At 40.1% G+C, this 124,768-nt stretch overlaps 1 protein-coding gene and 1 non-coding gene across 2 annotated transcripts; both read right to left on the reverse strand.

Annotated features, from left to right (window-relative positions):
* Positions 1 to 2,022: 2,022 nt before the first annotated feature.
* LOC124804959 (histone deacetylase 11) lies at positions 2,023 to 86,696 on the reverse strand. The gene is made up of 8 exons (XM_047265351.1): positions 86,383 to 86,696; positions 64,436 to 64,586; positions 64,213 to 64,323; positions 62,737 to 62,828; positions 56,800 to 57,004; positions 24,854 to 25,020; positions 5,651 to 5,759; positions 2,023 to 2,772 (listed from the first exon to the last, which is right to left on the reverse strand). Exons 1-8 carry the CDS (start codon positions 86,430 to 86,432, stop codon positions 2,608 to 2,610), a joined length of 1,050 nt encoding a protein of 349 aa, XP_047121307.1. The 5' UTR covers positions 86,433 to 86,696; the 3' UTR covers positions 2,023 to 2,607.
* Positions 17,324 to 17,398, reverse strand: Trnai-uau. Its single transcript has one exon. It is a non-coding gene; the product is annotated as a tRNA-Ile (tRNA).
* Positions 86,697 to 124,768: the final 38,072 nt, after the last annotated feature.

Genomic DNA, 124,768 nt, shown 5'->3' on the forward strand with positions numbered 1-124,768 from the left:
TAATTGTTCATTATCTAATGTACTGACAATACCATTAACATTTATGTATATAGAGAATAACACCGGTCCTATCACACTTCCCTGGGGCTCTCCTGATGATACCCTTGTCTCTGGCGAACACTCGCCGTTGAGGATAACTTACTGGGTTCTATTACTTAAGAAGTCTTCGAGCCGCTCACATGTCTGTGAACTTATTCCATATGCTTGTACCTTCATTAACTACCTGTGGTGGGACACTGTGTCAAATGCTTTCGGAAATCTAGAAATATGGAATCTGCCTGTTGCCCTCCATCCATAGTTTGCAGCATATCATGACAAAAGGGCAAGCTAAATTTTGCGTGAGCGATGCTTTCTAAAACCATGCTGATTCATGGAGATAAGTGTCTCAATCTGAAGAAAGTTTAATGTATTGGAAGTTAGAGTATGTTCAAGGATTTTGCAGCAAACCGAAGTTAGGAATACTGATCTGTATTTTGTTTGTCTCTTCTTTTACCCTTCTTATATACTGGAGTCACCTATGGTTTTTTCCAGTCTCTTGGGACTTTGTGCTAGGCGAGAGATTCACGATAATGCCGGCAAGGTAAGGGGCCAATGCCTTTGAGTACTATTTGTAAAACTTAATTGAGATCCCATCCGGACCTGGTGATTTATTTGCTTTCAAATCTTTCAGCTGCTTGTGCACACAAGGATGCTTATTACTATGTCATCCATATGGGAGTCTGTCTGGTGGTCAAATGGCGTATGTTCGCATGATTTTTCTGTGTGAACGATTTTTTGAATGTGAAGTTTAAAACTTCAGTGTTTGTTTTGCTATCTTCAACTGCCACACCAAACTGGTCAACAAGGGACTGAATGGAAGCTTTAGATCTGCTTAGCAATTTTACATAGGATCAGAATTTTCTCGCATTCTCTACCAGATCTTTTGCTCAGGTGTGATGGTGGTAGTTGTATGCTTCACGCATAGATCTTTTCACATATGCACAAATCTCTACTAACCTTTGCTTATCGTCTTTTGCGCATTCTCTTTGAGCTGAGAGCGCAACACTTTCTGCTTCCTCAGCATCTTCTGAATTTCATTATTAAACCATGGCAAATCTTTTCCATCCTTTATCCAGTTATTAGGCACATAACTTTCCAAACCACGTTTTATAATGTGCTTAAACTTTGCCCATAATTTCTCTCCATCCGTAGTACCGGAACTAAGTGATGTCAGTTCACTGTGTAAGTGAGATGTTAAAACTCCTTTTTGTAATGTTACTCGGTTCGCATGTCACAATGGCTTGAATGTCAGTGATGTTGTCAGACACTTTAATGTGAATGTCCACATTTTGTCATTTTGTGGCATGCTCATCAAATGTTCAAAAGTGTGTGAAATCTTATGGGACTTAACTGCTAAGGTCATCAGTTCCTAAGCTTACACACTACTTAACCTAAATTATCCTAAGGACAAACACACACAGCCATGCCCAAGGGAGGATTCGAATCTCCGCCGGGACCAGCCTGGCATGCTCATCACCCATGCTGATTTTTAACAAGAAAAGAACTGTCTATGTTTTGCATTTCAATCAAGTCTCGACAGGTGTGTGCATGTTGTTTTTGTTTAGGAGTCAAGGTGTACAGGGCAAACTTTGCATACACTTTACGCTTTTTCAAAATATTCTGGAGAATGTCCTGAACACTTGATTCAGAAATGTTGCTTCATTGTGATTTATGATAGAACATTAACACACAATGGTCACATGTCCACTGCTTAACACTGTCTGCTGCAACTGACTGGTTGAATGCACATCTGCTATTTACAGTTTTTAGTTCAAGCTGCCACCATAGTTACTGCACCGACATCACTTATATACCAGGAATAAAATCACTCATGGAACTTTTTTGATTACCTCAAACAAAAACAAGATACCAAAGTGGGACATATCAGAAAACCTCTACAATTAATTAGTTGTTTTGTATTTCCGTTGGCCCTCGTAGAATGATCAATCAGGAAATAGGTTCTTAACAGATAAGAAAAACAGGTTATGCAATCTACCAACATTTTATTTATTACAATAAAAATACAAGGATTTAAAAATCTGGGCAAGAATGCTATGGCTATTTCACACATAAGGTTTTATAAAATTATCTGTTGATACAGTCTATAATGTGCAATTAAAGTTTTGTCCTAATTTGTTAGGCCCATCACCATTTAGTTTTCTTCGTGTTTGAAACACTAAATACTGAAAATATATAAGGCATCATGTCAACTACAGGTTGGCCATTCCAGCCATGAGCAAACATTATGTTAACAAACTATTTATTGTGAAAATATCTACTACATTTATGAAATTTCACAACCCTGATGTAGATGGCAGAACACTTACTCTTTTATATTCAATAAACAACTAATTCTTTTGGATGATAAAGCTTTTATATCCTTCAATAAATTCTTGTAAACAATTCTATAAACATTAGTTAATATATCTGTGCAAGAGTGAGTTGTTGACACCAATATGTAATAGGTGAATATTAATGAGCCCCCTGGACTTTTTTGAAGGTACGGACTTTGGCACATTAATTACAAGCATAATTGAACAACAGAATGAAGACAGTGGGGGACAAAAATTACACAGTAGGCCCTGAAATAAGGCCTTTATCATAGAGATTGATAATGGATTCAGCTATGATACGAGCAGTTCTCTTGAGGTAACCACCACTCGTCAGCATTACAACAGGTATGTGACGCTCATTAGCCTTCATGAATACCAGTTCATCTCTGCGTATAATACCCTGCAAAAAGAGACTGAGTGTCACTTACTGCATACACAATTCATCAAGAACATTGGAATACTTGCAAATGATTACCAAACAGGATTATAAATATATTATGAAAAGAATGCAGGTAGCATGGTGTCTAGTCTCACTGCATCTGAGATTAATGTGTTCTTTCACAAAATAGTGCTGGTGTATGCACACCACTATTCCACTGGAAGTTCAATAAAGTAAGAAAGTGATTTTCACTATGGCATTGGAGAAATATACGGTGATCAGGAACAGTCCTGAAAGCTTGTAAGAGTGTTACAAGGTAGACTCTGCTGAGAAATAAGTGGCATGAAAAATAAATCCAACACATTTCACTATTTCTGAGTTAATTAGCAACAAAGTTAGCCAATCAGGCTGTTGTGTGTGAAAATTCAAGTGGCCCGCCAGATGCAATTCCTGTCAGTTGTTCACGCAGTATGATGATAATCCATGAAACTGCTCAGCCTTTAGCTCATGTTTGATCCTTCCTACCATACCATGTCCAATTTTTGAATCACTCTCTTGTTCAGTTTTAGGAAACCAGACAAAGAACGTGTTACAAAATTGCCTCTGGCAGGTTGCTTGAATATGCACGCGCAGCAGCTGGAATGGCTGACTTCAATGCTAATTAATTCAAAAAATGGCACAATGTATCAATTTTTTTCTTAACAATTATTTCTCAGCACAATCTATCCTGCAATACTCTTACAAGCTTTTCAGACTGTTTCTGACCACATAGTATAAAAAAGGACTACGATAAACATATGTGATTAAAACTATCATTGGAGCCAGTGACCTTATTCAATGAAGAAGCACAACACCCACAGCAACAACTGATGAAGTGTGCCTAAATCTAATATTACTAGTGGCTGTAGAAGTTTTTTGTTCATCTAAATTTAGAATGTGCTACAGAGATGGTGGTGTTACAGTACAGGGGTGGTTTTCATGGTTATGAATGTTGTTACCTTGTTGTGCTTAAAAAAAAAAGCATTAAATGCATAAAGATGTGAACACATTTGAGAAACTGTATACCACAAACAGTAGAGAAACAGTTCTGAGATGATGACTGACTGTTTGTATCAGCCTGCCATTCCTCCAGACACCGACACCTCATTGAAAGTGTCCCAGGCAGAGTTCAAGCCACCAAAAGGGCAAATGGTGGATACAGCTCATATTAATGTCCACTAATAGGTGTCTGGATACTTTTGATCAGATGGTGTACAGTGATTTATACTTATGTTCAATTTCTCTTTTTCAAACCCCCCCCCCTCCCTCCCCCTCTCTCCTTCCTATCATATGTGTACACACACACAGTTTTATTCATTCAACCTTCCAAGCAAGGAGCAAGGTGTCTGTAATATTCATATTCATAGCAAGTAAATCTGGCATGTTTCAGTGAAACATAATTACAGGAAAACCCAACTTCTGCCACTTGTTTCACTCATTTTTTTAAAATTTTTGTTGCAAAAAAAGCAAAAAGTGTTTTTCTCCCTGTAAACTTGTCAGCAATAAATATAGCTGAGGAAAAACAAAAAGAGGGACAAAAATATTTTTGTTTTTTCTCTTTGAAATAAAGAATACATTTCCAGAAATGAGACAAAGCATCAAAACATCTGCTGTGACAGATATTTAAATGTTAAACATCCATATAGCCTCAGACATTCTGAAATTGTTTTTGCTCACATCCTGCAAACCATTACAACCTTGCATAATGGTTTGGTTAAGTTCACACTTTGTTTGATAGAAAAAGCTCTAGAACTAACACTAAACCCTTAGTTTGTATTAAGCCAATCTCTGCCACATAGTGCCTCCACCCCCATCCCCCTCCTTTTCCAGGTTAGTAGTGCAAACTTGGCAGAAGAACCGCTGGTAGTACACACAAAAAGTATTGACAAATAGGAGTCTGTAAGATACATCAGCTGTACTGTTATCATCAAACAAACTGACCAGTGTAAGTTAGAATTCCTAAATGACAAATAAGCCTTACATGAAATATCAAAGAGATTTTACACGAGACAAGTTTGGTAGCCAAGTACTGACATACATTTAATTAATGAAGTATTAAACACCTGCCTCAGGGTAGTATACGAAGAAGACATTCTTTCTGTGCATACCTTGATTGCCTTGAATTAAATTTAAAAGTCTGCTATACAAGTGATATAATTGTGGCAGCAACAGAGTGCATACTGAAATGGAGAGTAATTGAACACCACAAAGTGCATTCTGCATCTGTTTAAAATAGTTCTTGACATGGGATTCACATGACCTAAGCATAAGTTCGCAGATGGTTGACAATGAATTTGACAAGGTGTGTCTTAAGGGACAGTTATTGCTCCATATTAGAGAAATAATCCTCAAAAACACTCAAAAACAGTTTAGCATCATTTCATGTATGACTTCTGTTCGGTCATTATTTTTAAGTATGAGAATGAGGTGCCACACCTTCTGTAGTCCATTATAAGCTAACCTGAACATTAATGGATAACTGCTGTGAGTTTCAGAACAGATTCCTTCCCCTACAACGGCTAACAAAAATGAACCTTGAATCCGAATTCTTCTGAAGAATTCTTGGGTTGCACGCATTCAATATATAGTGAATTGTCGCTGAAACTGTCACTGCATTAATCATATTAATTCTAATTTGATAACTAGTACAGTGCTTCACAGAAGTATGTGCCTCCTATTACCACAAAATTATTGACCATTTCTAGTCTGCCAAATTTTGATGCTTTGTCACTCCACCTGTTGGGTCACTTGAAGTTTTAAATTTCCAAGATGTGTGTCCCCTGATGTCTACACTGTAGAAAGATATTTGCAGCTACAGCTAAAAACTAAATAAATTACTGCTCCATTCACTTTACCTTACCTGTGAAGAAACAGACAGAAGACCAAGCCTATCTCCATCAAGGATATCTGTTCCTGCATTATAAACTATTATGTCTGGATGAAATTCTCTGAGTGCTTCCTCCAGATTACTGCAAAGAGATATGGAATGTCATTTAGATAAATCCTCTGAACAACAGAACTCTATTAAACTTTACATCTAGTGTGCTGTGTCATTCTGAGAGTACCAGAGGTACTTTGTGTGCAAGAAGACTGCATATGAAATTTGAATACTAATAAGAGAAATGAACAGTAATGTCAGTTGCTGTCATACACAGTCAGTGTACCGAGGAATTAAATATACCACTTCCACACAAAAGAAACAAGACTGCTCACATTATTAAGGGGCTATCTGTTGTAGTGTATTAATGTGTTACTTTTCCAGATTTGTTTATTTTCTCCACCTTTATATCACTAAAGCTAGCTGTTTTATGACTGCTAACTAGTTTCTCATCAAACTCAGAAACTAGCTTATTATCTTCTAACTTTATTTATTTGTGGATCTTAGTCTCTTTCCATATAAAGTCTTCATGCTGTCTGCCTAAAACATGTAATTCCCAGGCTACTAAAAGTGCATACCTAACAGTCAGTTTTGACCAAACAGTAGTATGTTTCAAAGAAGCTCACAAAGTTTGATAACTGAATAGGTTTTCTTAAAACTATATACACTCCTCCTCTGAAAAGCATTTTACCCCCTCTGTGGGCTGAGTATAAAATGGGATCAATATCTAACGTTTTCAGTGAAGCAAGACATGGAAGGTCCTCAATAGACTGAGAACTGGAACATTTCGGTGTAAGGTAAACATGAATAAATGGGAATATACAGGGTGTTACAAAAAGGTACGGCCAAATTTTCAGGAAACATTCCTCACACACAAAGAAAGAAAATATGTTATGTGGACATGTGTCCGGAAACGCTTACTTTCCACATTAGAGCACATTTTATTACTTCTCTTCGAACCACATTAATCATGGAATGGAAACACATGGCAACAGAACGTTCCAGCGTGACTTCAAAAACTTTGTTACAGGAAACGTTCAAAATGTCCTCTGTTAGCGAGGATACATGCATCCACCCTCCGTCACACGGAATCCATGATGCGCTGATGCAGCCCTGGAGAATGGCGTATTGTATCACAGCCATCCACAATACGAGCACGAAGAGTCTCTACATTTGGTACCGGGGTTGCGTAGACAAGAGCTTTCAAATGCCCCCACCAATGAAAGTCAAGAGGTTTGAGGTCAGGAGAGCGTGGAGGCTACGGAATTGGTCCGCCTCTACCAATCCATCGGTAACCGAATCTGTTGTTGAGAAGCGTAAACCGAATCTGTTGTTGAGAAGTGTACGAACACTTCGACTGAAATGTGCAGGAGCTCCATCGTGCATGAACCACATGTTGTGTCGTGCTTGTAAAGGCACATGTTCTAGCAGCACAGGTAGAGTATCCCGTATGAAATCATGATAACGTGCTCCATTGAGCATAGGTGGAAGAACATGGGGACCAATCAAGACATCACCAACAATGCCTGCCCAAACGTTCACAGAAAATCTGTGTTGATGACGTGATTGCACAGTTGCGTGCGGATTCTCGTCAGCCCACACATGTTGATTGTGAAAATTTACAATTCGATCACGTTGGAAGGAAACCTCATCTGTAAAGAGAACATTTGCACTGAAATGAGGATGAACCATTCGCAGAAGTGTACTCGTGGAGGCCAATCAGCTGCTGATAGTGCCTGCACACGCTGTACATGGTACGGAAACAACTGGTTCTCCCGTAGCACTCTCCATACAGTGACGTGGTCAACGTTACCTTGTACAGCAGCAACTTCTCTGATGCTGACATTAGGGTTATCGTCAACTGCACGAAGAATTGCCTCGTCCATTGCAGGTGTCCTCGTCGTTGTAGGTCTTCCCCAGTCGCGAGTCATAGGCTGGAATGTTCCGTGCTCCCTAAGACGCCGATCAAGTGCTTCGAACGTCTTCCTGTCGGGACACCTTCGTTCTGGAAATCTGTCTCGATACAAACGTATCGTGCCACGGCTATTGCCCCGTGCTAATCCATACATCAAATGGGCATCTGCAAACTCCACATTTGTAAACATTGCACTGACTGCAAAACCAGGTTCGTGATGAACACTAACCTGTTGATGCTACGTACTGATGTGCATGATGCTAGTACTGTAGAGCAATGAGTTGCATGTCAACATGAGCACCGAAGTCAACATTACCTTCCTTCAATTGGGCCAACTGGCGGTGAATCGAGGAAGTACAGTACTGACTGACAAAACTAAAATGAGCTCTAACATGGAAATTAAGTGTTTCCGGACACATGTTCTCATAACATCTTTTCTTTATTTGTGTGTGAGGAATGTTTCCTGAAAGTTTGGCCGTACCTTTTTGTAACACCCTGTATATCAGAGGATGAGCTATGTGAGTGTGGTGAACCTCAACACCACCAGCACCTACTCAACTGCACCGAACTGGCACAACTTGTCTCGATGGATGAACTGTTGTCTCCAATGACAAGGTAGTTCATACAGCGGTATTCTGGGCACCACATGGAATGTAATTATGTATATCTATTTTGTAATATAGTTTGTTCTAGACATGTGTAAGTAAACAAATAAAAATGAAGCAACTTATAGACTGATATCTGATTTTGTTCATTGAGACTGCACAGGATTTCAAACTGTTGCACATTTCACATGACACAATAAGTTGTGTGCACATTCGTTAATGGTCAACTATTATAAAGCAACATCGATTAAATTAACACCGAAATTTTTTACAAACACCAATATGTGCAGAAAGGACAAATCTTCATCTACAGTAAAGCAAGATTTTTCATGGGAAAAAATTATTCACAATTAAACTGATTACATTATTTTGTTTAGTAGTTTCTAGTACGTTAATACTTGTAGAATGGCTTTTCTGTACATTTTGGAGTATTCAAAGTTATGTACATAGAAAGAGAAAGAAGAACCAATGAAAGGAGCTCAGAAGCTATCAAGAGAGAAGAACATAAGAAACAGACAATAATTCCTCTCTTACTATTACTTTTTTAGGGTATCTGTTATCACTGGAATTAACTCACTTGTTTTTCTTCAGGTACCAATAGTGTGAAAAGGAAGTAGACAGTTGTGTTACACAGTAACCACAATAACTTTTACTTCTTCATATACATGTCTTCAAGCAGTTGACACGTACACTGTAGGACCTTTTACCTCATTCTGAAAACTTGGAAACAAGTTTTCAGACTTCCTTGGATAATATTTTGTCCAGTTTTTTAAGTATAAATGGCCAGGAGAGTGTGATTTATTTCTAAATAAGGGAGTGAGATTCTCTTAATTACATTTCTGCTGTGTTCAATCAGCTTTAAGCTATAGTATTGTCCAGAACAACAATTGGGCTAGCTTACATTCTTTGGCAAAGTTACTGAGATGCTTTTGCTCACTTCTTTGTTACATGCAAGATTGCACTTCTAAGTGTCTGTAAATAGCTGCTGCAATTTTGCACTAATTCATATCCCACTGCCGTGATGATTTCCCGTACACAACCACTAAACAAAGATAAGCCAACACCGATTCAGCTCACTGAATCATAAATATTGGCCTTGAACTTGGAAATTCTATTACTGTTTCAGCAATATAAAAATCATTTTATAGACAGGATGACATATACAACTGAGCAGCAGGGTAGTTAATATATAGCTTTTTTAAAGTACATGAAGGAGACATGTATGAAATAATGTTTTAACTCCTGAATAAGAATTTTGTTGTGGTGTTTAAGGATTTTTAATCATGTCTGTCACTTTTATGTGAAAATATTGGATGTATAGGTAGACCAAAGCAGCATGATGGGATCTTCCAGCAAAAATAAATATCATTGCCTGGAGATGAACAGATGCTCCATGAAAATATGGGAAAGCTTCTGTGACATCAGCAAACTCAACACCTGGGAGCTTCAACAACACAATACTCATTATTGGTCTGAATGATTCAGAAAAAACTGTTGAACTTGAAACAGCTGTCTATGAATTCTTGGAACAAGTCCTTAACATAGCTTATCATGCTGATCAAAACAGCTGTTAGAGAGCTGTGCCTGCTAGGAATTTTGATTGCATCATCCTTGGTTATTCCAGGGGTGCCCCTACCTGTCCTCATGACTCGTCCCGTCTTATCCAAACTTATTCTGACTTGCTAGACGGCGACATGAGATGGGAATTGGTGCACACATTACCCCTGAGGTAAGATGGACTAAATCTGCCTGGCCAACCAGTCTCTCCCGCTCTCCACATATAGTTAGGTTTTATTTTTGTCTGAATTAGTCTTTGTAAGTAATCGATTCACCAGCTTCTGTACAGATCTGTCAACAGGAGTCTGGTTAAAGTCAACGTCAGTAAATCTATTACTATGAATGATTCTAAAAAATAGTTTTCTTGAAAGCTGCCTGGTAATCCTAGTCCTAAGTAAATAGGGAGAACCATACCTGGCACATAACTTTTGAAATAATTTCCGATTTCGTGAGAATACCATTCTCACACTGAATGTAAGATAATCGAGTTAAAGTCATTGAAGCATAATTTTTCTAGTAAACTGAATGGACTATTATATTTGTGGAAAACATAATATTATATGACTAGTTAAATGACTGTGATAAAGGTATATATAATTTTATATTTGGTACAGAATACTTCATGGGATGTGACGTAGACGGAAGGGTTTGTATCGATTTTGAAAGGGGGTGGGTAGTGTAGGTAAAGCCATGATTTACACTAACAGATAAATCATGACTAACACAAAAACACATCACACCTTTCAAACAACCTTCGCAAACAAGTGTGTCTGATTCTTCACCATTTGCCCTTTCCATAGGGTTGCTAAGATTTTCTTCGGGGACCTCAAAGGTAAAGGTGCAAAAGTTCATTCTGTAGGAGATGATTTAACACCATACCTCTTCCAGCTTCTCACTCAAGTACCGGTAAGGTAGAGGTCCTGGGGAAGGGGGTGGGTGGGAAGTGTCTCCTGGCTTTGGGGCTGTCTTCTTTCTCTTCTTCGATCTTTGCAACCACATCTATTTTTTTCCTTTTTTAGTTCTCGTTCGTGGACCTATCTATTTCTCACTCTTTCCATATTCATCTACTTCTATCGCAGAATTCCTTCCTGGTTTCCGTAGTTTCCAATAACCTACAACTTATCTTCAGATAAGCAGGCTGAAGAATCAGGCTGCACAAACACGCATCAGCATACACACTAAGATACACGGGTATGCAAACAATGAAACTACTGACTAGAAACCTGTCAAAAGGTGAGAACCGTCAAGTGTTGGAGGGGGAAGGTTTATGTACATCGGGAAATATGCACACATTGTTGTTTACTGTGACAGTTCTACATCGCACGTATATATAGGAAAATGTACATATACATAAAAGAACTAAGATGATTCAGTATCACATTTATATGTACATATAAAAAAACTAGAAGGATTCCACATCGAGTATATAAGGAGGAGGTGTGAGTAAGGAAAGAGAGCATAAACCTGAGAAGAATCAATTGTGATAATTATTAAGGAATGTCAAGTATAAGCATAGGTAGACATAGTATCTGTTAAGAGTAAAGAAGTCGAAAAGTAGATGACTCCAGGGACTAAATGAAGTATTAAGAAGTGAGAGTGAAGAGTGAAATAGATTTTTATTTTTACTAGGAAATATTTAATTATAGTATACATAAAGATATATACTAGGGCAATGAACCACGAGGCCTACTCACAAAGGATAAGGGGGGCATTTGCTAAGGATATAGGGCAGCCGTACCTACTTAGAGATAGGATGACCTGTGGCCTGAAGACTAGCGATTTGTTATAAAGGGGTGTCCCTACTGGAACGTAAGGAGGAAATGCACTCATAGGATCAACCCACATGCAAGGTATAGGTACTGATCCTAGGGGAAAAGGACAGTATTCATGACAGAAGTCACACATTATATAGGAATTATTCTGGTAAGTTTGAATTCTGTATACCACTAGCATTATTATGTGTCATGAGTGTCGGAAAGAACACTTTCATTTGCCCAGAGTTCCTCCAGACTACAAATTACTGTGAATAATGAAACTAGTATGACCTAAGGAAAAAATAATACAAAGAATTAGAATAAAGGATGAAATAATCAAGTGTATATAACACCTGGAGTTTACGATTGAAAATCAGAAATGTTGTCCGCACGATTCTTAGATATAAAAGAACTGACTCCAAAATTAGGTGAAATGCTCAAGTAGTTATTATCAAAGTTGAATGAAAAAAGAAGAGTTAAACATTAAATAAAAGGATAATGCATGGATAATAAAAAAATGTGGAATGTATACTAATGTGCATAATGAGTATGTATAGGTAATGAGTATGTATAGGTAGTGATTCAAGAATTACTGCGCAAATTCTAGAATCAGTTGCCCTTCTACCGTCTCGAGCACATGATATTTTTAAAAATAAGTGAGAGAGAACGTACATACTGTGCGACACATGTTTGTGTGTGCAGGCTCGTACGGAGTCATGAGCACAACGGAGACCCGACAGTTGAACAGCATTGACAAGTGCTTGCCGCTCATGCCATGGAAGTTGTATTGGAAGAACAAGGACTGTTTATGTATCTTATAGTGTTTTATATCGTTGAGAAAAAAGATGAACAGTTGAAACATTGTTAAATGTACTTCACATATTGGACTCACTAGGGGCAAGACGGGATTCATAAATTATGTAGTTGTTAAACATACTTTATTGCAGATGTATTTTATCAAGTCTAATGCAAGATGAATCGGTTGATTTGTATACATTCAAATACTGATGTGAGAAATGGTGAATATATTATTTGTAGAAGTTGAAATATACCAAGACTGAACTAAAAGTATTCTACGAGTACTAAATTATTTCAAAAGTAGAGAGACAGATCTTATAAATTCCTGTTAACCAGCAGTACCCCCCCCCCCCCCCCCCCCATGAACCATGGACCTTGCCGTTTGTGGGGAGGCTTGCGTGCCTCAGCGATACAGATGGCCGTACCATAGGTGCAACCACAACGGAGGGGTATCTGTTGAGAGGCCAGACAAACATGTGGTTCCTGAAGAGGGGCAGCAGCCTTTTCAGTAGTTGCAGGGGCAACAGTCTGGATAATTGACTGATCTGGCCTTGTAACATTAACCAAAACGGCCTTGCTGTGCTGGTACTGCGAACGGCTGAAAGCAAGGGGAAACTACAGCCGTAATTTTTCCCGAGGACATGCAGCTTTACTGTATGAATAAATGATGATGGCGTCCTCTTGGGTAAAATATTCCGGAGGTAAAATAGTCCCCCATTCGGATCTCCGGGCGGGGACTACTCAAGAGGACGTCTTTATCAGGAGAAAGAAAATTGGCATTCTACGGATCGGAGCGTGGAATGTCAGATCCCTTAATCGGGCAGGTAGGTTAGAAAATTTAAAAACGGAAATGGATAGGTTAAAGTTAGATATAGTGGGAATTAGTGAAGTTTGGTGGAAGGAGGAACAAGACTTTTGGTCAGGTGATTACAGGGTTATAAATACAAAATCAAATAGGGGTAATGCAGGAGTAGGTTTAATAATGAATAAAAAAATAGGAGTGCGGGTTAGCTACTACAAACAGCATAGTGAACACATTATTGTGGCCAAGATAGACACAAAGCCCATGCCTACTACAGTAGTACAAGTTTATATGCCAACTAGCTCTGCAGATGATGAAGAAATTGATGAAATGTATGACGAGATAAAAGAAATTATTCAGGTAGTGAAGGGAGACGAAAATTTAATAGTCATGGGTGACTAGAATTCATCAGTAGGAAAAGGGAGAGAAGGAAACATAGTAGGTGAATATGGATTGGGGGGAAGAAATGAAAGAGGAAGCCGCCTTGTAGAATTTTGCACAGAGCATAACTTAATCATAGCTAACACTTGGTTCAAGAATCATGAAAGAAGGTTGTATTCCTGGAAGAATCCTGGAGATACTAAAAGGTATCAGATAGATTACGTAATGGTAAGACAGAGACTTAGGAACCAGGTTTTAAATTGTAAGACATTTCCAGGGGCAGATGTGGATTCTGACCACAATCTATTGGTTATGAACTGCAGATTGAAACTGAAGAAACTGCAAAGAGGCGGGAATTTAAGGAGATGAGACCTGGATAAACTGAAAGAACCAGAGGTTGCAGAGAGTTTCAGGGAGAGCATAAGGGAACAATTGACAGGAATGGGGGAAAGAAACACAATAGAAGAAGAATGGGTAGCTTTGAGGGATGAAGTAGTGAAGGCAGCAGAGGATCAAGTAGGTAAAAAGACGAGGGCTAATAGAAATCCTTGGGTAACAGAAGAAATATTGAATTTAATTGACGAAAGGAGAAAATATAAAAATGCAGTAAATGAAGCAGGCAAAAAGGAATACAAACGTCTCAAAAATGAGATCGACAGGAAGTGCAAAATGGGTAAGCAGGGATGGCTAGAGGACAAATGTAAGGATGTAGAGGCTTGTCTCACTAGGGGTAAGATAGATACTGCCTACAGGAAAATTAAAGAGACCTTTGGAGAGAAGAGAACCACTTGTATGAATATCAAGAGCTCAGATGGCAACCCAGTTCTAAGCAAAGAAGGGAAGGCAGAAAGGTGGAAGGAGTATATAGAGGGTTTATACAAGGGCGATGTACTTGAGGACAATATTACGGAAATGGAAGAGGATGTAGATGAAGAAGAAATGGGAGATAAGACACTGCGTGAAGAGTTAGACAGAGCACAGAAAGACCTGAGTCGAAACAAGGCCCCGGGAGTAGACAACATTCCATTAGAACTACTGATGGCCTTGGGAGAGCCAGTCATGACAAAACTCTACCATCTGGTGAGCAAGATGTATGAGACAGGCGAAATACCCACAGACTTCAAGAAGAATATAATAATTCCAATCCCAAAGAAAGCAGGTGTTGACAGATGTGAAAATTACCGAACTATCAGTTTAATAAGTCACAGCTGCAAAATACTAACGCGAATTCTTTACAGACGAATGGAAAAACTGGTAGAAGCCGACCTCGGGGAAGATCAGTTTGGATTCCGTAGAAATGTTGGAACACGTGAGGCAATACTAACCTTACGACTTATCTTAGAAGAAAGATTAAGAAAAGGCAAACCTACGTTTCTAGCATTTGTAGACTTAGAGAAAGCTTTTGACAATGTTAACTGGAATACTCTCTTTCAAATTCTGAAGGTGACAGGGGTAAAACACAGGGAGCGAAAGGCTATTTACAATTTGTACAGAAACCAGATGGCAGTTATAAGAGTCGAGGGGCATGAAAGGGAAGCAGTGGTTGGGAAAGGAGTGAGACAGGGTTGTAGCCTCTCCCCGATGTTATTCAATCTGTATATTGAGCAAGCAGTAAAGGAAACAAAAGAAAAATTCGGAGTAGGTATTAAAATTCATGGAGAAGAAGTAAAAACTTTGAGGTTCGCCGATGACATTGTAATTCTGTCAGAGACAGCAAAGGACTTGGAAGAGCAGTTGAACGGAATGGACAGTGTCTTGAAAGGAGGATATAAGATGAACATCAACAAAAGCAAAACGAGGATAATGGAATGTAGTCAAATTAAATCGGGTGATGCTGAGGGGATTAGATTAGGAAATGAGACACTTCAAGTAGTAAAGGAGTTTTGCTATTTAGGGAGTAAAATAACTGATGATGGTCGAAGTAGAGAGGATATAAAATGTAGACTGGCAATGGCAAGGAAATCGTTTCTGAAGAAGAGAAATTTGTTAACATCGAGTATAGATTTAAGTGTCAGGAAGTCGTTTCTGAAAGTATTTGTATGGAGTGTAGCCATGTATGGAAGTGAAACATGGACGATAACCAGTTTGGACAAGAAGAGAATAGAAGCTTTCGAAATGTGGTGCTACAGAAGAATGCTGAAGATAAGGTGGGTAGATCACATAACTAATGAGGAGGTATTGAATAGGATTGGGGAGAAGAGAAGTTTGTGGCACAACTTGACTAGAAGAAGGGATCGGTTGGTAGGACATGTTTTGAGGCATCAAGGGATCACAAATTTAGCATTGGAGGGCAGCGTGGAGGGTAAAAATCGTAGAGGGAGACCAAGAGATGAATACACTAAGCAGATTCAGAAGGATGTAGGTTGCAGTAGGTACTGGGAGATGAAGAAGCTTGCACAGGATAGAGTAGCATGGAGAGCTGCATCAAACCAGTCTCAGGACTGAAGACCACAACAACAACAACAACAACCAGCAGTATTCTTCAGAGAAGTAGTTTTTGGAGATCGACTTAGCCGTAATTCAAGAGAACAAGATCAACTGTACATACCAAGTGAGTCAACCTATGGGAGAGAGGTGTTAGTTTTGCAATCCAACTTCACATCACTTCTTATTGTCAACATCGCTAGAGTAGAAGGAAACAAGATGACTTAGGCAAAATTTCTAGTTGGTGTGATAAATGGCAGCTTGCTCTAAATGTAGAAAAATGTAAGTTAACGCAGATGAGTAGGAAAAATAATCCCAAAATGTTCAGATACAGCTTTAGTGCATTGCAAAGTGATATGAAAAGGAACAAACATGTAAGGATGGTAATAGGGGAGACGAATTGTTGATTCTAATTTATTGGGTGACTTTTAGGGGAGCATAACTTATCTATAAAGGAGACCATGTGTTGAACACTAGTGTGACCCATTCATGAATACTGCTTGAGCGTTTGGGATCCCCACCAGGTTGTATTTAAGAAAGACATCAAAGCAATTCAGAGTTATGCTGCTAGATTTGTTATTGGTAGGTTCAATAAACACTTGAGTATTAAGGAGATGTTTCTTGAACTCATGTGGGAAACCCTGAAGGGAAGATGATGTTCTTTTCATGAAACACAATAGAGTAAGTTTAGAGAACCGGCACTTGAAGGTGCCTGCAGAACGATTCTACTGGTGCCAACATACATTTCGCATAAGGACCACGAAGATAATATAAAAGAAATTAGAGGCCATAAGAAGGCATATAGACAGTCGTTTTTCCCTTGCTCTATTCAGGGGTGAAACATGAAAGGAAATGATCAGAAGCAGCAAAAGGTACCCTCTGCTGTGCACAGTATAGTGGCCTGTGGAAAATGTATTAGAACCAGATGTACATGCCTCATAAAGCACTGTACTATTGCAACCAGGATTCAGGTTGATAAAAGCTTTGCTTTCAAACTTCAGCAATGCAAGATAAAACTTACAAGACCAAGTTAGAAAGTAGGACTGGAAATCAATTACAATAAAATTAAAATAACATGCAGTCAACATATCAAAAAGAAAATAGTACAAATTAATGTGGAAGCCACAGAACTAGGTAATGAGTATTTATGGCAGTTGAAGAAAACAACTAGATATGCAAAGAAAGAAATAATAATAATTGTAAAAACGACCTCAAAAACATTCGGTAAATTAAAAAGGGTTTTCAAAACCAAACTTTTGATGTACTTATAGGGATATCGTGTCTGTTTTTTCGGACATGTCCGAAAGAACAGACACCATTGATGACCTGCAGTTGTCTAGACCAAAGTAGAATTATATTAATACCTTCAGCTGCTAATGGGCGTGTTGATATATATCAACAGGGACAGGTGAAAATGCGTGCCCTGACCGGGACTCGAACCCGGGATCTTCTGCTTATATGGCAGACGCTTTATCCATCTGAGCCACCGAGGGCACAGAAGATAGTGTGACTGCAGGGACTATTTCATGCATGCCTCCCACGAGACCCACATTATCACCTTGTATGTCCACACTACAATCGTAGTGTCCCACGCCAACACACTCATTACTCGTGGAAGACGTTCTTACCAGACAGTCCTTTCAGTCATGTTATCTTCTGTGCCCTCGGTGGCTCAGATGGATAAATCGTCTGCCATGTAAGTAGGAGATCCCGGGTTCGAGTCCCGGTCAGGGCACACATTTTCACCTGTCCCTGTTGATATATATCAACGCTCGTAAGCAGCTGAAGGTATTAATATAATTCTAGACAGCTGCAGGTCATCAATAGTGTCTGTTCTTTCAGACATGTCCAAACAAACAGACATCATATCCCTGTAAGAATATAGTTCTGGCAACACCGTCCATGACCTTCTTCTTCTGTGCGGATGCACACATATTCCCTGAACCCTTATGGGGCTTGATAAGAATGTCCTCCATGAGTAATGAGTGTGTTGGGGTGGGAGACTACGAATGTAGTGTGTGGACATACAAAGTGAGAATGTGGGTCTCATGGGAGGCGTGCACGAGATAGCCCCTGCAGTCGTGCTATCCTCTGTGGCCTAGGCGGCTCAGATGGATAGAGTGTCTGCCATGTAAGAAGGAGATCCCGGGTTCGAGTCCCGGTCGGGGCACACATTTTCACCTGTCCTCATTGATATATATCAACGCCCGTTAGCAGCTGAAGGTATTAATATATTTCTACAAACTTTTGATGTGTCTGCAATGGAAACTTTACAATTAGTGTGTAATCTGAGCTCTGAATTATGCAGTGAGATATAGCCTTTTAATATGAAAAACATTAAAAATTATCCAGCTAATAGAGCTTACTTGTGGGACTTGCTAAGAGAGACAGAAAACAAACAAACTGATAAGGGAAAAGAGTAGAGTGGGAGAGGTAATTGTAACAGTAATGGAAATGAAATAGAGACATGCAGGTCATTGAAGTATGTGAGTGGGTGGTAAATGAACCAATGAAGTTCTTTTCAGAATTCCAAGAGGCAAGAAAAAAAAAAACAAAAATGGTAAATCTGGGATCTAACAACAACAATATGAATAGAGTGGATTGGCATTTAATAGTAGCCTAAGCTTTCAGATGTAGTAAACACACACACACACACACACACACACACACACACACAGATATATGTATTCATACACATACAACTCGTACACACTTACCTATTGTCATCTCCAGGCACTAAGCCCCAACTCTTAGCGTCTGGAGGCAGTAATTGCCACATGCGTGAGAGTTGTGTGTGTGTGTGTGTGTGTGTGTGTGTGTGTGTGTGTGTGTGTGTGTGTGTGTGTGTGCGCGCGCGCGCGCGCGCACATGCTTGCTTTTCTACATCTGAGAAAGAAGCTGTCCGGTAAGTTAGTCTACTTTTAAATAAGCCTCTCTGCTGCTCAGCACCTCCTCTACATGGTGCATAGCAGTCTATCCTATTTCATATTGCTAAAGAGATTAGAAAAGACAGAGATGATAACCTAGAGGAAAGTGAGTAGATTACAGAAAACACGCAAGATCACGGTGCATATACCTAGAATGTAATTCACTGAAAAATCGAGGTGTGAAATTGCTGTAACTGGTGGTGATTTTATGCTCAGACAAGAGGTCATATGTTGGCTAACCAGCTAACCTGTAGTTTAGTACATGTATACAAAAATGTGGCACGAATTTCACGATTTTGTGAAATATTTCACTTGCTTCTTAAATTATTAAGAGTTGTCAGTCTGCCTGGTTCAAGTAAGTTTTTAGTACAAGATAAGCTGGCCACTATTTCCTGTTACTTTAGCATAACTCTGTTAATCTTGGTTGCAAGTTTGAGTTTGACTGTTTGTATACAGGGTGGACACAGAGGAATTGTCAGTGTTCAGTAATATGAGAGGAACAATCATTTCAGGCTAAAAATTCCAGCAAGCATGGGCTCTAAAATGCATGTCTTAAAAGGTACAAGCCTTTCTTCATCTTCAATACTGTGAAACTAACTTCTTCTACTGCAAGCTCTTAGCTTTCCAGACTGTGGAAGGTGGTAGCATGGACCAAAATAAGAAAAAAACTATCTAGTAAACAAGAGCATCTGTTCAGTTGAAGAAATGTGTTTCACAGTGTTCAAAGCTCTTAAGATATTCATTTTAGAGCCCATTTGTACTAGACCTTTTTGCTTCAAATTATTGTCCCTGTCATATCTCTGAATATTGACAATTCCTTCTAGGACAACCTGTATGTTGTACTTTTTCCAGTTTTACATATCTTAAACACATATACATTGAATACTGTTTTAGCCAGGGGATGTATAATCTTGCACTAGAGCATCTCTAGGACATACAAAAACAAGAATTCCTCTGAAATATCTTATTTATTTTGTACATTTTCTGTTTACTCTCCATTATTTGGTTTACTTCCAAAATTATTATATTTACCTTACCAGACTGTTATGATGGCATGAGGAATAAATTGCAGTTTAGGAGTAACAATTGCTATCTGTTTTAGTATAGCTCATATTTTGCATTGTATTTTTCCACTTACACTGGGGACAGTGGTTTTCTCAGTACAGTAAAAGCAGTCTTTTATGTGGAGATTTAAATATACTTCTAATTCAGGATGAGGTAATCTGCAGCAAGTTGTCTAAATTTTACACAGGATTCTTCTGTTTACGTGGACCTCTGAAAATGTTCCTAAAAAGATTCATGATGATCTAACTTCAGTTGACCCAGATAATGTGAAATTTATGTATATTCCAGTATATACAGGGTCCGGCATAAAAAACTCCCCGATTACAAAGTAACGTGCAGCGGACAGTAGAAGGAGCAGAGTGGTGGGGGGCGCGTCGTTAAGTAGCTGCCTACGTGCCGTTTTCAGTGTACGCCATGGCGTGGTCTGGTGAACATCGTGCCTTCGTAGTGGAAGATTTTATTCAAAATGGCGAATCGCCTATTAATACTCAACGTGCTTTTCGCGTTCGCTTTGCGCTCGGACGACGGGACCCTGTTCCCGATAAGAAAACAATTTATTCTTGGGTTGCTAACTTTCGTAAGACAGGTTCCGCATTAAAAAGGAAACCACCTGGACGACCACGGACTGCAACAGGCCCCGGAAATGTTGATGCAGTTAGAGCTTCAGTTCAACAATCCCCTCGACGATCCGCTAAAAAGCATGCGGCAGCATTACGGATATCTGATCGAAGTGTGAGAAGAATCTTGCATCGAGATCTTAAAATGCATCCTTACAAAATTGTAACTACGCAGGAACTGAGTGAACGAGACTGTGGTGTCCGTGTAAGTTTGTGCCAAGACCTTCTTCGGAACATTCGTCCCAACGATATTGTGATTTTTTCTGATGAAGCACACTTTCACCTTGCCGGAACAGTGAACAGCCAAAATTGCAGGTACTGGTGTGAACACAATCCCCAAGAACTTCATCAACGACCACTTCATAGCCCTAAAGTAACAGTATGGTGTGCTGTTTACAATTCCGGAGTGATCGGTCCTTACTTTTTCGAAGAAAATGACAGGAATTTAACCGTCAACAGTGAACGCTATTGTGCCATGCTCTGCGACTTTCTCCAACCGCAACTAAGGGAGCTTTTTGGTGAAATAGAGAACGTGTGGTTCCAGCAAGATGGTGCTACTGCCCACACAGCGCGGCAGTCACTGGCATTGGTGAAGGAAATGTTTCCTGGACATGTGATCTCGTTGCGTGGAGACATTGGCTGGCCCCCACGATCGCCGGACTTAACGCCCTGTGATTTCTTTCTTTGGGGCTATTTAAAAGCAAAAGTTTATGAACAACGTCCACAATCTTTACGAGCCCTGAAAGAAGCAATTACACAAGAGGTTGAAGCTATTCCACCTGAAATGACTCAAAGAGTAATGAATAACTTCAGGGAAAGACTCAAACAGTGTGTCGACAGTGCAGGAAGCCATTTAAGGGATGTTTTATTTAAAAAGTAAGACCATAAGAGTATTTTATAAAATGGCATAATATGTACTTTTATTTAGTATAAATAAAATTGGTCTACCTTATTTGGTTTTGTTTTTATTAGCTTTCCTTAAAGGGGAGGTTTTTCTGCCGGACCTTGTACATTAGATAACTTTTTTTATTCTGAAATTATGGTTTTGTTCTGCGATGAAACATAGAGCTGTAACTCTTGAATATTGATCTCAACCCTTCATGTCGCTGCATGACGAAGCTGGTGGATCCTTCTCCCCCATAAATAACCCTTTTTTTTCTTCAAGTTTACTCTCATTTGCAATAAGTTTCTTTATTGACATGTAGTTAGGCTTACCAAATTTGTTTGGGCCCAACTGTGGACATGTTATCATATTTATTGTGTCCAATCCAGGACATATTTCGAACTTCCTTAAAATCTAACCAGTTCACAGAAACATTAAACTTTAATTATGCAGTGGAATTTTTAAGCAGATAGCACTTTTTTCAGAAATGGTTTGTTTGTTTTAATTACATCACAAAATCACAACAAAGAAGTTCTGAATTAACTTTAACATTTAGCAGATGTTTAACAGAAGCTACTGAAAGTCTACTCCTTCCTGCAGATCAAATGTTCCTCATAACTGTTATCAGCAATATAACAAACCAACTCTTCTTTGAGTCTGTATTTTTCACAGACTGCACAAGATAGTTAGTCAAAATTTGAACAGGTTTGCCAGACTCTTCATCAAAATTTAAAGTTTAACTTGAATTTGCTCCTCCAGACTGAAATAGTTTACAAAAATCAGAACAGGTTTTACTTCACTTCTGTTTGAGCTATCCATCATTACTGTTACATAATTAATGTTTTCCAAAGATCACAACCCATTAACAAAAATAAATGGTGAAATAATGTTAACAATAATTGCCTCACATTTGGTTCCAGCAGATGAAAGTTTTGGGTAACATAACTTTTTAACCAGTTTAGATGTGCACCCTGATATTTTGCAACTGCATTCATGTCTAGTTGCATGGCATGAAAATGTAGCCTCTTTAACAGAACAGCTTAGATCACTGTTATTCCCATCTTTTACTTTAAAAATATATCTTTATGTTTGACGAAGCAGAAGCATTAATAGCATCATTATGTTTAGCTGTTTTCACCCAGTGTTTAATATCATCTTTCCCTTTATTGCAACAGAAAATTCTCCAGTAAATAGTGTGCAATAAAAAGATTCAGTGGTACTGTGATTATGCACTTCCAAAAATTTGTTCCCAGATGTACATTAATACTAAGTGCAAACTTTGTTTTGCCCATTGCTAAATGAAGAGACAAAAAACAGAAAGTGATAAAATGATAAAAAATGTGGACACAAGTTACTTCACATGCAAAGACAACACATAAACACATTGCCTCTGTTGTGTTGCCAAATGACTGACTGGCAGAACCTGTAGCCACGCATCCCCCTCAATGTCAGTGCTTGCTCCAAGGTCTGCTGGGAGATGACAGCCACATAACAATGTTTAAAAACACAATGTTGAACATTTGGGTCAAAGGTTTTAGAAAAATCATTACCAGTCGTAACATTCTCAAAGCCCAAACAGCACTAAAAATCCATGAATGTCCAGGCTAATCCAGGACATACGGTAAGCCTACATGTAATATTTACCTAAAAATCTCAATATCCTATTTAGATTTTTCACTTAAATTTATTAAACAGATTGTTATTTCAAGTGCTCTGATTCATTTGTGTAATTAACTTTCTTTAGGCCACAGTTAATTAAAATTACAGTTAATTAAAGTAAGCACTACATGAGCTAATCCTCATATTCGAGAAGGGTGACCTACACCATTCAAAAATTAACCATTCCTACTTTCTTGTAAAGTACCTTAAGTAATACATAACTAATTATCCTCTGGAATAATTAACTTAAAAGTTCATAACCCGTACCATTTTACAGAGCAGATTTTGTAATAACTACTGTTAAATTCCGTACTTCAATGATATACTTTTGTAATCTTAATTTTTTTTTGTACAGTTTGATGTACAGAATTGATTAATTAAAGCACTAATTAAAAATTTCATGAAATTTAGTATTATTTGTAATATGGCACTCATACAAGTAAATGACAGGATCCACAATGCAGAAAAATAGTGCCCATGTATTTTTTTTTTTAATTTCTTACTAGCAATAGTTTCTACATATAAAAATCGTATGAGTTCTTGTAGTTTAACAAAAAATTTCAAAGCATATGTCCATTTATAAGCAGCCAGACATCACCCAAAATTGCCAGTCTGCAGTTTGAAAGTAAAGGAGTAACACCTGTGCTGGACATGAGCTTATTGTGGATTCATGCCTAAGTTATACACATTTTATATGCAAAAAATAAATGCACTAGGAACTGCGAGACTCAATTACTGTAATGTTCAGTTACTTTCAAGTAATCTTTGTGGGCTAAATTAATTAACTGTGTTATAATTACCAAGAGTGTTAAATGTAATATACGTGAACTGTTGTTGGTCTCAGTGATTTATGTTATAGACTGATTTAAATGAACTACCAGAGTGCAACTGCCTGTAACAGGCATTGTGATATGGGAGAACTGTTACAGTTATGTATAAATGTGGGCAGCTTATTTTGCAAATGATATCACTTCTGCTTTGGCTGTTAAAATTTGATTTATTGTGACTGCAATTATGAAATGATGTCATTTTCAAGCATTGTGGGATGTTGTAACCCATTCAGTAATATAACCTGTGTCATGCTGTGTAAGAGCAGTTGCATGAGGTGTTGTGAATTTATTGGCTGTTACATATACTATATACGTTACAGAATAGGTGAAATATTGATGTAAACACTGAAGTTGAAATTTCATGAAAATCTCGTGCAACTGCTCTTACACAGCATGGCAGAGCTTTATATTACTGAGTGGGTTATTGCATCCCACAAAGCTTGAAAATGACATTGTGTTGAAATTGTAATTGCAATAAATAATGTTTTAACAGCCAAAAACGGAAATGATTTAGTTTAAAAATTTCACAAATGTTGTGGACCCAGTTCTCATCAGACTTCTGTTTATTTTGTGCCACAATTGAATACTTCACCACTGGACTGACTGTTAAGCATTGTGGGAGTGCATAGTGCTCAACTGTCCTGATGATTTTTTGTAATGTATAAGCTGGTCCCGTTTACTTCGCATAGAATAAAATGTGTGTTTTAATGTCATCTAAAATAAGTGTTGTGTACATAAATGAACAATCATCATCACACACTCAATTACATATTCAGCTTTGCAGTGATTGGGACAGGTGCTATTGAGGAGAGACTATAGAATTCATGTCAGTCCTGTCACAAAGTGAATTCCGTACGGTGACTTTATTTACTGCTGTACAACTTATTTTTCTCAACAAATTGCTTATAAAAAATCATATCTATGTCTCTCTTCAGCAATGTAACAGAAGCACAACAGTCTATACTTACTGCTCTACAAGATCAAGGTACTCAGCATCCTCAGTGAAATGTTCCAGCTGAACTGCTCTTCTAATGGCTTTCTTAGCTTCACCATCATTTGGATAAATGCCTTTGTTGTATATATCAAGAATATAAACACTGGAATCACCAAAGAAATCTCTCTCATGGCCATTTCCCTGCCAAAAGGACATTTTTGTCAGTAAACAAGAATATGTGTTTGGCAAAAGTGTAATTTGTGGGTATAAGGCAGTTTCCATGTTTCAGAATATTAATTGTTGTTAATTATTTAAATAAAATAGCTCATGAATCAACATTCATGTAAGATTAACTTTGGATGAGAATACCAACTACAAACCAATTTAAAGGACTGCAAATTATTTTTGCAGATTATGCAAAAATGTATCATGTACTCAAAAAGAAGAATGGGGGGAAGGGAAAGGATCTGATTTATGTACACCACATAATAGTTTGTTTCATTCACCCATAATGTCATAATTTAGTGTGCATGTTTTCTGTTTGTTCATTCTAATGCAGTTATTGTTCTCTTTGCTAGCTTGTTTGCTATCCATTCCAACATTCCAACGATGAAATCATTCTATCTTGAGGCTATCAAGCAATCACAGCATCATTTGTTCCAAATAACCTCCGCTACAAGGTAAGACAGTATAAACTATTTTACTCCCCCCCCCCCCCCCCACACACACAGTGTAAAGAGTTTTTGAGATGAAAACAGTTGTTCTCCCTCTTACTTCACTGATACGCTTTTCAACAGGAGTCACTTACTCCATTGTTCACTTTCTCTGCATGTCTTCTCATGTCTATACATACCACTACTTACATGGCGGTTAGGTTTCGAAATCTAGGAGAGGAGTGACCTTGTCCTGATTCTACACAGAAAATATAATTTGTGAATCACTAGATAAGTCACTGCAAATTTTTGGTTGGTGTGGAGAATCCTATAGGCTCATAAACCGGTGTATATCGCAATGCGCCATGTGGATTTATGGGGTTATGTGATGTACATCTTTAAATCAGGTCTTCTCCTCATGTCAATATTTTCTGAAGAGTCATTTTAGCTTGAATTTTTAACTTTCTGGACTTTATACTGTTATGTTCCAGCAATAAACTGCCCTTACTAGTACAAATGAATTTATGATCTCAGATTAAATTTCACATTAATATACTACCCGATTTATATTAGCTACTAGGCAGAGTAAACTGTTTGTGATTAATCCAACTTTGAAATTTTGTGATATGAACTGTGCAGTCATGTTGCACCACATATTCTTGAAAATTCACTTCTCCCCTATTTCTGAAAAGCTAGATGTTTATTCATTATGATTATTTAAAATAATAACTCTACTTGAGAACAAACCAAAATATTGTTAACAATATTTTATTCAGAGTGATTTGTTTATAATTAACTAAAATGTAATTTAAATTGTTGTACAGTAAATTTTATTGAAATTAAACAAGAAATTAAGTAAACTTTTCCAAATTGAATATCAGAACATGTAGGGCAATATGTGGCCCACTTTGTGGTGTAACTAACTAAATTCATCTAATCTTGTAAATCTTACAGTTAACAATGTATACAATTGTTTGGTTTTATATAAAAGAAAGCGGTGCATGAGCCACAAAGTCAGTCTGCATTATTGTCTTTCGGAGGCTGTCAGATGGCCAGATGTATATTCCACCAGTGTACATAATAATCGGTCAAATATAAGACAAGAAAAGCAATATACTCTGTGTTTTATTTAAAAATTAGTACAACAGTGATGCCAAACTCTGGAACTTTCTGAAGCAACAACCCTCAAGGATATCAAAGTTGAGTATCTCATCAGCTGGAGCAGCTAAGTTGTTATGTGAACTTTCATGAACTGTGATTGAAATTTTCTAGTTTTCACTCGTCTTCGTATCTGGAAATGGTGTAGGCCCAAACTATCAAGTTTGGGTTTCCAGAAAAGTATAATCACAATGACCTCACGAATTCCCAGACACTATACTTTCTGAAACATGTTGCAGACAGACAAGACTGCTGTCATAACTGTTCAAATTGGAAATTACAGGAAACTGAGACTTTCCTGGTGATCCCAGAAGCATATCAACATTAATTTCCCAATGGATGGAATTTGTTCATGACAGACAGACAGTTATGTTCACAACAATATAAGGAAAAGGCAGGCAATAGTGCTTAATGATTTTTCATTCTGCAACTCAATGTGTCAGCTTTACTGTGAGTAGCAATCTATCTTTCCCTTATATTGTTGATATTACAACCTAGAGTTTTCACTGTTGCACAGTTATGTTTATTTTTCTTGGATTCTGGAGTAGAATGCAAAGCTACTTTGTCTGGTGACGAGGTGATGATAGACCTTTCGTCCCCCTGCATATAATGCTCGAGATGTTTGTGTGGAATTATTTTGGATACTCAGTGACATGAAACCTTGCAATACCACAAGGAACAGTGAACAACATAAAAACTACTTTCATATGAACTGCAGTACTCCTGGAAAATGACATCCCAGCACAGGCGTCAAGACACTTTCTGCATAGCACCCAGCACACAATCTTGCCCACAGAGAATGAGGTACCCTGATTGTTCAGTCATACAGAATTTTTCACTTCTAATGAGCATGATGCCACTAATGAACATTTCTTAATGTGACACTATGCCCTATCCATCAGATGTACTTCCCTATGCATTCTAATGGGCACAGAAAGAGTGTTGAGCATACTACACATTTTTGTGAACCGACAATGATGCTGTGGACAAGGCAGCTCCCCGATGCTGTTGGACACATTGAACCATAGCTTGTTATTGTTGTCTACATAGCCAAACCTAAACTTAGGATGTAAATGAGCAATCTATCAGTCTACATCTATATTGTGCAAACCACTGTGCAGTGCACAGCAGAGGATACGTCCCATTGTACCATTTATCAGGATTTTTTCCTGCTCCATTCACAAATGAAACAAAGGAAGGATGATTGTTTAAATGCTTTGTGCATGCTGCTGCTAATATAAACCTGCCCTCACAATCCCTATGGGAATGATACATAGGGGTTGTAGTATATTCCTAGAGTCATCATTTAAAGTTGATTATTAAAACATTATAAGCAGGCTTTCTCAGGATAGTTTATGTCAATCTACAAGAGTCAGCCAGTTTAGTTTCTTCAGCATCTCTGTAACACTCTCCCATAGGGCAAACAAACCTCTGACCACTTGTGCTGGCCTTCTCTGTATTTGTTCAATATCCTCTGTTAGTCCTATTTGGTACAGGTCTCACACATCTGATCAGTATTTCAGAATGGGTCACACAAGTGATTTGTTAGCTATCTCCTTTGTAGACTGATTGCATTTCCCCAGTATTCTACCAATAAAATGAAGTCTGCCATCCGCTTTACCTGTGGCTGAGCCTATGTGATCATTCCATTTCATACCCCTACAAAGTGCAAAACTCAGGTAATTTGTAATGAGTATACTGACTCCAACTGTGCCTCACTAACATTACAGTCATAGGGTACTGTGATTTTTCATTTTCTGAAGTGTAAAATATTACATTTCTGAAAATAAAGAAAGAGAGTCATTATAGTAATCAGACACACTTATTAGGAAAGAAGTAGAAGGTTTACAAATGTCTGGTAACTACTGCCCCACATTTTGCTGCCACATTAGTTGATATGGCTTGTACATTGCTCAGGGGACACAGATACTGAAGCTTTCTAAATATCCTCCCAGCTCAGGAAACATGATGTGAAGTTGTTGGACACCTGTTATAACTATGCAAGCTTGTATCATATTATCAATATCACATGCTCATACTTCTCCCTGGTACTATTAAATAGCTTTTGTTTTATAAGTGTAATATGATGCATGTCTAATAACTAAACAAACTTAAATTTTCTCAATCAAAGTTCTGGCAAAAAGGTGGTATGAATTTTCACAAGGGAGGGGACATCTACATTCAAATGTTTGAATTTATGATCCAGCCAATATCGGTTGTGTCATCCATTACTTGGTGAAAGTTACTTGAACAGCTGTACCACATTTTTGAGGGAGTTCCAGGTTGTTTGAGGTGACAATGAATTGAAAAAGTTTTGTCAGAAAGCGGTGAAGCTCAAAATGACACATTTTGTAAGATTTGAGAGACAGATGGAGGGGACTCCTTAGGAAAACACAAATACAGAAGTGGTACAGCTAGTTTCAAGAGAACCAGGTATCAGTGGAGAATGACAAGCACTGTGGATGTGGAAAATCTGTACTCAGTACAGCTCTTGTTGCAAGTATGTGAAATCTGGTAATGAGAGATCATTTGACCAGTTACAATCGATGATGATTCCGTGCATCCAATTTGTGGATGTGGAAAAGCTGTACTCAGTGCAGCTCTTGTTACAAGTATGTGAAATGTGGTAATGAGAGATCATTTGAGCAGTTATAATCTATGATGATTCCGTGTATGCAGTTTTAGATAAGGATTTCAACAAGTTCAGTCTATCTGCATAATTTCTTCTCAAGTCACTGCCGGCATAACAGAAATAACACCATCCTGATGTTTCACTGGACACTGCCCACCCTGATTTTGTGTTCATGAACACTGTGATAACTGGAGACAAGTCTTGGATACAGAGCATAATCCCGAAGCTAAAGCACATTCATTACACTGGAAGCCTTTCTCAATATTAAGAACAAAAGATTTGCAACTGATGCAAATAAAAATCTAGGGAGAGCCAAGTGTTGACTCTGATAGCTACACTATGTGGTCAAAAGTATCCGGAGACTGGCTGAAAATTACTTACAAGTTGGTGGCACCCTCCATCGGTAATGCTGGAATTCAATATGGTGTTGGGCCACCCTTAGCCTTGATGACAGCTTCCACTCTCGCAGGCATATGTTCAATCAGGTGCTGGGGCGCTGGAAGGTTTCTTGGGAAATGGCAGCCCACTCTTCACGGAGTGCTGCACTGAGGAGAGGTATCGATGTTGGTCGGTGAGGCCTGGCACAAGTCGTCATTCGAAAACATCCTAAAGATGTTCAATAGGATTCAGGTCAGGACTCTGTGCAAGCCAGTCTATTACAGGGATGTTATTGTCATGTAAGCACTCCACCATAGGCTGTGCATTATGAGCAGGTGCTCGATCGTGTTGAAAGATGCAACCGCTATCCCCAAATCGCTCTTCAACAGTGGGAAGCAAGAACATGCTTAGAACATCAGTGTAGGCCTATGCTGTGATAGTGCCACGCAAAACAACAAGGGGTGCAAGCCCCCTCCATGAAAACCACTGCCTCTGAATATTACTGTTGGCACTACACACACTGGCAGATGACGTTCACTGGCCATTCGCCATACCCACACCCTGCCATCGAATCGCCACATTGTGTACCGTGATTCGTGACTCCACACAATGTTTTTCCACTTTTCAATCGTTCAATGTTTATGCTCCTTAGACCAAGCGAGGCGTCGTTTGGCATTTACTGGTGTGATGTGTGGCTTATGAGCAGGAGCTTGACCATGAAATCCAAGTTTTCTCACCTCCTGCCTAACTGTCATAGGCAGTGGCTCTTGATGCAGTTTGGAATTCCTGTGCGATGGTCTGGATAGGTGTCTTTCTATTACACATTACGACCCTCTTCAATTGTCTGTGGTCTCTTTCAGTCAACAGACAAGGTTGGCCTGCACATTTTTGTGCTGTATGTGTCCCTTCATGTTTCCACTTCACTATCACATTGGAAACAGTGGACCTAGGTATGTTAGGAGTGTGGAAGTCTCACTTACACACTATGATAGAAGTGGCACCCAATCACCTGACCATGTTCGAAATCCGTGAGTTCTGCGGATTGCCCTATTCTGATCCCTCATGATGTCTAATGATTACTTAGGTCACTGATATGGAGTACCTGGCATTAGGTGGCAGCACAATGCACCTAATATGAAAAATGCATGTTTTTTGGGGGTGTCCAAATAGTTTTGATCACATAGTGTGTATGACTGACCATTATGAACCAGGGCGAAGAGTGACAAATGGATACCATCAAGAAATTCTGTGTTCTCTCTGTGATGCACCTCAGGACAATTCTCCAGCTCATTCATGACTCTTGATCCAGACTTTCTCCTTGGGAAAACCAAATTCTTGATCCCAAACTCAATCCTCTTTACACCGAGTTCCTTGGCTTCTACTTCTTTACAAAATTAAAAGGTACGAATGCAAGAAACCTGTTTTGGGAGCAGCAAAGAAAGAATGTGTAATGAAAAAGCAAAGCTGCAGGCAATTCAAATGGAGTTCTCGATAATGGAAGAATCAGTGCTTTAAATGTGTGATGGTGCAAGAGACCTAGTTTGAAGAGTATTAGGGTGGCATGCAATATACTTTTCCAGTATGATGCTTTTTAGACATACATCATATGTTATTAATGACAGAAATAAATTCCTTGTATGAGTCCATGATCATTATGAACTTTATAAAGGATGCTGTTTACAGTGCTTAATGATTTTTTATTTATTACATTATTTCATGTGACATGCTTTAGCTACCGACATAACCAGATGCAAAAAAAATACTTCCAAAACAAAGCCAATTAAGACATCTTTGAATTAAGCATTCTGCACAGTACTATTTACTATTCTTCAAGATCTCATATGCCTAGGTGAGAGCAACTAAGTTCGGTAAGATTATTTGGACACTATTTCAGCTCAAGGTACTGAATGAGGCCAACTTAAAACCTTCAATTTTGATTATGTGAAAGATTTATAAGTACTTTTTCTATGCCTGTATGAATGACCAAAGACTATGTGGTCTTCGAGAGGCCATGTTCAATGGAGTTCCTTCCACTGGTGGCAAACTGTAAATAATGATGATACTGTGTGGACTTACTAAGTCTTGTGCACAAAAACAAAATTTCTATTTTAATACCAGAACACTACAAGGAATTTGAACAGCTTCAAATTAAATGTGAGAATCCCTGCAAAACAGTTATTTAAAGGTATCCGTTTAAGAAAGAGAAAAGTTTTCATTCTCTCAGTAATCGTGCTGCATGGTGGAATCGGTCAAGGTACACATCCAAAAAACAAAACAACTTTCAGAAATGAATTATACTGCATTAATTTATTTATAGTCAAATAATTGTAAATGGAACCATATTTGAAAATTTTTGCTGCTTCTTGAGTTATACTAGGGGCCTGCTGTTCATCTACTGTGGTTTGTGCAATATTTGCAGAACTACAGTAGTGATTATCAAGTAATAATTTACCAAGATAATGTAAGAACAGAATGTTTGCAATGGACATTGTTAATTGTCATGATGTCAACAGGAATACCACTGACAAAAGTGTTCACATTACCGTGCAGTAGTTTTAAGTTGTTGAATATAAATAATTTATAGCAATGCCTCATAAATCATGTTTATCTTTTTAATCTGCAGGTTCCCAATTTCTTGTTTCATGCCTGGTAGTATTTTGTTAAAGACCATTGTACCAGAATACAAAACCCACTCTTAATCTGCAACAAGGTGAGACCAAGTTACATATGACAATTATTTTGGTTCTTTTTCTTTTGTTATGTGAAAAGCAATTAATTTAGGCATTGTGTGTTTATTAGACACCAGATCAATAAAGGGATAAATGCAGTGGACAGAATGCATAAGAACTGTCCAATACCTAAAAAAGCCTCTAAAATTTAACATTACTCATTTTGCCAAGTTAGACTTTACCTTAGCTACAATGATGTAAAAATAACATGCAGTAAAGTGAGCACAATGAGAGAATGCAACAAATGCCAAACTAAATTTCTTGATTATGTTATCTGTGATTCCACTGTAGGCTGTGATCAAACTGCACACAAAAATACTTTGTATATTTGAAATTGCAAAACATGAGTTTTTGTGAGAGAATACTCAAAAACTGTTTGCTGTGGACCAGTTGTTTGCATGTTGTGTTACCAACTGGGAGTATCTGATGTGATGGAGTTTGGATCCTTTTTTAGTACTGCTTGATCAAAAGCAAACACAACAGTTTTTAACAGTCCTTGAATACGTCATGTTTGTTCAGTACTGATTGCGTGAATACTTTTTAATGGCCGGGTTTAGGCTGATAATAAATTATCTACATATATATACATATATTTTACACTATCAATCATCACTAAAGTAAGAAGTATAAAATGAAAATTACAATACTAACAATTAAATAGAGGACCTAACTTATTCATGTCCATGCTAGCTACAACAGTTGCATATCAAACTACATCAGTCAGATGGCTTTGCAATACTCACAGCAATAGTAGGGACCACCACAGTGTCCTAGTTAGATGGGTTAGCTGTCATGCACACTTCTATAATAGTTTACAAATTCTATATATAATTTTATGCCTTTCTGACCTGACACATGTATTTGTCATAAGGTATACGATCAAATTTCTTTTCCTTACAATATGTAATTTTTTAAAAAGTCTCCACCAGCACTAAGCATTTACAGATTTTTTGTTTAATCTCTTAGCAGTCCAAGTAATTCTTCACATGTACATTATGCTTCATACTTGACAGCATTTTTATATAATTGTAAGCTGTGCACAATGAGTGACAGGTGTGTCTATAAGAACCAACAGAATTTAATAGCCCCCAAATGAAATTAAAATTGTGATTTCTTTTCTGAATGTATGAAATGTGACAACAGAGATATCTGTGGGGTTTATTGGGGGGAGGGGCGGGGGGGGGGGGGGGGGGGGGGCGAATTTAACTTCTAGTTAAATTTCCTAAATTAAAAAGCAGAAACTTGAGAATTTGAGTTCAAATATGTTCTTTTATACTTGCAATTTTCAAGAGACAATCTACGTTTGGCTAATCAGTTGTTACTGCCTTGGGTCCAAAGACTGGTTTGACGCAGCTCTCCATGCTACCCTATCCTGTGCAAGCCCCCTTCATCTCCGAATATCTACTGCAACTTACATCCTTTTAAACCTATTTACTGTATTTATTACTTGGCCTCCCTCTACAATTTTAACTCCCACTTCCCTCAAATACTAAACTTCTGATCACTTGATGTCTCAAAATGTGTCCTACCAATCAATCCCTTCTTTTAGTCATGTTATGCCACAAATTTCTATTCTCCCTAATTACATTCCTGACCTTCTAATTGGTTACATGATCTACCACCCTAATCTTCAGCATCCTTCAGTAGCACCACATTTCAAAAGCTTCTACTATCTTCTGATTGCCCATGCATCGCTTCCATACAAGGCTACACTCCAGACAAATATCTTAAGAAAAGGCTTACTACCACTAAATCTGTATTCAATTTTAAGAAATTCCTCTTCTTCATAAATGCATTTCTTGCCACTGCCAGTCTACATTTTATATTCTGTCTATTTGTTTTTCTCTTCTTTATATTTATCATAAATCCTTCTTTCAAGACTCTGTCTATTCTGTTCAACTACTCTTCCAAGTCCTTTGCTATCTCTGACAGAATTACAATGTCATCAGCAAACTTAAAAGTTTTTATTTTTTTTCTCTCTGAACTTGAATTCCTTCTCTAAATTTTTCTTTGAATTCATTTACTGCTTGCTCAATATACAGATTGCATAATATTGGGGATGGGGTACAACACTGTCTCACTCCCTTTCTCAACCACTGCTTCCCTTTCATGCACATCAACTCTTAAAACTGCAACCTGGTTTCTATACAAGTTGTATATGACCTTCCTCTCCCTGTACTTTACCCTTGCTACCTTCAGAATTTCAAAGAGTGTATTCCAGTCGACACTGTCAAAAGCATTCTCCAAATCTACAAAAACTATAAACATAGGTTTGCCTTTCCTTAACCTATTTTCTAAGATAAGTCTAAGGATTAGTATTGCCTTAGATATTCCTACATTTCTTTGGAACTCAAACTGATCCTCCCCAACGTCAGTTTCTCCCATTCCTCTGTAAATAAATATTGTTAAAATTTTGCAAACATGAATAAGTAAACTGATAATTCAGTAATATTCACACTTGTCAGCACTTGCTTTCTTTGGAATTGGAATAATTACGTTCTTCTTGAAGTCTGAGGGTATTTCACCAGCCTTGTATATCTTGAATACCAGGTTTAACAGTGATTTTTAGAGAATTGTTAAGGTCTCACTATTCAAAAAATCATTGGTAACATTTGGGAAGTAGTTTCCATTTTGCTAGAAATCTTCACTCTCTCTTTCAAATGCCATTCTCTGCCAAATTTTTCAACTTACTTTCTTTCCATTTGGTTTCCTTCACACCTAAGGAAAGTAACATTGGGTTCTCAAAACTCAAGATAAACTGCTTTTACCTCCTTTCTCTCCAATAATTGAATTCTCCAACTTCAATGGTGGTGATGAGCTGATTTTCATCTACATTAGTCTTATTCTTTTTAATTATCACACTGAACAATTATCTGTAATATGTACAACTTTTCTGGCAATATCTTTATTGTTCTTAATATAATGCATTCAGTGGGTAGTGGAGGATACCAAATTCTGTCACTTATGCAATAAAATGAAACAGCTACAGCCGTTGTTTTGATGTTATTTTATTGCACTGCAACCAGTGACTCAATACACCATCCTCAGGCCTGAGGCGTAAACAGTAATGATAGCATCGACAAGTTATCAACCATGCAAATACAAAGACAGATTGAAAACAGAATAAAAATTGAGGAAAATTCTATATAAGGGGATTTACAGTAATCATTTGATAAAAATCAACAGATTGTCACATACCCAAAATATTATTTATATACGAACTATTTTTTAATAAAATCATCAATTAAATATTCCATGATTAAAATTTGGCCAGTGAGATGATACACTAAACTACAAAATCCTGAAGTAACCTATCCCACCTAGCTACAAAAACAACTGTAGAAAATGGCAGATGTATGAAAGAAACTGCAACAATTTCAGAAATATGCAAACCAAAGAAATATGCGTCTATATGCAAGTAGTCCTTGCAAAAGGACAGCATCAACAATATCAAGTGTCAATAAGGGTAAAGCTATCAAAATGATAATATGTTGTTGTTGTTGTTGTTGTTGTTGTGGTCTTCAGTCATGAGACTGGTTTGATGCAGCTCTCCATGCTACTCTATCCTGTGCAAGCCTCTTCATCTCCCAGTACCTACTGCAACCTACAACATTCTGAATCTGCTTAGTGTATTCATCTCTTCATCTCCCTCTACGATTTTTACCCTCCACGGTGCCCTCCAATACTAAATTGGTGATCCCTTGACACTCTGAACATGTCCTACCAACCGATCCTTTCTTCTAGTCAGGTTTTGCCACAAACTTCTCTTCTCCCCAATCCTATTCAATACCTCCTCATTAGTTATGTGGTCTACCCATCTAATCTCCAGCATTCTTCTGTAGCACCACATTTCGAAAGCTTCTATTCTCTTCTTGTCCAAACTATTTATCGTCCACGTTTCACTTCCATACATGGCTACACTCCATACAAATACTTTCAGAAACGACTTCCTGACACTTAAATCTATACTCGATGTTAACAAATTCCTCTTCTTCAGAAACGCATTCCTTGCCATTGCCAGTCTACATTTTATATCCTCTCTACTTCGACCATCATCAGTTATTTTGCTCCCCAAATAGCAAAACTCATTTACTACTTTCAGCGTCTCATTTCCTAATCTAATTCCCTCAACATCACATGACTTAATTCGACAACATTCCATTATCCTCGTTTTGCTTTTGTTGATGTTCGTCTTATATCCTCCTTTCAAGACACTGTCCATTCCGTTCAACTGCTCTTCCAAGTCCTTTGCTGTCTCTGACAGAATTACAATGTCATCGGCGAACCTCAAAGTTTTTATTTCTTCTCCATGGATTTTAATACCTACTCCGAATTTTTCTTTTGTTTCCTTTACTGCTTGCTCAATATACAGATTGAATAACATCGGGGAGAGGCTACAACCCTGTCTCACTCCCTTCCCAACCACTTCTTCCCTTTCATGCCTCTCAACTCTTATAACTGCCATCTGGTTTCTATACAAATTGTAAATAGCCCTTCGCTCCCTGTATTTTACCCTTGCCACCTTTATAATTTGAAAGAGAGTATTCCAGTCAACTTTGTCAAAAGCTTTCTCTAAGTCTACAAATGCTAGAAACGTAGGTTTGCCTTTCCTTAATCTTTCTTCTAAGATAAGGCATAAGGTCAGTATTGCCTCACATTTTCCAACATTTTTACGGAATCCAAACTGATCTTCCCCGAGGTCAACTTTACCAGTTTTTCCATTCGTCTATAAAGAATTCGCATTAGTATTTGGCAGCTGTGACTTATTAAACTGATAGTTCGGTAATTTTCACATTTGTCAACACCTGCTTTCTTTGGGATTGGAATTATTATATTCTTCTTGAAGTCTGAGGGTATTTCACCTGTCTCATACATCTTGCTCACCAGATGGTAGAGTTTTGTCAGGACTGGCTTTCCCAAGGCCGTCAGTAGTTCTAATGGAATGTTGTCTACTCCCGGGGCCTTGTTTCGACTTGGGTCTTTCAGTACTCTGCAAACTCTTCACGCAGTATCATATCTCCCATTTCATCTTCATCTGCATCCTCTTCCATTTCCATAATATTGTCCTCAAGTACATCGCCCTTGTATAGACCCTCTATATACTCCTTCCACCTTTCTGCTTTCCCTTCTTTGCTTAGAACTGGGTTTTCATCTGAGCTCTTGATATTCATACAAGTGGTTCTCTTTTCTCCAAATCAAAATGATAATATAAATTGTTCAAAATGTGTCAAAAGACCAAAGTTAGAAAACCACCTATGTCATTACATGTGCAGAATATACGAAAGCCTCTACAAGATACTATTGAGGGCGAACAACATTTATAAAATTTTCTCGGACTTCCAGCCGCATCCAGTGGTTTAAAAATCCACGAGCTTTTGGCCAATTTCTACTCAGCCATTGTCAAGTGGTGACTGTCGAATGATTGTTGTTACCATCCTTATATAGCCGCATTGTCTTCAGTGACGGTGCTCACTCCAGCACCATATATGGTAATGTTTTCATTGCGTACTTGCTGCGCCCACTTTAACTTTGCATTGGCTGGGTTCCAAGCTGTGCCTAGCTGCAGACCACCATCTTTATTGAGGGTGTTGTCAGAAAATTTTAACCAGATGGGTGGCGTCTTGATGGGAAGCCCATTAGCTCCAGTTATAGCTAACCTCTTCATGGAGTACTTTGGGAACATTGCTGTGGAGATGGCTCCAGCAAAGCCTAGTTGCTTTTATCGTTACATCAATGACACATTTGTTGTCTGGGCTCATCCATGATGTCAGATTCACAATGTTGCCTTGCCTTTTCTAAATGTCCTTGTCCGCCAGAAAGAAAAAGGGTGTCTCAGCCACAATGTTTATCAGAAACCCACACACACACAGACCAATATCTGCATGCTACTATATATCACCACACTTTGTAGAGAAGTTCTGTTCTGAGGACATTGGTACATCGAGCGGAAGCCTTTTCATATGCTGAAAGCCTTCCGAATGAACTGAAAGTCTTCAAAGAAAACGGCTACAACAACTGCCAGATTTTGCAAGCCATTTTGCCAAAAAAGGCCTCCTAGGAGAGCACGAAGCAGCTTGCATTCTTGCCGTTCTGTGGCTCAATAACAAGAAAAATTTGTCGACTTCTAAAGAAGCATAAAATCCATATGGTTTTTAGGGCACCAGCTAAAATTCAGCAGCCAATGAGGCCTGTGAAAGACGATGTTGGACTCGGAACACCAGGAGCGTATAAAATACTGTGTGGGTGTGGACAGTTCTGTACCAGACTGTACGTACTATTGAATGGCGTCTTGTGGAACATGAGAGATGTTTTCGCCTACAGTATCCTGAGAAATCAGCAGTGGTCAAAAATGTTTTAGAAAATGGACATCGTATTGCATTTGCCGATACGTCTGTTATTATGTCGATTACTAGCTTTTTGGACAGTGTTATAAGAGAAGCGATCGAGATAAAAATTTCTGACAACACCCTCAATAAAGACGGCAGCCTGCAGCTAAGCACAGCTTGGAACCTGGCCATCACAAAGTTGAAGCAGGCACAGCAAGCGCGCATTGAAAACATTATCATATATGGTGCTGGAGCGAGCACTAGTGACGTCACTGAAGGCAGCTCAGCTATATAAGGATGGCAGGAACAATCATTTGACAGTCATCACTTGACAATGGCCAAGGAGAATTCACCGAAAGCTCAGGGATTTTAAACCACTGGACACAACTGGAAGCCTGAGAAAATTTTATCAGTATCTATCGCTGCAAAACTATGCATTTGTATACTAAAGATACTAAATATTATGTGGATGTATATTATTAATTTCTGCCATTTACACGAGTTAGATAGTAGTCCTTGTTTGTTTTATGACAGTACATGATATTTGGAAGCAGTCTTAAGTAAATGAGCTTTCATATATTCTGTATATGCTAAGATATAGGTGGTTTTCTACGTTTGGTCTTTTGACACTCATTTTATGCATACAACAAATATGCTCACATACAGTTTTCACCGCAGCAATTTATAACTTCAAGGTGACCTATTGATATATTTATATTGTCATTTTGATACCTTTAGGTGTACTGACACTTTGATATTGTTGACGCAGTTCTTTTGCAGTGACTACTTGCACACAGCAGCATATTTCTTTGGTTTACTTCTGTCTGCTGCTGATGTTGTTGTTATGGTTGTTGTTGTTTCTTTCATAAAGCAATCATTTTAGTGGCTTGGTAGGCTACTTCAGGATTTTGCAGTTTAATGTATCATCTAACTGACCAAATTTTTAATAATGGAATATTTAACTAATGATTTTATTAATAAATAGCACATCTATAAATTCTATTTCATGTATGTGACAGAGTATGTAACAGGTGGTTTTTATCAAATGATTACTGTAAATTCCCTTATATAGTATTGTCCTTGATTTTTATTCTACATTTAATCTGTCTTTGTAATTGCATGGTAGGTAAGTTGTTGATGTTATCCTTACTTCTTATGGATATGGCCTGAAGATATTGTACTGAGTCACCGACAATGGTTGCAATATAACATAATAACATCAAAACAACAGCTATAGGTACATAAGTAAATGGCTGGAGTCAGACATTGCAAAACTCAATGGTACATATTCCTCTATGGACTTTTCTTTCTCAAAATCAGTTTTAACTATAATAGTAGGGCATTTAAACAATCAGAAAAATTGTTTCTCCGATACATAGTCTTTACCATTATATATAGGGTAGTTATAATCAAACTTCCACTGCTTGAGTGAGTGTAGACAGAAAACTATTTACCATATGGGTACTCAACTTTGTATGTACAATTTTCAGACTGTGTGCTAAAGGGTTTGTATTGTTAATACTGTTAGTGTCATGACTTACCATTAGGTACTGATACTGGTATGGCGACATAAGGTTGAAATGCAAGCATCAGTGTACATTACAGTTGCAGTCACTGTGGGTCCGGACAAGGTGAACGGAGAGGTCCTCATTCTACATTGGGGTTGAAGTATATGATTCGGAAGCTCAAATTTACTGGCGATTTCGGAATTGCTGCTAGGAGAGGCTGACAGCCAGTTCCGACACAAATTGTTTAAGACATTACTGTTGCCATAGCGGAGAATGATGGACACAATTTGTGATCTTCCAGCAGTGCAAGTGCTGTGTCACACAGCTGAACATTCCGTGGTCTACCCGAGATGTTTCGAGCAGCAGTATAGCAATCTCTAGTGTGGTTCCAGGCTGTTGTGGATGTAGTTGGTCATCATAATGAACGTCATTTGTAACACTGAGTGTCAACATGGTACACAATTTAACAAACATTACCCTCTCATGTGGAAATTAAAATGTGTTAAAACATGTGTCTTTCAATGGTTTATTCATTATTTCTCTTTCTCATGTGTCGTCAAATGTTTTCCCAAGTTTCACTGTCCAATGATCACTTTTTTGTGGAGGCCCTCTGAAATTGTGAAAGTTTAATTATAATCAACCTGTACATTTTTAAAGAGCAATTGTACACACAATAATGACAATAATGTGCTGTTTGGTTTTCTTCCTCAAAGGAGGTTTCACAAAACACAGGAAAGTTGTATTTATGGCCTATCAGCTCGTTATTAGGATACTACTATGGAACCTGAATTTTCAGTAACAGTAAACAAGGCTCAAGATCAGGCAGAGGGGGAGGAGTAGAGAGAAGGGGGTAGAGGGAGCAAAAGGACATAGAGAGCGGGACGGAGGAGATGGAGAGAGAGGAAGGAGGGGGTGGTGGTGAGAGAGAGAGAGAGAGAGAGAGAGAGAGAGAGAGAGAGAGAGAGAGAGAGAGGCAGGCTCAGGAAATGAACAAAGAGAGGGGGAGGAGGAATGGACAGAGAGACAGATGGGAGAGAAAGAGGTTAGGGCAGATACATAATTCCCATACATATTTAATAATTGTGAAGCATTGCCAGGTTCGCTAGGTTATTTACAAAAATATACAAACTTGGGGAAGTAGAGTCTAAATTATCTGGCTTCTTGTCTTTTGAGAGTCCAGAACTGCATAAATCACTTACTACTGTCCACACACTTGTGTTCAGGAAGAACTTGTTATAACTACAGGTGTGCTTAACTTCTGGCTACAATAAAATATGTGTAGATTACAAATTTAGGAACTCTAGATGTGATACGTAAACTCTAAATAAACAATGGGCTGTGTAGCATCTATGAGCAATAATTTGTAAAAAAGGGCCAATTCAATCAATCTTTTCATATGGAAGATTTACCACTTTAATTGGCTTCCTCTACTGCATTTCGTAATATTTATTAAAATAAAAAAGTTATCAAAAAAAGTGATGGATACTTCCAACTTCCCCATTTGTAATTCTTCCCTACAGTATTTCCAAACTCACTTTCATCTGATATTTACTCTCCAAGATGGAAAAGGGATAGCTAATACATGTTCTGTCACCAACTTCACATGATATTTTGAAGTGAATTGATGGTACTTTTCATTTTAATGATTTTCGTTCAATCTCAGTTCTAATTTTTTAGCTTCACGCTGATTGGTTTGTTAATGTTTTCCATTTTGTTAAATTTAATGCACTTTCAATTATTAAATTACAGGAGAAGCGTATTAATTAGTATTACTTTTATGTATGCTGACAGTCTGTGGTATGCTGTTTATAAAGAACTGTTTGGTCTTTTAAATACCAAGACATAAATTAAATTGAGAAAACTTTATATAACATCTAGAATGTTTAATGACACTGATGTAGCATTCAAATAATTCTAATGCACTCTACAGTTTTAAATCTGGTGTGTAATTTACATGTGTCAGTAACTATTATTAGTTTTCTTTTGGTGTCTTCCTCCATCAACTGTCTGTCAGCTTTTTCAGTTCACACGGGACAACAGGCAGAGATATTGGTTATCTCTGCTGAATCATCCAGTTATGGCATTTTCATCATCAAATGAAAAGCTTTATCCAACAAACACTTGAGGATTGAAGGTGTCTCACCAACACTGAAATTAGTACAGGATGATGATGATGATACAATGAGAAAGGAGATTTTAAGTCCACTTAGCTGTTTATTTATTCATGTTACCTTTTTACATCACCTCAAAGGGTTACATTAAAAACAGTATTATACATAACCTAAACCACTATACAATCTATGACTTTTATTTTATTTCAGCCTTTCACTGTTAGTTTTTTTTTCAATAAATATATAGCAAAGCTAAAATAACATGATAGTAACACAAGAAAACACTGTACTACCAAAATGCTGCTACAACTACTTCTAAAGATATTCCACCTGCTTCCTTATTCTGTTTTTTTATTTTATGTCTTACTAACATAGAATCTATACTCATGCATAGTCAGCAGCAAAAGGCAAACTCATTATCAGTAGGTCATGAGCTACTCATTACCTACATCATTAACTCTATGAAACGCTAATTTTTCTAACAAAATGTTGTGATGTGCACAATCAAATGTCTTACATTGGTCACAAAAATACAGACTGCTATGACAGGATGTCCCACATAAAACCAGTATGCCTCTCATAACAGTTAATCATTTCTAGTCAAATTGCATGTGAAGTGGCAACACTGTCAAAAGTTGGCTACAGTGCATTTTATCGCAAAGTGTTTGTGCGTCAGTAGTTGTGAGAAGCTCGTATTATTGAGTTGTTACAGACAGGGGGCAGTTTGCCTTAGAACAGCAAATTGATATTGTGGAGTGTTATATAGAGACAGCCTCCATCAAGGAATATAAAGTGTCCTGGTATGAAACTTCCCACAGCCAGCACTATTCAAGATCTGTACAAGAAATTGAGAGTTGGGATCTGTTTAGAATGTGTAGAAGCATAGGCGACCGACAGTGAGGAACCTTGAAACCACAGACAGGATTCGCATGGACATTTTGAGAAGTCCCCAGCAAGAGTTGAAATTTGAAGGGGGAAAAAAAATAAAAAAGGTCCTTTACTGTAACTGGCTGTTAACATCAATGCTAATGGTTACTTGTTGGACCCCCTGCTTTACTTCACATTAGGTGATGCCTGGTTTCATTTGTCAGGTTATGTAAACTCACAAAATTGCTGATACTGTTCACAGGACAACACATATATTCTGTGTGAAGAATCTCTCCACTCAGAGAAGGAAGATGTTTGGTATGTGCTGTCTGGCTCGTGCGTTATTGGCCCCATATTTTTCAATTACAGCTTAAACAGTGCTACATAAAATGGCTCTGAGCACTATGGGACTTAACAGCTGAGGTCATCAGTTCCCTAGAACTTAAACCTAACTAACCTAAGGACATCACACACATCCATGCCCAAGGCAGGATTTGAACCTGCGACCGTAGCGGTCACGCGGTTCCAGACTGAAGCGCCTAGAACCGCACGGCCACAGTGGCACATAGCAAGGGATCTTTGACTATTTTTATGCATCAGAGCCAAGGAAGCTGCATGCAGTATTCCAACAAGATGGAGCAACCCCTCACATCCAACCAAAGTATAGCCCACATCACCAATGTTTTCCACGAAGACAGACTTCAGCAGAAGCCTCTGGCTTCCAAGGTCCCCAGACTTAACCACTGTGTGATTTTTATTTATGAGACAAACTAAAAAGCAAAGTGTATGCTGACAATCTTCACATAATAGACAATTTTAAACAGAATATTGCTAGCGAAATTAAAAACATCATGCCAGCAGAATAACAACATGTTGCTGATAATGTCGCCACACAAAGTCAGGGATGCCCGGATGCCCATGGCCAACACTTCCAGCATCTCTTATGAAAATGTAAGTACATGTTTTTTTTTTTAATGTTAGTATTATCTACACTTTTTAATTAGTTCACTGTTACTTGAATCTCAGGTGCGTTGTGTAGCGGTTTTATGTGGTACATCCAGTATATTCAGAGTTGAGCTGCCCTTCTAATTATCAAATAGTGATTTACTAAATCTATTACTAGTGCTATTATTATTATTATTATTATTGAAGAGGAGCAATAGTCTATTGTACATTACTTCCTCAATACTTCACAAAATGATGGTGAGAATGAAAGAGAACAGAAGTTATTAACAATGCTTATCACCTTACTTATACTGGTGTTTAACAATAGCAATCAAAGAGGCCTTCAGTTAGTGGGGCATTATATATTTTATAAAAAGCAATAATTATTATGGGAGAAGACTCCAAGTAATCTCACTCACTATAGCCTTTCACCACAAACATTTCTGAGAACTATTTCCTTTCTTTTCTTCAAACCATCATTCAGGAAGAAAATCATTGACTTTTGACCTGCCAGAAAAGCACTGAAATTTTACATCATCAAGATTTCATTAATAACTCTGATTACTGGAATATTATTAATAGCGCTTTTCTTAAGTTATTTCGCAATGCATTACTCAAGAAACTGCGACCAAATGTTCTTGTCAGTATTTTTACGAAGAATATTAAGTACTTCCTTGATCACTGTCATCAGTCAGAACCACAACATTTTAATTAACAAACGTTCTTAATTTGAAGATGCTACACATGGGGAACATTCTCCTTGTTTATCTAGACTGTCCGTTTTCCATGTAAACATATATTGTATGTTTTGCAAAATTCTTCACTTGTTGGTCTATTTATATTCAAGCATTACTTTCAAATTTCCACGTGAAAATAATAATTTAGCCTCCACTAAGACATTTCAAACATGTATAATAAAAATTCCTCAAAGCATTATCGATACAATATACTCAATTTACACTTATGGATCATAACATATCATGGGTGACAGTGTGATATTTTTCTTCTTTGGGAGAAAAACAAGGTTTAATTAGTGTAGTGAAACATTCAGCTAATGATACATTTTAAAAGTCATGGCAAGAGAAAGAAAAATAGCGTACTTGCAAAATTCACATTAGCTAGTGACTCAAAAGAATGAAAAAAGAAATATTCTGTGTATTTCCACACTGAAACAACATGAAGCACATTTGTAATGACTGCAGAATGTCACATCTTTCAATGATAGCAAATGTGACAAATTTTATGTATAGTCCTAGGCAGTTCATAGTTACCTTCCCAGTCAGCACCAAATACTGAACATGAAATCAATCAGTTATGCAGTTATCTAGCTGCAAACTGGCCTGTGTGTATGCAATTTAAAAGAAGCCCCACTTCCCATTATAAACTTCAGATGATTGTGTGTTGGCTCAAGGAATCCTTGATAATGTCATCAATATAAAATTGTGTAATTCCTTTTTTACTTATTTTTAGAACACTTATACTATGGATCCTATGGTGAACATGAACATGATGTGCGCAATATGGAAACACATGTGTTACTGATCCCAGACAGCGTAAGAAGATCACATGCCTACTTTCAAGCGATAACAAGAAACAATGTTAAGTAAGAGTGTCAGTGCAGAAGTAAAAGTAAGAATGCACTTGCAAATTTCATTGTGTGCAAGTTATTCAAGTTGAAAATATACACGAATGAGAGTGTTCTGTAATTACACTCCAAAAAGTTTGTGGTGGGTGATGGAGGCTGTTAAATGCAAACTGAAGCAGTTCAACCAGCTTTCTGGTTGCTAGCAACCTAGCCTACCCTTGTTAGTATATAGCACTGAGTTTTGTGCATCATCCACTTTTGTATATGAAAATATATGTGGCAAGTTGGGTTAATGATTGCTTTATCTACCTCATTATTCATTTTCTTGAACAACTAAAAGAACAGTAATCAATCACAAAACATTATACAGTCAAGGAAACGTAGAATCGCAACAACAGTGGCAGTGTACACAGCATTATATGCTAGGCTAAGCATTATTTGTGACCCAATACACGTGAACATCACTCTGAAGACTTATAACTTTTTGCATCTTCTATCAGTTCCACTTCTCTCATCATCCACTGCACTGAGTGTCTTTGTGGAGGCATATACAGCACCATAAGAATAAAGCAGATGAGATGGACTACCTAAAACGTGCAGCTCTGCAAATTCTACAAGTGTTTCATATCCATAAAAAGAAAGAGCTGCCACTATTCAATCCCCTTGTCCCCTTATGTTTGATATCACAAGTCTTTGAGCCAACTTTAAAAAATGTGATCAGAATCTAGTACATTAGGATGACTCCAACAAATTATTGGCTGTAATTCGCACATAGCACCAAAACACTTTTGCTACTGATGTTCTATCATCACTTAAATTTATAAGTGAACAGGCTTAAAAACTCTGTGCAAAAATTTATCCACTTCTACAATGTCAAGAAGTTGTCAGCTTCTACAGCTCATGGAAATTCACCAAGATATGGACTAACATAACTATTTGGGCATACTGATGTTATAAGTTCTAGATTGTATGCCAAGGTGAATAAAACTAACTGAATATTATTAGCTTATGAATGCAATTTTGTGGTCACATAATACAAGAATGTATTTTTCTCTTTTCAGGCATATCAGAAAGATTAATGTTCAGAATATTTTGGTGGTGTTCTCTTCCCAGTTATTTTGCTATATTTTCCCCACTTGTGCCTAATCATCATACTTCAACTTTGCAACAGCTGTGCCACATATCTCTCACAGCTACATATTGTCATTTCTACAGAATGTATCTGTCATTAGGGTATATGGGTTCCGTCTTTTTTGCAAACATGCTGTTTTTTTTCTTTTTACCCAAACACGTCTCAGCACCTCCGTGGGTTTTAGAGCTTGCTGGGGAATGCTTGGCTGTCATCATTTTAATTCCTGTCACATATCTGACAGCACATTAACAAAAGCTTTCATGTTCCAATGAAAATAAAATGCACAATTTTGAGGTAGCAGTTTCCTACGAGCATTGCTGCACCGTGTACCAGGTGAAACACCATCTGCACTTGCACTGTGTTCTGTATACAATTAGACTCCTGAATCTTGTATTATACTCTCAACAAATCTCACAATACTTGTGAAAGAGTTCTGTCAACTGACTTAATACAATGGCTACCTGAAGTCAGATAATCTTATATATCACTGAGCTGTGAAACTTAAGAAATCCAAGGTTCTTGCTGTATTCTCCAAAAGTGCTCTTCCTAGAGTCATTTCTGAGATGACCTGAAACGTCTGCAGGTGCCAATAACTTTTTGTTTCGAACTTTTTTGTATGTGCCTCATTTCTAGAGCCAGGTTTCCGATACTTCTAAGTCATTAACATAACAGGCTCCTATGCCAGTCTCTGGTTGCTCAGAGCATGCAGATGAAATTTTGTGCGAACTGATTAACTGTGCTCTTCAGATTTTCGTTGGAGACAGATGTAAAGACAGCACAGGTTAGCATTTTATTCCACCTTCAAGGTGAACATTATGTGATCCTATTTAAAGTTATTGCTATTGGATCAACCATTATCATGCAGTACTTTTTACATCTATACTCTGTAAGTCTGCAGCTTGTGGTCTCGCGGCAGTGTTCTCGCTTCCCATGCATGGGGTCCTGGGTTCGATTCCCGGTGGGGTCAGTGATTTTCACCTGCCTCGAGATGACTGGGTGTTGTGTCATCTTTATCATTGTCATCATTCATCCCCGTTACAATTGGAGGAAGGCAATGGCAAACCACCTCCACTAGGACCTTGCCTAGTACACTGGTGCAGGTCTCCCGCATCCTTCCCCTATGCTCTGTTGAGGAGTATGGGACTTCATCATTATACTCTGTAAACCACTGTGAAGTGCATAACAGAAAGCATGTAACATTGTTTAGGGCTTCTTCCTGTTCCATTCACATATGGAGCATGCAAAGAATGACTGATTAAATACTTCTATGTTTGTCACCTCTAAGGAAGTGACGGGTTGTGGTATGCTGGTAGATGCCCTGTTTAAGGCTAGGCATTGAAACTTCATAAATTCATTTCATGGAATACTTGTAGTTGTCTACTTTCAATCATCTGCTAGTTCAACTTTATTCAACACGTCCGTGATGCTCTCCCTGGTGACCATCAAGCTGTGCTTTTTTGTATATGTTCAATATCTCCTGTTAGTCTTATTTGGAAGGATTCCCACACAATTGGGCAATGGCCTAGGACATGTTGGACAAGTGTTTTGTAAGCAATTTCTTTTGTAGACTAGTTGCATTTTCCCAGTGTTGTTTTTTGAAGTGCAAAATTCATATTTCTGGGTTGCCAATTTTTAAACCACCTACAAACCTTGGTAGGGCCTGATTGAATATTTGTGCAGCTTTTATTGGACAGTACTTCAATATACACCACTGCATCACCTGTGAAAAGTTTGAGGTTACTATTGTCTACCAGTTCACTACTATACAATATGAACTGCAAGGGTCACAAAAAAAATCTATCTACATCTACATACATACTCCTCAAGCCACTATATGAGGATGGCAGAGGATACCATGTACCACAACTTGTCATTTCCTTTCCTGTTTTACCCACAAACAGAGTGAGGGAAAAACTACTGTCTACACACCTCATACGAGCACTAATTACTCTTATCTACCTGGTCCTTACATAAAATGTATGTGGAGGCAATAAAACTGTTCTGCACTCAGCTTACAATCCCATTCTCTATTTTCTGAATAATGTTTCGCAAAAAGTGTGTTGCCTTTCCTCCAGATTTTCCCATTCGAGTTCACAAAGCACCTTTGAAATACTCGCATGCTGACTGAACCTATCGGTAATAAATCTAGCAACCTGCCCTTGAGTTGCTTTGATGTCTTCCTTTAATCTGATCTGGACAAGAATCCAAGCACTCAAGCAGTATTCAAGAATGGAACACATTAGTGTCCTATGCATGGTCTCACTTAAGAGATGAGCTACATTTTCCTAGAATGCCTTCAATTAAGTCAACCACTCACCTTACCTATTACAGACCTTACGTGCTCATTCCATTTTTTATCGCTTTGCAACATTATGCCTCCACATTTAATTGACATGATTGTCTCAAGCAGCAAATTACTTATGCTGCATTTGAACATTACTAGCTTGCATTATCTTTCACTTTTCTACATTTGGAGCAAACTGCCATACACCACACCAACTAGATATTTTGTCTAGGTCAATTTGTATCTTCCTACAGTCACTCAATGATGACACTTTCCTGTACAACACGTCATCAGGAAACAGAAGACTTCTACTACCACTGTCTGTCAGCAATTTTGTGGGTCCTTTCTTTTGTTGTTGTTGTTGTTGTTGTTGTTGTTGTGGTCTTCAGTCCTGAGACTGGTTTGATGCAGCTCTCCATGCTACTCTATCCTGTGCAAGCCTCTTCATCTCCCAGTACCTACTACAGCCTACATCCTTCTGAATCTGCTTAGTGAATTCATCTCTTGGTCTCCCTCTATGATTTTTACCCTCCACGCTGCCCTCCAGTACTAAATTCGTGATCCCTTGATGCCTCAGTACATGTCCTACCAACCGATCCCTTCTTCTAGTCAAGTTGTGCCACAAGCTCCTCTTCTCCCCAATTCTATTCAATACCTCCTCATTAGTTATGTGATCTACCCATCTAATTTTCAGCATTCTTCTGTAGCACCACATTTCGAAAGCTTCTATTCTCTTCTTGCCCAAACTATTTATGTCCACGTTTCACTTCCATACATGGTTACACTCCATACAAATACTTTCAGAAACGACTTCCTGACACTCAAATCAATACTCGATGTTAACAAATTTCTCTTCTTCAGAAACGGTTTCCTTTCCATTGCCAGTCTACATTTTATATCCTCTCTGCTTCGACCATCATCAGTTATTTTGCTCCCCAAATAGCAAAACTCCTTTACTACTTTAAGTGTCTCATTTCCTAATCTAATTCCCGCAGCAACACCCGACTTATTTCGATTACATTCCATTATCCTCGTTTTGCTTTTGTTGATGTTCATCTTATACCCTCCTTTCAAGACACTGTCCATTCCATTCAACTGCTCTTCCAAGTCCCTTGCTGTGTCTGACAGAATTACAATGTCATCGGCGAACCTTAAAGTTTTTATTTCTTCTCCATGGATTTTAATACCTAACTTTTCTTTCGTTTCCTTTACTGCATGCTCAATATACAGATTGAATAGCATCGGGGAGAGGCTACAACCCTGTCTCACACCCTTCCCAACCACTGCTTCCCTTTCATGCCCCTTAACTCTTATATCTGCCATCTGGTTTCTGTACAAATTGTAAATAGCCTTTCGCTCCCTGTATTTTACCCCTGCCACCTTCAGAATTTGAAAGAGAGTATCCAGTCAACATTGTCAAAAGCTTTCTCTAAGTCTACAAATGCTAGAAACATAGGTTTGCCTTTCCTTAATCGTTCTTCTAAGATTAGCCCTTGTCTTTTTACCTACTTGATCCTCTGCTGCCTTCACTATTTCATTCCTCAAAGCTACCCATTCTTCTTCTACAGTATTTCTTTCCCCCATTCCTGTCAATTGTTTCCTTTTGCTCTCCTGAAACTCTGTACAACAATTGGCTTAGTAAGTTTATCGAGGTCCCATCTCCTTAAATTCCCACCTCTTTGCAGTTTCTTCAGTTTTAATCTACAGTTTGTAACCAATAGATTGTGGTCAGAGTCCACATCTGCCCCTGGAAATGTCTTACAATTTAAAATCTGGTTCTTAAATCTCTGTCTTACCATTATATAATCTATCTGAAACCTTTTAGTATCTCCAGGGTTCTTCCATGTATACAACCTTTTTCATGATTCTTGAACCAAGTGTTAGCTACGGTTAAGTTATGCTCGGTGCAAAATTCTACCATGCGGCTTCCTCTTTCACTTCTTAGCCCCAGTCCATATTCACCTACTACGTTTCCTTCTCTTCCTTTTCCTACTATCGAGTTCCAGTCACCCATGACTATTAAATTTTCATCTCCCTTCACTACCTGAATAATTTCTTTGATCTCATCATACATTTCATCAACTTCTTCATCATCTGCAGAGCTAGTTGGCATATAAACTTGTACTACTGTAGTAGGAATGGGCTTCATGTCTATCTCGGCCACAATAATGTGTTCACTATGCTGTTTGTAGCAGCTACCCGCACTCCTATTTTTTTATTCATTATTAAACGTACTCCTGCATTACCCCTATTTGATTTTGTATTTATAACCCTGTATTCACCTGACCAAAAGTCTTGTTCCTCCTGCCACCGAACTTCACTAATTCCCACTATATCTAACTTTAACCTATCCATTTCCCTTTTTAAATTTTCTAACCTACCTTCCCAATTAAGGGATCCGTATATTGCCAGTTTTCTTTCTCCTGATAACGATGTCCTCTTGAGTAGTCCCCGCCTGGAGATCCGAATGGGGGACTATTTTACCTCCGGAATATTTTACCCAAGAGGACGCCATCATCATTTAATCATACAGTGAAGCTGCATGCCCTCGGAAAAAATTACGGCTGTAGTTTCCCCTTGCTTTCAGCCGTTCGCAGTACCAAAACAGCAAGGCCGTTTTGGTTATTGTTACAGGGCCAGATCAGTCAATCATACAGACTGTTGCCCCTGCGACTACTGAAATGGCTGCTGCCCCTCTTCAGGAACCACACGTTTGTCTGGCCTCTCAACAGATACCCCTCCATTGTGGTTGCACTTACAGTACGGCTATCTGCATCATTGAGGCACGCAAGCCTCCCCACCAACGGCAAGGTGCATGGTTGATGGGGGGAAGTCCTTTCTTTTATCCTTTTATATAACGAGTCACCTGTGCTTCTTTCCAGTCATTTGGGACTTTGTGATGGGTGGGAGATTTATGGTAAATGTAACCCATGTATGATGCCATGCCATAGACTACTCTCTGTAAAAATGAATCGGGACTCCATCTTTCAGTTGCTTCTCTACGCCAGGGATGTCTATTAGTATGTCCTTCAAGTGGGAGTGTCTATGACAGTGAAACGACAGAATGTTTGTACAATCCTCCTGTGTGAATGATTTTTTAAATGCGAAATTTGAAACTTCCGCTTTACTTTAGCGAACCTAACATAGGACTTTTCAATCTTCATATCAAGATAACAGTCAGTTCAGTATTGGTTACTTTTAAGGAGGACCTTGCATGAAATGGGCAATAGTGATATTCCCTAGGCTGTAGACATTTTTCTTATCTCCTCTTTAGTGCTGTTGATGTCATTCAATGCAAAATAACCTGCTGCTCCTTAAATCCTCAATTCAGTCAAAAATTTCCCTTGGTAGCCCTTATGATCACACTTTCGCTAATAAGTGCCAGTGAGGTACTAAGTACTTTTCAGAAGCCAATAAATATTGCATATACCTGGTGCCATTCGTCTATTGCTTTAAAAATGACATCATGTGAAAAATCAAATGTTGGCTTTCGCATGCTCTGTGACTTCTAAATCCATTCTGGTTGGCATTTGTCACCTTCCTACATTACACCTCTGGTAGTTTATGCATTCATAATACAGTGATTATCATTAAAAATTATTAAATTCTTTCTTAGCTTAGAGATGACAAAGATGCAAATTTTGTGGTTGTCCGATTTGCTTTCTTAACGTTTGATCCTAGAACCTGCCATCAGAAACTGGGTACATTATTAAACGACGAAAATGTGCAAAGGAAAAGCCAACTTTGAATAGCATTAAGGATAAGTTCCACACTGAACAATCTCTGCTAAAGCATGCTTGAGTGGTGGTGCTCTACCTGGGGGTAATCTGGTTTGAATCTTGGTGGTGGAAAAATTTTCACCTCTACTATTTTCCTGGCAAGGGGAGGAGAGGTGGTGGCATAAGAACCCTGACCACCAGTCTTTACGCCAATGTCCTGGTTTAAATACGAAACCTCTCTGCAGCAGTGTCTCACAAAGTTAGGGCACGTGACACTGCTGATGGTGAATTGGATGAGGAAGTTAAGCTAGGTGGCCCTGCTGGTGCTATTCATTAGTAGTAAGCTATGTGCTGGCACCAGTTTTCACCCTATCCTTTCCATCATCATCGTTGTCAGCATCATGGAACACAAACGATCACAGTCGACAACACACACACACACACACACACACACACACACACACACACACACACACAGTATAACAAAAAGTGGTAGTGGAGTACATCGTAAATAAACAAAACAAAACAAAAAACCAAACAAACACTGAACAATACCCATAAATCAAATTTCTACCCAGAGTCAAGGAAGCAGGAAGGGAGAAATGTTGAGGTTTAACATTATACTGACATCGAGGTCATTAAAATGAAGAACAAGCTTTGATTGAGCAATGATGGAGAAGGGATGATCCTAAAGTCATTTAGGAAAACTGTGAACAATTTATATCAGGGTAGCAGATCAGGGACTAAACTTCCAATCCTCTCAAATTCTTGATGTATCAAGGGAAGAGATTCCACTGGGAGAGGCAAAGGAACTGGTCAAGGTGCATGTGTGAAATGAATATCAAGCAGGCTCCAAGAATTGGCTGTCAACAGTTGTAAATCCTTCAGGGAGCACATAGAGACAAGAGAAGATAAAGAGACAGAAAAGTAAATAAAAGTAAGAAGCAGGATAAGAGAGATGGAAAACAATGGAGGTCTTAAATGGAAAAAAAAAGAATGAAAAAGTTGAGCAAAGTAAGTAAAATGAAAATTGAAAAAAATGAATTGTGTGTATACAGGGTGAGTCACCTAACATTACCGCAGGATATATTTCGTAAACCACATCAAATACTGACGAATCGATTCCACAGACCAAACGTGAGGAGAGGGGCTAGTGTAATTTGTTAATACAAACCATAAACAAATGCACGGAAGTATGTTTTTAACACAAACCTACGTTTTTTTAAATGGAACCCCGTTAGTTTTGTTAGCACATCTGAACATATAAACAAATACGTAATCAGTGCTGTTTGTTGCATTGTAAAATGTTAATTACATCCGGAGATATTGTAACCTAAAGTTGATGCTTGAGTTCCACTCTTCCGCTGTTCGATCGTGTGTATCGGAGAGCACCGAATTACGTAGGGATCCAAAGGGAACGGTGATGGACCTTAGGTACAGAATAGACTGGAACAGCACATTACGTCCACATGCTAACACCTTTTTATTGGTCTTTTTCACTGACGCACATGTACATTACCATGAGGGATGAGGTACACGTACACACATGGTTTCCATTTTCAATTACGGAGTGGAATAGAGTGTGTCCCGACATGTCAGGCCAATAGATGTTCAATGTGGTGGCCATCATTTGCTGCACACAATTGCAATCTCTGGCGTAATGAATATCGTACACACCACAGTACATCTGGTGTAATGTCGCCGCAGGCTGCCACAATAAGTTGTTTCATATCCTCTGGGGTTGTATAAAAGACTAAGGAAACAATAACAGGAAAGGCAAATGATGAACGGGCACATACAGAAACATAGATCTAATGGCTATTCAGGCCACCAAAGGGGATGAAAGACCATTCTTAACACACAATCAGAAGAACCAATACTCAATATGTAAGGTTATATAGCATGATTCAACAAGCTGTTTATATTGTACTGAGAAGAATGATCACTATTATTCTTAAGTATAAATGCCAAAGAATGATTTGACAAAGAATGTAAACTATCTACATAAGTCGGGAAAAATAACAAGAATGAAATACATGCACATACAGGGATGAATGAGAGCACTACTTTGTGAGACGCAAAATCTAAAACAACAATATACAACAAAAACTGTATCGTTTGAAAGCATAAAAAAGGAAAAAATAATAAGGACTGACAGCAAGCCAGAACAGAGAAAGTAGAATAATTAAGGGAGAACAAACACAATTAGAGTTGGGCCGAATACTTTGAGAATAAATGGAATGCCAAGTAAGACCAAATATCTCACAGTAACTGGTAGAGAATACACAGCCAAGAGAAGAAAAAGGACAACAAATACAGAGGATATAATGGAAGAGGTGAAACAGAGATGAATGGAGGAACTTTGGGTCCTATGAATAAAATGGAGAATGTACTTTATAACTGGAATTTTGAACATTCTCAGGTTTGCATGAACAAAGTGAGTCAGGCAATATACTTCACTTGAGAATTTTCTTAGCTTGAGTGAAAGGGTGGAGGAAGTTGCTAAACCCAAAGAACATTTTTTTGATTTCATATTCAAACTAGATAAGTTTCTTAGATAAATTTCTCACAAGCAGAGAACATTTCTCATTTTTTAAAGGAAGCTCTGTAGCATATTCAGAGATGAGTAAGTTCTATTGAGGCTAAGTTTCAGAACTTATGGTACATGCAAAAAAGGACATACCTACCCCAAAGACATACTGAAGAGAGAAACTGTAGAAGTTTATAGAGGTTTAACAATAAAAACATTACTTGGCTTGTGAACTTTCCTCCCAAAAATCATGAAAGAAGTAGGCAACCTTTTAAATGATGTTAAAATGAAAACGTTTTTGTGTTATTTAGCAGACCATTGTTCAAATTTGGAGTACATGAAAATGTGATGTATTCTTAAAATTTTGTTTGCATAATGTGTTCACCTAACTTCAATTACAAAAAAAGTTACCTGCATGTCAAAAATTCAATAACATTGTCAGAAAATGCATTTCTGTACACTGTCCATAATTGCCTTAATAATTCGTTGCTGCACATAAAAGAAAAATCGAAATGTGTCTTGCAGCACACACTGATGCCAGTTCCATATTTATACAATGAATAGTTTACCTGTTTGAGTGAGGTGAATGAAATGTAAGATTACACATATGTTCTATGCCAGACGCAACAGATGACACAAGAAAGAACTTCCTCATCATAGAATACACTTTGAATTTTTTATTCATATGAAATTGAGAACTTTCTTAGAGTATGTTCTTTTGCTTTGAGAAAATTCTTCGGAGAATGTTCCCTTTTTTTATTCACATGGCCCGCTGAGGTAGCCGACATTTATTAATAAATGTAATACCGAAACAGAAAAGAAGAACTATTCAAGTAGAAAACTGATTGCAACCATGTCCACATAGACTGTTACTCAGTGACTGCAACAAATTTCTTGCATGATGTAACTGCTTTGACAGAAAACCTTTTAGGACATGGGTATGTTTGGTGGCAAGTGAGTGGGGTATCTCTCAAATCAAAAGCTGTTCGTGGAGTGTGATGGGCATCAACACACCACACAAATGTCCACCACCTCTCTACTTCAGTCTTTCTAGCCCTGTCCTACATCCTCCTCTGCATCTAATGAACATTTTCTATTTACCGATATTAATATGACTTTGGACTTTTATGCCTGTCACTTTCTGTTTATTGCTTGATTTTTGTGGTAGCTTCAATTTTTATGCCCCCTTGTTTGTAGATCTGACCATGCCTTTTGTTGTCCATGTACTCCAATCAACCTCTACTAAGAAGAGACAGAAAATCAATCATTGTATCAAGTGTATCTCTGATCTCTTCATATCCCTGAGTTTTGCAAATTAAATAAAAATAGTAAAGGAAGTTAGACTGAAAAGAAGAAGAAAGAAGGAGAAAATAAGTGATAAAAGAGCATCGCAGAAGCCAATATACTGTACAATACAATATACCTGGTGTGCATCCAGGTCAACAATCATAGCTGTTCTGGCTCGCCCATGCCGAAATAAGAAACGTATGAGAAGAGTAATGTCAGCATATGGACAAAACCCACCACCTTTCTGTCCACAGCAGTGATGAAAACCACCACCTATGTTTATGGCCCATCCACGTTCCAGTGCTAATTTTCCAGCCAGGATACTCCCACCCACCTGATACCTGTAACAAATAATGCATTATTAAAAAAATAATCATATACTTGTCACTAAAACTGACATATACATAATTTATACTTGTCACTAAAAGTTTAAAGATTAGGCAAGAAATTTGATTATTTCTTTTAAACATACTGTTTTCTGTATGTCAAACAATGGAAAATCCAGGATGGAAAAATGACAATATTATGAAAAGGATGGATTACTACTTACCATATAGTAGAGATGTTAAATTGCACGTAGGAACAACAAAAAGACTATTAAACGCATAAGCTTTCAGTCAGAAGGCATTCTTCTGAAACAGACAACAAAAGCACACGCATTCACATACACATGACCACTGTTTCTAGCTGCAGAGACCAGTCTGAGAGAAACTGTGCATGATGGAAGAAGCAGCATGGATGGTAGTGGTAAGGTGGTGTTTTCGGGGGAGGGAGGGGGGGGAGGGATAGCAGGGTATGGGTGGAGGAGGGTGAAGTGCTGTTTGCGTGAGCATACAGGGACGAGGTGGAGAGAGGGTAGGACAGCTAGATTGTGAGGTTACACGGAGCGGCACAGAGGAGGAGGGGGGGGGGGGGAGGGGAGAGAAGGCTAGAAGTAAAAAGACTGTGGATGCACTTGTGGAACAGCAGGCAGTGTACTTTTTGGATTGGGAACAGGCGAGGGGATATGTGGGTGACGGAAAATGAGTAATGAAGAATGAGGCCAGGAGGGTTACAGTAATGTAGGATATATTGCAGAGAGAGTGTTATCACCTGTGCAATCCAGAATAGCTGGTATGGCTACGAAGTCTTTCGCAACGTATTTCTTGAGTAAAAATCTCTCGGTGTACATGCCGCGTCAATTCAGGATAAAACTCCAAGCTTTCGACCACTACCTCCATGGTCGTCGTCAGGGCTAAAACTGACTGTCGTGAACTAGCGAGGTTCCCACTGTTATATGCAAAGGACGGCCTCTGATTGGCTGGAATACGTCATAGCAGCAGCGATATGGCGCGTAGTGAAGTGGTGCCCTCTACTTCCATAGATGTAGTTACTATCCCACGTTGCTTGCAGCACCAGCCCTTGAATCAGGAGGTAAAGTGCGAGAAGTTTTTCTCTGCGACTTTTCTTTATCCAGTGCACTCTTCCAAGTGTTGCTAAGTGCATAGCCGTTGTCTCTGTTAAAGTTGCTATCGCTAAGTCTAATTTCGACTGCTTCCAGGATCACAGAGTCCCAGTAATTCGATGCGTGGGCTATTACTCTGGTTTCTTCAAATAAAATCTTATGCTTGTTAAGCAGGCTATGTTCAGCCACCGCTGATTTTTCCAAATACCTGTATTTCAGGTGGCGTTGGTGCTCGATGCAGCGGTCGGCAACGGTTCTTACAGACTGGCCCACGTAATTCTTGCCGCATTCGCAAGGAATAGTATAAATTCCCGGCACTCTTAAGCTGAGACTTTTATTTAGACAACCAGTTTCGGCACCTCATCAATGCCATCTTCAGGCTCCAGGCACTGTCCCATATCCACAATGGATCAACAGCGATTGAATTCTAAGTGCTGTGAGATTGACATAAGACATTTTCAGTACGCTCTCCACCATTTTCTGCCACAAGAAGAAACCAAGGAACAGTGTATGTTCCACAACAGATCGGAGTGTCTCAGTGCTCATGTTCAGAAACTTTTGTGCCCTGCATACTTTCAATTCAGCTGCATTCATAACTGGAGCACTGAACACAACATCTTTCAGATAACGATACAGCCAGAAGTCACACAGATTAATATCAGGTAATCTAGATGGTTGAAGGGAAATGATGGTTGATAATTCTAGCACTTCGAAAATATATCTGTAGCAGCCACTTCACTGGATCTACATTTAGCAGAGGAGTGCCATTTTGCATTAAAATGATCCTACTCTCACATTGACGTCATTGAAGATTTGTAACATTGTTAGTGGGCAAAACATTCTCATAGCATTTACCAGCGACAGTACGAGTAACACAACCCCCAGGACTCACCTCTTTGAAAAAATATGGCCCTATGATAAGCAGTGCTGTCAAGTTGTACCACACAGTCACCTTTACAGAATGAAGTTGTAACAGTGGATGTGCATGTACATTTTCCATTGCCCATATTCTTCAGTTCTGCCTATAGACATGACCTCGGAGATGGAAACGGGCTTTGTCTGTTCACAGAATGTTCAATAGCCATTCACTGTCCATTTTCATGCGAGCACAAAATTCCAGAGTGAATGTTTGTCTTGCTGGCAGGTCAACATGGAGCAACTCCTGAAGATGGGTAATTGTGCAGATAGCAATGCAGGGTGTTTTGTAGGATTTTATGTACAAGCTCGCAGGCATGTCCAACGTCTGGGTAATTTCCCATGCGCAGCATGTTCTCATGTCATTGCTTGACCCCTCCTGCAATGCTGTGGCCACATCTTCAACAGATGTTGGACCAACTGCTTTCCCACTCCCCACCCCACAATCCCCCACTTTAAACTTCAAAAGAACTTGTCTTTTCGAATTTTGTTATCATTTTGTCCAGGCCCTTAGCAAAAATGAGACCAATACCTTTTTTTATACCTTTGAGTGTCCTGAACTTCTGCACGACTTCTGGTGCACAGTCACCATTCTTGTAAAAGAGCTTTACCAGCAGTGTGTGATCCTTCAAGGAGACTGTCATGTTGGGCATCTCAGATGCAAACTAAGGAACAGCCATGCACTGCGTATCTGTTGGCTTGCATACTCTGTTGTTTACAGGGTCATCTATTGATCAAATGTTCATTAACTTTTGTTTTTTTCCATGATGCTTCCCCCTGTGTTAATAATAAGCTGTTCAAATTCATTGTCATTCTGAGCAATAGGTCTCTCTCTCTCTCTACAGTATTTTGAAACTGGAACTTTAATTATAAGCACCCTGTATTTGATCTATTTTGGCACATTGTAAGTATGCTGAGGAGTACCCACTCAGAAAAAGTTGTGTTGTAGGATTCCAAACATACACTGAAGTACAGGGTGACATTCCGCTCACTTTCTGTGGAGACAGAAGTCAAGGATGGAAGGGGGTGGGCTGTTGTCAGGCACTTCTTCTCAGAGCTTCACCATATGGTCAGCAAAGAATATCAATTGTTTTATTGTTATTATTATTATTATTGTTGTTGATCACAAATACACCATAATTTTGTCCTCGCCTGTGAGAGAGGTACAAGTTTTGATGGTGGATAGGAAGCTTTCCCAGTGCTGCTGCTTTTGTGCTTTTATATGGCTGCAGCTTCTGACACATTTGAAGGCAAGAAGAGCATCTTCCGATGGATGGTGCTTTCACTGTTGGAGTGCCCTTCTGCAGCATTTAAATGCTGCAGCAATCTCCCGAACACACTCAGAGTGTATATGAGGACAAGGAAAAAAAAAATTCCTGGATTTTTCCCTCGCTCGGTGCCCAGTGGTAAAATCATAGAAATGCAGAGAGGCTTACAGCTAGTCTTTGTTTCCATGCATTAGCCTTAAATGGAACAGCAAGAGGACCAAAACTATTGGTTGTATTGTTTATCTTCTGGCATACAATATAAAAGATTAATTTCTCAGTGTAGTAATAAAAAAAATTGAAGTTTTTACAATTCCACATCCAATGTAATTCCAAGTTGAGCAGATGAGTATATATAATGACTGCTTTATGGATCACAGACTTTCTTTCATTCAATCTGTTAATTTTGAAATGGCTTGCTATTTCTGCCATACATATTGAAAACAAGCAGAAAATACAACTGTAATAAGGCTACATAATTTTCATATCACACAGCAGTATGCGTGTTTCGTGCCTATATCACTCAAGTTTATGTAGAGTGTAAGAGATGGAAATTAATAGGTATACAAATACAGGTTATCTGTTTTCCCTACAAGAGTGGGTCAAAAGTCTTATACTGATAACATAATAAAATGTAAACAAATATTAAAAAGTTTTATTGATATTAAATAAAATGTATGTCTTATGTTGTCTCTTAGCCAGAACTTGACCTATACTCCACCCTGAGTACCGTATTTACTCTAATCTAAGTCGCACTTTTTTCCGGTTTTTGTAATCCAAAAAACCGCCTGCGGCTTAGAATCGAATGCAAAGCAAGCGGAAGTTCTAAAAAATGTTGGTGGGTGCCGCCACAACTAACTTCTACCGTCGAATGTATGTAGCGCTACACAGGCATACTTTGTAGGCACAAAGCTAAATACTGGCACCAAATCCTCTGCGTCAGTATATAAATTAAAAAAGGTGGAAGACGAGCTTTTTTCTCCACCCAGAGTTTCGACCGCTGCATTTTCATACATTATACAACGAAGTAAATGCAAATTGCGTATCGTTCGTCTTTGAATGAAGCAGCATTTTAATGTACTACAAAAATCCGACTGGCAAGACTGTTTGGGATGTTTGTCAATATGGCCAACTCTACTCGTCAATATGGCCAACTCTACGTTCTGAATTTTTTCCTACCTGTGGGAAGAGATGGTTGCTAATAGGAACTTTTATGAATTGTGAATCACATGCAGTATTCTCTTCACCGTAAGAATAATACGAATATAAACATTTTGCCATGTATTGTTTCGTGTTTGCTGCTATCTCATTTAAATCCTGTCTGCCTAATAAACTACGAAACTAGAGTGAGACAACAGCAAACGCAAACATGTCATGTTTATATTCGTATTTTTCTTATGCCTAATAGTGATACAGTCAGAAATGAAGCACAGCAATTGACTAGATTTTTAAATCTAAGATGACTAATTTCTGTGCAGAATGTAATGTACTAAAGAGGCGCCTGCAAAGATTTTCAAATGGAGAAAAATTTTCGCTAAACTCTCGTTCAGAACATCTTCTATCATACGCAGTCTATTATTTGGTTCTTGTTGATCATTATCAAAGAAAGCTGCGGTGTAAGTAACAACAAATGGCAGTCTCTTGCCATTGTTTCGCTAATGAGACGATTCCTCTCTCTCTCTCTTTTTTTTTTTTTTTTTTTTTTTTTTTTAAAAAAAAAAGGCGGCGGTAGCGCGCACAAAAGCAAGTTTTGCCGCGAGCGGCGACAGGCCGCAAACACGCACTATCAGAATGCGACAAACAATGCATGACACAGTTCATTAATGATTTTTCAGCTTAGAGTGACGTAAACACCAATAACAAAGAAAACGGAACTTATCAGATCAAAGAAAAATAAGCAATCAATTCAAACCAGAGAAGCATGTGAAAAAGGAAGGGTACCCGTATAAATATGGACGGAGCGCCTGACGCATAGCAATGGCTACCTGGTAAAGCTTAACTGCTAAGCTTACGACTCGAACCAAACTACTGTAGCGTCATTCATTCGACCTAAATTGTGTCTCGTATTACAATGGACCAACTTTGTTTCGATTTGGAGATGCGGCCTAAAACTTTTCTCTCCCCTTGAATTTCGAGTCTCAAATTTCAGGTGCGGCTTAGATTTGGGAAAATTTTTTTTCCTTGATTTAGAGTCTCATTTTTCATGTGCGGCTTAGATTTGAGTGCGGCTTAGATTCGAGTAAATACGGTATCCATTTCTTTGTTGTTGATCACAACCAAAAACTGAGCAAGCCTTAGGAAATGTACAACTCTCCCTGTTTCTCATATATAATAAGAAATACGCTAGTTTACAATAAACAAAATACTAACAACAAATATGTCAAGAGTATCCAATACTTTCACTACAAAAATCTGAAAATATGATAAACTAAGACTTTATTTATCATACCTCATAGGTCGCAAGTAATGTGACTGGACAAAAAAGTTGGGTACCAAAGCTAGCAGTGGAATCTCAGCTACTGCTGCTACATTAAAACTGAACTGTAAACATGAAAGATAAAAGGTTACATTCCATGATGTGAAAAATGAGCAATTAATAATACTAACTTCTAAAAGCTCTTTGAGACATTCACTTTTTTTTATTTTTATGGGAAATTAAGCTGTAATGTTAGTCAAATGAATCATTCAGACCTACTAATATTTGTATTACGATATGTGCCACTAAAACTCTTCATTAGTCATTTTTACATAGAGATACAGTGATTATTTCAAATTAAATATGCTGACATTTTATGTCAAAATATACATAACACACCAAGATCTCTCACGACAAGGAATCTGACATGGAAAAAAGCAAAGCAATCAAACCAGAGGAATTAGTTGTACTTAGTCTAGTCACACACAGATTCAGAGCTAGAATAAACAGTAGAAAGTTTACAGAATTTAATTCCGTAACTCACATTTGATTTCTTAGCAATAAGAAGGAAAACACAAAAAATAGTAATAAAATGAAAAATATGAGAAAAGTAACTAGGTCACAAGTGGATATGAGCAGGAAAGAATTCCTTGGAAATAAAATTTTCTGAGAAACAGAAAATCATTATGATACTCATAAGAATCTGTGACAAGAGGTATTGCAGAAATAATAAGTGAAAAGAATAGATTATAATGCTGAGAGGAATCAACTGAATTATTAAGAGTTTTGATGCAAGCATGCAGATTCCTGCCACTTACTTCCAGGGTTCTGCAACAGTATGGAAGAATATCGTGGGGCATCCACGGAGCATACCATATGGTAACTTCTTACAAATCACATATCAGTTCATGGTTATATTGATACTGGTAAGAAAACTAATGAGCTTTCAGAAAGAGAAAATGAAAACATGGTGATGTGTGTAGTATTTGGTCAGCAAGTGGCTGGAGCAACCTACAGCTGAGGTTAATAGAGTGACATGACAACAGTGAACACAACAGTAAGTGTGACTACGTACCTTTCCTCATTGGTTGTTGCTATGGCGGCTGTTCTCTAAACAGCTACTGTTAATACTTTCATCACGTTATCTCATTCAACTTTAAAACATCACGTTCAGGTCCAAAATCATAAAACTTACACAACTATAAAGCATTTATAAACTATTTTGATGTGGACCTTGACAGCTAAACTAATGTTTAACTCTTTTCAGAGGCACATGATAAAGTTCAGAATTTGCATTTCATTCACACATCTGACAACATCTCAAACATGTACACACTCCATAAACACAGTGCTGTAAGTAGTCAGCAAAAAATATCAACATATAACAGAGAAAAAAAAAGACTGTTACACTGTTATAAAGCATTCCACATGAAACATAGACATGTATCCAATGAAACTAAAATCCAATGTAAGTGGTGAAGAATGAGATTTAAAATTCAAATTATGTACCTTCAAACTCTGAAGATACCGTGCAGTATGTACTACCAAAAGGTCCTCTTGTGAAGCTTCATTTGGTTGTAGCACCTTATCCTCTGATAGGTGCAGCTCATCTTTCAGGTACTACACAGATAAAAATATAACATCAAATTCTGATAAAGCACTGACGAGTTGTACTCTTCAATAGTTACATTTAACACCATGTTTCAAAGCTAATACACAGACAGTATAATACCTGGAATATATTACCCCATTTATTAGCATCAAATGGATGAAGTTTTTCTACACCAAGAAAATGGACATTGTATTCTTTCCTATAAACAATAGGCCATTGGTTATGCCGAATTTCAATGTACAGTCTAGTATGTGGAGTTATCTGTGCTTGGCTGAAATTAAAAAGGGTCGTCAATACACAATATACAACACAATATGACTGCTTCATAAGGCTATGTGCAATCATATTACATTAAATAAGATGATAATTTCCTCTCTCAGTGAGATGATTAAAATGGCAAAGCTGATCATACAGGCCAGAATGAGACACAACCAGCTATATGAGGGTTGTTTTTTAAGTAAGGGCCGTTTTCATTTTTAAAAAAAAGATACAAATACTTTTGTGAAAAAACTTTTATTTTCTGATTCTACACACTCTTACCTATTTTTCTACATAGTTGCCTTGTTTATTTAAGCACTTTTCATACCGTACAACTAAGTTTTTAATTTCCTCTTCAAAGAATTCGGCCGCCTGCTCCGACAGCTAAGAGTTCACGGCCGCTTTCACTTCATCGTCGTCATTGAAGCGCTGCCCGCCAAGATGGTGTTTCAGGTACCGGAAAAGGTGAAAATCGCTAGGAGCAACATCGGGGCTGTATTGTGCACGGTCCAAAACTTCCCAGCCATAAGAATCAATCAAATCCAGAGTCTTTTGAGAGGTGTGAGGCCTAGCGTTATCGTACAGGAGCAAAACTCCTTTTGTCAGCATGCCGCGCCTTTTGTTTTGAATTGCTCTGCGGAGCTTCTTTAGGGTTGCACAGTAGGCATCTGAGTTGATTGTCGTTCCTCGTGGCATAAAGTCCACTAGCAAAACACTGCGCCGGTGCCAGAACACAGCTGCCATAATCTTGCGCTTTGACAGCGTCTGTTTGGCTTTGACCTTGACGGGTGAGGTTGTGTGTCGCCATTCCATCGATTGTCGCTTGCTTTCGGGAGTGATATGGGATACCCATGTTTCATCTCCAGTGACAATTTGACTCAACATGTCATCCCCTTCTTCCTTGTAACGGATCAAAAAGTCCAATGAAGTGACAAATCTCTTCCCTTTGTGGTCCTCTGTGAGGAGTCTGGGTAACCACCGAGAACGCAGTTTCTTAAAGTTTAGGTTTTCAGACACAATTTTCTACAAAACCGATCTTGAAACTTGTGGAAATTCCAAAGAAAGAGTGGAAATTGTGAATCTTCTGTCCTCACGAATCTTTGTTTCGACTGCAGCCACCAAATCATCAGTGATCACAGAGGGCCGGCCTGAGTGTTCTTCATCATGGACGTTTTGACGGCCATTTTTAAACTCTCTAACCCATTGACGCACTTTACCTTCACTCATTGCATTCAAGCCATAAACTTCTGTTAACTGACGATGAATTTCTGGAGCTGATAGGCTTCTCGTGGTCAAAAAACGTTTCACTGACCGTATCTCACATGCGGCAGGCGATTCAATAATCGTAAACATTATAAAGTAGCACAGCGATGCGTACACGTCAGTCACAGAGCTGCAACTTGCATCAGTGTGAACGGGAAGGATGCCAGCAAGTGGCGCGGTGGCTTGTTGCGGCATCCACGCGAACTACGGGACTATATGCGCGAATGGCCCTTACTTAAAAAACAACCCTAGTAATTCTTATAATAGGTTTTTGTATTCTGAAAATAATATCACTGTAAGTTGAGTTTACACCAAATACAGCTCTGTAACTCATTAGTGAATGGAAAGGTACACAAGATGAAACTGAAAAGACACTGAGTCATTTGGCTGATGAAATGAAACCTACACTAGTTGATGGCTACAATATGCACATCAACAAACATGAATCTATGGTAAGGATGTGCGTCACAGGTGTACATATTGAATGGCTATTTCTTAACTTGGCTCTTTGAGGAGTGAACAATTGTTTGGAACTCAAACATATAGAAGAAAGGTGTAGGAAAGCAGCAAGTGTCGCAAAGGGCAAAGAGCTTCCGATAGAAGGTTTCATGGAAAGCTATGTTTTGAATGCAAAAAAATGTAAACAGAGAAGAAAGAAATTACTTTCAAATATGCCATTACAAGAGACTGTTTAGGATCCAATGAAATGATCGAATATGGAGTGAAGACAGTACATCTGGGTCAGTTGGTTTGGGGCTTAAGGGAATAAACAGCGAGGTCATTGGTTCCTTAGCTAAGCAAAAGGTCATCTGGTGTTATGACATTACACACAAATTTGATTGAATTGTGGAAGTATGTAGGAGTAGTAAAATCAAGGCACTGAAAGCACCGTCATAACAGTGCCAGCTTACCTATGGCGAGAGAAACTTCACCACTTGCATCTCCACCCCCCCCCCCCCCCCCTCCCGCCAACATGGTTAAGAGCTAAGACAGTTATGGAGTACAGAATCTCTTCTAGCCGGAAAATTCTTAAGAGTGAAAGTGAGAAGACTCAAATCGTAATGGACAGCAGTTGGATCTACAGTAGTAAAGTACGACAAGAAATAATCAGGTCAGTAGGTGGGTGGGGTGTGGCTCTGGGGCTTAACATGCAGTGGGGTGTGACCCTCCCACAACTGTTCCAAACTGTTCCAGTTCAAATGATAAATATGGGAACATCATCCACTACAAAAAAAGAGCTAACTGCATGCAAAAGCAATTAGAACACAGTAAAAGAGGGATGATCGAGGCAGCTGGCGGAGGAAGTATAATCAAGAGTCCCCCAGCCTACGCATGCAATGGGAGGCGCCCGAACTCCACCCACCTTGTCCCTGCTCCAAAAAGTAGTCTGAAACATTGTATCTGAAATAAAAATCATATTCTTGGAGAAAATGAGGAACCTGTTAAACTGTCCGTAAGCCAACCATCAATATTAGAGGCCAAGAATATAGAAGACAATGCTTGCTTAGTATGGAGAGCCAGAAACAGGGGGAATTTCACCAGGATGTGAGCTACTGTCAGTGTGGCTCTGCAACCACAATGTGGGGGTGGCTCATTACATAATAGAAACCTAAGGATTAATCTGGTACTACCAGTAAGGGGGCAACAGAATGGTTGATGTCTTCCAGGAGGAAAAAGGAGAGGAGCACCAAGCAGCAGCAGTCTCCTTGATAGTGCAGAGTTTATTAGAAAGGGCAGTAGTCCACAAGACGGTATTTCATCTTCGAGTGAGGAGAGATCTTATTTGCATCAGCAAAGCTGCATCTGGGATCAACACAATGAACATTGAGCAAGTAACTGGTTCTCTAGCCAGCCAGCCAGCCAGTTCATTCTCTGGGATAACCACAAGACTTGGAACCCAGGGAAAGACAGCTGAGCATGTAGTAAGACAGATCACAGAGAAGCTCACGAACGGCATATATCACACGATGACAACAGTAACCCTGATCAATAGCTAGGAGACTAGTCACTGAGTCACTACAAATTAAAATATGGTCGAGGGTAGCAGTAACCCTGATCGATAGCTAGGAGACTAGTCACTGAGTCACTACAAATTAAAATATGGTTGAGCGTTGCCTGTTTAATAAAATGTAGGGCCTGTGCACAGCTGTCAATACTGCTGTAGAAACACTACATGTTCCCAGCAACAAATGTTGTTCTGGCCAGCAGCAGATGTAAAAGCATATCCCATCCTATTAACTGTTTTACAGCTTTCAGTGTAAATGGCAGTAGCCCCCTAATATTCTTGAACAACTAAGAGGAGCAAATGCTTAAGGGTGGCTGAAACTTTAAGCCCCTGAAATAATAGATCAGTCTTAGTTCCTGGAGGGGAGGTAGGTGGGTGGGGGGGGGGGGGGGAGCTGAAACACGAGGAGAAAATTGTAAGGAGGTTACACACAGGTTCCAGCAGTGGACCTCAACACAGATACCAATGACTAATCCAATCTGAGGGTAGATGACAGGGGACCGATGCCTCCTGTTTGCAAAAAGAACTGATATATTGTATGTTACATGGTGATCGTCTAAATGAGCAGGAGTTGGCACCATCAGAATTAATGAGGTAAGATGCCAGATTCTGCAAGGGAATTTCTATGGGACTAGTCTGGAAAATGACCTGCAGCCAGTCTTACTTTACAATGATGGACTGGGTCCAGTAATTTCAAAGCTGAAGAAGCTGTTGAACCATAACCCTGACAACCACAGTCTAGTGGTGACAAGAACAGGGCCCAGTAAATATGAATTAGAGTTGGGTGATCTGAATCACAAGAGGTGTGGGCAAGAAAATAGAGAGCATTTACCTTTTGCATGCAGTTAGTCTTTAGTTGATGAATGTGGGGCACCCATGTCAGCTCTTTATCAAAGAGCAGTCCCAAAAATTGAAACTGTGCAACAACATCCAAGTACTGGTTATCCAAGTAGAGTTCTGGTTCAGAATGGACTCCGGTAAGATGACAGGAGTGGGAGTAAGAAAAATGTGATAGTCCCATGCACTGTCGTATGCTTTATTTAGGTAAAAAATGACTGCAATGAGAGGCTGGCTTAGAAAAAGCCTGTCAGATTGAAGTTTCCTGCTAAATCAGATGGTTGATTGTGGATCATTCCTCACAGAAATCACACTGACAGAGAGAGAATGGTCCCGTGATTCCACATCCCAGTATAATCATTGGGCTACCACCCTTTCAAAACAGTTTGCAGAGCATGAGCACTACTTGGAGGTAGCTGTCGATGGACATTGGGTTTTTGCCTGGTTTAAGGATTGGGATAATGATATTATCTTGCCACTGTGATGGGAAAACATCTTTGAGCAAAATGCAGTTGAAGACTGAGTAGATGGAATCTACACTCAGATGTTGGGTCACCTGATGATGAATCAAATCAGGACCTGGTGCTGCATCATCTGAGTCTTTTATGCATTTGAACGGTAGAAAGGTAAGACAAGGTTGCCAACACAGTTACAAAATGGGTCACAAGGTGTTCAGCAAGAACCAACACATTGGTAGAAATACTACCACAAAGGAGGACATTTGGAACAGTTTTTGCCCTTTGGTGGCCTAGTAGACTATGGAACTTGGTACACACCTGGAACAAAGAGAGAGTGCTATACATCTCTTCCACAGGAGGAGATAAGCATTCCTACCATAGATTAATCAGCTAGCAAGCCTTTGCACCAAACCACTTAAAAGTGATGAGAGTGGTCTGTGAAGTGTGTCAGTTCAATGATCCTGAATAGCTGCTGCAATGTCTTTGACCCTCGATGGGACCAGTCAACAGCAGAGGAGACCTGTAGAAAGGGCGGCGTGATAGTGTTGGATATGTCTCCCACAACTTCATCAATACAATTTGACAGTGGGGACAAAGGTGACAACAGAGGTATATGACTGCCAGTTGGCTCTTCAAAGAGCTCAGTTGGTAATCAATCTGCCTGGAGGTAAATCATTGTTACAAATGGTGGTAATTGGGGTGTTTTGCACTCAACACTGCTATTGCTTTCAATTGGGTGTACAGGAGAATCCATTCACTGAAATCATTGTGACCCAATGTACATACATGTCCACAGTTCCTCTGGGGCCACTACTGTTTTGATACAATGCACAATAACTTCAAAGGTATGGAAATGAATATCAGTGAAATGCGTTTCTTGAAGACCATAACAGATCAAAGAACACGAGGAAATAAGCTGGTGATGGTTGGTTGGTTAGTTTGGGGTGTAAAGGGAACAAACTACAGGGTCATCAGTCCCTTTTTCCTGATACAAGCAAGGCTAAAGGTACAAAAACACCCAACATCACACCTAAAAAGAAAACGAATGGAATGAACAAAAAATGGGAAAAACATACACCAGAAGGAAAAGTAGAAGAAGGTATTAAAACCATAGAGCATATGGTTTGGGCTGGCTGATCACAATAACGAAAGAAGATGAGCCAGTCTCTCTGAAACACATTAAAATGTCCACCCCAGAAAGACAAGGCGAGATGAACACATGTACACAAAAGACAACCAACAAGACAAACAAATGCAAAGAAAGTGCGACAGAGTTAAAATGGAGGGAGGGTGGCAATCTCAGAGAGAAGTCTAAATGCCCACCCTTAGATGGTACGATAAAACACCTGTCACGAATAAAATGTAAAACTAAATCTGCTGTTGAGGCACTGTCGCCCAACACCGAAGGTAGGGCGATGGGAAGGTTAATAGGCAGCCACAGAGTGGCTAAAAGTGGGCAGTCCGGCAAGATGTGGACTACAGTCATATGTGAGCCACAGTGACACCGAGGTGAGTCCTCGCGACGGAGGAGGTGCTAATGTATTAGCCACATATAACTGATGCGCAGCTGGCAGAGTACCACAGAGTCCCTGTGAGAGGCACGCATGGAGGTCTTCCACACATTCTTATCTCCTTAACGGCATGCAGTTTGTTGTGCATGTTGAGGTTATGCCATTCCGTCTCCCAAAGCCGAAAAACCTTGTGGCGTAATAATGATTGCAGGTCAGTTACAGGGATGCTGACCCCCAAAAGAGGTTTCCGTGTAGGCTGTTTGGCCAGCCTGTCGGCAAGTACATTTCCTGGGATTCCGATGAGGCCTGGGCTCCATACAAACACCACGGAATGACTGGACCATTCCAGGGCATAGATGGACTCCTGGATGGTCGCTACCAAAGGATGGCGGGGGGTAGCACTGGTCGATAGCTTGTAGGCTGCTCAAGGAGTCAGTACAGAGGAGAAACGACTTGCCAGGGCATGAGCAGATGCGCTCAAGAGCACGAGAAATGGCCGCCAGCTCTGCAGTGAAAACACTGCAGCCATCTGGCAAGAAGTGCTGTTCAATATGTCCTCCATGAACATATGTGAAGCCAACGTGACCATCAGTGTAAACCACTTCATGGTTCCGGTACATGTCAAGAATTGAGACAAAGTGACAGCGGAGAGCCGCAGTGTTAACTGAGACCTTAGGACCACGTGAAAGGTCCAGGCGAAGCTTGGGCCTAGGTGTACACCATGGAGGTGTATGTGAGTGGACCTCGAGTATAGGTGGTAAAGGCAAGGACTCCACTTCAGACAGAAGAGATTGGACGCGAACCGCAACCATAAGCCCTGACCTGGACCTCCCATGCAGGAAATGAATCACTGTGGATGGGAAAAGGAGACTGTAATTTGGATGCTCAGGAGATATACAAATGTGTATAGCGTAACTGGCGAGCAGTTGTGCATGGAGGGACTCCAGCCTCCACCAGGATGCTCATCACCGGACTCGCCCTAAAAACTCCTGTTGCCAGTCGAATGCCACAGTGGTGCACTGGGTCAAGTAAACGCAATGCTGAGGGCACCACCGAACCATAAACCAGAGTCCCATAATCAAGGCGGGGTTGAACAAGGGCTCTGTAGAGCTGCAGCAGCGTAGAGCGATCTGCATCCCAGTTGGTGTTGCTCAGGCAGCGGAGGGCATTGAGGTGCTGCCAGAACTTCCGCTTCAGCTGATGAACATGAGGAAGCCACGTCAATCAGGCATCGAAAACCGTCACTAAGAATCGATATGTCTCCACTACAGTGAGTGGATCATCATTAAGGTAAAGTTCTGGTTCCGGATGAACAGTACATATCCGACAGAAGTGCACGACACACAACTTCAAGGCTGAAAACAGGAAGCAGCAAGGATATGATGTCGCCAGGTTGTGTCATAAGCTTTTCGTAAATCAAAAAAATGGCAACCATGTGTTGGCATCTAGAAAAGACTGTTCAGATGGCAAACTCAAAGGAAACTAGATTATCAACGGTAGAGTGACCCTGGTGGAAACCACCCTGGCATGGAGCCAGTAAGCCTCACGATTCCAGGACCCAACACAACCGCCGACTTACCCTACTTTCTAACAGCTTACAAAGAACGTTGGTGAGGCTGATATGCCGGTAGCTATCCGTATCAAGCGGGTTTTTACTGTGTCTGAGCACTGGAATGATGGTGCTCTCCAGCCATTGTGATGGAAAAACACCAATGCACTAGATCCAGTTGAAGATGATGAGGGGATGTCGCTTGTAGTCAAACGAGAGATGTTAAATCATCTGACTGTGGACCCGATCTGGCCCAGGAGCTGTGTTGGGGCAATGTGCAAGGATGCTGTTCTCACTCTGTAAGTGGAGCATTATAGGGTTCACTGTGATGTTCAGTGAACAAGAGGGCTTTGCTTTCCACCCGCTGTTTGAGGGTGCGAAATGCTGGGCGATAATTCTCTGACATGGAGGCTCGAGCAGAGTTCTCAGCAAAGTGTTCGGCAATTGCGTTTGTTGGTAGATAACATGCCATTAAAACATCTGTCATGGTCTGGTACCCACAAACAAGTCTGACCTTCGTCCAGACTTGGGAAGGTGATGTATGGCACGCACTGGTCGAGAAGTACCTCTCCCAACACTCTTGTTTCTTTTTTTTAATAAGTTGGCGAATGCCGGCATGGAGCTGTTTAAAAGCTATTAGGTGTTGTAGGGACGGGTGCCACTTATGTCACTGTAGATCTCGCCAACGTTCTATAATGTCCTCGGCGATTTCTGGCGACCACCAAGGTACTGACCTTCACAAGGGACACCCTAAAGAACAAGGGATCATAGCACAGAGTGTGCTATGACTGGTACGCGTGAAGGTGGCGATAATGTAGCTGCAGCATATGCGGACGTCAACCAAATGGGGTCTTATCATTCAAATTTATGTTTAGCCTCTTGGTAAGTCAACCAGTCCAGGGTCTTGTACTCCATGATTTTTTGCTCCTTTTGGAGTACTGTGCAGTCTGGCGAGCAGTGGAAGTGCTGCTCTCCGCAGTTGATACAAGTGGGAGGAGGCGCACAAGGAGCATCTAGATGCAGTGGACGTCCACAGTCTTGACATGTGGCGTTGGAAGTTCAGCGGGAAGACGTGCCCGAATTTCCAGCACTTAAAGCACTGCATAGTGGGAGGGACGTATGGTTTAACGTCACAGCGATAAACCATCACCTTGAGCTTTTCAGGCAATGACTCACCCTCAAAAGCCAAGATGAAGGCACCAGTAGCAACCCTGTTGTCTTTGGGTCCCCTGTAATTACGCTGCATGAAATGGACACCCCGCCATTCTAGATTGGTGCGGAGCTTGTCATCAGATTGCAAGAGGAGGTTGCGATGGAAAATAATCCACTGGACCATGTTGAGGCTTTTATGGGGAGTGACAGAAACAGGAATATCACCCAGCCGATCACAAGCGAGTAACATCCGGGATTTGGCTGGGGATGCTGTCTGAATCAAGACTGCACCACTTCTCATCTTGGACAGCACTGTCACTTCCCCAAACTTATCCTGAAGATGTTCAAAACTGAGACTTCATAGGTAGAAATGAGCCCCATCCATTCTGCTACAAACTAAATACCGAGGTGAACATTGCTCTCTTCTTTCTGTAGCCCTACATTCCTCCCATGGTGTAGTGAGGGAGAGAAACGATTTAGGTTCATATCTGTCAGCATTGTACTCTATCTTGCCCTTCTTAGAAACTGCTGGCGCCATACGGTCACCAGCAAGAGATGACATAGGCTGCTTCATTGTTGGTCGTCTACCCTGATGCCACCCACTCCGATCAGGGGCTCTCTCCACGGGCACCATCCGGCCACACCAAAGGCCACCTGGCATGATGGCTGTTGCTGGGAGTCCTGATGCCCCAGGAAGACAGGCATCTACTCCTTGGCATACGTAGGGAGTTTACAGCTCAGGCAACAGCAGCGCGATCCCTGTGTTGTCAGGGGGCTACCACCAAATGGGTATATGACGGCCCCACCACAACGGACTGGCTACCATGCTGGATATTGGGCGCAGAGAAATCCAATGCTGTCATGGGCGCGAAAAACGACAGGAGACAACGGAAGAAGATGATGTAACCCAGAAAGTGTCCTCGCCCAAATAGTTGAATTGCAGGTGGGGAAGTAAGGCCACGACAAGATGTTCAAGAGATCAAATCTAAGGGTACAATTGATAACTCATGCACCATGTAAGGCTTCCTTCCCCATGTGGCCTGCACTTCTGTAGAGTGGCAGGTCAAACCATAAAATGGGACCTGAACCTACAGGGCCGAAAAGTGTGAGACTTCTTTTAGTTGCTTCTTGGAGGGTTTGCAGATGACACTGTAATTCTGTCAGAGACAGCAAAGGACTTGGAAGAGGAGTTGAAAGGAATGGACAATGCCTTGAAAGGATGATATAAGATGAACATGAAACTTCCTGGCAGATTAAAACTGTGTGCCCGACCGAGACTCGAACTCGAGTCTCGGTCGGGCACACAGTTTTAATCTGCCAGGAAGTTTCATATCAGCGCACACTCCGCTGCAGAGTGAAAATCTCATTCAAGATGAACATCATTGGAAGTAAAACAAGGATAATGGAATGTAGTCGAATTAATTCAGGTAATGCTAAGGAAATTAGATTACGAAATGAGGCACTTAAAGTAGAATATGAGTTTTGTTATTTTGGCAGTAAAATAACTGGTGATGGCCAAAGTAAGACGAAATAAAATGTAGACAGGCGACAGCAAGAAAACATTTCTGAAGAAAAAAAATTTGTTAACATCAACTACAGATGTAAGTTTTAGGAAGTTGAGACGAAGCAAGCTGGGGTACTTTTACTTCCCCTCTTGTTTTGCCATCTGTCTCCTTACATTCGTTTTTGTCATTATAACTGATTACCATTAACATAGATGAGTATAATCTGCATTTCCATAAAAGAGAAGGGTTGGTGCTCAGTTTCAAAGAATATAACGCCAGAACTAATATTGTGCTCAGGTTTATGTATGTAATTGCTTTTCTAATTTATTTTGACTACTCCTAGTTAGTATCTTTTGTTATAGGGTGAAATCAGTAATTGCTTTGTAACTTAAATGCTATTGTTGATATATAAACAAATATAAATTCCGTATTAATTATAAACATTTGGGAGATGAACTAACAGTATTGTTAAAGGAAGGGGCTGTGAACAGTGGAAGTGAAAGACTGTGAAACGCAATTGTGCAGCTGTTGGCTACATCATTTACAGTAGACAGTAGTTGTACTTCCACAACCCACTTTTCAGCCAGTGTAGCAGCTAGTACGTCGACACTGAGGACAAAAAACGAACGGACAAATTAGGCGAGCGTTGTCACAAAGTTTTCTGAAAGTATCTGTCTGGAATGTAGCCACATATGGAAGTGAAACATGGACAATAACGAGTTTAGATAAAAAGAGAATAGAAGCTTTCGAAATGTGGTGCTACAAAAGAATGTTGAAGATTAGATGGGTAGATGACTTGACTAATGAGGAGTTACAGAAGAGAATTGAGGAGACAAGAAATTCATGGCACAACTTGACCAATAATAATAATAATAATAATAATAATAATAATAAACCCCGTGGTGGCCCCGGAAAAGAATAGGCCTCCGGTATGTTCTGCCAGTCGTAAAAGGCGACGAAAAGAACAAACCACTAATAGGGCTAACCCCTCTTTTAGTGTGATTAGTTGGTTCAGGACAGAACTAAAGAAGCCTCAAACAAGTGCCGTCATGGTCGTGGACGACGTTTGAACCCTATGCCCGCCCACAATGGTAACGACACTGCTAGCCAACTGGAAAATGATTTAAATCCAAATAGGGGTGTTTTGCAGGATATGCTTCCTGCAACCACCCTAGAAGGAAAACAAAGACAGAGGATGAGATGGTCAGATGAAGTTAATCGACACCTCATGTTCTGTTATTACCAAGCAACAAACCTAGGAACCAACACAACTGGATACAGATCACAAGTATACACAACATTTACTATCAGATACCTAGAACTAAAATTTTTAACAGAACAATGACTAGCTGATCAGATCCGTGTAATAATCAAAAATAACAAGATACCCCAGTCAGAATTAGAAAACATCAAACAACAAATACTGGAACAAAATAATGTGCAATCAGAAGAAGAAGAAAATACAGTAATGGACTCAAACATCCCACAGCAAACAAACGAAGAACAACACGCATCAATTAAACAATCAGAGGAAAACGAAATCTTAAGACAGCCACCAGAACAAGCACAAATAGAACTCAAAGTAACACACATGTTAGATATAGAAGAAAAATTTCAGCTGATATATATAGAATACAAAGACACAAATACAGACTTTAGACCATTCTTGCATAGACCGCCAAATAACCCACAAGTCGAAACAACAATAAAAACTATCAACACAATCATACACAACAAAATAAATGAAAACACAACTATGGAGGAGTTACAACTACTGGTTTATATAGGATCACTCACTACACTAAATATACACACTAGGCAGAGATCAGAACCAACCAACACACAGAAAAAACCCACAAAACCAGCATGGCAACACAGGCTACAGATCAGAATAGAAAAACTGAGAAAAGACATCGGCCAGAACACAATTTATAAGAAATGAAATGTCAGAAAAAAAACCGAAAAAGGTAAAATCTCACAACAAGAAGCGATAGAGCAATTAGATGAAAAGAAGCAGAAATTACAAGCTTTGACCAAACGACTTAGAAGATACAAAAAAGTGAAAATAGAAGGAAACAAAACCAAACATTCAACACAAACCAAAAGAAATTTTACCAGATAATAGATAACACACACATTAAAATAGACAATCCACCAAACATAGCAGACATGGAACACTTCTGAAGCAACATATGGTCAAACCCGGTACAACATAACAGGCATGCACGGTGGATACAAGCAGAAACAGATACATACAAGACGATACCACAAATGCCTGAAGTGATAATTTTGCAACATGAAGTCACCCAAGCAATTAATTCTACTCACAATTGGAAAGCCCCTGGAAAAGATAAAATAGCAAATTTCTGGCTAAAGAAGTTCACCTCAACACATTCACATCTAACTAAATTATTTAACAGTTACACTGCAGACCCATACACATTCCCTGATACACTTACACATGGGATAACTTATCTGAAACCTAAAGCTCAAGCAGACACAGCAAACCCAGCAAAATATCGCCCCATAACATGCCTACCAACAATATACAAAATATTAACTTCAGTCATTACACAGAAATTAATGACACATACAACACAGAACAAAATTATAAATGAAGAACAAAAAGACTGTTGCACAGGAGCACGAGGATGTAAAGAGCAGAGGTGACATATCAAGCTAACACTAAACAAAGGTCGCTACACTACGCATACATTGATTACCAAAAAGCTTTTGATAGTGTACCCCACTCATGGTTACTACAAATATTGGAAATATACAAAGTAGATCCTAAATTGATACAGTTCCTAAACATAGTAATGAAAAATTGGAAAACCACACTTAATATCCAAACAAATTCAAATAATACCACATCACAGCCAATACAGATTAAGCGTGGAATATACCAAGGAGACTCATTAAGCCCTTTCTGGTTCTGCCTTGCTCTGAACCCACTATCCAACATGCTAAATAATACAAATTATGGATACAATAGTACTGGAACATACCCACACAAAATCACACATTTGCTATACATGGATGATCTAAAACTACTGGCAGCAACAAATCAACAACTCAACCAATTACTAAAGATAACAGAAGTATTCAGCAATGATATAAATATGGCTTTTGGAACAGACAAATGTAAGAAAAATAGCATAGTCAAGGGAAAACACACTAAACCGGAAGATTACATATTGGATAACCACAGCGACTGCATAGAAGCAATGGAAAAAACCGATGCCTATAAATATCTAGGATACAGACAAAAAATAGGAATAGATAATACAAATATTAATGAAGAACTAAAAGAAAAATATAGACAAAGACTAACAAAAATACTGAAAACAGAATTGACAGCAAGAAACAAGACAAAAGCTATAAATACTTACGCTATACCAATATTGACCTACTCATTTGGAGTAGTGAAATGGAGTAACACAGACCTAGAAGCACTCAATACACTTACACGATCACAATGCCACAAATACAGAATACATCACATACATTCAGCAGCTAAAAGATTCACATTAAGCAGAAAGGGAGGAGGAAAGGGATTTATCGACATAAAAAACCTACATTGTGAACAGGTAGACAATTTAAGAAAATTCTTTCTAGAACGAGCAGAAACTAGCAAAATACACAAAGCAATCACTCATATAAATACATCGGCTACATCACTGCAATTTCATAACCACTTCCACAACCCTTTAGATCACATAACATCAACAGATACGAAGAAAGTAAATTGGAAAAAGGAAAGACTACATGGCAAGCACCCGTATCATCTAACACAGCCACACATCGATCAAGACGCATCCAACACGTAGCTAAGAAAAGGCAATATATACAGTGAGACAGAAGGATTCATGATTGCAATACAGGATCAAACAATAAACACCAGATATTACAGCAAGCATATTATTAAAGATCCCAATACCACAACAGATAAATGCAGACTTTGCAAACAACAAATAGAAACAGTAGATCACATCACAAGCGGGTGTACAATACTAGCAAATACAGAATACCCCAGAAGACATGACAATGTAGCAAAAATAATACATCAACAGCTTGCCTTACAACATAAACTTATAAAACAACACGTTCCCACATACAAGTATGCACCACAAAATGTACTGGAGAACGATGAATACAAATTATACTGGAACAGAACCATTATAACAGATAAAACAACACCACATAACAAACCTGACATCATACTCACCAATAAAAAGAAGAAATTAACACAACTAATCGAAATATCCATACCCAATACAACAAATATACAAAAGAAAACAGGAGAAAAAATTGAAAAATACATCCAACTGGCTGAGGAAGTCAAGGACATGTGGCATCAGGATAAAGTTGACATTATACCAATTATATTATCAACTACAGGAGTCATACCACACAATATCCACCAGTACATCAATGCAATACAGCTACATCCAAACTTATATATACAGCTACAGAAATCCGCAATTATTGATACATGTTCAATTACCCGAAAAGTTCATAAATGCAATATAACATACACCGTACAGTTAAAAGGAAGTCACGCTTGATCAAGGTCCGCATCACTTTCCATTTTTGACCAGACATAACGTCTGAGAAAAGAAAGAAAGAATAATAATAATAATAGTGACAGATATAGAAAGAATTTTTAGGTATACAAGATATGTTTTCTGATATAGTGAGTTCTGGGGATAGGAAATTTAAGGACAGTGCATCACCTAAGAATACTGGGAAATGATGAAGTTCTGGTTGAAAAAAAGGATGTACAAGGGGAACGAGTGTGTACAAGGACAATGGTAATCCTTAATGTTGCTTTGGTAGATATGTCATTATATATCTTCTGAAGCTGGAGATGTTATTCAGTTCTCTAATATAATGTGGGAGGTTACTCCAGAATCAGGTTCTTGATGCTGAGAAGGACTGCAAGAAAGTGGCTGAATTGAGTGATGGAGTGGGACAGAAAGGATTTTACTTTGATAGGAATGGGTGTTTCTATCATGTTTTTCAGACAGGAGTGTTAAGACTGACGAGAGATAGGAGGAACAGCGTCTGTTGGTAAGAAAGACGAGAAGATGGAGGGTATGGAAATCTCTGTGCTTGTTCGCAACCAAGATAACTGTGCATATGATGGTGAAACATGATCAAAGAGTTGAGCATCAAAGATATAAGAAACATGGGCATTCATAACCCGTTCCAGATACGGTGAGCTTTCCTGAGAAAGGCACTGGAGGATAACATCACTGTAATCAATAATTGGATGTATAAGTGTTTGTATAAGTTTCTTCTTCAGGTCAAGATGGGAGAGCTTTTTATATTTTTGTAGAGCTTGGAGAGATGCGTATGCCTTCTTGCACACCGCAGTGCTCAGTCCAATTTAGATTTTCATCTGTTATTACTCCTAGATCCTCTGCTGATGAAGAGACGTTGATACTTGTCCCATTTAGGGTTAAAGATGATATTCTGGGCTAATCAGTATGGTTAGCGTTTTGGATGGGTTGAGCTTCAACCCTATATCCTGCACCCATTTTGATACTGCACATAGGATGAGGTTCCCGATAGCTGTCCTCAGGTTTATTGGTTTTGAACTTAGATAGAAACAAATGTCAGCTGCCTTTGTGTGGTATTTGCAGCAGGGCAAAACTGATCGTGACTCATTTACATACAATGAGAAGAATATAGGACTTAATACTAAACCCCAAAGACACTGAAACTACCTGCCTCTTTTGTGACTTTATGGTGCTGGACATGACATATTGCCGGGAAGATGTCAGGCATGAATCAAACCATTGCAATGCTCTTGATGAGAAATTTAGGCTGCTAAGTTTGGCAAGTAAAATGCAAAGGGTTCGCTGAAGTCTAAGAAGAAAATGATAGTTGCCTCTTGCGCATCCACGGCAAGCTTCAGATCATCTGTTATCATTATTAGCTTTATTAAGGCAATGATGTGCAAAGATGTTTATGGAAACCTAGCTGGTATTCATCTAGTAGATTGATTGTGATTAGGTGGTTTGTTAGTTGATTGGACTATGTATTCTAAGACCTTGGACAGAGCAGAAAGAATGCAAATATGTCAGTATGCAGAGGGTGCTGTGTCAATGTCCATTTCAGGCAGTGACTTAACTAGTCATTGTTTCCAGGTCTCTGGGAAAACACTTTTGGTTAAGGAGTGATTGAAGATACAATTATAGTGGGCCACTAATAAATTTCATCATTTGCACTGTGATGCTGGTCCGATATGCATGATGGTTTTTTTCCCAGGGATTTGAAGTACATCTACATCTACATCTACATTGATACTCCGCAAGCCACCCAACGGTGTGTGGCGGAGGGCACTTTACGTGCCACTGTCATTACCTCCCTTTCCTGTTCCAGTCGCGTATGGTTCGCGGGAAGAACGACTGTCTGAAAGCCTCCGTGCGCGCTCTAATCTCTCTAATTTTACATTCGTGATCTCCTCGGGAAGTATAAGTAGGGGGAAGCAATATATTCGATACCTCATCCAGAAACGCACCCTCTCGAAACCTGGCGAGCAAGCTACACCGCGATGCAGAGCGCCTCTCTTGCAGAGTCTGCCACTTGAGTTTATTAAACATCTCCGTAACGCTATCACGGTTACCAAATAACCCAGTGACGAAACGCGCCGCTCTTCTTTGGATCTTCTCTATCTCCTCCGTCAACCCGACCTGGTACGGATCCCACACTGATGAGCAATACTCAAGTATAGGTCGAACGAGTGTTTTGTAAGCCACCTCCTTTGTTGATGGACTACATTTTCTAAGCACTCTCCCAATGAATCTCAACCTGGTACCCGCCTTACCAACAATTAATTTTATATGATCATTCCACTTCAAATCGTTCCGTACGCATACTCCCAGATATTTTACAGAAGTAACTGCTACCAGTGTTTGTTCCGCTATCATATAATCATACAATAAAGGATCCTTCTTTCTATGTATTCGCAATACATTACATTTGTCTATGTTAAGGGTCAGTTGCCACTCCCTGCACCAAGTGCCTATCCGCTGCAGATCTTCCTGTATTTCGCTACAATTTTCTAATGCAGCAACTTCTCTGTATACTACAGCATCATCCGCGAAAAGCCGCATGGAACTTCCGACACTATCTACTAAGTCATTTATATATATTGTGAAAAGCAATGGTCCCATAACACTCCCCTGTGGCACGCCAGAGGTTACTTTAACGTCTGTAGACGTCTCTCCATTGATAACAACATGCTTTAGACTGAATTTTTTTTATGGCTACAGGTAGTTATCTCCATGAAGTAATCAACGGGTTTCTGTTTCATTTGTGGTTGTAGGTGATGTATGCAGTTGTTCAGTTCTCCAGATGGGATAATGGGATCATCTGAGCTTTTACTTTGCTTATACCAAGACCACACAGCGGTCTCTATAGGATAGCCAGTCTGTTTCTGTTGTCAATTAATGTATGGGCATCCCTGAGTTTTGCATTTCTCACAGCTTGACTGACTCTGGTCCATTTCTGCGTGTAAACAGTATGATTTTCAGGTACGGGATGTAGTTTGTAAGCACATTGTGCAGTGTTTCTGATTATTCATGATCTCTTTTAGTTCTTCAGTTAGCCAAGCCTCAGGTTACCTTCTTCAATTTTTGGTCTTTAGTAGAGTATATTTGTCATATAGTTGAATAAGTTTGTTAGTAAATCCATGAAGTTTATCATTTATGTGCGAGATGGGAATAGATAATGCCCCCCCCCCCCCCCCCCCAAACTATTTCTTGCACCTCAGTTGCAATTCAGATAAATTAATGTGTTTGAAGTCTCGGTGTTTAGCCAGTCACAGTTTCTTTCTGGGAGATTCTAGTGAGTACATCATGGATATTATGTAAGGGGTGGATGTGTTAGGTGCAGATATTCGAGAGGTACAAATTACTCTGTCTGTCTTTGCATATGTCTATGCCAAGTGTTAGGATAGTCACTAATTTTACCTGCAGCTGGTTCTGACCCCAGGTCCTGTCAGGCTGTCTCATTACTTATGATTTCTGCTCCTGATTTACATTCATTTCTGCTCTTTGATATTTTACCGTAAGTAATTTTTATACACAATGCTCATTTCTTGTTTTGATATATATATATGTGGGTGATGCCACAATCTAGCTAGTTTTACAGCCAGATCAATCTGACAGATCACTGTACCATTTAACTAGATGATTCAGGTGGCCATACGCTTAACTGTTAGTCCCATGAAAATATATGTAATCCTTGGGAATGATGATTCACACAATCAGGTATGTTGGCAAAAACCAATACACAGGTGACATTTTGTCATTTAAAATTTACATTATGTGGCTAATGAATGTCCAACAATCAGTTCTGATAGAAAGTCATTTTGAAATCCAAATGGATTTTACAGTCAGCACAAACCAAGCTGACACTTGGCGCATTGGCTGACGGGAGTGACCGCAAAGGCATTTCCCATTTTCAGTTACTACCATCAGCCACTGCACTGAGTAGCAATTTAGTATACATGAGCAGTATCTCATTGTGATGGAGGTTAAGAATGTTTTTAAATATAAATTTTTCAGATGTTATTTCAAATGTAACTTGCTTAAGAAATAGTCTAATAGCAGCAGAACAGTATACACAGATAGTGAGATGTCACCAAATGAAGATGGCAACTAGAGACTAAAGCCATGTGACACAAAGTGGGACAATTCCCTTTAGGCTTTATAGTGATACTCACAATGCCTCTACAGCTCTGCCAAAGCCACTGTTGAATCATTTTTGCTACAGTAATCCTGAAACTTCATTCAACACTACAAGACTGATGCTTAGGTACCCTTGCTGATGTTATAGGTATTGCCACCATTCCTCTAAGATTGGTTAACAGTATGCAATGGATTACTGAAACCATCCATGTGGACTCACTGAAGTGTAGCTGTGTAACAGCTATTAAATGAAAACATGTTTGGGATGGAATAAAGTTGTTCACCGGACCTGTACCAGTCTTCCAGTTCCACATACACCAGAAAACCGATCATAAGGGCTTAACAATTTATGAGTTCATTACACAACGATGGATCCATCTATTCATGTGTCTACTGTCGTTCCAGCAGTAAATGCTTAAAAAACAGCTACAGACACAACAGAAGCAACAATGAATACAGAAATGACAATACCAGCAAGTTTAATATCAGATATAACAAATGCACCAACAGAGCAGCTGTGTAAACTCCTACACAATCAGTTTCCAAAGCCTGCAGAGAAACTGCAGCTTCTGAAACTCACACATCAACTTTGCCAGTGTGTTACCTCCATTTCCTGATTTTTATTAATTCAGAGCAATATTCATGTCCATCAGTTGTAACAGTTTCAAACTTGTCAGGCATACAACTAACAATAAAAAGCCTGTACCTTATCACTGTAGGCTCAGATGATTCCACTTTTTTATAGACACTTTAATCCTTAATTCTAAGTTTATAAGCTGCAAAGTTACATTTGGACCCTCCTCCCCCCATGCATTTTTCAGTATGGGATGGACATAAAAATTATGGTTCACGACCGGTCAATTTGTTAACAGGTCCAGATATTCTCCTTTCACATTTGTTGGCTTTGTGAAGTCACAACGAAACTGTCACCTGCCAACCTAACCTAGACTTTGGGCTGTGCTACAGATCAGTCACAACCACCAAGATCATCACTGTAGACATAAGGGAATGACGATATGGCAAATAAGGAGATGGAACCTTAGTTAGGTGTTCATTCATCAATATGTTATTAGCTACATGTGCTAATTAATTCACACACAGAAGCAAAGAACTACAGACAATGTTTGACAAGGATTTATATGCTGTACACATGCTTATTTTTACACATGTACTTCTGAAAAAGTTGGTAAATAATATCAAAACTAATGTTACATTATTCTATCACATCTCATCACTTGACACTGCATGCAACGGAAATACAAACAAGACTTTTGGCTGTCATTAAGGTGATGACAATAATACTACCTTTCTAGGGACTAGTGCAGCAGGGGATACAACCCGTCGGCTTTGGACAATGACGTCACAAGTGGCCAATCGAGAAGCGATTCTTCTTAGTGTTGTAGCTCCCTTCAGTGGCTGATAAGTGTTTTTTGGGTTTTTAAAAAAAAAAAAATCTCACGAGATAGAATAAACAGATCCACTTTATTAAGCAATCAGTAAAAAAAACGAAACTGAAACATAACAGCAAAAGCGAAAATGGTAAACTGCTCTCTGGCGGCTTGTGACGTCCTTGTCCAAAGCCGACGGGTTGTATCCCCTGCTGCACTAGACCCCCTTTCTATCACATACTTTGTGCTAAAAAATGGGGGTTTTCTACAACCAATAGGAAAAATTTCTCAAAAACCTTTCATTTTATATCATAGTATGAGGTCTACATGCCAAATAATATGCTTTTGTGCCTTTAGAAAACAAGAAGTCCTTAAACTTGTAATGGTATTACATCATACTTAAACAGTAGCCAAGGCTAAAAAAATCTATCTTCACTTTTAAACACTTATACACCAAATAGAATCATCAAGAAACTGACAAATTTCAGTGGGCAATCAACCAAAAACGGGGAGGATGTGGGGTGTGTGGGTATTTGCACAAACAAAGGAAGCAAAACAATAGTTAATGTACCTTCAATTAGTGACATATCACAACTTAAGAACTTAAAAATATGGAGAATGAAATTGGCAGCGTCCTTTACACAGGAACTGTTCTGGAATTCTCTATTAACTGCTTCAAGGCCACCAAAATACCCTCAATCTGGAAGACCAGAAGGAGGCTTGGGCCTTGTTCCCACCACATGAGAGAGAGTACATCATCATGTCAACAGCATCACCTTAATTAGCACAGCTGTACATAGCCTGCATTATTCCATCGTGTGACACGGTATAGCTGTATGGTACATGGAGAATAACTTGCCATCATTCCAAACAAGACAGCTGGAATTATCATATGATGCCCACTACTAAAGACAAAACTGGTGCAGAAAACAGCTTTCACAGAAAGACTGCTGTACAGAATTTCACAGTGATCCTTCAAACTTGACGAACTATCAACAAACGTGTTATGTATGAATATAGCAAATAAACTAAAGAAATGCAAGGGGGTCTATTACTGAACTTTTACCAGTGAAGCCAATGAGTATGTTATGACAATTTTTTTTTAGATGTAACTGCAATCTGTTGTTAAATCGAGAAACCGATTTTCTCACTGTGGTCTGATTAAAAGCCTTCAATTTGTTTAAAGTCGTTAATAACGACTACATACCCACGCAAAAGCTCTATATTCCAATGAGGGTCCCGATAATAGGAAACAGAGGTAAAGTTAAAAATACCTGTGATTGTACATTAGTCCAATTGATCATATCTGACGGGCTATATTCTAATATCAGTAGTTCCATTGCATGTATCCCCCTACATTGTAGCGCGGTACATGGTATAGTACAACATAACAAGGATTGCTTGCATGTATTTTAAAAATTATCTGCAATATACATCACCTATCTTCAACATGTCTCCTCTTAGGCTTGATAAAATCCTTCCCCATCATTTATGATTCAACAATAAACGTATATGCTTCATAGAATAGAATCTGCATTCGGGATCATCTCGAAAATTAGAAACAACAGTTTCCAAATGAAAGATAATGTCACTTTCTGGTTGGAATTCCATTTCATTTATTAGCATCGTATATACAATTTACTGACATGATTCTCGCAAAAGAACAATACAAAACCGCTTTCACCAGCAGATCCATCTAGCAAAACACTCAATCCCGATCCATATCTCATGAAAATAAACATATATCACATGACCAAAGTCAATTAACTGAAAGAGAACTGTATCTGCATCATACGCTGTAAAAGTGAAATGCTTTAGACACTTATTGTTGGTGCCAATTGACTGTCACCACTCTACCATCATTTCAGTAAACTCAGTTTGTATATACTGTGCGTTATTGAAGGTTTTAACTGTGTCACTTATAACATACAACCAGTTATTTTACTAATTTATGGTTCATAATGTGTCTTATGGTCGATCTGAAAAATGAGACTAGCTCACTAGTTAGTCCAAATCTGACGCAACCAGTTGCGTAAGTGATGGCGAGGAAGCCTACTCATTGTGGTGGTGAGCCATGCTAATCCCCGCCCCCGTATTGTGGGGATGCTCAAAACTAATTTTAATGATTTACTGAAGAATGTATTCTTATAGGTCTATTCATTTATCCATGGAAACATTTTAAGGAGAAGCGAACAAGCGTGCAAGTAAGCATGTCGTACCCTTTCTTGTTTAATGTGAACGACCAGCATTGCACGCAGCGCACAGATTCAGTTCCACTTTTTACACTAACAGTGGACAGTACGCCAGTGAGTGCTCTGGAAGCAGTTTCCTTCAATTTGTATTAACAACAATAGGCTCTGCTACCAACAATCCCTTAAGTTTTTTGTTTATTGTGAAGGACAGTGTTTTAGTACAAGGAGAGTGCTGATTGATAATACCTCGGACATTGCAATTGTGCACATCAGTTATCGGCATAATGCAGTTTATTTCGTCTTCATCTTAGCTGTGCTTGCATGAATGAAAACGTATTGCTGGTGTTTCTTATATGGGCGCACCTTAAACGTTATCAGTAAGTCAAATAGATAATATTTATGCGGTGTTAAGAAGAGGAAAATAAAAGCTTGCAGGGACGAAAAACTTAAAAAACAATGAGCATAGATAAAATCTTCTAGTTAACAACTACACACTCTGAACAGGAAAATACTAGAATTAGTAACGGAAGTTAAGTTGGAGTGACGTCTGACGATTTAAGAGTTGAAAGAGGAAGTCAATACAGTCGCAAAAACGAAAAGGGGGAAGACTGTGACAGTTTGTAAGTTCATAGGGGACACAACACGAGCTACAGTGACCAGCCAGAACATTATGACCACCTACCAAACAGATGGTATGTCCACCTTTGGCAAGGATAACAGTAGCGAAGCATCATGGCAAGGAAGCAGTGAGGCCTTGGTAGATCGCTGGAGAGAGATGGCACCACATCTGCACACACAGGTCACCTAATTCCCATAAATTCACGAAAGGGGGTCGATGAGACCTGACACCACGTTCAATCACGTCCCAGATGTGTTCGGTTGGACTGAGATACGGTATCTTGCGGGGCCACCACATGAATTGGAACTCACCATTGTGTTCCTTGAACCACTGCATAACACTCCTGGTGTTGCGACATAGCTCATTATCTTACTGAAAAATGTCACTGCTGTCAGGAAACATGATCATCGTGAAGGGGTGTACATGATCTGCAACCATTGTACGATACTCCTTTGTGTCTTTGTGCTTGCATGAGTTCCACTGGACCTACGGATGCTCACATGAATGTTACCCAGATCATAGTCGACTTGCTGCCAGCTTGTTTCTGTCCTGCAGCACGGGTTTCAAGGAGCTGCTCCCCTGGAAGATGACGGACACACTCCCTCCCATTGACATTACGAAGAAGGTATCAGGATTCGTCAGACCATTCGCTGCTTTGCCACTGCACCAGCGTCCAGTGTCAATGGTCATGTGCCCAGTCTTAACTGCTGATGCCATGGTGTTAACATTGGCACATGCCTGGGTCGTTGGCTTTAGAGGCCCATCGTTAGGAGTGTTTGGTGCACTGTGTACTCAGACACGCTTGTACTATGCCCTGCATTAAAGTCGGATGTTAGTTCTGCCACAGTTCGCTGCCTGCCCTGTTTTATCCAACTACCCAGCCTACGACGTCCTATGTCTGTATTGAGGGGTAGCCACCCAACCCCAGGACGTCTGGGTCTGGTTTCACCTTGGTTTCACCACGTGTTGAAGACACTCACCACAGCTCTCTCGAACACATGACAAATTGTGTAGTTTCTGAAATACTCAGGCTGAGCCTCTGGACCATTACAATCTGCTCTCAGGTAGATCGCACACATTTCACATTGTACACACAGACAACACACTCACTGATGCTACATGACTATAATCCGTTCATCATAAGAGTAAACCTGATGTAAACAAACACAAACGCGATGATTGGTCAGAAGCCGTAGCACATGTACACTGGTATTGTTACACTCCTGGAATTAGATCCTACTTATGTACTGGATATCTTATTATTAAGCTACATTAAATGAAACTGACAGGTTTCAGATAGATTATATAATGGTAAGACAGAGATTTAGGAACCAGGTTTTAAATTGTAAGACATTTCCATGGGCAGATGTGGACTCTCTGTAGATTAAAACTGAAGAAACTGCAAAAGGTGGGAATTTAAGAAGATGGGACCTTGATAAACTGACTAAACCAGAGGTTGTACAGAGTTTCAGGGAGAGCATAAGGGAACAATTGACAGGAATGGGGGAAAGAAATACAGTAGAAGAAGAATGGGTAGCTAGAAGTAGTGAAGGCAGCAGAGGATCAAGTAGGTAAAAAGACGAGGGCTAGTAGAAATCCTTGGGTAACAGAAGAAATATTGAATTTAATTGATGAAAGGAGAAAAAATGAAAATGCAGTAAATGAAGCAGGCAAAAAGGAATACAAACATCTCAAAAATGAGATCGACGCGAAGTGCAAAATGGCTAAGCAGGGATGGCTAGAGGACAAATGTAACGATGTAGAGGCTTATCTCACTAGGGGTAAGATAGATACTGCCTACAGGAAAATTAAAGAGACCTTTGGAGAAAAGAGAACCACTTGTATGAATATCAAGAGCTCAGATGGAAACCCAGTTCTAAGCAAAGAAGGGAAAGCAAAAAGGTGGAAGGAGTAGATAGTGGGTCTATACAAGGGTGATGTACTTGAGGACAATGTAATGGAAATGGAAGAGGATGTAGATGAAGATGAAATGCGAGGTACGATACTGCGTGAAGAGTTTGACAGACCACTGAAAGACCTGAGTCGAAACAAGGCCCCGGGAATAGACAACATTCCATTAGAACTACAGACGGCCTTGGGAGAGCCAGTCCTGACAAAACTCTACCATCTGGTGAGCAAAATGTATGAGACAGGCGAAATTCCCTCAGATTTCAAGAAGAATATAATAATTCCAATCCCAAAAAAAGTAGGTGCTGACAGATGTGAAAATTAGCGAAAAATCAGTTTAATAAGTCATGGATGCAAAATACTAACGCGAATTCTTTACAGACAAATGGAAAAACTGATAGAAGCCGACCTCGGGGAAGATCAGTTTGGATTCCGTAGAAATATTGGAACACGTGAGGCAATACTGAGCCTATGACTTATCTTAGAAGAAAGATTAAGGAAAGGCAAACCTACGTTTCTAGCATTTGTAGACTTAGAGAAAGCTTTTGACAAAGTTGACTGGAATACTCTCTTTCAAATTCTAAAGGTGGCAGGGGTAATACAGTGAGCGAAAGGCTATTTACAATTTGTACAGAAACCAGATGGCAGTTATAAGAGTCGAGGGGCACGAAAGGGAAGCAGTGGTTGGGAAGGGAGTGAGACAGAGTTGTAGCCTCTCCCCGATGTTGTTCAATCTGTATATTGAGCAAGCAGTGAAGGAAACAAAAGAAAAATTCGGAGTAGGTATTAAAATCCATGGAGAAGAAATAAAAACTTTGAGGTTCGCCAATGACATTGTAATTCTTTCAGAGACAGCAAAGGACTTAGAGCAGTTGAACGGAATGGATAGTGTCTTGAAAGGAGGATATAAGATGAACATCAACAAAAGCAAAACGAGGATAATGGAATGTAGTCAAATTAAGTCGGGTGATGCTGAGGGAATTAGATTAGGAGATGAGAGACTTAAAGTAGTAAAGGAGTTTTGCTATTTGGGGAGCAAAATAACTGATGATGGTCGAAGTAGAGAGGATATAAAATGTAGACTGGCAATGGGAAGGAAAACGTTTCTGAAGAAGAAAAATTTGTTAACATCGAGTATAGATTTAAGTGTCAGGAAGTCGTTTCTGAAAGTATTTGTATGGAGTGTAGCCATGTATGGAAGTGAAACATGGACGATAAATAGTTTGGACAAGAAGAGAAAAGAAGCTTTTGAAATGTGGTGCTACAGAAAAATGCTGAAGATTAGGTGGGTAGATCACATAACTAATGAGGAGGTATTGAACAGGATTGGGGAGAAGAGAAGTTTGTGGCACAACTTGACTAGAAGAAGGGATTGGTTGGTAGGACATGTTCTGAGGCATCGAGGGATCACGAATTTAATATTGGAGGGGAGCGTGGAGGGTAAAAATCGTAGAGAGAGACCAAGAGATGAATACACTAAACAGATACAGAATGATGTAGGTTGCAGTAGGTACTGGGAGATGAAGAAGCTTGCACAGGATAGAGTAGCATGAAGAGCTGCATCAAACCAGTCTTCGGACTGAAGACCACAACAACAACAAATGAAACTTTAAGATATTCAAATGTTTTAAAAGCCATCAATGATTTTCTTGATCACACTTTAGCCACATAGTTTTTATTTCAAAAATCGTGTACAGTCACAGCCTCTACAGTGTTGTACTTTAATTGTCGCTCTGTTAATGCGTATTACGAAAATGGCTGAGACTGCTTTCTGTTCCGTAGTGAAACATGCACGTGGAACGCGGTTAAAAAGTGCCGAGAAATAGGCTGTTCTTAATGTTTTCCATAAATTTACGGAGACAATCGGCTTTGAATTTTTGCCAACTTAAATGGCTCTGAGCACTACGGGACTCAACTGCTGAGGTCATCAGTCCCCTAGAACTTAGAACTACTTAAACCCTAACTAACCTAAAGACATCACACACCCCCATGCCCGAAGCAGGATTCGAACTTGCGACCATAGCGGTCGCACGGTTGCAGACTGTAGGGCCTAGAACCGCTCGGCCACCCCGGCCCGCGTAATTATGAAACCCATCATCATTTTTTATGAATAATGCACGTCTTCTTACTTCTAATTACATATTGGACGCGAAATTCCTTTTTCCGTTTCAAATATAAATTCTTAATTATCGATGTTTTATGAAAGACTGTTCATAAAAGTTGGTTAAATTAAAAAAAATTAATTTTTAAGGCAAAAATGAAAAACTAAATCCTCTTTATTTGGACTATGTCCATCGTTTTATAACACAGGAGTAGATAACTATCATAGAAACATGAAAAACAATCATTTTCACAGCATCAAGCACATCATACAAGCGCTGCATTTTTACATTTGCTACTGTACCATTACAATATGAACCCAACAGAACTGATCTGGAGCCAAGAAACGGGATTTGGCCCGAGAAGTAACAAGACAATCTGCCAGACGTATTGGAACTAACGCACGCAGCTTTTTCACACGTCACTGCCGAGCGCTGGTGGGATGTAGAGCGGCTCGTCATAAAAGAAGAAGAGAAAATTCTGCGCCTGGTTGGCTTCTTGGATTCTGTTGTTGATAGGCTCGTTATCCACGTAGCAGGTGACACTTCCAGAATTGAAATGTATTTCTCGGATTCGGGTAAGGAATACCTTCAGTGGCTTCAATATTTAACTATACGGGGAAGTCCTTGAATACTCTCTTACATTACACACAGCTTATGCAGAAAAATTACCCTGTGGTTAAGTCAGGAGTTTTCATCATTCTTGTTTTTAGTTACAATAGTACGTTAGCTAAAAACGATAACGTGTTGCGGTTTTCGGCCAGTCGTCTAAGGAGCGTATTGTGGGAGATTTGCAGTGTATTATTTCATGCTGCTCAAAAATTAAATGGCATTCGAAGCTGTATTGCTCCTCTGCTCGTCTCGTTTTATGTGTGAACTGCAGCTGGCCATTCACTGCAGGCTAGCTGTAATCAGCTGACCGGCCAGTGCTAAGTTAAATGCACCGCTAAAGCTGTTGTCCCGTATCATGCTAAGTCGATGTGCGCATAACACACAGCACAAAACACCCTTGTTATCGTACTTGACACTACTCGCGACAGCTTGGCTGCAGTCCCACGTGAAACTGAAATTCAATGAGGTTACAGCAAATGCGGAAGAATACATAGTGCAATGTTTACATCAGGTTTATTCTTATGATGAACGGTTTATAGCAGTCATTCCTCGTCAGGTGACGCTGCTATAACCTGAACGGGTTTATATCGATAGTAGGTCGGTGGCCATGATGTTCTGGTTGATCAGTGTACAACTGGATAGGAGCAGAGGTCATGTATACGATGGTGTTGCATCTATGAATAACAAACACTCAGGTTTCAGTCAGGAATTAAAGCACATTCCCAGATGCTGAGTTTTTAGTGTAACGCCATTGGCTCCAGAAATTGTGTTGGGCAGTTGAAGCAGGTCGAGGTAAGGAGGCCGTCCAACCACCATCCCAAATGTGGGTTGGTAGCAGATTGATGAGTTGATTCCTGTCTGCTGCCTCAGGGTGTTAGATAAAAAAATTTAGAACAACAAGCATATATTGTTCAGACAGTACAATGGTCGAAGTATTGACATACCAGGCAGCTAGCGTTGGTGTACCTGTCTGGTATATGCTAATGTAGACGTGGTGCATAGCAGTGGCATCAGTTCGAGTGACGTCATGAGGCCTGCAGCCATGCACCAGAAGTGTGTAGTATTGTCTGCACTGTCCAAAGTGGCTTCCAAAGTGGGGGACGAGTGTGCTCATCATCACGCTGTAGACTACATGCAGGAAACACTGCCACTAGCCACTGTCTTCGCTCATACCAATTGTCTTTTAGCTCTCCAATTCATTGGGTAGGGATGTATTGTGAAGCATTGGTAGTGTACATCCACACTCACCACTTGGATCGCACCAGTCAATGTCATCTTGCACCATGTGTGCCAATTCCATCTATTAACATGCGGTAGAGGAGCGACAGAACTTAGTTCTCTCGGTTCCAGTACGTGTTGTAGCTTTGCAGCTAGGCATTGCTGTACTTTTTACAGTGAGAATCAAACAATGGGATGTCCACGTTGGAGAGTCAACAATATTATGAAAAGGACAGATTGCTACTCATCATAAATATGGCATGTTAAGTTGAATATCTTAGAAGAAAGATTAAGAAAAGGCAAACCTACGTTTCTAGCATTTGTAGACCTAGAGAAAGCTTTTGACAACGTTAACTGGAATACTCTCTTTCAAATTCTGAAGGTGGCGGGGGTAAAATACAGGGAGCGAAAGGCTATTTACAATTTGTACAGAAACCAGATGGCAGTTATAAGAGTCGAGGGGCATGAAAGGGAAGCAGTGGTTGGGAAAGGAGTGAGACAGGGTTGTAGCCTCTCCCTGATGTTATTCAATCTGTATATTGAGCAAGCAGTAAAGGAAACAAAAGAAAAATTCGGAGTAGGTATTAAAATTCATGGAGAGGAAGTAAAAACTTTGAGGTTCGCCGATGACATTGTAATTCTGTCAGAGACAGCAAAGGACTTGGAAGAGCAGTTGAACGGAATGGACAGTGTCTTGAAAGGAGGGTATAAGATGAACATCAACAAAAGCAAAACGAGGATAATGGGATGTAGTCGAATTAAGTCGGGTGATGCTGAGGGAATTAGATTAGGAAATGAGACACTTAAAGTAGTAAAGGAGTTTTGCTATTTAGGGAGCAAAATAACTGATGATGGTCGAAGTAGAGAGGATATAAAATGTAGACTGGCAATGGCAAAGAAATCGTTTCTGAAGAAGAGAAATTTGTTAACATCGAGTATAGATTTAAGTGTCAGGAAGTCGTTTCTGAAAGTATTTGTATGGAGTGTAGCCATGTTTGGAAGTGAAACATGGACGATAACCAGTTTGGACAAGAAAAGAATAGAAGCTTTCGAAATGTGGTGCTACAGAAGAATGCTGAAGATAAGGTGGGTAGATCACGTAACTAATGAGGAGGTATTGAATAGGATTGGGGAGAAGAGAAGTTTGTGGCACAACTTGACTAGAAGAAGGGATTGGTTGGTAGGACATGTTTTGAGGCATCAAGGGATCACAAATTTAGCATTGGAGGGCAGCGTGGAGGGTGAAAATCGTAGAGGGAGACCAAGAGATCAATACACTAAGCAGATTCAGAAGGATGTAGGTTGCAGTGGGTACTGGGAGATGAAGAAGCTTGCACAGGATAGAGCAGCATGGAGAGCTGCATCAAACCAGTCTCAGGACTGAAGACCACAACAACAACAACAAGTTGAATATAGGCACAACGAAAATACTTATACATAGAGCTTTCGGCCAGAGCCTTCCTCTGAAAGGAAAACACACACACACACTCACACGCACATCCGCCCAAGCAACTACATCTCTTGTACATGTGAACACTAAATCTGGCCACTCCAGTTAGGAGTTGTTTTTGTTTTTGTGGTAGCAATGTAGGACTTAATGGTTCATGTATTGCGTGACGTACGGCCACTTGCAACGTTGCTACGTCAGCTTTTGCATTGCTCAAACTATTCCCCAGTGAGTGTAGGAACCTGCCTGCAACCATTACTTCATCCAGCAAATTTAGTCGAGTTTGCACTCAATTTAAGTCGCTATTTATTATTCCCAACATTTGTGCATGCTGGAATTGGTCAGGATGGGAAAATGAGCTGCAAGTGGGGAGTCCGGTGGAGTTGGGAGAAAACCTTCGAAAGAAAAGACTGTTTCCAGTCACTGATGGAGGTTTTACTCATGCGAAAGCCTACGCCTAAGGGGTAGAGTGAACTCAAACTCGCTACAGCAACAGGTCGCCACAATTAAATCAAGACGCTCTGCACCCCAAAAGCGAGGAACTAGTCGAAACATTTGGTTGCGAACCAAGCTGGCAGGAAAAGAGTGTTCTGAATACCGACGCACTCTCACTAACCTGTATGGTGCTGCCCATGTGACTGCCCCCCTCCCCCCCCCCCCCCCCAGTCAGTCCTATTGGTGGGCAGAGAGTGTTTCAACGGACACCCCTCTGTCAGCAGTACTGAACATAGTGTCAGCAGTATAACCCTGAGATAATGTTCACATAGATTGAGCACAGATGTTACACAAAACATCTGGTACTATGCTGGCCCAGGCTCAGTCAATGTCTTACCAAAGAGGCAGCACCACACATCATATGAAAGACAATTACAATGGAAAACTCGAAAAAATTTTGAACAGCCATTTTCCCTTTCAATAAAATTTTTCACTGTACACAAATTGTGTGGCGCATCATCGGCCTAAATTTTGGGGAGGCCAGGAAACGTATCAGGAAATCCCCTTTACCACCCTTTGAATGTACAAATGCTTAGTGTACCTAATGATCACCACCACCACCACTACCACTACTATCACCGCTAATACTGCTAGTAGCAACTCCTTAAATTCTAAAATTTCATGAGTCTCACAGTCTGCCCCAGCAGACGAGACTCTCTTCTTAAAGCCATACCGAGATGCTCTCCAGAGCATCCATGCCATAGTGGACACCTACTGCCTAGAACACCTTTCCCCCACGACTGCAATCTGTATATGGGTGGCTCCATCCAGAATTCCCACCTGCATGAAAAGCAAGCATTATTCAGTGTGCGCAAGTAATGAACAGTCAGCGTAGCACCTGTCTGAATGCTCCTCTTTTCGTTGTGAACCACTGCTGTCATTATGTGAACCAGTTCGTCATTTGTGAAAAAGTGCTTTCGTTTTGGACTAGCGCTTTCAACGAGTACTCAAGGACCGTCGCACAACGACCATTTGAGGACAGATTGGGTGAGTTGGCCTTGTTGTTGTTGTTGTAGTCTTCAGTCCTGAGACTGGTTTGATGCAGCTCTCCATCCTATTCTATCCTGTGCAAGCTTCTTCATCTCCCAGTACCTACTGCAACCTACATCCTTCTGAATCTGCTTAGTGTATTCATCTCTTGGTCTCCCCCTACGATTTTTACCCTCCACGCTGCCCTCCAATACTAAATTGGTGATCCCTTGATGCCTCAGAACATGTCCTACCAACCGATCCCTTCTTCTGGTCAAGTTGTGCCACAAACTTCTCTTCTCCCCAATCCTATTCAGTACCTCCTCATTAGTTATGTGATCTACCCATCTAATCTTCAGCATTCTTCTGTAGCACCACATTTCGAAAGCTTCTATTCTCTTCTTGTCAAAACTATTTACCGTCCATGTTTCACTTCCATACATGGCTACACTCCATACAAATACTTTCAGAAATGTCTTCCTCACACTTAAATCTATACTCGATGTTAACAAATTTCTCTTCTTCAGAAACGCTTTCCTTGCCATTGCCAGTCTACATTTTATATCCTCTCTACTTCGACCATCATCAGTTATTTTGCTCCCCAAATAGCAAAACTCCTTTACTACTTTAAGTGTCTCATTTCCTAATCTAATACCCTCAACATCACCCGACTTAATTCGCCTACATTCCATTATCCTCGTTTTGCCTTTGTTGATGTTCATCTTATATCCTCCCTTCAAGACACCATCCATTCCGTTCAACTGCTCTTCCAAGTCCTTTGCTGTCTCTGACAGAATTACAATGTCATCGGCGAACCTCAAAGTTTTTATTTCTTCTCCATGGATTTTAATACCTACTCCGAATTTTTCTTTTGTTTCCTTTACTGCTTGCTCAATATACAGATTGAATAACATTGGGGAGAGGCTACAACCCTGTCTTACTCCCTTCCCAGCCACTGCTTCCCTTTCATGTCCCTCGACTCTTATAACTGCCATCTGGTTTCTGTACAAATTGTAAATAGCCTTTTGCTCCCTGTATTTTATACCTGCCACCTTCAGAATTTGAAAGAGAGTATTCCAGTTAACATTGTCAAAAGCTTTCTCTAAGTCTACAAATGCTAGAAACGTAGGTTTGCCTTTTCTTAATCTTTCTTCTAAGATAAGTCGTAAGGTTAGTATTGCCTCACGTGTTCCAACATTTCTACGGAATCCAAACTGATCTTCCCCGAGGTCGGCTTCTACCAGTTTTTCCATTCGTCTGTAAAGAATTCGTGTTAGTATTTTGAAGCTGTGGATTATTAAACTGATTGTTCGGTAATTCTCACATCTGTCAACACCTGCTTTCTTTGGGATTGGAATTATTATATTCTTCTTGAAGTCTGAGGGTATTTCGCCTGTTTCATACATCTTGCTCACCAGATGGTAGAGTTCTGTCAGGACTGGCTCTCCCAAGGCCGTCAGTAGTTCCAATGGAATGTTGTCTACTCCCAGGGCCTTGTTTCGACTCAGGTCTTTCAGTGCTCTGTCAAACTCTTCACGCAGTATCGTATCTCCCATTTCATCTTCATCTACATCCTCTTCCATTTCCATTATATTGTCCTCAAGTACATCGCCCTTGTATAGACCCTCTATATACTCCTTCCACCCTTCTGCTTTCCCTTCTTTGCTTAGAACTGGGTTTCCATCAGAGCTCTTGATGTTCATACAAGTGGTTCTCTTATCTCCAAAGGTCTGTTTAATTTTCCTGTAGGCAGTATCTATCTTACCCCTAGTGAGATAAGCCTCTACATCCTTACATTTGTCCTCTAGCCATGCCTGCTTAGCCATTTTGCACTTCCTTGGCCTTGTGCACTGATAAATTGAGAACCTTTGCTGAGCAAGTCACTACTAAATTTTGTACAGATCGCATATTCCTCATTTTGTTTTTGTTAAATGAAATGTTGTAGTGTCTACATTAATATACAGCCTGTGTTGTCGAAAATTTGCTCTCCTTCGTTTTCGTTGCTTCACCGGAATATTCTCTCCACATCATTTCCCGCTTTCTCCTTCTTTTCCCCTTAATTCCCTTCGCCCAGTAGCTGTGGTATACATTGTGTAATGAAATGCTGTATTTTCAGCGTTGCCAGCGTTATCACAATACTACATCTACTAAGACGACTACTGCTAGTATTACTATTACTACCACCAATACTACTGCTGCTAATAATAGTAATAATAATAATAATTAAACTCACTTGTATTTAAGAACAAAGTAGTAGGTTCGGCGTTTGAGAGTTCTCACTTGTAAAATAAATGAATTTAACGGTCCTTCTTCTTCCCAAATCTTTCAGTGATATCGTTATACCACATGAGTTATCTTCCAAGTATTCGCAGTACTGGATTTACAATCGAAGTAGAGCAAGAGTTGATAAGCTATCCTGGACCATACTCTTCCTCAAATACGTCTTCACGCGTAAGACAAGAATAACTCCGTTGAACTGAAGCAGTTGTTGTAGGAATTATAGAAATTAGAGAGGAAAGTTTGAAAGCTTCTGAAAGAATTTGTTCCGTTTCATTGTCAGTCATTCTTTTGATTATGTCTCCCAAACTGACAAAGTGACATTTTTTTGTGCTGGCTGAAAATACAGTCCCCAGTTCTCTACGAAACTGCAAGTGACTGAAAGAAGTACCAAACGATTGTAGTAATGGATGCTCACTGTCTACAAGGATATACTGGGAACAACTGGCGAACTGGGTAGTACTGCTTAATTTAATAAGAGCAGTTTATCGCAGTATGATCATCCTGTTTCCAGTTGTGTTAACCATGTTAACCAGTACCTCGAAGAACACCTACTTGTATTTGAACATCAATGGATTGTCAATGTATGTATCCATCATTTCAGATCTATTCAAGGAAGCTTCAGGTTGTGAGTTAGTCGAGCCTTTCGTGGAATTTAAAAAGTCGATCAGTTTATCTTCATTCTCAACTTTTTCATGCAAACAACATTGTTGCAAAATTGTGCATCGTTTGTAACATGTTAAAGGCAGTTCTCTCTTTAAAAATATGCTTTGAAAAACAGAGGGAAGAAAACAAAGTAAGGGCCTAGGAGCTATTTCTGAAAGTGTAGTCACTGCTCAAAACTTTGGGTTATCAGTTACGTTCTAAGAGAAGAAAAACGACGCACCACGAAGGATTTACATGAATGGGACGGAAATCTGTAGACGTGATGTGCATGTGCAAACAAACAAATGATTACATTTTCAGAAAAATTAGATGACTAATTCAATAGATAGAGCTTCACAAACTAGGCGCAGCAATAATGCGTCGGTCCACCATTGGCTCCTGTACAACCAATTATTTGACTTGGTGTTGATTGACAGAATTGTTGGATGTCCTCTTGAGGAATATCATGCCAAACTCTGTCCTATCGGTGCGCTATATCGTCAAAATGCCAGGATGGTTGGAGAGCCCTGTCCATAATGCTCCAAAAGTTCTCACTTTGGGAGAGATGTGGTGGACTTGCTGGCCAAGGTAGGGTTTGGCAAGTTCAAAGACAAGCAGTAAAATCTTCGGTCTGTGCATATAGGCACTATCTTGCTGAAATGTAAGCCCAGGATGGCTTCCCATGAAGGACAACAAATTGGGGCATAGAATTTTGTCATCATACCGCTGTTCTGTAATGGTGCCATGGGTGACAAACAAAGGGCTACTGCTGTGAAAAGAAATGGCAGTGCAGACCATCACTCCTGATTGTCGGGCTGTATGGCAGACTACAGTCAGGTTGGTACCCCCCACCGTCCGAGGCGTCTCCAGACACGTCCTCAGCCTGGAATCTCATTGACTGGAGTAGAATTTCTTCAGTAATGAGCCCCACTTCGAGTTGAGTCCCGATGATCAACGAAGATGTGTACGGGGACACCCTGGACAGTGATGGGATACAAATCTGTCTACCACCTGCAATATGGCCCGACAACCAGGAGTGATGGTCAGGGATGCTATTTCTTTTCATAGTAGACCCCGTTGGTTGTCATTTGCAGCATCCTTTCAGCACAGCGTTACGTCGACGATATTCTACATCCCATCTTCTTGTCCCTTATGGCAGTGCCTTCTGGACTTACATTTCAGCAAGATAATGCGCACCCACACATGTCGAGAGTTTTGTACTGTTTGTCTTCGTTCTTTCCAAACCCCACCTTGTCCAGCAAAGTCACCAGATTGTCTCCAATTGAGAACTGTTGGAACATTATGGATAGGGCCCTCCAACCAGCTCTGGGCCCTCCAACCAGCTCTGGATTTTGATGATCTAACACTTCGAGTGAACAGAATGTGGCACAATGTCTGGCAGAAGAAAATCCTACAACTCTATCAATCAATACCAAGCCGGATAACTGTTTTAATATGGGCCAGAGATGGACCAACTCGTTTCTGACTTGCTCAATTTTTGAAGCTCTCGTTAATACATCATTCAGTCTTTCTGAAGTTGTAATTATTTGTTTGTCTGCACATGCAAATCACATCTGGCAATTTGCATCCAATTCAGAGAAACACTGGAATCGCATTTGGGAGGATGACGGTTCAATCCCGCATCCAACCATCCCGATCCTGATTTAGGTTTTCAGTGATTTCCCTAAATCGCTCCAGGCAAATGCCAGGATGGTTCCTTTGAAAGAACACGGTCGATTTCCTTCCCCATCCTTCCCTAATCCGATGAGACCAATGACTGCGCTGTTTGGTCTCCTCCCCCAAATAACACAATCCAATTCAGATAATCCCTTCATGGTCTTAGTGTGTATTTCATTTAAAACCGCAATTACCCCAGACGAATGGCTGATATGGTTATGGTGTTACAGTTCCATCTTGTTTCACTGTTTGAAGGAATGTGTTTACCAACAATACTGTGGAGAATTGCTGTGTGTTTGAAAGACTGGTGGAAGGAAGCAAAAATACCCTGAAGGCCCCTTACACACTGGCGATTTGGTCGAGCGACTTGCCCGCTAGGTGGAGCCACGTCCGTCCTTTAACACGCAGTTCCCATAAGGCCTCTCACACTGGCGATATCGCTGCGCACCCGCTGGGCGCCCGCCGGTCGCCGCGACTGGTCGCGGCGATTCAGCCGCGTTTGAGCCTTTCACACGCGGCGATCTGGCAGCGCCGCTGCGCAGCTGGGGAGGGGGTAAACAGCTGACGCCTCGCCTCGCCAGTGTGATTGTTGACTTGCATGCTATTGTGTTATTTTCCTACAAAAATGACTTTCACCGTGGAACTTTTCATCATAGAAGCAGAACATCGCCCTGCAATTTGGGATTCAAGAAACAACGATTACAGTAATAAGGTCGAAAAACGTAATGCTGGGGAGGAGATGTGTAAGAAATTTGTTCCTGACTTTGAAAATAAAATAGTATCGGAGAAAAAGGAAAGTGGTAGGTATTACTCTGTTCATTTCTCATTACAATACATATTATATTATTGGGAACATTTTGGGTAAACTGTGCTCTTTTCCTCTCACAATTTTTATAAGAAACAGTCTAGAGCGCAAACTTTGTTTCAGTTTTCATAAGTTGCAACAGCACCTGGAGGCATCCGTAGCAGCTTCTCCGTTCCATGCCAACTGTGGTATTGCCTGAAGATGATCCACCTATTGACTGAAACTGTTATTGTTGTTGTGGTCTTCAGTCCTGAGACTGGTTTGATGCAGCTCTCCATGCTACTCTATCCTGTGCAAGCTTCTTCATCTCCCAGTACTTACTGCAGCCTACATCCTTCTGAATCGGCTTAGTGTATTCATCTCTTGGTCTCCCTCTACGATTTTTACCCTCCATGCTGCTCTCCAGTACTAAACTGGTGATCCCTTGATGCCTCAGAACATGTCCTACCAACCGATCCCTTCTTCTAGTCAAGTTGAGCCACACACTTCTGTTCTCCCCAGTCCTATTCAACACCTCCTCATTAGTTATGTGATCTACCCATCTAATCTTCAGCATTCTTCTGTAGCACCACATTTCGAAAGCTTCTATTCTCTTCTTGTCCAACCTATTTATCATCCATATTTCACTTCCATACATGGCTACACTCCATACAAATACTTTCAGAAACGACTTCCTGACACTTAAATCTATACTCGATGTTAACAAATTTCTCTTCTTCAGAAACGATTTCCTTGCCATTGCCAGTCTACATTTTATATCCTCTCTACTTCGACCATCATCAGTTATTTTGCTCCCCAAATAGCAAAACTCCTTTACTACTTTAAGTGTCTCATTTCCTAATCTAATTCCCTCAGCATCACCCAACTTAATTCGACTACATTCCATTATCCTTGTTTTGCTTTTGCAGATATTCATCTTATACCCTCCTTTCAAGACACTGTCCATTCTGTTCAACTGCTCTTCCAAGTCATTTGCTGTCTACGACAGAATTACAATGTCATCGGCGAACCTCAAAGTTTTCTTCTCCATGGATTTTAATACCTACTCCAAACTTTTCTTTTGGTTCCTTTACTGCTTGCACAATATACAGATTGAATAACAACCCTGTCTCACTCCCTTCCCAACCACTGATTACCTTTAATGTCCCTCGACTCTTATAACTGCCATCTGGTTTCTGTACAAATTGTAAATAGCCTCTCGATCCCGGTATTTTACCCCTGCTACCTTTAGAATTTGAAAGAGAGTATTCCAGTCACCATTGTCAAAAGCTTTCTCTAAGTCTACAAATGCTAGAAACGTAGGTTTCCCTTTCCTTAATCTTTCTTCTAAGAGAATTCGTAAGGTCAGTATTGCCTCACGTGTTCCAACATTTCTACGGAATCCAAACTGATCTTCCCCGAGGTCGGGTTCTACCAGTTTTTCCATTCATCTGTACAGAATTCGGGTTAGTATTCTGCAGCTGTGACTTATTAAACTGATAGTTCGATAATTTTCACATCTGTCAATACCTGCTTTCTTTGGGATTGGAATTATTATATTCTTCTTGAAGTCTGAGGGTATTTCGCCTGTCTCATACATCTTGCTCACTAGATGGTAGTGTTTTGTCAGGACTGACTCTCCCAAGGCTGTCAGTAGTTCTAATGGAATGTTGTCTACTCCCGGGGCCTTGTTTCGACTCAGGTCTTTCAGTGGTCTGTCAAACTCTTCACGCAGTATCGTATCTCCCATTTCATCTTCATCGACATCCTCTTCCATTTCCGTAATGTTGTCCTCAAGTACATCGCCCTTGTATAGACCCTCTATGTACTCCTTCCACCTTTTTGCTTTCCCTTCTTTGCCTAGAACTGGGTTTCCGTCTGAGCTCTTGATATTCATACAAGTGGCTCTCGTTTCTCCAAAGGTCTCTTTAATTTTCCTGTAGGCAGTATCTATCTTACCCCTAGTGATACACGCCTCTACATCCTTACATTTGTCCTCTAGCCATTCCTGCTTAGCCATTTTGCACTTCGCGTCGATCTCATTTTTGAGACGTTTGTATCCCTTTTTGCCTGCTTCATTTACTGCATTTTTATATTTTCTCCTTTCATCAATTAAATTAAATATTTCTTCTGTTACCCGAGGATTTCTACTAGCCCTCGTCTTTTTACCTACTTGATCCTCTGCTGCCTTCGCTACTTCATCCCTCAGAGCTACCCATTCTTCTTCTACTGTACTTCTTTCCCCCATTCCTGTCAATTGTTCCCTTATGCTCTCCCTGAAACTCTGTACAGCCTCTGGTTTAGTCAGTAGTTGCTAATAAATTCAAAAGTTTGCGGTCTAGACTGTTTTTTTTTAGAAAAATTAAAATACATTTTATATCTTGCTCATTTGACAAGTAAGAGCACCTTCACTGCTGACAAAATAATCAGCAAATTTGTCTCGTACACTCGGAGCATAGCGGCTTCTTACAGGCATGATGCTCTGTACATCGTCCAACCCAATTATTTCTAAAGTATCATCCAGTTTGAACCCATCTCTTTTGTGAACGTAGTTGTGCAGAGGGCAACATGCTTTAATTATTACTGCACAGTAGTCCTCATCCACATTTAAAGGGCGATGAAAAATTCGCCGTTTGTTGGATAGGATTTCAAAAGTGCCCTCAATGTAACGTCGCGCCCTCGATAACCTGTAATTATAAACGTTTCTTTTCTCTGTCAAATTTTTTCCACTGTGAGAATGTTGCATGTTTTCTTCAAGTGCAAATGCTTCATCTCCAACAAAGCAAAATGAAAGAGACTCTCCTGAGTCAGTCAAAGGTCGACGCTCTGGGAAATTTAAATTATTGTCTTTCATTCTTTTGTAAAGCTCACTGAGTTTGTAAATTTGTGAGTTCCCACTTTTGCCATATGAACAACGTCTATGAATGTAAAGAAATAATCAGCGTCACAAACTACTAGTTACACTATTGAGAAAAAGTGTTTGTAGTTATGGTACAAAGAGCCACTGTGTTCAGGTTTAACAATTCTTACATGCTTTCCATCAATTGCACCAAGACAGTTCGGTAAATCAGCATACACTTTAAATTTTTCTGTTTTATTAATCTAACCTTCTTCTGATGCGGGTGGCATGCATATGCTTTGTATATTATCCCATATCTCCTGACAAGTGTCTTGCACGATTTTGGATATAGTTGAAATGCCACATTTGGAAGAATAATGTAGCTCTGTAAATGTACAGCCTGTAGCAAGGTACCTGAAATCAGAGAGTTTAATTTTTTTTTGCAGCAACTCAGTTACAGAAGAAGTGGAAGAACATTCGTGACTGTTACACAAGAGAACTCAACAAGATAAAAGCTTCAAAAAGTGGTTCTCCTGCAGAAACCCACAAAAAATATGTACACTCCTAGAAATTGAAATAAGAACACCGTGAATTCATTGTCCCAGGAAGGGGAAACTTTATTGACACATTCCTGGGGTCAGATAAATCACATGATCACACTGACAGAACCACAGGCACATAGACACAGGCAACAGAGCATGCACAATGTCGGCACTAGTACAGTGTATATCCACCTTTCGCAGCAATGCACGCTGCTATTCTCCCATGGAGACGTTCGTTGAGATGCTGGATGTAGTCCTGTGGAACGGCTTGCCATGCCATTTCTACCTGGCGCCTCAGTTGGACCAGCGTTCGTGCTGGACGTGCAGACCGCGTGAGACGACGCTTCATCCAGTCCCAAACATGCTCAATGGGGGACAGATCCGGAGATCTTGCTGGCCAGGGTAGTTGACTTACACCTTCTAGAGCACGTTGGGTGGCACGGGATACATGCGGACGTGCATTGTCCTGTTGGAACAGCAAGTTCCCTTGCCGGTCTAGGAATGGTAGAACGATGGGTTCGATGACGGTTTGGATGTACCGTGCACTATTCAGTGTCCCCTCGACGATCACCAGTGGTGTACTGCCAGTGTAGGAGATCGCTCCCCACACCATGATGCCGGGTGTTGGCCCTGTGTGCCTCGGTCGTATGCAGTCCTGATTGTGGCGCTCACCTGCACGGCGCCAAACACGCATACGACCATCATTAGCACCAAGGCAGAAGCGACTCTCATCGCTGAAGACGACACGTCTCCATTCGTCCCTCCATTCACGCCTGTCGCGACACCACTGGAGGCGGGCTGCACGATGTTGGGGCGTGAGCGGAAGACGGCCTAACGGTGTGCGGGACCGTAGCCCAGCTTCATGGAGACGATTTTGAATGGTCCTCGCCGATACCCCAGGAGCAACAGTGTCCCTAATTTGCTGGGAAGTGGCGGTGCGGTCCCCTACGGCACTGCGTAGGATCCTACGGTCTTGGCGTGCATCCGTGCGTCGCTGCGGTCCGGTCCCAGGTCGATGGGCACGTGCACCTTCCGCCGACCACTGGCGACAACATCGATGTACTGTGGAGACCTCACGCCCCACGTGTTGAGCAATTCGGCGGTACGTCCACCCGGCCTCCCGCATGCCCACTATACGCCCTCGCTCAAAGTCCGTCAACTGCACATACGGTTCACGTCCACGCTGTCGCGGCATGCTACCAGTGTTAAAGACTGCGATGGAGCTCCGTATGCCACGGCAAACTGGCTGACACTGACGGCGGCGGTGCACAAATGCTGCGCAGCTAGCGCCATTCGACGGCCAACACCGCGGTTCCTGGTGTGTCCGCTGTGCCGTGCGTGTGATCATTGCTTGTACAGCCCTCTCGCAGTGTCCAGAGCAAGTATGGTGGGTCTGACACACCGGTGTCAATGTGTTCTTTTTTCCATTTCCAGGAGTGTATATTTCGATATGCGTAATTTCCTATCACCTGTAGCTGCCACTAAACCACCAGAGTTGGATGAAGCTGATGCACATTCTGATGAGGCAAATAATTCTGATGTACAGGATGGAGTTACCTCCAATTCCCATAAGAGACAAAAGATGACAGACGAGGAGAAATTATTTCAGGTACTTGCAGCAAACATCAAGAAAAAAACGATCAATGGCTGAAGCAGATGACCCTGGCATACATTTTCTACTATCATTATTAGATGATTTGAAATCTGTGCCACAACATTTGAAAATGGACTCTAAATTTGAAATAATGTCAGTTTTGAGGAAGTACAGCAGTTCTTACAGTTGACTAGACAACTATAATTTTAAGTTCACTTCACAAATACCAATGCCTGTACACTCAAATTCACCCATAACTGTACCGGAATCTAATCCAAGCCCATCTACATGAAACTGTGATGCCACACGTTCACCTGTATCATCTGATTCATCAGTTGTTACTGATTTATTCTCTGGGTAGCGAAATATCAAAGTTTTGGCTTACTCTATTTTAATATTACACATTGGAGCAAATTACTGTTAAATCTACTTTAAAAATAAAGGTATATGTAAAATAAGCATTTTATTTACCTTAAAGTAATCATTAGTCTTTCCTCTGGTGAAATACTGTTCCCCATTTGCGTATTTTGCTGTGTGAGATTTGGTCTCAGCATAGCACATAATTCATCAAAAGATGTCACAGACATTCTGAAACAGTTCATGAATTTTGCAGGGTTTTCTCTTAATTCGTAATAAATTGTAAAAAAAAATGTCCCTGTTTCTCTCGAGTATTCAGTAGAGGATGAATCTAGTATTTTCTTTGATGTCGGCGGCGTCTGTATTTCCTTTTCAACAATAGAGCGAAAAGCAACACTTCGTCGTCATAATCCTTTTCGGAACAGGCTGGCACAAGCACACAGGCAGGTCCCACCACAGAGCTGCTGCCGCACGGTTGAGCCGCGTGCCTGGCGATTCTGTCGCACGGTTCAGCAGCGCGATAGTCGCGCATTGCAGCGATTGAATCGCGCGGCTGAATCGCGGTGACGAAATCGCCAGTGTGAAAGCAGCTGAAGTGTGGAGAGAAAAACTCTTACTGGTTTTTTTACAAGAACAGCTCTGCTGCAAAAGTAAGTTTAAACACTGTGCGGAACAGTGAGAAAAAAGAGCTTGGGGGGATGCCCATATTTCACGCACCTTAGCTAGCAGGCTATTTAATTCCCTCGCCAGAACGGAAGCACCATCATAGGTTTGGGCCACTAGTTCGTTCTTCATATCATAATTCTGAAACATGCCACTCAGCACAGAGAATAAAGCAGCAGCAGTTCTAGCTTGACTAACATCATGAAAACATAGAAAATGTACTTGAATCTCGCCATTGGAGTCCACTAGCCACACAGCAATAAAGCATTGTGATTTGTCTGAAACGTCTTTTCCTTCATCCACAATGCAGCCATAAAAATGAGGTTCTATCCAAACTTGAATATATATGTTCACAAGTCTCCTCATCTATACAGTCAATCAGTTCATTCTGTATATATCAGTAAACACTTCTGGGCTAAGTTGCCGTGGTCGATCTGTAGAAATTCTTCTGCCTGACGTTTCGTTCTCAACTACGGAGAACATCTTCCGAGGTGAGTCGACGACTGGCTGCTAGGAGCTGGGGCTGCCGGTTATATGGAGATCGTAGAGGGCGCCACCACACGTCACGTGGCGTCGATGTGTGGCTATCTCTGGCTATCGTCTGTTCTCTCGATTACAGGCAATCGATTGTCACGTGATTGATGCAATGTCGACCGCCATATATTGTTCAATTTTAATCCTTCTTCTTTACGATTAAAATTGTATTGATGTTTGTGGATTTCAATTGCCTCTCTATACATATGTGTATAATAGTGCGACGTCCTCGCTAGCACGCTTGTCTCACCAAATTTTATTTCGTGATCTCCATCCTTAAAAACATGTTCCGCTACTGCCGATTTGTCGATATGTCCCAAGCGACAGTTTCTTTTGTGCTCCGTCAACCGTGTATTGATGCTTCTTTTTGTAGTTCCTATGTAAACCCTGCCACAAGTACATGGAATTTAATATACCCCTGGGGTGGCTAGGGGGTGACGAGCATCTTTTGTTGATCTTTGCATTCACTAATTTTCTTAGTAGGTCTGAAAATAGTCTGCACCTGAAACTTGGCTAGTACTTTTCCAATGCGATCAGTGATGTTATGGATGAACGGAAGAAATACTTTTCCAGCTGATGGTTGTTGCTGTCTCCTATTTTTAGGCATTTTTCTACTTGGGTGAAGTGCTCGGTTAATCTCGTTTTTCGTGTAACCATTTTTCGCAAAAGCCATTCGTAAATGATTTAGTTCTTCTTGTAAGTAGCCTGGTTCACAAATATTATTGGCCCTATCCACTAGTGTTTTTATGACACCCCTCTTTTGCCTAGGGTGGTGGTTTGAGTTCTTATGGAGGTAGCGATCAGTATGTGTACCTTTCCTGTAGACCTTATGGCCTAAGGTCCCATCCGCCCATTTGATTACTGATACATCCAAAAAGTTAAGTTGTCTGTTCTTCTCTTTTTCCGTAGTAAATTTGATCTTTGGGTTGATGCTATTTAAGTGCACCAGGAAATCATTCAAGTCTTCTTCCTCATGATTCCATATTACAAAGGTAGCATCAACATACCGGTATCACTTCGAGGGGCTTTTTTTGGCCGACTGCAGTGCTTGATGTTCAAAATATTCCATGAATAAATTCGCAATTGCGGGGCTTAGGGGGCTTCCCATGTTTACCCCATCAATCTGTTCATAAAATTCACCATTGTACTGAAAATAGGTCGAGGATAGACAGTGTTGGAACAAGGCCACTATATCAGTAGGGAACATATCGGCTATATGTGAGAGAGCTTCATCAACTGGAACCATGGTGAACAAAGACACTATATCAAAGCTGACAAGGATGTCATTAGGACCGACAGTAATTTCCCTCAATTTCTCAATGAAGTGTAGAGAGTTTTTAATAAGACTCTCAGTTTTGCCTATGTAAGGTTGTAACAAAGAGGCAAGGTGTCTGGCTAGTGGGCTACATGGGATGATTCATTCTGTATAGTTTTTGAAAACCCCAGAAATAGCACATTTTCTCACAGTGTGCTTTCAAATATACTTTTCTGTTTAGCCCAGTTTTAGAAATGGCTCTGAAATTTCGGAGATCCAGGGAATCTGTTGCCTTATTATGAGCGCTGGAAGCTAACTCCTACTTGTGACTCCTGTTAGAATTTTCGTAAGCTCTCTGTTAGCTTTCACTTTGTTGTTGTGTCTGATCTTCATCACTTCGTGATGTTCATCAAGGAGTTCTGAAATACCAAATACTTGTTTGGATCGTTCCTCGAAGGAAATAAAATACTTAGACGATCTTTAGAAGAAGCATACTTGCTAAGCCTCTAGACAGACCTTCAGCAGACCATATAGTTTTTATTGTGCTTAAGAGCAAACGTGGCCAGCAGAATTATTTTCGTTTTGTGAGGCTACCACATGACCACTTGTGCTGCTCGTTCTGTGAACTTTGGATTGCACGTGTTTTGAATGTATGTTTCTGCAGAAGGTGTACACTGGTGTTGCACTCCTTTCTTCAGAAGTTCATGTCATTCAGTTTCACATCTACCTGAAAACGAAAGCTCGTGCAAGGAAGTAATGAGGTCCTCACTCGAAAGCGTTACATCAGTATTTGTGTAATTATGGACTTCATCCATGGTCAGAACACATGACACAAGCGATGATGTACTCACTCAAAAGTGTTACATCAGTACTTGTACAAGGCTGGGCTTCATCCATATCCACTGCACACAGGACAACTAATGTATGAGAAACTAGAGAGGCTGCATCACAACTACTGGCGTCTGACGGCATGGAGACACAGGACAGCACGACTAGGACAGCCTATACTCCACCACCTGTTTTTAGTAGTGACACAATTGCTACTATGGCCACTAAGCTTTTACAGGTGGACTGGCATGTGTCTGGTCTCCTCGCCATATACTTTGCATCAATGTCTGATTTATGTTAGGGTTAAGCTTTCGCACATTGACTTGCTCTCTAATGCCAGCGGTTTAGAAGAAATAATCCAAGTTAAAGTCTTTCGCGCTCACTGACAGAAGTGTGTAAAGGTTTATTGTAAAAATAATTACTACTACTGTTACTACCACTGCTACTACTACTACTACTTCTACCACTGGAAAATGAGCTGTTCTGCGTCTTTTTCCTCCTTTGATCAGCTGCCACTGATTCCCATAGCATCCTTTGTTGGACGTCCCAATTCCATATTCAATTCCTCTGCTATCCAGGTGCTATTCAGTACATTGTATTCCAGATTTGTGAGTCGTGTGGTAGGCCATTCCTTTTATACCCTACATCCATCTGCTATCGCGCTTGTACTTGCCCTAGCATGCTGAATGTCATCATTGTACTCTATACTAAATACTGTATTCAGCAGCTTGCCACCTGTATCCAGCCATCCTCATTTCTTTCATATCAGCGACCCTGATGTCATGCTTGCCAAATAATGTAACTGCTCTTTCATCTTACCTGACATTTCACTTGCGCTTCTGTCAACCCTCTCCCTTCTTTTGACTCCTTTTGCAACTTCCCACGTATTATAGATCAATCTCAGTGACCACTGGTGGCTAGGAATTATGACGTCGATTCGTCTGGCAAATAATACTACTGCATCAAGCAGCTGATCCTATACCTCATCCACTACTCCTTCCCTGAGGAGGTGTAGAACCGTCAGGATTACATCTCCCATCCTAGATACGCCGGAGATACGCCACCTAGGAGAAAGGAATTTACTTCACATCCCTCCCCTTTCAAAAAGTATCTGTATACAACTCACTATTACAGTCTCACTGCTGGAAAACACCAAATGTCCTACCCTTACAATACATAAACATCACAAAAAACAAAAAAAGTAACATTTAAAAGGAACAAAAATGAACTTCTAGAGTACTCCAAATACATCAAAACACTGACACCAAAAATTATCGTACATACTTGCGAAAAAAAGCCCATGTCATATCGCCATTCACCAGTGTGGTCTATGTGCATAAGGCTCCCCTTGTATTCTTCCGTTAATGACTTTTGATTTCTCCCTTTAACTCCTAGACTTATCATTCAGTGCTGGTGATGATACTGCCATTTGCAGCGAACTGTCAACAGCCTCTTTAAATGATTTAATACGTCTCACATGCGCAATAGAGGTCACTTTTGGCAGTGGAAACTTGTTGCTGATAGGTGATGTTATCTCCATGACCTGATACAGTCCTTGATATCTGGTCAAGAACTTCTTTACCTTACCTATATGTGTGTATGGATTCATCAACAACAAACATTGTCCAATTCTCTACTGGTGTAACTTACTGACAAAATGTCATCTTGTCTATGTCTGTCGCTTGAGTGCTTTAGTTTTTACTTTTTTCTCCTTCTGCCACACATTGTGCAATATTTTTACATCTTCTTTACTGAGTACCCATATTTTCAGAATTTAGGTTTTGTTTCCTCAAATGGCGAAGACATCTTCCTACCATATATCACTTCTCAGGGTGAGAGCCCAATATGCCGCGTACCCTAGAATTATGAATATATGCTGACATGATGTACAGAATATATACATCGCAGTCATAACATTTTAGCAGTTGTATGATGAACATGTTCCCTTTTCCATTTGACTGAGAATGAAAAGAGCTAGTCCAAAGATTTGAATGTGTAGAACATGGTGAAACTATTTCATCAGATTGGCCATAAAATTAAAGCCCTGATGTGTAATTCTTGTGTTGATAGCGTCAAATTTTAGTAGCAAATTGTTCACATGGCTGGACCCACTGTATTCACCAACCATTGTGACAAAACATGAAATGTGAGCTGTCATGGTCAAAATGTAAAGGTTATCCCCTGGTTTTTGGTTGAATAGTCCAAGAACATTCATCCCAAACATTTCAAATGGTTTGTATGCTTCTGGCAACCTTTTTAGTAGCACCTGTTGATGACTGATTGGCATGTTGTGTTCACAGTATACGGCAAGGGCCTTGCCGCAGTGGATACACCGGCTCCTGTGAGATCACCGAAGTTAAGCGCTGTTGGGCGTGGCCAGCACTTGGATGGGTGACCATCCAGCCGCCATGCGCTGCTACCATTTTTCGGGTGCACTCAGCCTCGTGATGCTAATTGAAGAGCTACTCGACCGAATAGTAGCGGCTTCGGTCAAGAATACCTTCATATCAGCAGACTTTTTACCTTGTTCGTGCACTACCTCATACATGCTGCATAGTGTATTTATCAGTAAACACTGTTAAATTTGCTATACATAGCCTTTTGAACACCTCCTCCAAGTGCTGTACATGCTCTTACATGTCTTTAGAAAACACAGTTATATTACTGAGATGAACCATGCACTGCTTCGGGCTTATTCCTCAGAACACTCCATCTAACAGTCTTTGGAAAGTAGATGGCACGCACATTCGAGACCAAATGGCATCCAACGATTTTGACAGCACCCCCATGGGACAGTGAATGTATACCTTGTCGGTTCTTCAGGAACCATTTTTAACTGCTGATAATCACTTTTTAAATCCATCTCTGAAAAGTATTTACATCAACTCAAGTTGTCCAGAGTATCCATCATATTTGGTATAGGATAAATGTCAGTGATAGTTCTTGTGTTTGGGTATCTGCAGTCACAGCAAAAACTGTTCTTGGTTGCACCATATGTTGACTTTTTGGGATTAATTACAATAGCTCCAGCTTATGGGCCATCAATATGCTCAATAATGCCATCAGCCAACTGCTGTTTGAAGAGTTCTTTCATTGTTGGTTGTAGGTGTTTTGGGGTCCTGTCTTGTTTTCTGTATACTGGAACATTATTGCCCACTGTTATCCTCTATAGCCCTACTGGTGTTGCTGTTAATGGCCCACTAGAATTAAATAGATTTGTGAATTGTAGTAATAGAGCTTCCATCACTGTTCTATCCTCCTCAGTGCTTCACCATTTCACATAACACTGATGCATTGGTTGTCAGCTTGAGGCAAAGGTCTCAGCTCGACCTATCTAAATCATCATCCTCCAGGATGCCAATGTTGGCAATTAGTAAATCCTTTCTCCGATCCACCTCATTTGCGCCAAAATCACACACACTTACTGGAACCACATAATCTCCATCTGTTTTCCTTAGACATACTATACCACCACACACGAAACATGTGACATATCCATTTAGTTATTGTAATCTGACAGCTCTACAACATCTCACGTGGTAGGTCAGTTCTTACACACATGCAGACTATCTTTCCTATACCTCTCAGTATCTTATTACGCAAATTGAGCTTTAGTACATGCAGGTGTAGTTAGTTTGGTTCCACCTTCGTGGCAGGTGAACCTTGCGACTATGTAGCATGGTCATTCCCAGCTAGGATAATGTCTGACTGTGATCCAAAATTGTACCTATGGCTAGAAAAGTATTTCTTCCGAAAGTCGTAATCTCCTGTGAACAGAGAATTTTTTACAGACGCTCCAAAATCAATTGAAGGAGTTGCGTGCTCCATTTTTTGTCGAAATAGGATTGTTATGGGAATGCCTAAGCTTGCAGTCACGTAGTAGCGCCACCGTTCTGGGGAATATTGTTGGTGCCAGGCATACCTGACAGGTGAAAATCTGGCAGAAGCGAAATGTCTAACGGAAGAGAATCTCGGGAGTGAATAATTTCTGATATGTTTTCTGAGAGTGAAATTTTGTACTTACCATAAGCATTTCAGACAACTGAATCTATTTTCCATCAAACACCAGCGCAGTAATGTCTGTGATTTTTGTTTCGAGTGTCCGTTACTTTTGCAGTGCGTTCACCTACTCTTGATCGAGGCACCAAGGAGGTAAGGGGAGCGCACATTCTGCCTCTAGTTGGGAGCAGGAAGTGGAAATTTCCTCCATTCTCATACAGTGCTGTCACCAAACGTGTGTATTTTGCACCTTGTATCTATCAACGACAACGGTAGAAATGACTCACGGAAGTAACAAGCTTTCGTAAATATACAATATACGGGGTGATCAAAAAGTCAGTATAAATTTGAAAACTTAATAAGCCACGGAATAATGTAGATAGAGAGGTAAAAATTGACACACATTTGGAATGAAATGAGGTTTTATTAGAACCAAAAAAAAAAAAAACCCTATACTGATAGACACGTGAAAGATCTCTTGCGCGCGTCGTTTGGTGATGATCGTGTGCTCAGCCGCCACTTTCGTCATGCTTGGCCACCCAGGTCCCCAGACCTCAGTCCGTGCGATTATTGGCTTTGGGGTTACCTGAAGTCGCAAGTGTATCGTGATCGACCGACATCTCTATGGATGCTGAAAGACAACATCCGACGCCAATGCCTCACCATAACTCCAGACACGCTTTACAGTGCTGTTCACAACATTATTCCTCGACTACAGCTATTGTTGAGGAATGATGGTGGACATATTGAGCATTTCCTGTAAAGAACATCATCTTTGCTTTGTCTTACTTTGTTATGCTAATTATTGCTATTCTGATCAGATGAAGCGCCATCTGTCGGACATTTTTTGAACGTTTGTATTTTTTCAGTTCTTATAAAACCACATGTCTTTCCAAGCATGTGTGTCAATTTGTACCTCTCTATCTACATTATTCCGGGATTTATTCGGTTTTCAAATTTATACTGACTGTTTGATCACCCGTTAGATACATTCATGTTCAAATCAGGTGCTCATTTGTAGTACTGAATATGAAATTAAGTTAAACACATTGTAAGATATTTACTGTACGACTGCAGAGGTCGGTAGTAGATGCAATTGGCAAGAAAGCTGTCGATGAAAGCCATACTGCCTATGAGCCAAGAAAAGACAGACCACAAAAAATATCTCTTTCGATGTTCGTTATACAGTAATTTAAATATCGACGGTATTCATCGGTGTTACAACGACAAAATATCGATATTTCTAACTCATCCCTAGCCGAACCCCGGCTGCGAAAGTTTGTTCGACGTGCATAACATCTTCTTCTTCTTCTTCTTCTTCTTGCGTTACGGCCTCTGTAGGACCACGGGTAGCCCCTTCGTGGACTGCATTTTCCTCTTCTTCTCCCAGAACCTCTTCGTTCTTTCTCTTCTCCTCTCCCGCTCTTCTTCCGAGATCTTCAGTTTCCGTTTCTCCTGGCGGCTCCACTGGTGATATTCTAATCTTTTCCTGTATTCTCCTCTGTCATTGATCTCCGGCATGTTTGTCGGTGTATATTTGTTCCTCCAATTTTCCTTTCCTTCGACCTTGATCCCCAATTCCAACCAGTCCTTCCGAAGTTCAACAACCCACTTGGTTCCTGTCTTTCCCCTTGTCCTCCCTGTTGTTTCCCACACTCTCTTCGTCATTCTGTCCATACTCATCCTAACTACATGCCCAGCAAACCTTGCCCTTTTGAGTCTGATTTCCCCGGATATTGTTCTCATGTTCCGGTACAATTCTTCCCTAGGTCTTCGCATCCACCTCTCTCCACCTCTTTTGGTACCCTTTATTTTTCTCAGTATTTTCCTCTCTTCCTTCTCTAGTTGCTCTGCCCCATTTCTTCCTAGTATCATCGTCTCAGAAGCATATAATACTATATTCCTCACTGTTGCCTTGTAGTGACTTATCTTTGCATCTGTGGCTATATTCTTTTTATTGTACATCTCTCTCGTCATGCAGAAGGCTGACCTCATCCTCTTTATCCTCTCTGTTATTCCCTCCTTGCTCCTGTTCCTTCCTGTTATAAATTCTCCCAGGTATTTAAATTTGTCTACCATTTGCACAGTGCCTTCCAGTGTTTCCCAGTTTGAAGTGGTGTTTAATGTCTTTGTCTTGTTATAGGCGATCCTCAGCCCACCCTTCTGACTACCTTACTTAAGTTGTCGAGTTGTGTCTTTGCGTCTTCTTCCGTCTCACTTACTATTGCTATGTCATCTGCAAAAGCTAGGCAGTCCACTTGAGCCCTGTTGTCCTTTTTGTCCCCCACATGGGTCTTTGGTATTCCCATTTCCTTGTTTATTGCATAACATACATAACAAAAAAATGGTTCAAATGGCTCTGAGCACTATGGGACTCAACTGCTGAGGTCATTAGTCCCCTAGAACTTAGAACTAGTTAAACCTAACTAACCTAAGGACATCACAAACATCCATGCCCGAGGCAGGATTCGAACCTGCGACCGTAGCGGTCTTGCGGTTCCAGACTGCAGCGCCTTTAACCGCACGGCCACTTCGGCCGGCATACATAACACAATCACACTATCGCGTATCCTTTCCATTTACACATATGCTTTCCACCCCACAATTTTGTAACCCTTTCCACGAGCTCGTCTATACACAAACTACCTTTTACACCCACCAACTCGAGAATGAAGGAGAGTTTTTACTGTGTTACAGAAGTGTGCAAAAGCCCTCGCTGCCGCCCGCGGCTAGCCAGAGCGGAAGCGTTGCCCACGAGTGCTCACAGTGATAAATAATAACTGATAAGACTTGGCGAGGAACAGGTATCCTTACAGCGTCACCCGTTTAATGCACGTTAGAGAGTACGTTTATTACGCCTCACACATTCTATTCTACAGGTTGTCACAGGAGGAATGGTCAATATTCAGTGACAGGACGGAAACGAACATTGGAAACAAAAAATCCAGTAAACATGGACTTTAAAATGCATGTCTTAAGAACTATGAGCACTTCCTCATCTTCTATACTAGAGATAAAACTCTTCTAATGAAAGCTTTTTGCTTTCCACGTTTTGAAGGAGGTAGCATGAAGTGAAACAACGAAAAAAATCTAGTAAACATCTAGTTTTGTTTCGAAGTATAGAAGATGAGGAAGTGATTACAGTTCTTAAGGTATGCATTTTAGAGCCCATGCAAAAAAAAAAAATAATGGCTCTGAGCACTATGGGACTTAACATCTATGGTCATCAGTCCCCTAGAACTAACTAACCTAAGGACATCACACAACACCCAGTCATCACGAGGCAGAGAAAAGCCCTGACCCCGCCGGGAATCGAACCCGGGAACGGGAACGCTACCGCACGACCACGAGCTGCGGACAGAGCCCATGCAGTATTTTGTTCTGAAGTGCATAACTTAAGAGGTGTGAATACTTGTCCAGTAGAAGATCTGTGTTTCACAGCAATGAAAATGGTTCAAATGACTCTGAGCACTATGGGACTTAACTGCTGAGGTCACCAATCCCCTAGAACTTAGAACTACTTAAACCTAACTAACCTAAGGACATCACACACATCCAAGCCCGAGACAGGAGCAATGAAGATGAACAAGTGCTCAAACTTCTTAACACTTTGCCGTCCGCATGTCTCGGGCAAATTTATTCGCTTGGCGCCGGCAGTGCTCATTCGGATTATTTGACTTGTCACCGGCCGTTCTTGACATTATCGGGTGATTATTAATTGTTACTTTTTACTAATCTCATAGTTAGTTCTCTTAAAATCTCAACCCTGTTCCCCTACTTTCATGAAATTTCGAAGATATACATATGAGAATAAATACAAAATTTGTTAGTTTCACGTATTTGTTTATTTGCATTGTCTTTGGCACTTATTTCTCTTTCATACGATAAGCAGCAAAACAGTCTCCAAGATGTAACGCAACTCCACAGGACTTGCACAGTAAGTTTGTTGTTCTTTTTTTTGTTTTTGGAACATAAATGTACGTTTCTTCGTTTTCATTTATTCGTTTCGGAAATACGTAGGCCTATTAGTTGGTGTTGCTTTATGTGACCGGAAAGTCTGTCAACCGGATCATGATGAGTCGCACACGTTCTAGTGGCAACCTCCAAGTTTTGCTCGGCCCATTCAGGGTAAATAATCGTATGAAAGGGCACAAGTACTTATAAAAACAAAAAACTTGTTGACGTGTGTAACTTATGTTACCTAAACAACACACCAACAGATTGCGAAAGATACTAATGTGTTGTTTCCGGCCACTGCGCGATACTATGCTCACGACACCACTGTGGTGTCGCCGGACGGCAGAATGTTAAGATATGCACTTTAGAGCCCATGTTTCCTGTACTTTTTTCCTTTTTTTGAGTCACATCAACACCTCTTAGAATATGGGAAGCAAAGATCTTACAGTAGAAAAGATTTGTGTAACAGCATAGAAGTTGAAGACATGTTCATAGCTCTTAAAGTGTGTTTACTAGATTTATTTGCTTCGAATGATCGTTCCTCTTATATGCGGAAATGTTGACCATTTCGCCTGGCACCCCCTGTATCACCTGTAAATAAATGTACTGAAAGATTCGGTCCAGCCATATTGCAAGACATACCTGACCTGTTTTGTACTCGCTTTCGCAGATCACGAGCACACCGATTGTGACCAGTTACCAGTTGTGGGTATGGTGTTTACTGGTACTCCCGACCAAATATAATGAGTCTCAGCTGATGGATTTCTTGGGACATTCCTGGCCTCCCAATTAACACGACAGTAGTGTGGCCTGGAATTCTAACGCTAGTGGTGTGTGGGATGTACTACGCCCCATCTGGTTTTTTTTCGTATTTTGAATATTTTGAAACTGAAATTAGTGGTTTAATCAACTGTAAGTTATTACTATCGATTAGTACAGCATGTCTGGGAAGTAGGGACGAATATTAAAGTGCTATATAGAACATACAAAATTGATTAAAAATGTATTTTTTTAAATGTGATTTCTTAGTCTTCTTTCTTTCTTTTTACAAATACACTCATGCTCATTAAGGATAATGTTGATACATGGTGAAACAACGCTCTGGTGGGCGGTCTGTGGGTTTAAATCACCTCGGGGAATGACAATGCGGTGCAATTGACCTGCGGTCGTCGCATGGTGGCGCTGGCAGCAGACCACATACGCAGAGGTGTGTTGGTGCATGTCAGAGTACGGTGCAGCGAGTAAGTTTGCAGACATTTTCAGACATGCTAATGGTGACTGTGTGTTGCAAATCGCTCAAAGAACACATATTGATGACGTTATGAGGGGTAGAATCTAGGACGACTGGAGGCTGGTCAAACACAGCAGGTGGTAGCACAGGCCCTTCGTGTGCCACAAAGTGTGATCTCAAGATTATGGCAACGATTCCAGCAGACAGGAAACTTGTCCAGGCGCTACAGTACGGGACGCCCACAGTGTACAACACCACAAGAAGACCGATACCTCACCATCAGTGCCCGCAGACGGCCACGGAGTACTGCAGTTGTCTCCAGACACACAGTCTACAGACGACTGAACATACATGGTTTATTCGCTCGGAGACCTGCAAGGTGCATTACACTGACCCCTGGTCACAGGAGAGCCCGTAAAGCCCGGTGTCAAGAACACAGTACATGGTCATTGGAACAGTGGTCCCAGATTATGTTCACAGACGATTCCAGGTATAGCCTGAACAGTGATTCTCGCAGGGTTTTTATCTGGCGTGAACCAGGAACCAGATACCGACCCCTTAATGTCCTTTAAAGGGACCTGTATGGAGGTCGTGGTTTGATGGTGTGGGGTTGGATTATGATTGGTGCACGTATACCCCTGAATCTCCTTGACAGAGGAACTGTAACAGGTCAGATGTATCAGGACGTCGTTTTGCACCAGTATGTCCGCCTTTTCAGGGGTGCAGTGGGTCCCACCTTCCTTCTGATGGATGATAACGCACGGTCCCACCGAGCTGCTATCAGGGAGGAGTACCTTGAAACAGAAGATATCAGGCGAATGGAGTGGCCTGCCTGTTCTCCACACCTAAACCCCATCGAGCACCTCTGGGATGCTCTCGGTCGACGTATCGCTGCACGTCTTCAAACCCCTAGGACACTTCAGGAGCTCCGACAGGCACTGATGCAAGAATGGGAGGCTATACCCCAGCAGCTGCTCGACCACCTGATCCAGAGTATGCCAACCCGTTGTTCGGCCAGTGTACGTGTGCATGGTGATCATATCCCATATTGATGTCGGGGTACATGCACAGGAAACAGTGGCGTTTTGTAGCACATGTGTTTCGGGACGGTTTTCTCAACTTATCACCAATACCGTGGACTTACAGATCTATGTCGTGAGTGTTCCCTATGTGCCTATGCTATTAGCGCCAGTTTTGTGTAGTCCACGTTGTGTGGCACCACATTCTGCAATTACCTTAATTTATGAGCACGAGTCTACATTAAGAAACTTCTCTCACTTATGTATGAAAAATTATATCCTTCAGTTGACCACCCAAGGCGCACGGCAACGAACAATGCGTTGATTGAAGTTCTCGATGACGCGTTGATAATCATCTGGTGGGATGCCGTTAATAACACTTCTAATTTCATCCTTCAATTGGTGTACTGTTTGTGAGTTGTACATGTACACTTTTGACTTGACAAATCCCCACACTTAAAAGTCAGAAGGCGTAAAATGGCATGATCCGGCAAGCCATTCCTGGTCGCCAGGCAAAGAGATAATTTTTTTGTGGAAACACTTCATTCAGCAGAGTAATCGCTTCACGGGATGTGTGACAGCCGCACCATCTTGCTGAAACCAAAAATCGTAATTTTCATCAATAAGAGAGAAAAGCGAATCAGAACGGATATTTTGGTAACGATCGCCGTTCACAATGACGGCGGCTCCCTCATCACTTTCAAAAAATTCTGGGCCGTTTACTCTTCCTGCCCAGAACCCACACCACAGTCGTGCGTTGTAAATACATCTCATCTTCCATAGTCATTCGCAGATTTTCGTTACCCCAAATTCTGCAGTTCTGCTTATTGGTGACACACTGAGGTGGAAGTGCGCATCATCTGAGAAAATTATTCTTTTTGTGAAGTTCTCGTTCTCCGCTTGTCGAGCCAAGAGCCATTAAGCAGACGAATGTCTCTTTCCATGATCTGCAGGCTTCAACTCTTGTGTAAGTTGTATCTTGTACACATGCATTTTCAGATCTTTTGAAAGGATTTCACACAGTGAATTTGGTGATAAATTGGATTGTTGAGCTCGTTAGCGACCCCATTTTCTGGGGCTTACGGTCGCATTGTCACGCACGGCAGCAATGTTTTCTTGTGTTCGAATAGAAAGCGGTCATCCTGTTTTCTTAATGTTTGAAACAGAACTTCCGGATCAACTTCCGAACTGATGATTCGTTGAAGCAGAATTACGTCCGAGTGTCGCAGGCAATTCGCGAACGGCTGCCGTAGAACTTAACACAGTTGCCGTAATAATTTTTTATCACTTGGATACGTTGCTCAGTTGTCATCTGCTCCATGACGGAAATAAACATCAAACAACAATGCACACCACACAAATGTTATCAGGCTACTAATGGGAAGGATCGTACATAAAAAACGGTGAAAAGACCACGGTTGCCAACCGTCATATGACAAAATTGCGCAAAATTCAAATTCGACCTTATGTCGCGGACACCCGTTATTATTGTATATTATTAATATATGGTGACAATAACAAAATGAAATCTTATTTATTAATTATTATTCACATATCAGTCACAAATATTGAGTCATACGCTTCTAATTTCTCATTGAATGCACATATTCACTAGCAGAGAAAAGCTTCTTACATTTACTGGTAAACTGGTGAAGAACATCTCTAATTGGAGCCAATTTTCCTATTTCCTTCCTGGCTGATCGAGTATCTTGGTCAACAAAATGAGGACAGCGCAAGAGTAAGCTGAATCTTTGGAGGGGCGTAGCAGCCCAAAAAATCTTCTTCTCAGTTCCATCAGAGGCCCAAAAGTAATCCAAATTCAATCTACTTGCCTTGTAGGTTCCTCCTAAACACGGGAGCCCACTGCCATCATTTCGAGCTTCGTAATAAGTTTTGGTACGTTTTCTTTTGAATACGCCTCTTGCTGACTGTCTATGGTCTTTTCTGTAAACAAAACAAACTATTCAATAATATCAGAAAGTATAAAAAAGGTGCTACAGTCTGGAGCCGAGCGACCGCTACGGTCGCAGGTTCGAATCCTGCCTCGGGCATGGATGTGTGTGATGTCCTTAGGTTAGTTAGGTTTAATTAGTTCTAAGTTCTAGGCAACTGATGACCTCAGAATTTAAGTCGCATAGTGCTCAGAGCCATTATAAAAAAGGTTGCAACACACTGATGGTGTATCACATCTTTGGCATCACCAACGACCTCTGGAAGATGGGTAATAACATCCGACCTTGCTCTAACATTGTACCGTGAAAATTCTTTTCTCCATTTAGTTGTTCCATCTTTTCCCAAGCTGTAACTATCACTGACCGCATCTCCATCGTTTTCATCTCCTTCCTTCTCTGATGATGTGTCATGATCACTGACAATAACAACATCCTCTTCGTCTCCATCGTCGGAATCAATTGGCTCCTCATCAAGTACATTATCAACCAATGCTCGCACTTGTCCCTTCCTGCTCCATAACAATCCATATACAACAATATTTGCTATTAACTGTACGAATAAATATCATATGTTATGTAAAATACGCACAAAAATGCAATGAAATAGCTACCGTGGCTTTCTCTTCTTATGGAGCGGGAGTGGCGTGTTGGGGTTTGACAAATCCTAGCATGCTCGAACTTGTTTCAACAGCATCTCACGAAGTCCTACTCTCAACTGAAGTTACAAAAACGCACTTGTACCACTCTGTTGACTTCTCGTAGCAGCCATCTGGAACCACAAAACAGAGTGAAATGTCGTCTATCATTTAACTATAAAAATTGGGCATAAAGGGTGTACCACACTACTACACACTATTGCCGAGTTAACTTCTATTGCCCACTTTTATAATACCATACAACCACACCAATTTATTCCAAAAATCTGCTACTCTAAGATTTGTGTTAAGCTTAACACAGTAATAAATATGTGAATGGTTATCTGCAGCAAACAGTTCCTTGCCAATACAATAGTCAATCAAATCACGCTCTTTGTTAGGCAGTTTAAAGTAAAGGGATTTAGCACCGACACATCCTCTGTCTACTGTTACAAAGAAGCAAGAATAGCCTGGAGGACGTACGACGATGAACCATTCACTAACTTCAATGAGAGTAATTTGTTATGTATTGTGCGTCTTTCTAGTAAGGAAGAAACGGTCGTCGATATTGCATCTTCGTCACAGGAAGAGAACGTTCGATACTGACAAGGGAACCTCCCCATCGCACCCCCCTCAGATTTAATTATAAGTTGGCACAGTGGACAGGCCTTGAAAAACTGAACACAGGTCAATCGAGAAAACAGGAAGAAGTTGTGTGGAACTATGAAAAAAAATAAGCAAAATATACAAACTGAGTAGTCCATGTGCAACATAGGCAACATCAAGCAGAATGTGAGCTCAGGAGCGCCGTGGTCCCGTGGTTAGCGTGAGCAGCTGCGGAACGAGAGGTCTTCGGTTCAAGTCTTCTCTCGAGAGAAAAGTTTACTTTATTTATTTTCGCAAAGTTATGATCTGTCCGTTAGTTCATTGACGTCTCTGTTCACTGTAATAAGTTTAGTGCCTGTGTTTTGAAACCGCACCGCAAAACCGTGCGATTAGTAAACGAAAGGACGTGCCTCTCCAATGGGAACCGAAAACATTTGATCGCAAGGTCATAGGTCAACCGATTCCTCCACAGGAAAACACGTCTGATATGTTCTATACGACAATGGTGACGGCATGTGCGTCACATGACAGGAATATATTGTCGACCCACCTAACTTGCACACTTGGCGAATGGCTAAAAAGATTCTTCTACCTTGGCCGATTTAGTTTTTCTTGTGGATGTGATAATCACTCCCAAAAAAGTGATGAAAACATAAGAGTTTGTCACATAAACTGAAAATAAAAACTTAAACATTTGGACTCGAGGGAAGATTTGAACCAAGGACCTCTTGCTCCGCAGCTGCTCACGCTAGCCACGGGACCACGGCGCTCCTGAGCTCAGATAAAATTTGATATTGTATATGTTGCAGATGGACTACTCAGTTTGTATGTTTTGCTTATTTTTTTCATAGTTCCACACAACTTCTTCCTGT

The sequence above is a fragment of the Schistocerca piceifrons genome, chromosome 7, assembly GCF_021461385.2.
Source record: "Schistocerca piceifrons isolate TAMUIC-IGC-003096 chromosome 7, iqSchPice1.1, whole genome shotgun sequence".
NCBI classification, from domain to species: domain Eukaryota; kingdom Metazoa; phylum Arthropoda; class Insecta; order Orthoptera; family Acrididae; genus Schistocerca; species Schistocerca piceifrons.

Coding starts and splice junctions, on each gene's coding strand:
- LOC124804959 (XM_047265351.1), bottom strand. CDS start 86,432: ATGATGGGGAAGGATTTTATCAAGCCTAAGAGGAGACATGTTGAAGAT. Junction 62,829..64,212: donor GGTATCTTCAGAGTTTGAAG/GTACATAATTTG, acceptor TCATGTTTACAG/TTCAGTTTTAATGTAGCAGC. Junction 2,773..5,650: donor TTCTGTCTGTTTCTTCACAG/GTAAGGTAAAGT, acceptor CTCTTTTTGCAG/GGTATTATACGCAGAGATGA.